At 34.8% G+C, this 144,179-nt stretch overlaps 2 protein-coding genes across 17 annotated transcripts; both read left to right on the top strand.

Annotated features, from left to right (window-relative positions):
- Nucleotides 1-45,498: 45,498 nt before the first annotated feature.
- LOC135155203 (uncharacterized) lies at nt 45,499-103,636 on the top strand. 16 transcript variants are annotated; one of them, XM_064104083.1, is made up of 27 exons: nt 45,499-45,606; nt 46,088-46,474; nt 51,913-51,964; nt 53,607-53,801; nt 54,314-54,678; nt 60,423-60,485; nt 60,826-60,885; nt 68,175-68,240; nt 68,427-68,498; nt 69,007-69,066; nt 69,253-69,324; nt 70,641-70,706; nt 72,821-72,886; nt 74,237-74,302; nt 75,634-75,699; nt 77,072-77,119; nt 78,724-78,789; nt 80,186-80,251; nt 81,152-81,208; nt 81,835-81,940; nt 82,665-83,765; nt 84,580-84,927; nt 88,515-88,762; nt 91,657-91,788; nt 94,391-94,583; nt 95,939-95,999; nt 96,952-103,636. In XM_064104083.1, the coding sequence occupies exons 6-27, from the start codon at nt 60,444-60,446 to the stop codon at nt 97,244-97,246; spliced, it is 3,357 nt and encodes a 1,118-aa protein (XP_063960153.1). In that variant the 5' UTR covers nt 45,499-45,606; nt 46,088-46,474; nt 51,913-51,964; nt 53,607-53,801; nt 54,314-54,678; nt 60,423-60,443; the 3' UTR covers nt 97,247-103,636. The 16 variants fall into 16 exon arrangements, with proteins under 16 accessions (XP_063960153.1, XP_063960159.1, XP_063960154.1 ...); XM_064104089.1 differs by lacking the exon at nt 51,913-51,964 and having other exon boundaries at nt 77,075-77,119; nt 84,607-84,927; XM_064104084.1 differs by lacking the exon at nt 51,913-51,964 and having other exon boundaries at nt 77,075-77,119.
- A 12,113-nt stretch (nt 103,637-115,749) lies between these two features.
- On the top strand, nt 115,750-128,044 carry LOC135154950 (uncharacterized). Its single transcript, XM_064103195.1, has 7 exons — nt 115,750-115,994; nt 118,168-118,230; nt 118,530-118,586; nt 119,235-119,291; nt 122,499-122,555; nt 123,659-123,785; nt 126,702-128,044. The coding sequence occupies exons 2-7, from the start codon at nt 118,189-118,191 to the stop codon at nt 126,926-126,928; spliced, it is 567 nt and encodes a 188-aa protein (XP_063959265.1). The 5' UTR covers nt 115,750-115,994; nt 118,168-118,188; the 3' UTR covers nt 126,929-128,044.
- Nucleotides 128,045-144,179: the final 16,135 nt, after the last annotated feature.

Genomic DNA, 144,179 nt, shown 5'->3' with positions numbered 1-144,179 from the left:
GAACAAGTTTAAGAATAACAAGCAGGGCCATTATGGAGAGAACATCATTGTTTAAAGACAAGTCCACCCCAACCAAAAGTTGATTTAAATAAAAAGAGAAAACTCCAACAAGCATAACACTAAAAAATTCAGCGAAATCGAATGTAAAGTAAGAAAGTTATGATATTTTAAAGTTTCGCTTAATTTCACATAACAGTTGTATGCACATCCTGGTCGGTATACACATGAGGAGGCTGGTGACGTCATCCACTCACTATTAATTTTTATTCTAATTTTCTCCTCATTGTCAAGTGAAGCAACGATTTATTCCTCCCTGAATATGTGGAATTCGCATTATTTAATACTATATGGTTCAGTCAACTTGGGCCTTATTGTCAAATCTGTAAAAATAAAATATATTATAATTCAAACAATAAAAAAACAAAAGGAATAGTGAGTGATGGACGTCATCGACTGACTCATTTACAAGACACAGAATTGTGCATATCACTGCCTTGTGAAAAATAAGCAAAACTTTAAAATGCCATAACTTTCTTATTTTACATCCGATTTTGATGAAATTGTCAGCGTTATGCTAGTTTAATTTTCCTTTATTCATTGAAATCAATTTTTGGTTGGGTTGGACTTGTCCTTTAAATACAAATGATGCGAGCGCGAAGCGCGAGTTAAATTGAATAGGATTCTGAAACAAATAATGAATCTCAAATCGGAAGCAGAATAATTTGTTGCGTATTGACTTTGAAAACATGATATTTTAAGGTCCATCTTATGGTCTTTAGTAGATTATTATTTCTTTCCATGCAATGTGGTCGCGGAAAGCGAACAATTTTTATTTGTTTGTGTGTGTCGTGACCTACTTTATTGAATTATTCTTTTTACAGTGATTTATTGCCTCTGGTTTCGTTTTCTTTTCTTCCTTTTCTGATATTTTTGTTTTCCTTCCTTACATCCTCTCGTGCTCTTTTTCTTCCCTCCTTCTTTGCTCTTGGCAAACGACGGGGTTACGCGGAACCACCGGAGCCTATCCCCTGGCTATCGGCTTGAATTTGAATACCAGAAAATGATAAAAATAAGAATAATACAGGTGTACATATCTTTTTTTTTGGGGGGATGGGTTGTTTATTTACAGTACAAAACGATTAGAAGAAAAAAAAAATGTGTCATCTTTAAAATCTTTAAAAGGGTGCCTTTATGTAAAGGTTACCGAACAAATTCTGGGTCTCATATATGAAGAAAGACGATTCAATTTCATTAAGATTGATCCATTGTGGGTATGTTTTATCACTCAGGTGGGAACATTGTCTTAATATTAAATGTAACACATATTAAAAAATAATATAAGCCTTAGAACGGACAATTCCAATAACATCATTCCCAAAATAGAATATTATATATTTGTTTAACTTATTATTTTATAACAGTATATGGCACTGTGTGGACTCTGAACTTTACTTTTCTTGAGCAGTTAAACCGGTGTAGGTCCGGGGGGGGGGGATCAGTATATAATGCATAGTGTGTATGTGCTGCGGAGGGGACCCCCATTTGGAGTCAAATGTCCGTTCCAAGGCATAGCATTTTTGTCTTATTGAGAAAAGAAAAAAGAAAGCCGCTCCAAAGCACATCATTTTCTTCTCATCGTGAAAAAAGAAGAAAAAAAATCCGCTCCAAAGCTTCGCATATTTTCTGTTACGCCGTTCCGGTCGCATTGATCTGCTACAATAAGCCGCAATTTTGGCCGGAGAGCGCTGTCCGACTATCGCCTCTGGGCTAGCGCATCCCGCGCCCGTGGATCCGGGCTAGCTGCATACACGTATGCCCGTTTCATAGGGATGCATACGCACTCAGACGCAGGCGACCCGTTCCAAGGACCCCCGTTTTCACAAATATTTATAGTTCCGAAGCCCGTTCCGAGGACCCTCCTTTTTACAATAAGCCCGCTCCAAGGCCCCCGTGTTTTGTCTCGCCCGCGGCAAATCTCTACTATTTCTTTGGTTGAGTACCCCCCCCCCCCGGTGTAGACGCTGGACTTTGTCCTTTAAATGTGGCATGTAGTCCAACAGATACGTGTAAAAACGAGATTTTTTTTCTAGGATTCATTGATTGAACTGTTTACGGAGGCAAAAAATGAAATTGACACACACACACACAGACACCAATGGTAGAAGGCAGGCACTCATTCTTTGTAAACGCATGAAGCAACCACGAGTAGGGTGTATAATCATGATAATTACACGCCTAGGAATTTAGCTGAGGAAAGACCATTACTCCCTTAACTGTGGAATTGAATTCTTTTGACGTATCAAGGAAGATTGTTGCTGAGCCCCAAAGTGTTCCTGCACAGTTTGCCTGAATTTACTGCTTTCCAGTAAGGTTCGTTTTCACTAATTCCTCTCAGTTACTTGCAATCTAAACCCCTAAGTAAAAAATATTCCTAAAATAATGATATTGGATATTTTTATTTTTTGCGACTATAAGCCATGTAGTCTGAGCGTCTTGGGCACCTAACAAGGTCTCACATATACAAATACCCTGCATTGGTTTTATTATTATTGTAACAATTATGATTATGACATGTCATATTTCTCATCGATGATCATAAATATGTTATGAAATCTTGTTACAGAAAATAGTCAGTTTCTGTTAAATTTTTTACAAGCCTGTACTCATTGATAAAGGGACAAAATCATCTTGCTTGTAATTATTTTGGTTTCTTTTAAAATCTTTATTGTTTCGATAAAATGAAAATATATATACAATATTCACCGTGTACATCAATATACATCAACATTCTACTTAAAGAAAAAAAAATCATTTGTAATTCAGATGAACAACAACTAAAAAGTGATTCTTGATACTGTTCAAGGTAAAAAGGTCTACATTTTTTGTAATGAAACATATTCTTACACTTTTAAAAGAAGTAAATTTTTCAACATTTATTAACTCACTTATGAATACAATTGAAATCGGCATAGCCTCATGCTCCGACAAATTTGTGCATTTAATTATACAATACTTGATACAGATAACTTCTGCACAATTTAAGATAACCAATAACTTTGCTCTCGGATATCGAATATGCATGAGTCCATTAATAAAGTAAAATGTTTATTTTTAATAGCCTACTCAAGACAACCAGGACAGTTGTAAACAAATAAATCAGCTGAAACCCTTAAGGAAATAATGATTCCATAAAGACTGTACATAACGTGCAAATTTGGTCCTAACATCTGTCATTAATAGTGTAAATATATGCATGGAATATCGCCAACTGCTTCGAGAAATTATTTAGTAAACACGATATGTACATGTACATATATAATATCATTATTTTAGATAATTTATTTGGTCCTTGCATGAGACTACACTATCAACAGCCCTGCAGTTTGTAATCTGAATTAGCGCCAATTCTCTGCTCCTATGTTCAGCGATTAGGCACCTGTTTCGATTCAAAATCCACATTAATCTGCTTCTTTGCCCAAGTTTTGAGACTCAAACTGTTGTTTTCTTTATTCAAGGAATATACATTTATACGGGGATTTAAAAATAAATGATGGAGTTTTTGTCTCAACGGGCGTTTAAATAAGGTAAGGTATTTTTTTTATTGAAGGCTATATATGTACTACTGACATAACGCACTCCTTATTTTCGTCTCGCCTGCATAGCAGAGCTATACTATAGGCGCCGCTTTCCTACGGCGGCGGCGACGTCAACATTGAAATCTTAACCAAGGATAAGTTTTTGAAATGTCATCAGAACTTTGAAAGTATATGGACCTAGTTCATGGAACTTGAACATAACTTTAATCAAGTATTATTGAACATCCTGCCTGAGTTTCAGGTCACATGATCAAGGTCAAAGGTCACTTAGGGTCAACGAACTTTGACCATTTTGGGGGTATTTGTCGAATTGTCATCATAACTTTAAAAAATTATGGATCTAGTTCATAAAACTTAGAGATGAGATTAATTAAGCATCCATCAACATCCTGTGCAATTTTCAGGTCACACGATTAAGGTCAAAGGTCATTTAGGGTCAACGAACTTTGATAATGTTGGGGGTATTTGTGGAATTGTCATCATAACTTTAAAAGTTTATGGATCTAGTTTATGAAACTTTGACAGAGTAACCATATGTATCCTGAATATCCTGTGAGCCTTTCATTTCACATGACCAAGATCAAAGGTATTTAAGGTCATTGAACTTTGGCCGTGTTGGGGGTATTTGTTGAATTGGCATCTTACATGTAACTTAGAAAGTTTATGGATCTACACATGTAGTTCATGAAACAGACATAAGGGTAATCAAGTATGTTTTGCACATGTCTTAGGTCACATGATCATGGTCAAGGTCATGTTGGGTCAATGGGCATAGTATTTAATCATTATATGAGAGTTTTCTTTTGTGAATAATTATTCTATAGCTGTTTTCAAAGTCAGAACTGCTGCTATATTGAATCGCGTAATGCAGGCGAGACTGCCAGAGGAGTTCCACTTGTTTTAACATACCGCCTTATCGGTCCCCACTAATAATGGCCCAAGCTTCGGTTTCGGCACCGGAGATAATTTATAGGACAAGTCCACCCTAATAAAAAATTGATTTGAATAAAAAGACAAAGATCCAACAAGCATAACACTAAAAATTTCATCAAAATCGGTTGTAAAATAAGAAAGTTATGACATTTTAAAGTTTCGCTTAATTTCACAAAACAGTTATATGCACATCCTGGTTGGTATGCACATGAGTCAGTCGATGATGTCCATCACTCACTATTTCTTTAGTTTTTTATTGTTTGTTACAGATTTGACAATAAGGACCAAGTTGACTAAATCATGAAGTATTAAACAATGCTAATTCCACATGTTCAGGGAGGAATTAATCGTTGTTTCACTTGACAATGAGGAGAAAATTAGAATATTTCATATTTCATGTAATAAAATACAAAAGAAATAGTGAGTGAATAACGTCATCAGTCTCCTCATTTGCATACCGACAAGTTCGAGGAGAGGATAGAGAGGCAGGAAGGTGAAATCCATGATCTACAAATAGCATTGAATAAAAAAGAGGCTGAAATCCACTCAATCACCACTTCCATGAAGAAGCTGGAAAGCAGAGTAGAGGCTTACGAGGGTAAGAGCAACGAGTTAGAGCAGTATAGTAGGAGGAACTCTGTTCGGGTGTTTGGTGAGCCAGAGTCATCAACAGAGTCTACGGACAACCTGGTGATGAAGGTAGCGACAGATCGCCTTGGCTGCCCAATGAGCAAGGCTGACATCGACAGGTCGCATCGATCGATCGGGAAAGCCCCGCTCCGACAGAAAGCCTCGACCAATCCTTGTAAAGCTCTGCTCCTGTCGAGTGAAGGCTGCATCGATGAAGGATCGTCGTATATTGAAGGGGTCAGGTATCTCAATCCAGGAGGGCCTAACTAAATTAAATCACCAAATACTCATGAAATTGTCCTCCCATCCAAAATTTGAAGCGGCATGGTCAACTGATGGGAGAGTCATTTCTGCCCTCGAGGCTAACCAAGAGGGAATTCAAGTTAAGAGGTCATTTTCCTCATTGCAACAAGTTGCTTCTTTTTAACTTCCAGCTTTTGTGTTTAACTTTATTTCCACTGTTACCTCTATCGGGGGTTTACCTTTTTAACTGTTACTTGAAAATTACTTCACCCTTTTTTTGATTTCCACTTATTTTCTTAGTTTCTTTTATCATTCTTTTCTTTGCGCTTTTTTTCTAACTTGTGTCTCGTTGTATATTTATAATGTCATTATGTGCCCTTGCACTTGTTTTTCTTCTATATACTATGTACATACCTTTATATATTCATCATATAGTTGTTAGTGTGTGTGTGTGTGTGTGTGTGTGAGTGTCTGTGAATATGTTTAATGGTTGTCCTCAGATTTCCTTGTTTCATCTATCCTTGTTGATATTTTATATTTGTTTGGTCTGTGACGGAATTGGTTTAAAAAATGTTGTTTTTGTATATTGTTTGCTGGTTGAAATCTCTCCTCATGGATGACGGATTTAATATTCCAGAACCAGTTATTAATGAGTGTAAATAAATAAACTGTGAAGATTTCCAATGTAATGGTAAAAACTTTTCTGTTATGCATATTAATTCGAGAAGTCTCTTTAAAAAATTTGAAGATTTAGCAGTCCTGTTATCTTGTATAAATCATAATTTTTCTGTGATTGGTGTTTCAGAAACCTGGTTTACTCCATCCACAGAAGTAGCTATGTTTGATATTCCTGGATATTCACTTGTTCAAGTATGTCGATCAAATAAAAAAGGTGGTGGTGTAGCATGTTATGTCAGAGAGGAGCTTGATTACAAATTACGCAATGATTTATCAACGGCAAGTACTTATTATGAGTCTTATTTAACTGAATAATGCAAACAAAAAGTCAACTGTTGGTTGTGTGTATAGAGCCCCCGGTAATGATATTCGATCATTTACTGATGACTTTGACCAAGAAATGCAAATTTTGAGTAAAGAAAATAAAGACATTAATATTATGGGTGATTTTAACATTAACTTGTTAAATGTTGATACAGATGAAAATGTTAGAGATTTTAATAATTTCATGTATTCATTTGGCCTGTTTTCCCTAATCACTAAACCTACACGCATAACATCATCTTCCGCAACTTAAATTGATAATATATTTACCAATTGTGTTCAATATCAATTCTGTTCTGGAATATTTTGTTCTGATTTTTCTGATCATATGCGGACTTGTAGCATTAACAAAGGTAATGCCATTACTTCTAGTAGAGCAAATAGAAAAGTGTTTAGACGTCTAATTACTGAAGTAAGAATGAATAACTTTAGACAAGATTTACTTAACACTGATTGGTCTATTTTGTATGATTTGTTTGACGCTAATGTGTCGTTTAACTATTTTAGTGACCTTTTTTTCTAAGTTATAATAATGAACATTTCTCTTTAATTGAATGTAGTGATAAGAATAAATGCAGGAAACCATGGATCACTCCAGTTCTTCTAAAATACATTCATATAAAGCATAGCTTTATTATGCATATACAAAAAATAAAAATTAAATTAATCGGAAAAAGTATATTGATTAAAAAAAATATATTGACGAATCTTGTTCGTCAAAGTAAGAAGAATTATTATAATAATGTTTTTCGAACAAATCAAAATGATATGAGAAAGACTTGGTCCCATATTAATGAATTGCTGCGGAGGGGGAAAAATGCCACTCCCAAATGACATGTATCATAACGAATTATTGTTAAATTCGGATTTACATGAAGCAAAATATTTCAATAAATATTTCATTGATCTACCTTCTAAAATAAGCAAGGAAATTCCTCCTGTCCAATTATCATACAGAGATTTTATGTCGGTCCAAAATCACTCCTCATCCTTGTATTTTCGACCAACATCTGTTCATGAAATTTCTAATTTGGTTTCGACTTTAAAACCATCGAAGGCATGCGGGTCAGATGATATTTCTCCCAAGGTCATAAAAAATTGTATTCAATGCATTGTTGATCCCTTATGCGATATTTTAGATAAGTCCTTGTTTCAGGGTATTGTCCCTGACAAACTGAAAATAGCTAAAGTAGTCCCTGTATTGAAAAAGAATGATCGTAAATGCATTGAAAATTACAGACCTATTGCGTTGTTACCCATATTCTCAAAAATTCTTGAAAAAAATAGTGTACAAAAGAATGGATAATTTCCTTCAACTTCATAACATCATGATACCACAACAATTTGGCTTTCGAAAGAATTACTCCACAAGTATGGGCGTCTTAAATTTAGTAAATACCATTATAAGTGCAATTGATGGTGGAAAATTTTGTATTAGTGTGCTTCTAGATTTATTGATACTATCGATCATGATATATTATTGTACAAGCTTGAGCATTATGGTGTTCGTGGGGGTAGCCTTATTTGTTAGTTTAAAAATTACTTAACGAATAGATGTCAGTATGTAAAGATTAATGGAGTTAAATCACAATCTAAGGAGGTTAAATGTGGTGTACCCCAAGGCTCGGTTCTGGGTCCCTTATTGTTCTTGATTTATGTTAATGACATTATAAATTTATCAAAATTGTTTACTTATTTACTATACGCAGATGACACTTGCTTACTTTCCCATCACAAATATATGCATACTCTCATATTTTCACCTAACAATGAAATTAAAAATATATTTAAATGGTTTTGCTGTAACAAACTTTTATTGAATGCTAGTAAAACTCAATATGTTGTCTTTAGAACAAGGGGTAAAAGAGTCCCTGAAGATACTAATCCATTATCAATAGGAGGCAATAAGATCAATCGTATTCAAGATGTAAGGGTTCTGGGAGTTGTAGTTGATAATCACTTATGGAGAAATCACCTCAGTTATGTTTGTACTAAGGTATCAAGGAGTGTTGGTGTCATTTATAAGTTACGTTTCTCTCTACATTCAGAGGATGAGCGCATGAGCATGTACACATGCTTTTGCGGCTCTCCAGTTAGGAGCTCTTAATTACTTTATTCTGTTGCATATGATCTTTTATATTGTTACTAAGTGAATAAAAGTTGCATGGCATCAGCTGGGTAATTTGTAAGTTTATTATTTGATGATTTCATGTGTATTTTCGAAGTTACTTTTTTGGTGGTTGTCTATGCTTACATAGTATGTAAACATCCATGTTGTATGTATGCACCTCTATGCATCACTATACCTTACTGTGTAGCTATTGTGCACTGTTTACTTCAATGAACTTGAATGCCTAGACTGAAATAATCCACAATGCAGGCTGTTCATCTGGGACTATTCATCCTTCTGTGCTACTCTGCTAGTGCTATTGACTTTGTGGACTGCAGTGGACATACCATTGTACATCCTTTGGGTTGTGAACTTTTCACTAGAAAACATTTTCTTAAAAGGAGGATCCCATATAGTGCAAACAGCAATGCCTCCTTTCAGTTGGAACTGCTTCATGCCGGCGATGTCCAGCCTAACCCCGGCCCAGACAAGCTACACGATGACACTCTACATGCTACAAGACGTCTTCATGATCATCCCGATGCTGTCTTCAAGTACACTCCAACTGAACTCTGTCTATGGAGAGACTTTGTCGCACCTCTTCCACATCATGTATGCCAAGCAATTACATCATATGGAATTCAGAAGACGATGCACAGGAAAATCAGGCGGGGAACTCGAGGAGGAAGAAAAAGGAATAGTCTTTAACATGCAAAGCAAACATCAAGCAGAACTTCATCACAATTAGACTGTCTTCAACTTTGCTCCATCAATGTACGCTCTGTTCGTAACAAAACAATCGCGATCAATGACTTTGTCAACGAAAGTAAAGCTGATTTAGTTACGCTCACGGAGACTTGGTTGACTGAGAACGACTCTGCAGTACTGCAAGAGTTTGTTCCCGCTGGATATCGGTTTCTCCATCAACCAAGGACTGGTCGCCGTGGCGGGGGTACAGGTCTTCTCTTCAAAAATCCTATCGATGCTCGTCAGGTTGCCGCTGGTCAGAAGGAATCATTTGAGTTTGCCGAGTATGATATTGTATGCAAATTGTTTCATCTTAAATTGATTAATGTGTACAGGCCCCCATATTCAGAGTCTCATCCGGTGTCTGTTGCATCGTTTCTTTCTCAATTTAACGAATACATCCAAGACCACCTACTGTCCAATGTTCCACTCTTAATAACTGGTGATTTTAACATCCAAGTCGATGTAAACTCAACAGAATCAAAGTCATTTAAAAATCTTCTTGAATCACTCTGTTGTACTCAGTTTGTAAATTTTAGTACTCATTCTCAAGGTCACACGCTTGACCTCCTTATTTGTCGCCAATCTGACGATGTAATCGTTGGTCAGCCATGGCCATGTAAATATCTTATTTCAGATCATATTCCAGTCATGTGCCATCTCAACACATGTAAACCAATTTTGACTGACAAGATTGTGTCGTATCGTAAATACTCCCGTATTAACACTACAGTGTTTAACAAAGAGCTTGCAGATAGTATGCTATGTAGAAATTTACATGTATCACAAGATATTTCTGAATTGGCAAACTTGTATGATATCACACTCAGAAACCTCTTAGATAAGCATGCTCCCTTGGTTTTGAAGCGAGTAGTTGCTCGCCCTCATGTACCATGGTATACAGACGAGGTCCGAGAAGCAAAAAGGCAGAGACGTAAAGCAGAGAAGAAATGGCACAGAACAAGAACCGATCAATGTCTGAACGAGTATAAGAAAACTCGTAACACAGCATTATATGTTTTAAATGCTGCTCACAAAACCTATCACAAAGACTTGATAGCACGTAACAAGGATGACGTCAAAGGCTTGTTCACCGTTGTTAAATCTCTGCTGAATGTCTCAAACAAACATCCAGTGGTGCCATGTAACATTGATAGGATGACATTTGTGAATGACATAGGAAAATTCTTTCATGATAAGGTTCTTAGTATTCATAGTGATATTCAATCCAATATAAATTTGATTGATGGTATTGATACTGATTCATCTGGTCTATCTCCAGCACCCGAAAATATTAGGTTTGATAAATTTAAACTTTTATCAGAACGAGAAGTAAGGCAACTTGTAATGAAGCTCACTAAGAAGTCTTGCTCTGCTGATCCACTTCCAACAAATATTATTATGCAACATATTGATGTTATACTTCCTGTTTTTACGTCTGTGATCAATATCTCCCTGTCTACAGGTCATTTTCCTAATGAATGGAAAATAGCCCTAGTTTCACCTCTTTTGAAAAAGCCAGGTCTAGATCCTGAATTCTGTAATCTAAGACCTGTAAGCAACTTACAATATATTTCAAAATTGGTAGAAGGTGCAGCCACTCAACAAATCTTACAGTTCCTCAATAGCAATTCACTTCTTCCATCTAACCAATCCGCATATAGACAATATCATAGTACAGAAACTGCGCTACTTAGGATTAAGAGTGATATTCTGATGGCAATGGACAATCAGAAAGTCACTCTTCTAGTATTACTAGACTTAAGTAGCGCATTTGATACTATAGACCACACCAGACTTTTGGAAATTTTGCATAACTGTTTCGGTATCAATGGTGTTGCTCTCAACTGGATCAAGTCATACTTGTCTGATCGGCATCAAAAAGTTGTTATTGATGGTACTGTCTCAGATTCTTTCCCAGTACCTTTTGGCGTGCCCCAGGGCTCACGACTCGGTCCATTGCTTTTTGCATTATACACAAGTAGCCTTATTAATAGCACTCAGAATAATTTTCCTGAAGTTTCTTGTCATTGTTATGCTGATGACACACAATTGTATATATCTTTTAGGCCATCTTCTACCTCTGCAGACACAAGTGTTTCAAGGCTGGAACAATGTATCTGTTTCATTCGTAGCTGGATGCTCAACAATAATCTGAAATTAAATGATAGCAAAAGTGAATTTTTGCTCATCGGCACCTCACAACAGATCTCTAAAATTAATATCAACTGTATAAAAATTGGAGTATCCAATATCAAACCATCTGATACTGCAAGGAATTTAGGAGTTTATTTTGATACAAACCTCAATATGGAAACCCAGGTCACGAATGTATGCAAATCAACATATTATCTCCTCTATAACCTTCGGCGCATTCGCAAATACTTTGATCAAGAAAGCATCATACTGGTGGCACATGCTCTGATTACAAGTAAGCTTGATTACTGCAATGGTTTGTTGTTTGGAATGCCTGATAGTCTCATTTCTAAGTTACAAAGAGTCCAAAATTCATGTGCAAGACTTATCTATCGTGTTCCAAAGTTCAGTTCCACTACACCTCTTCTGAGAGAACTCCACTGGTTGCCTGTACGTCAAAGAATTTCATTCTAAATTCTGTTAATTGTATATAAGTCATTAATCGGTCAAGCCCCACATTACATTACAGAATTACTCAAACTTAAAACCCAATCATACAGTCGAAGCCTGCGAAGTTCCACAGATAAATTATTGTTTCAGATCCCATTTCACAAAACAAAAGTCACACTTGGTGATCGTGCATTTGCACTTGCTGCCCCCAAACTATGGAATAACCTGCCAATTGATATAAGAAGCTCTCCATCCTTGACTATTTTCAAATCAAAATTAAAATCATATCTCTTTAGTTAAGAAAATATGCTGTGTAGACATAAGTAAAAAGAGCTCTGAACAAGCGCAGCTGAATATATCCATATAAAAGCTGCGCTATATAAATTAATGCTTATTATTATTATTATTACCTCAGCAGACCTTAGTAACTCTTTACAATGCTATTATTATGCCACACTTAAATAATTGTAATGTTGCATGGGGAAATACATAGAGGAACCGTTGAAACAAACTGCTAATTCTTCAGAAGAAAGTTATGAGGCTCATAACATATTCGAATAACACATGTCCAAGTATTCCTTTATTTCTGCAATTGAAGATGTTGCCTCTTGATGATTTAGTCTCCTTCAATTGTTTGATATTTATGTACAAATCACAATCCTCTCAAAACTGTTCATTTTTAAAAGATGCATTTGTTGTTAACTCAAATGTCCATTTGTACAATACACGGCAGAAAAATCTTATCCACCAACCACTCACAAAAACAAATACTGCTTTGAATTCTTGTTGTGATATATTGAACAAAACAATGGAATAGGTTACCACAAAGCTTTAGATCCAGTCCAACACTGCCCATATTTAGAAATTCATGTCAAAAATATTTATTTGAAAGATTACAAAATATCTTAAATTGATTCTTGATAAACCATATGTGTGTGTGTGTTTGTGTTTGTATGTATTTTTCTTATTTACTGTCTAGATTATCATTGTAAATATTTTTTCATCTCATTATTGTTGTAATGTACTTTATAAGGGGCCCCTCTCACAAGCTCCGCTTCTATGGGGACCCAAACCTATCATGTATTCTCATTTTTTGTTAAACTGTGTAATACTGTATGTCTCTTGTTTTGATTGGTTTAAATAAACTTGAACTTGAACTTGAGTAAAGATGCGATGTCGAACTTCACGATATAGAAATAGCACCTTGCCCTATTTGATTCGGCACCTTAACCCTAAAATAATTGGTTACAAGGAGTAGTTTTTTGTATATATCTTCCCCTATTGTTGTATTAATGATAACATAAAAGTAAGGATGGCTGAGAATTCAAGAACTCATCATTCATTGGACTCTTTAAATGTAAAATCATTACAGGATTTTTTTTGTGTAAAACGCAGATTACATAATAATTCTGATGTTGAGTTCTTTTTATGTTGGCGAACTAAAATTTCATTCGATTTTACTTTTTAATCAAAATGTATTATTTCATATTAACAATTATTCACTGATATCTAGCCAACAATTGCCAAAATATGTATTATTGCAGTCAGGGTGACCAGATTTCACAAAATGAAACACGGGACAATCGATAAAAAAGATCATCAAAGAAGGCTACACAGTGTTATACTTGTGAAAACAAAATATAAAGAATTTGAAGGGAGGGTGAACGAAAGAATGAAGGAGAGAAAGGAAAGACGAAAGAAAAGAAATGAAATAAGAAAGAAGAAAGAAAAAAATGAAGGGGAAAAAAAATAAAGAATGTTAGAATAATCAAAAGGATGATGAAAGAAAGAATAAAAGAGAATAAAAAGGTTTCCGTCATTCTTTGAATTCATCGAATATAGAAAGAAAGAAAAAGAAAGAAATGGAAGATGTGTGAAAGACAAAATAAAGGTGAGAAAGAAAAAGTAAGAAAAAGGAGGAGGAAACAAAGAATGAAGGAAAGAAAAATGTTTTCATTCTTTGAAATAAAGAAACAAAGAAAGGAAGGGAGGGAGGGAAAGAAAGAATAAGGGGAAAGAATTAGAAGGAAAAATAAAATAAAGAATGAAAGAGAAGGAGAAAAGATTGGAGGGAGGAGGGAATGACAAAAAATAAAGGAAGGAGAGAAAAATGAAAAGAAAAATGTGAGAAAGGGAGAAGGAAGTAAATAAAAGTATAATAAAAGAAAGAATGAAGGAAATAAAAAGGGTAGATAAGAGAAATAAGGAAAGAAAGAAAATTAACACACAAAAAGGATCAGGAAAGAAAGTTAGGAAATATTAAAAGATAGATGGAACAAAAAAAGCAAGCAGAAAGGATAGAAGGATGAAGGATAAAAATGAAAGAGGAAAAAGTTCAAACTTCAATCATCTAACAGAAATGATATTTGGTGTTTATTAGATATATCTTTAAAATTTTGAAAAACTAAGTAGTTTAGAAATGAATAAAATTTCAAAGTGAAACATTGTCAACTTACAAATTAGAGGAAACAGCACCGGCATCCTACACAACAAGACTCAAAACGAAAGCTAAAACAACTACATGTAGATCCAGTTATGAAAACTAAAAAAAACTTGTTCCTCCTATTAAATCAGTAATCTGAGAATCTATAATATGATCATGAAAAATTTCCCGCCGAGTTTGTGATTATTTTTGTGGAAAACTGTTTATCATGTTAGATTGTTTACACCATTGCCCGGGGGGGGGGGGGGGGCACTTACATTGACGAGTGGATACCATGCGCGACCAAAAAAAAAAAACACGTAAAAAGGATGTCTTTTTTCAAGATAGGGCACGTTACGTACGTAACGTGATAAGGGTGTCAAAACATAAAAATAATGCAAAAAGGGTATCTATCGCTAGGAAAGCTACGTGTTTAGGGTCAAATTTAAAACTTTTATAAAGGATGTCCTTTTTGCCCCAATACTTCGTGTTTAGAGTCCGATTAGCGCGAGGTGTGGAAGCTGGGAGCGTACTAAACCAAATGGTGTGTAAACTAAAGGTAAAACCGACGACCGACGGAACAAACAATAAAATAACGCAGTACTTGTTTAGGGGTTCGTTTCAGGGAATACTTGCCAAGAGTATTGTTTTGTTTCCAATACTTGTTAAGGGTAGGGTTTCAGACGCCAATACTTGTTAAGGGGTGCATTTTCAGAATATGGAAAATTCGTGTTTAGGGTGCTTTTCGAGACCACATGGTCGCGCATGGTATCCACTTTTCAATGGAAGTGGCCCCCCGGGCACCATTGAGAATGTGCTCCGATCCTACATATAGAGCCTGCCACACACAGGCAGGAAGCCAGCTCGTTTGCAATGTATTGGGTTAGGATAAAAATCACCCGCAGAACTTGCAAAAGTTTAGTTATCGATTTATTGTTGTCTCTGCTTCGTCATCTGTTTGGTTATTTGATGAAAATTCGTCACTTTTAAATGTATCAACTACATTTTGTTCAATATTCTAAAAATACGGGACAGATAGGTGTCCCGGGAAGGGTTTGTCGGGATGCCGGGACAAAGGAGCAAAATACGGGACGATCCCGCGAAATACAGGATGTCTGGTCACCCTGATTGCAGTATGTATGAAAATGTTTGACCCAATTGCTTCTTTGCCTTTTTTTCTCTGTTTCCCTTCCACCATCACTTTCTTTTCTCCTCTCTCTCTCTCTCTCTGCCTCTCTTCCACTATTTCTATTCCTATCTGCTTTCCAATTCATTTCCTGTATCCTCTCATCTCAGTTCGGATAAGTTTATTCTTATCTAATAAATGTGAACATGATATGCATGCAATTTTTATAATTCTAATCATGTCTTGCATTTGTCACACAAATCATTAGGACATTGTTTAGTATATCCGGGTGTGATCCCGTCTCTCCCTCTCTCTCCTTCTCCCTATTCTCTTTCGTCTTTTTTCTTCTATCTCCCTTTCCATGCCTTTTCTTGATTTTCTCTTTTTCTTCTACATCTCACATTCCATCTCTCAGCTCTATATGTCTCTCTTTACAAACACACTCACTTAAACCAATATTCTTGTAATATTTTTTACAATCTATATCAGGTATAAATTGGCATATTTCTTACAAATGAGAAAATCTAAATTGATCATGGAGACACATTATGTATATTTACATGTACTTTGCATATTTTCCCATTTGAATTTTATTTATTTATTTATTTGGTATTATTTATACAGGGTAACCCCACCAGTAGTCAAATACTGTTGTACTTGGGGGCCCTGTATAACATGAAACAAAACAAAATACAAGCACATATACAATACAAATGAAAAATAAAAATCCTGAACATAAACAGATGGAATTTTAAGTAAATATCTAATGCCAAAAATTGTGTGTGAAATTGAGAACAATAATTTAACCCAGAGCTACAAGTAGAAAGTAATAGGGGAAAGAAAGACAGAAGGTAAGGATGAGTTGAGGTAAAAAAAAAAACACAGCAGAGAGCGGAAGCGGGAGAAGAAGGCACATCACCATTTACAATATAATGCATAAAATAATTCTTACTTATATTAAATTGGGTGTATCTATGCCTCCAGTATGACGATGTAAAGGAATATTTCGACGTGGAGTTTTTAACTTCATTAGGAAGTTGGTTCCACAGGCACGCACCGTGATGGGAGAAGGCTCTTACCAGCTTTGGTGCGTGCCGGTGGAACCAAGATTCCACGGTTCAATGCATTTCTTGTATGATGGGAATGGACAGAACTAAATCTCGGGAACAAATCTGAGAGGTAACCTGGGACTTCGCCCTGCATAGAATTAAACATAGTTTTGCACATTTGAAATCGCCATCGTTCTTCAAGTGGTACCCAATTTAATCTTCCAAACACTACTGCAGTATGTGTATTAAAGTCTACCTGCAAGACCAGTCGAGCCATTCGTTTGTGCTGTTTTATCAAAGTGTCCTTTTAGTTTTGGTTACAGTTGGTCCAGGCGTTGCAACAGTATTCGAGATGCGGTAAAACTAATGAATTTGCCAATAGTTTAGCACTTGAAACTGTCATGTACTTCCGTAATCTAGCAAAAAGTGCAAGTCTAGACGCAACTTTTTTACTGGTTTCGTTTATATGAGTTCGCCACGTGAGTTGTTCATCAAAATGTACTCCGAGATATTTAAAATTCGACACTCTTTCAACTCTATATTGTTCAATGACGAGGTTTAGATCACAATTCTTGAGTCTTTGTTGGGTTCCAAAAAGCATGTACTGGGTTTTTGTTAAATTGAGTACCAAATGATTATGCATCAACCAACGATTCACATTGTGTAGATCTTCATTCATGACAGATTCAAATTCTTGAGTATGTGTACCACTATATATAAGAGCTGCATCATCTGCGTACAACACGATTTCACACTTATCTACAACCTTGGTAATATCGTTTACCATGATTGAGAATAAGAGTGGCCGCAAGATAGACCCTTGGGGAACCCCACTACTCACTTCTACAATTTCAGATAATACCCCTTTTACACATGTTCGTTGGGTTCTGCCTTTCGGGTATGAACTGAACCACTCAAGTTCATTTTCTTTAATACCATAAACAGAAAGTTTCTCGAGTAATATATCGTGGTCGACGGAATCAAATGCTTTCCTGAGATCCAGGAAAACTACACCAGTCAGTCGACCACGATCCATCTCTTTGCACAGGCGATCCGTAACATAGGTAAGCACAGTGTGGGTCCAATGATGCTTCCGAAAGCCAGACAGCTCCTTTACTAGTATGTTATTTTCAGTACAGAAATCGTGTAGCTGTTTATGGATTACCCTGTCGAACACTTTCATGACTATAGGTAAGACTGATATTGGCCTAAAATTGTTAGGGTCGTGCCTGTCTCCACCTTTGTGTAAGGCAGTAACTTTGGCTTCTTTCCATTCATTTGGTATACAACCAGATTCGATTGAGCCGTTATATAATCTTGTCAAATGAACGTAAATGACTGGCGCAGCCGATTTCAGGAGTTTGACATTCAACCCATCACTTCCAGTCGCCTTTTTTGTATCAAGCTTTGTTCAGAATGTTTAGCATAACATCAGGTTTTATCGTTGAATAATGAAAATCGATCTAAATTTATTTATGATATACTTTGTTTCAAACAGTGTGTCTATATTGAAATTTGTTCCTAGTACTAAGTTATTTTTACCTTGTTATTGATGATTTTGTTTGAAATGTAAACTTTTGCACTTCGGCTTTTGGCGCCAAGAAAGTATTTTTAATAAACCATTTTGAATTGAATTGTACACCCATGTACTCTTTGCGTGCACCCAACCAGTTAGTCAGCTCACTATGTAATTTAGCCGGATTTTTTTTGGAGAAATTGAAAACTATACATTTTTGGAAACGTTCTTGTATAAAGAATCAGAATAAAAATGTTTTCATTTGCACCGACCCCTATTTGGCCGCCATCTTTGATTTTTCAAAATGGCCGCCGTGAAAGGGGTTTTCAGCAATATCTTGGCTTCTAAATTACCTAGAATTTTGCACTTAAACCACCAGTAGAGAAGTCAAGGAATTTAGTGGTATCGAAATAATTAGCTTTTGTTGAGAAAAATATGATTTTAATTAAATTTTCAGGCTAAAATTACCAGACTTAAAATAACGTTAAAATTTAAGGTATGTGTTGGAAATGATTGACCAGAATTTACTTTTTAGTCAGAGAAATGTTACATCAGGGTGTCGTAAATGTTTCATTAATCCTTAACATGTGTTTCTGTTCACATGACCATGGTCAAATGGTCAGTTAGGGTCAATGAACTTTGACCATGGTGTGGTATCAATTTAAAATCTTAACCAAAGTAACATTTTGAAAGGCATATCTTTAATGGTATTGATCTTCAGATTCATTTCATGAAACTTTTATATAAGAATAATTATGTATCACTTATCATTTTGCATGGGTTTCAGGTATTATGATCAAGGTCAAATGTCAGCTAGGCTAGATAAACTTTGTCCATGCTGTGTTGCTGTGGTAATTGCATTGAAATCTTAATTACTTGAAGGTTGAGGTTTTTAACGTAAAGTAGCTCTTTAAATGTATAAGGACTCAATCCATGAAAGATGATCATCTTGCATGGAATTCAAGTAACATGATCAAGATCAAAGGTCATTTAGGTCAATGAACTTTGACCATGCTTTGGTAATTACATGGAAATCTTAAAAGGTTGGGTATGTTAAATGTACCATTGCTTTAAAAGTATACAAACCTCTATCATAAAACCTGGACATTAGGAAATTCAGGGATCATTGATCATCCCCGTATGGTTGCCAGCTATAGCAAGGTCGAGGTCAAAGGTCAATAGGGTCGATGAACTTCGACCACCTTGTGGTATCAACAATGAAAAGTCTTTACCAAGGTAAAGTTTTTTTGACATATTATCATAACTTTACAAGTATTAGGACCTATTTGAAATCCGAATCATATGAGGGTAACCAAGAATCAATGATCAGAAGTCACAAGCTTAAGGTCAAAGGTCTTTGTGGTCATTGGAGTCTAAACATACTGCGGTATCAAAATTAAACTCTTAACCCAAAATTAAACTCTTAACCAAGATTAAGATACTTAAACATAAAAACTTAAAATAAAAGAACATATTTCATGGCAGACATCATAGGTTATAAAGTATCACTGGTCATTTGGCATGAGTTTCAGTTAAAATGTTCAAGGTCAAAGGTCAATTAGGGTCCATGAACTTTGATCATGTTGTGGTATCAACATTGAAATATCCTATCCCAGGTTAGGTTTTTGAAATATCAGCATAACTTTGCAATTTTGATTACCAACCTAGTGTATAAAACCTGGGAATATTAGTAATCAGGTATCATTGATCAGTAATTTGTTTTGTGTTTCAGGTAACATGATCAATATTAAAGGTTATTTATTGTTAATTAACTTTGACCAATGCTGTGGTATTAACACTTAAAACTTAACCAAGGATAGGTTTTTTTTGTAAAAACTTTTATTATTGAACATATTTTATTATTAAGCTTGGAAAGATTACAATCAATCATCACTTATCATCTGTTCTGAGTTTCAGGTCAGATGATCAATGTCAAAAGTCATTTAAGGTCAGTGGACTAGGCTTATCATATTCACTCGCGTTTTTTATTTTTGGCGATTTTTCTTTATTTCGGAGCGATTTTTTTTTTCTAACGATGTCTTCAATGGGACAAACATGCTTGGAAAATAAAATGAAATTGAAATTCGAGTTTCGTTTTGAGCCGGCAATTAAAGAGAAATTCCAGTAGTTGCAGTAAACACTGATTTCATGAGAAAGTCTGTAAAACCAGGCTTATTTGTCAGTATATCATCGAGGAACTAGATCTGGCACAGTTACATAAACTAAACTTTGTGAAATCTTGAAATCTACGCTGAAAAATGTTCAGACTGAACTTCCCCAACACAGATAAGCGCACGTGGGACAGTGTATAATTATTGCTTTTAGCGTCGGGCCCGACGCTCTACCCGAATCCTGTGCTTATTTGGTGATTTTTAAGCAATTACACAATTTCTTCCAGAATCCTTTGGCACATGCGTTTTATTTATACAAACAGACACTTTGGTGGTCATTTCATTGGATTCTGTACGAACTCATTTTGATATCGTTACCAAAACTAGCATTTACCTTTAAGTGCCTCGAATAAAATGTACTCGACTACTTTATATATATATATAAAGTAACAATTTTGTTGGTCTCTAGGGGGAGGGGGTTCATCAATATTGTCGCGGGACAACTGTCAGCGCTGACTAAAAATTGCATTTCACGAAACTCTCGGAGCCCCTCTGACTATTGTCAGAGATTTTTTATTTTACAAATCGTCTTGAACGGTTTTCGCTGACTAATTAGGCCACGCCCACTCCCAAAGTCGTGAAAAGGATGATTTAGTTTGTTGATGTTTTCGCCGCGACGATTCGAAATTAAATGAATGAATTACCCGGGGGGGCCACTTCCATTCACGAGTGGATACCATGCGCGACCATGGGGTCTCGAAAAGCACCCTAAACACGTAATTTCCATATTCTGAAAATGCGCCCCTTAACAAGTATTGGCGTGTGAAACCCTACCCTTAACAAGTATTGGTAACAAAACAATACTCTTGTCTAATGTTCCCTGAAATTAACCCCTAAACAAGTGCAGGAATGTTTTATTGTTACGGGTCCTTCGGTCGTCGGCTTTACCTTATTTGGTTTAGTACGACCCCACCTTCTACACCTCGCGCAAATCGGACTCTAAACACGAAGTGTTGGGGCAATAAGGACATCCTTTATAAAACATTTAATTTTGTATTATCATCCCCGCGAATTCGACCCTAAACACGTATTTTTCCTAGCGAAATAGATACCCTTTTTTCATTATTTTGGTGTTTTTGACACCCTTATCACGTTACGTACGTAACGTGCCCTATCGTGAAAAAGACATCCTTTTTACGTGTTTTTTTGGTCGCGCATGGTATCCACTCGTCAATGTAAGTGGCCCCCCCGGGATGAATTAGTAGAAGCGAAGGTCCCCGGTGTCGTGAATAAGGATTTTACCGTAAGTAAAACCTTCAAATGTCGTTCATATTGTATGTAAGGTGATTGAATTATTTGTGGTGCGTAATAATCAAATGAATTACAAGAAAAGAGAATCTTCTGGCAGGACCCCTGTCAATACGATCGATAAACTTGACAATACATAATCCAGTCTAGTCCCATACCCTTGTTTCTGTGTCTGTAGAACTATCTCAGGTCCAGACCACTCATTCAATGAACAAGGTTATGATATAACCTTGTTCTCAGTTACATCTCCATGTGTTGCAAAATAAGGGTAGCAATGTTTGGCTTATTTTCTTGTTTTCTTTGGGACAAATGCTTGATTTTTTACACTGTCTGTTTCCATTACAGCTATTCATCATATAACTTGGCTCTTAAGTAAATTTGATTCTTTAAATTATTTGTTTTCTTGATTAAAAATAGAGATTGAAAAATTAATTTTTTTTTACCATATTACTTTCCACCAATAGATGGCGTTCACAAAAATATGCCCAAATTTAATTTTTTGAGCGCTCTGGTGAATACAAAAATTATTCCCTGGTTACTAATGAAAAATAAATCGCAACTGTATGAAAATTAGTAATTTTGATCACAAAAGTGACATTTTGATGCTTTTTTAAAGTGTGTGCTGTGTACAGCATTGGCATACCAAAGTCCTACCTGTAGATTCCCCACAGGCAGGATGGTTGCAGTGAACAAGTGGTCCAGACTAACATTAGTCTGTCCATACACATTTTTATGATCCGCACATGGCTGCAATTTTATAAATTTTGCAAAGAGAATTCTTTATATTGTTTTACCTTTATGTCTTTCTATGTTACAAATCATGATTTTTCATTTCCTTTGGTTTTGCATGAATTTTGTCGCTTGGTGTGGTCGGAGATATCCTCGATCACTAGGCAAACCAGCGTGTGCAATTGTTAATGTACACATATCCAATGGGGCCATCCCAATTTCGTGATACAGATATTGTAATTAAACAGGAGCTAAATCACATGGTAGTAGTGTGGGTGGTAAATTGGTAAATTGGATGTTCTTATCTTATTTAGCAGGTCATAAATCAAATGAAGTGAAGGCTCTCGACAGCAGGCGACGATTCTGGGAGGGGGGGGGGGTGATGTGCCGTTCACACCCAATAAAAATCTATATATATAATTATACATGTAGATCCAAGTTTTAAATGGTGCATCCGTGGCCGTACTAGTATGGGACATAGATCGCGGCCTAACTTTATTACTGTACTAGAATAGGCCTAGAACTATCTTTAATTATCTTTGACTTTGTGCACTCACGTGAAATGAGCCATTGCATAGCTCCCTTAAAAAAAAGATTGTCCAATTTGGGGGGGAAACGAAATAATGCTCTTCATTTTTTGTGCGATAATGAAGTTTGTTTTGCTTTTTTTTCTTAGTCAATTTTTTAGACAAATTACTAATTAGCACCCTATAAATTTTGACTCTCAATCTGCAATATCAGTTTGTTTGGGTAAATAAATGAAATCATTATTGATAGTGTCTCTTAATCTATTTTTAAAAAATATTATCGTACCACATAAAGTTAGAGTCTAGTCATACCTAGGGGCGGATTCAGGATTTTCCAAAGGGGGGGGGGGGTAAATTTTTCGTAGGAAAATTTTGACAAATCAAGGAAATTTCTTACCCGAAAAAATTTGACAACCCCATTTTTTTATATATAAAAAGGTCTGCACTTTTTAATTTTACTTTTCAAAGAGAGAGAGGGGGGGGGGGCACGTCCCCCTAGATCCATGCCTGGTCATACCTAACCTTAAATAACATGTAAAAGTTAAAGGTCTCATCAAGCCCAAGTATTTTTTTTTGTGCCTTGAATCTCATATTAAAGTTCCATTAAACAAAGGTCAAAGTCCATAAATAGTTGAAAGTTTGATGGGGATGCAATTATTTGCTGCAGTTATGAATTAGGAGCCTATTCATTTTTTTATTAATTTGATCGTGGCTTTTAACCAGCAAGGTATCCAAGCTATATTGGTTTAGAAAAAAACTATTATTTTGTTTGAATAATAAAATATAATATTGAAAAATATGTTTTATTACTTGTATGGTTAATGTGTTAACGACTGTCTTGTTTATAATTAAGTAAAAATTATATGAATTAACAAGGATAAATTGTTGACTGATTGTTGGTAAATTCTAGAAATTTCAGGATAATAAAAAAAGAAAAATGATTGGTATATTTGATAATTCCCCTTTATGAAATGTCAACAATATTCATTGAAAGTGCAATATTTTTCCATGATCACTGTGTAAATGTACATATTTTCTTTGATACATGTATATCAATGTGATATTATTAATATTCTAATTTCAGACTACGGTCATTTGAACAATATGCAGAAGAAGACGAGTCTTGAACTAGAAAGCTAGGCTCTGACTGGTCAACTACAGCAAGGAATGTACCAGCGGCCAATCTGATGAACATGTGGCAGAAGATTTGGCAATGGGTGAAGAAATACGGAGATTTAAATGCAACCACATGTAACATGTAGACTAGTAAAATGTGATAATGATTACAACATAATAAAGGATATCGTTAAGGTTGCAGAACCCACATCAATGACAATGATATCAGACTGACCAGATTTTCTATTTAAAGTCAGCTTGTAATGCAAACATTACATAAACATGTAAAAGATTCAATATGTTTTGCACGTTAGCTGCAGGGTCAGCGGAACGGTTTTGAAAGTGAGGGGGCTGAGCCAAAAGTGTGTGGGGGGAGGGGGACTGACCATGCAAAAATCATAAGCAGATGGTCAATTTTATACTTTTGTACATGGTTTTGGAAAACAGTGCGGGGGCTGAAAAATGTAAAATGACCATCTGGTTATGTTTTTTGCACGATCAGCTCGCTCACTTTAAAAACCGTTCCGCTGATCCTGCAGCTAACATGCACCCCCTCCCCGTTTCCGCAGTCCCTGCTCTCACCCCCCTTAATCCATTTATCACTTCTTGCTCATGTGTATGTACATACAAGTTACATTGTGAGGAATAATTTCTCTATTTAAGTTTCTCAGCCAGAGCATATGTCATTTACTATTATTTGTATTTTTGATTAACATAATAAAAACTTGAACCCTTTATTTAATCCCTTCTACATGAAACCTGATAATCAAAAGATTTTTATTTCCTGTTTTTGACATGTACATAATACAAGTGAGAAGAAATACAAGATTAATTATGGCACATATTTTAATTAGTTATTTCAATACTTTTTTTTCCTTCAGGTGGAGGCTTCACCCAAACTTTTCAGACAGACATGAGATACAAAGTTACCCAAGTATAAATGGTTGAAGGTTTAGGAGAGCCAGACAAGAAGGCAGGAAATGTGATGTCACTTGTAAGTTAAAACACTCCTAATCATGACTGCCTCACTTTGGCGAACGAAGAAAGTAAAGTCACATTAAAAACAAATTAAATTACTGGTACTTTTTTATTTATTTGGTCTTCTTCCAGTCAATATTTGAAAACAATGACATCTATAAGTGCTTAGATGCTTAATTGATTAATGGTTATATTTCTTGGACTGTTGTAAAACAAACAATATCAATCAATGCTAGATGGTGTGACTTGCTTTCTATTGCCAAAGTAGTAAATGAATGTTCCAATGTTCTGCATTCCTATTAGACCCCCCCCCCCACACACACACACACCATCACCATCTGCTTTGTCAGGGAGGAACACCAGAAAAGAACAAAAAAAATTATATCTCTTGTAGGCCTGTATAAATCAGATAAATGTAATGACTACAAAATCAGTCATTAAACCTTACATATCAAATGATCTTAATGGGGGGGGGGGGGGGGGGCTCAGGATCTTGCCTGTTGATTGTGCGCTCACTTCAGAAATCAGCAGGTATGCTGCTGCTCCTGATGTTTTTTTTTATTTATATGACAATATGACTTGTGCATAAAATCAGCATTTTGCTCTAAATCAAGAAATAAAGTCCAAATGTGATAATTTTGGATTTTGACTCCCTTTCTTAGATAAACCAATGAGAAAAACCCAAGTCATTAAAATCAATTGTGTATACATGTACATTTTAAGCATCTTCTTATGCATTTCTTTGTTATTAACTTTTTTGTTTTTGTTGTTTAATAAGGCTTTGGTGACAATATTTTAACCATTTAGAACTTATAATTAAATAAAGAATAAATGACTTTGATATCAATAATGATGGAAATTAATATCTTTATTAATAAAATATCACATGCTCTATAAATTACTTCCATTTCAGCTACTTCGATAAACATGTACAGCAGTAGAAGGAACAACAGCATCAGCAGCCGAAGGCCACAACTGCAGTAAGAGATGCAACAACCACACCGACAACATCAAGAGCAACAGCAAAAATAACAATTGCAGCAGAAATGCAACAACCACATTGGCAACATTAACAGCAACGGGAGCTCCCAACAACCATGCAGGGAACATCGGGCGCAACATAAATAACTTCATCAAGAGATGCAACAACCACACTGGTAAAAATCAACAGCAGTAGCAACAATGACAGTAGAAACATAGCCAACAGCAAGGATTCTAACAAGCAATCATACATGCAACAACACAAGCGGCAACATCAATAAATGCATCAGGAGATGCAACAGCCATACTCGTAAACAGCAGCAGTAGCAGCGATGACAACAGCAACCACACAGGCAACACCTTGAGCAACAACAACTGACTGCACCAGGAGATGTAACAATCACACCCACAACACCAATAGCAGCGCCAAAAACAACAGGAATTCCGGCAACCACGATGACAACAGCAGCAGCAACACCAACAACGTTAATGAATATTGAAAAAACTTGTACAAAAGTCAATGAGGCCACAGTTTTCAGACATTATCGGACATTATTGATTTAAAAATGCACAATGATTTATTCGGGTTGAAGAAAATTATGTTTGAAAAAATGTGTACTTTTGAAGACGTTTTCTAAGTATCGATAAAATATTCATGAAAATATAGATGTAAAGATTAAAATACGATTCTTGAAATGTCTACTTTTGATTTGTCATTGACTAAAAATAAATACATTTTCTTTGAATTTTCTTAATGAAACGAAATAGGCAATTTATTTAAATGTTATATTCAAAATCAACTGAAACTGATCGATTTTTGCTGCGAAGGCCCTAAAAAGGCTGATTAGTCGGTGAAATTTAGTTTTGTCGGAAGGTGAAGCCCACCGACAAAATTAGTCGGTGGTTTGCAATAATTTGTCGGAGAAAATCACCGAAAATTTTTCATGAAATGGAATTTAGTCGGTGATGTCAAAGTTGTCGGTGAAAATCACAATTGGTCAGAGAAAACCACCGACTAATTGTTTGATGAAACGCCCCCTGGACTTTATATTTATAACCAGAGTGCACTTTACTCCCCCTCCTACTTCTCTTTCTTCTCAGTCTTCTTTTTTTAATTCCTATTATTGTGTCGTCTTAATCTTCATTTTCTTCTTCTCCTTCTCCCTGTTTTTCTTCGACTTTTAAATGTTTACCTTTTCTTCTACTTCTCCATTTCTCACCTTTCTCCTCATTTTTCATCTCCCTCCTCCCCCTTCTCACCCCCTTCCTTTTCTCTTTCTTTTCAGTCTTCCCCCTTATTTTATACTTCTCTTTCTCTTATTCTTCTACATTCTCCCCTCAATTTTCTCTTCTCAGTTCAATTTTACTCCCCTTATATCCTCCTCCATCTTCTTTTTTTTCTTCTTCTACATCTCCTCCTTCCTTGCTCTTCTTCTTCAGCACTTTTTTCCTCCCCCATTTTTACGTTAGTGTAGAATAATTAACAAAGAAAGGGAGAAGCAATATAAATAATGATATGAAATTGTAGCACCTCACTATGCTTTATAAAGAATACCGCGGACTTCAGGAGAAATCCTCCAAAGCAAAATCGAGAGTAGCGTTTGCTCCTTTTCTTCTTTCTTCATTCCTTTTCTCCTTTCTTTCTTTCTTTCTTTCTTTCTTTCTTTCTTTCTTTCTTTCTGTCTTTCTTTCTCCTTTCTTTCTTTCTTTCTTTTTTCTTTATTTCTTTCCCTTTTCTCCCTCTCTCTCTCTTCCTTTCTTTTTTCCCTCTCTCTTTTTTAGGGGGAGTCCCCCCCCCCCCCGCTTTCGCCGCCTATGGCTCTCAATTTTAATTTGGCGTGCAATGGCCTAATTTACGTGTAGGAATCATTTCACCTCATGAAATAGTGAATGTTTCCAGATCGTTTCGTGTTCCAGCACGAATCATGAATAATCATGAATATTTAATATGTCATTGAAGCCCTCGCTGGCGCGATCATGCATTTGATGATTTTCACCGACCCCCCCCCCAAAAAAAAAAAAACAAACAAACAAACAAAACAACAACACAGACATAAGAGATTCAGTGAAATTCAAGTTAGGTGTCAAGAGGCTGAGAGTGTCTTGGGAGAAAAGCACGGCAAAAAAAAGTAAAAACACGACTTGCACAAGAATCTTTTCAAGGATACCGTAGGCCTTAGAAGTTCGTGTGTTTGCGACCAATAACTTATATTGATCGGTGTGTGGAGAGAGAAGTACATGTTGGAGTAAATGGGAGATAACGATGTGGGAAGTACACAAAATCAACAAAAATCAGGTCAAATATGTGGAATGTGATTATGTTATTAAAAACAGTAGTAAAAAATCTGCTTGTTTGCTATCTTAAAACAGTTGTCGAGTACATTTTATTCAAGGCACTTGTCGGCTTAAAACGAAACTCGAATTTCAATTTCATTTTATTTTCCCAGCATGTTTGTCCCATTGAAGACACCGTTATAAAAAAAATCGCACCGAAATAAAAAAAAATCGCCAAATCTAAAAAACCCTAGTGATTTCCAACGCGACCCAAGTGATTACGAACGCAAGTGTTTATAATAAGCCGTGGACTATGGCCGGTTTGTGACATTAACATCGAGTTATTTCTAAGTTTCAAGATAAAACTGAACAAGTCCCATTACGATACTTGCTATTTAGTACCAGCAAACTGATGACTAACATTTCTGGTCTCTATGCGAAGGTCATTTGTGAGTCAATAAACTGATCTCCACTGACAAGAGCTTAACCAAAATGTCAACATTATAAGATTGAATTAAGCTAAACTTGGTTGTAATTATTAACAAATATCGGAAATTAGATGAGTATTGGGGTGGGGTAATGCATGGGCCAAGGTCAAAGGTCATTTTAGATTAATCAGCTTGGTTAAGAATTGATATTTTGTTCATTTTAAAAAATAATAAAAAATAATTGAAAATTTATATTGGTATTTGATATAGCAAAGAATATGGAGTGAAGAAAAAAATTTCAATCAAGGTCAAAGGTCTTGTTTCCTTGAAAGCTCGAGCGTCCGATCAGGGTAGCCGTGCAAAAGCCTTTGAAACATTGTAATGTTGTAAATATTATCATATAGTATGATATCAATACACCTGCTGAGACAATACAAGGTCTATCTATTTCTCCAAAATTGTCGATTTGATTTTAAAGAACAATAATCATGAATGCGTATAATTATATCCTATAAAGAGTGTCTTCATTGTGATATACGTCTTCGCTTGAGTAAGCGGAAGTTATTATTTACTGTTAATTAATGTGTGCCAAATAAGGGCAAACTCATAGTCATTGAAGAGTTTAATTTAAAGTCATTGCATTTTTGTTTTCTTAATGAACATATGGAATGTTTTTGAAACACATTTTTAGTATATAAATTATCATGTAAATTCAAATTAAAGTGTTGGTCAATGATACGTGAATATCCTTATTTCAAGGTTTCATGATATATATGTTTCCTTCTATTACTTCTAAACTTATAATGACATTTGACAAACTTAACCCTCAATATAAGATTTGGATATTGATGCCCCCAACATGGTACAATTTCACTGATCCTAAATGACCTTTGACCTTGGTCATGAAACCTACGTTTCATACAAGCTGATATCCAATGCTTGATATTTCATGTCCAAGTTTCATGAAATAGAACAATATAATTTGATTTTGATTTGATTTATTTATTTTTCCGTTTCACAATTGTACATAATATGATAAACATAACATAAAAAGGTCGAAAATACTACAAGGCAAAATATAATATATATAACATAATCATAGATTTAAGGAACACAATTCGGTAAATAAAGATATCTGAAATGACATTTGTATTTAAAAGTAAAACGGAGGGACTTGTCGAAAAAAGCAAAGCTTGTACAAGAGACAAGCCCCTATCTTAGTTACCTTACAAAATTACAACAAATAAATATTGGGTCTTAATAATAATTTTGTTTAAAAATAAATACAAACAATTTTTGTGCACTTGACAAAAACGTAACTGATGGATCGTGTGAGAAAAAAATTACGTTTAACAATAGTATAAGAGAGGGGGAGGTGAGGGGGGAAGACAGGAGGGACAGATGAGTGCAGTACACTAAGTAAAAAGAAAGAAGAAGGCGGGCAGCAGGAGCAGGTACTTTGGCTAATTGCAATTTTAAGAAGAAAATAATTAAACGGATAATATACATGACTATGTATATAATATGAGCGCATATACGCATATACACAAAAGTCGAGTATGATTAAATTAGTTATTCAGCTTGACCTGTTTGCGACGAGTATTGCAGAATTAACATTTTTTTCAGTTTGCGTTTAAAAATATTTACATTGGGGGATTCTTTGAAATCTTGAGGCAGAGAGTTCCAGTAGGCAGGCCCAGAGAAGACAAATGAATTCTTTGCAAATAAAGTTCTTTTTAAAGGGAGATGGTAATATTGTCGTTGCCTTGTTGGGTAGCAGTGTACGGATGTATTTTTACGGAACATATTAGAGAAAATGGCGGGAAGGTCGTCCTTGCTTAATTTGAACATAAATTGACTAAGTTCGAAAAGATACATGTCACTAACTTTAAGAATGTTGTTTTCAAAAAATAAGATATCAGTATGTGATCTAAAGTGTGTTTGAAAAATTATTCTTAGAGCTTTTTTCTGAAGAAGTAATATTCTATTTAGTTGTGTTTGTATTGCACATCCCCAGGCAATAATTCCATAATTAATATATGGTAGAATAAGTGTGTAATATAATGTTAACAAAGTGCGGGAAGGGAGAAAATGTTTGAGTTTATTAATAATTCCAATGTTTCTAGAAATTGTTTTACATATACTATCGATATGAGGCTTCCAGGATAATTTGTCGTCAATAAGGACACCCAAGAATCTGGTAGTGGAAACATTATTAAGAACGAAATTATCAAAGAAAATACTGTCAGGTAGAGTATTGATTTTGTTGCTGAAAAGCATGTAGTTTGTCTTCTGGTGATTAAGCGAAAGTTTGTTGGCCTTGATCCAATCTGTAACATTTGTTAGTTCAAAATTTACGATTCTAACGAGTTGGTTAATATCGTCATGGGAAAAGAAAATATTGGAGTCGTCAGCAAAAAGTATAAATGAAAGTAAATTTGATGTATTTTTAATATCATTGATGTAAGTAATAAAAAGAAATGGGCCTAATAGGCTACCCTGTGGGACACCGCAAGTAATTGGAAGAGTAGTCGAATTGCTATTATTTAATGATACAAATTGGTTCCTATCAGTGAGGTAACTCCTGAACCACTCCAAGGCCTTCCCTCTAACTCCATAATGACACAGTTTATGAAGGAGAATTTCATGATTTATAGTGTCGAAGGCCTTGGAGAAGCCCAGGAAAATACCGACAGTATGACAACTATTATCGATGGAAGTGGTGACTTTATTAATAAATGACAGAATAGCATGGGAAGTACTATGGTTTTTACGGAATCCAAATTGGAAGTTTGAAAAAATGTTGTGTAATTTGAAAAAATCACTTGTTCTTATATGGACAAGTTTTTCTAGAATTTTAGATAGTGAAGTTAGTAAGGATATTGGACGATAGTTGGAAACGAGTTGGCTATCACCTTTTTTAAACAGTGGGATGACTTTAGAGATTTTCATTTTATTAGGGACCCGTCCAGTGCTAAGAGAGATATTAAAGATATGTACCAATGGATCAACGATGGCTGTAATGATTTTTTTTAGAAGAAAGTTGGGTATACCGTCATACCCCGGGCTTTTCTTATTCTGTAAATTGCTAACAATATTAATGATTTCCATCGAAGTAGTAGGATTTAAAAACATGGAATTGGGGTTAGGGTCGTCAAGGAAATCGCAAAAGGATTTGTTAGTTTGAGGTATATTTTTAGCCAAGTTGTTGCCAACATTTGAAAAATATGAATTGAACTCTCCTGTGATTATATCAGTGTCGTCTGTGATAGTATTGTTTGATTTTATTTTTGTGATTGTAGAGCTTTTTTTCTTTTTGTTCAGTACATTGTTAATAATCTTCCAAGTATTTTTCATATCATTTTTGTAAATGTTTAATTGGGAAGTGTAGTAATCCTTTTTGGCTATACGTAATAATGTGGTAAGGGTGTTTTTATAACAAGTGTACTTAGAACGAGAGTTTTCGCTTGGTTTAGAAATATATCTATAATAAAGATTATTTTTACGGTTAATAGATCGTAAGATAGATTTAGTAATCCACGGATGTATTGGGATTTTTTTATAATTTGACTTTCGGTTGGTGATAAGAGGGACGTGGGTGTCTAGAGAAGATGTTAATTTGGTAATAAAAGAGTCGTAAGCTACATCAACCTCTGTGGAGTAAAAAATGGTTGACCAGTCTGTATTGTCTAAATCATTAATTAAATGGGAAATGTTATCATCGGTTATTTTACGATAGGAAGTATTATGTGATTCATTCTTAGAAAGTTTATTTTTAGACAACTTCGCAAAAATTGAAAAGTGATCAGAAATATCGCTAAGGACTATACCAGCTTGGGGGGTAGGATATGTTACATTACTAAAAATATTATCTATAATAGTTGCAGAAGTGTTAGTTACTCTCGTTGGTTTAGTAATTAGTGGTAAGAAAGAATTAGTCAGAAACGTTTCGAGAAACTCTTGCGAGATATTGTTAGTGTTGCAATTCATTAAATTGATGTTGAAATCCCCCATAAAGAAACAATCTTTGTTTTTCAGAAAAGGATTGAGTAAAAAGTCATTGAGGGTTTCCAGAAAATGTTGAGTATTTGAATTAGGAGGTCGGTATAAAACTCCCAGTATTAGATTTTTTCCTTTTGGATTGATGATTTCAACAAAGAGTGATTCTAAAGTGTCATTGGATAAAGTCATATTATTTATAAGATTATATTCGTATTGCTGGGGTATATAAAGCGCAACACCACCACCGGGTCTTAGAGTTCTGTTGTTAACAACTAGATTAAAATCGGAGAGTGCAAAAAGAGAACAAGGATTTTCCGAGAACCACGTTTCAGTTAATCCAATGATTGAATGTTTCGGAAACTGATTATTATCAAGAAATAATTTTAACTTATCGAAATTTTTCTTGGCACTACGAATATTTAGATGGAGAAGAAAAATATCTTCTTCAAGACTGCTAGAATTAATTAAAGATTTAAAATGTTGTTCTGTAAAATACTGTGAAGTAATAAGCTGTCCACATGGGTCATTTGGGTCAAAGTTTGAGTTAAGATCAGCAGTATTATCATTCAGGTAGTTTTTTATATAAGTATCAAAATGGGGGTTTTCTGACGAAGCGCTGTGTTGTGATGAAAGGGACAACAGGTCATCGTTGCATAACGAGCTGAATGGAAAGTCAGACATATCAGCCGTCGGAGCTGGGAAGAATTACACTAGATACGCTAAAAGAGTAGACACGCCGCCATGCTCCTGCTCCTGTTGCTGTGCAAGAAGAGGGAAACGTAAGAAATGAAAGTATGCTGTGCAAGAGAAAAAGACAATACAAGTTTAAAGGAAGAAAAGTAAAATGGGAAGAGAAGAGATAAGAAACCCGAACCAGACCAGACACGAGAACGATCATTACTAATGTAATATGTGAATGAAATAAAAAATGAAAAGAAAGAAAAAAGAAAGAAAGAAAAAACAAAATAAATATAAATAAAAGAATTAATAAAAACGGATGTAACTGAGAATGCTACAGACCAACCCGCGTGATAAGGGGGAAATAAGAATACTTTGCCTTTCTCCCTTAGGAATTATAAAATCGTTGATTATACCTTATGAAAGCGATAACAAATCAATTAGCAGATGTTCGATGAACAGTTTAAAAACCAGTTGCTTAAACAGTTGAAACGTTCTCCATTATTTTTGCAAAACACTTGAAGAAGTCTTGAAGAACAAAGTTTACTTTCTTATATTTATCAACAGGAAACAACCAATGAAAAGATCATATAGTAAATATACGCAGTATTTAACATCAATCAAAACAGCGCTTTTACTGAGTAGTTATATGATTTTGTTAAAAATTATTCTCTTTCAACTGTTGAAGTTAAGATGGCTAAAATCATAATTTGACATTTCATGTAAGTTTTTAGTCTGGTATTTGGTTTAAAAAGGCAGAAAATACAATTGAATTTTTTTTCAACAAGGTTAATTGTTTTTATACCACTAAATTCCTTGTCCTCATAAATAGTGGTTTAGGTGCAAAAATTATGATTCTAGGTTATTTAGAAGCCGAGATATTGAAAAAAAAATCCCTTTCAAGGCGGCCATTTTTAAAAATCCAAGATGGCGGCCATATAGGGGTCGGTGCAAATGAAAACATTGTTTTTCTGATAGCTCATACAATTACCTATCCAAAAATATATAGTTTTCAATTTCTTCAAAATAATCCGGCGAAAGCTAAAATATGAACGTAATAAACCTGACTACAAAGGCGAACGAATAGACGGGTCAATATACAGTGCCGGTGTAGCGGCGGATTCGGTTCCACCGGCGGATACCGTATCCGCCGGCAGATATCGTTCTAAATGGCCGATTATCGTTTTTAATCTGAACCATATCCGCCGGGTTTGACGTGGCTTGAAGTTTGCAGATTTGGTTCCTCAGCGGATTTGGTTCTATTGACTATACGTGTAATTCAGACAACCTCGGCAGCACGCGCATGCGCGGCTCTGGCAATGTCAATCGCAATGGGGGGGGGGGGGGATTTTCGTCCGCCTTTAGTGAATTTTTATTCAGGGGCGGATCCATACAGCGTTCGACATAGGGCTCGATCGGGGTGAGGATTAATAGGAGAAATGATATCTCGATATTTCATGTATTACATAGACCTGGCACATACGCCAAAACTTTGCTATTTATTATTATCAGGTTTTGATAAAATTTTCATAATTTTGTTTTTGTAAATTTTTATACTATTTTCAGTCCGCGCAGTATGCATCGATCTCTTTAACTGTGCTTTTTCACACCAATGTTAGTGTCAGTTTGCCAGACGAAAATGCGAAAATGTGCACCCCCATACAGTGCCTATAAAAAAGGGACAGTTTTGAAAAGTCTATAAAAAATTGTTTCAAATTATGATATCTATATTTTGATGTTCATAGATGCTCTGAAATCTTATCTTTGAAATGCCATTTAAAAAACATTGTTCATGCTTGAGCGAACGCGGGACGTTTTTGTCGGGGGTTCAAAAAGAAGCTTGCGCCAAAATGGCAGAAATTAGAAACTTGATGATCAGACTTCTTGCTAATCATCAGGCTTCCTTTTAACCTTTTCATTATCTTCGCCATGATTTTCGAATTATGCTGTCAAATTTTATTTACAAATGTATTTATTTACTTGAATTATTTTGTTTTTTTATTAAAACTTCTTTAACCTTTGAATTTCCTTCATAAGTAAGAAAAGAAGACCTTTGTCAACCCAAGCAATTGGGAGAACTTGTAGTTATTCAAATCGTATTTTATTTAGTGAAAAAAAATTACGTTATGGTACCTTAGAAAAACATGAATCCTATTTCCAAGGGGTCATTGATTCCTTGACCAAGTTTAATTAAGTGCTTGATAGAGCAAACAGGAAAGGATTCATGTCTTTCAATGGCAATGTATTGAGTGAATTTTAATTGTGTATTTAAATAGTTGTGAGCGAGCGAAGCGAGCAAGCAAAAATGTCCACTTTTTAATATCCAATTCTGTGATAGATTTTGACAAAATAATTAGAAAATAAATCATATTTCACTTTCTATCTTTCCTTGTATCCCCTTTCCACTTTTTTATTGGGGGGTAACACCCCGAGCCCCCATCCATCTGTATGCCACTGTTCAAAAGCACCATAACCTTTGGAGCACACAATGGAAGGATAAAAAAAAATACACGTTTTCCCATACTTCGGTTTAAAAATATCGTTTTTGCTTAAAGAATGAATATTGAAAGCTAAAAGAGAACATTATTAAAAAGAAACAACAGAACAATTCAGGCAAATAAACAGATTTGAAAATGAGTTTTAACAGCATAATTCGAAAATTATGTCAAAGATAATTAAAAGGAAGTCTGCTGAATAGCAAGAAGTCCGATCATCATATTTATCATGTTATGCCATTTTGGCGCAAGATTCCTTTTTAACCGTAAACAAAAACATTCCGTGTTCGCTCAAGCATGAACAAAGCTAATTTTTCTAAAATGGCATTTGAAAGATAAGACCTCAGAGCACCTATTAACACCAAAATATAGATGTCATAATTTCAAACAAAATTTTTAGACTTTTCAAATCTGTCCCGTTTTTTTCGATACGCACTGTATAGGCATATAGGTTTTTGAAACTACAAATGTTTAGAAAAATTTCAACAAATTAAAACTTCATATTTCCAAATAAATGATGCAAATAAGTGTATGAAAATATGTTTTGCTGTTAACTGATATTATTGCTTGTAGAATGCTAATTTTGGGTGAAAACATAAATTTGACATTTCTAACAAAAATTTAAAAAAGAATGTGAAAACATGAATTATTACTTATGTATTTTATTGTAGGCCTATTTATAATTTATCATGTATTTTTTTATTATTATTCTTTTTTTCTTCAATATTTTTGTTAAGGAATCTGAACTTGGGGACCGGAAGTTCAACCTGACGAAAGTTAGATACGCCACGTATCGTTTGGTGCTCCCTAATTTACCTCTCAGTCATCTAATTTTAAGATCAATATGGGATCTTTAGTGAAATATAATTTTTCCTTTATATCTTTTGTTTGTCTTACTATACCCCCTTCTGGTTTTTCATCTCTTTATTTTTTGTCTTTCTTTCTGTCCCTGCTCATTTCGCCCCTTTTGCCTCTTCTCCAGTTTCCTAACATTTCTGGCACATTATGAATATATCTGGGGCGTATACGCGTGGGTGATATAGCACCAAAAAGGGAGAAATAGAAAGAGGAGGGAAGGGAGAAAAAAAATATACGAGAAAATGTGGAGGAAATAATAATAATACATAGGAATTTCGCAAATCAAGAATTTCATTTGCAGTGATCGTTATACTTCCCTTTAAAAATCTTATTACAAAATCCTGCCATTGTTTGCTTTTATTTAATACTCTGTATCAATCATAATTGATGCATATTGTATCCAATTTATCCCTAAAATTGTGATAAGAAAGATTTAATAGGTATAAAAAAAAATTTAAAATGCATGTTATTTGATTACAAGACGATTTTTTTAACAGTGCATACCTATATAGTTACCACTAATGCATAGAGCATTTCCATTTATTTGAAAGCAAGATAAAAAGACCGTTGCAGATTAAATGCCTCCAGGCTCACGGGCATAGGTGCCGCGGATCGAACCCCGGACTTTCTATGTATTTTCAGGCCGCCTAGACCACTCGGCCACGGCACTCCACGTACGTGAGTTTTTTGTTTTAAATCACATTTTATTTCTTCCTCATATCACATGTAAAAAATGAATATAACATGACATCATTAACATAATTGTTTCAAGTTTACGCATAAACTTTTTAACATAGTAAGAAAAGGAATATATATGAATTTCAAATTTAAACTTATAATAACGAAAGGGATTAATACAGAACAGAATCCGGGTAAATCATACATGTAGCTGAATAACGGAAATACACTTATTATCTGTATATAAAACTCAAGTTATGCAACATTCTTTTTTTCTCCCTCGTTATACTCTTCAATCAAACTGAATAATGAGGAAGTTATATTAAAAAAAAAACAAAAAACAAACGTACACACAACTTAAAAAAAAACCTTAGCTACGCTTAACACCCCCCAACCCCCATAAACGACGAATAGATAATAAGAAAAATAAAGGTAATAAAAAACCCCTACTAAGTGGTTGAAGACTGTGAGGCTGATTCGTCAAAGTGCTCCCATTTTCTTAAATGAAATGCCAAAGTTCCCCTTTCGGTTGCAAGCCGTTTCTCTTCTTTTCTATCTTCAATTAATCTATCTCTAATTTCCTTTACATTTGGAGCTAACCCCTTTTCTCTACCATGGAAGATCATGAATTTTATCAAAATTATAATGTGCTTTGATAATTGTTCTGTTTTTACATTATAGTTCCATTTATTCCAATATAAATTTGTTTCCAAGTTATTCTCCTAAGAAACGGTAAGTTTAATTTATCAGCACATTTCTCCCACAGTCTTTTAATTATATTAAAAAAATACATGTTGATATGTTTCTTCTAAAATATTACAATATGAACACAACCCATTTATCCGAAGTTTGAATCTGTGTAGATGATGGTGAGTGGAGGATATCGCGATAGCGCAAGAACGATATCTTCCGAAGAGAGTGGCCTTTTTTGTACTGAATCCGCCGGAGTAGAACACGATCCGCCGGCGGATTTGGTGCCTAGAACAGTATCTGCCAGGCGCAGGATCCGCCGGTACACCGGCCGCAGGAAACGTCACGCCCGAGCACGCAAAAACCCTAGGGGGCTTTCGCGTCTAACCGAGGGTATTCAAGGGGAGCAGACGAGGGTGTTTTCCCGGGCCCGCAGTTTCCTGCGTGCTATATAATATTGGACGTGCCCGCACTTATCCTCGGGTGCCCTAGGGTACGTACATTGCATTATGTTTGCATGTGCATGTACTTCGGTTATCTTGTGATAGACCATTATGTTTTTAAACTAGCGTGATCGGAATCTATTGTAGATTAAATTTTTGATTTAGATGTTATTTGCTTCCTTTTCTTTCATCCTTTCTTTCATTCTTTAATTTCAGTTTTCTATTTTAATTCTATTTCCTTAGTATTTCTTTCCCTTTCTTCCTTCCTTCCTTGTTTCCTTCCCGTTTTTCTTCTGTCTTTGTTTCTTTCAAATGATGAAGGAATTATTTTTCTTTCGTTCTTTCCTTCTTTCTTTCTCTTTTCCTCAATTTTTCGTACTTTTCTCTCCTTATGTTGTTCTCTTTCACACATTCATCTTCCTCCCTTCCTTTCTTTATTCATTTCAAGCAATGACAGAAACCGTTATCTGTCTTTTATTCTTTCTTTCAACCTTTTAATCAAACTTTTTTTCCTTTTAATTTTTCCTTATTTTTGTTCTTTCTTTCCTCTCAATTCATTTCTTGCTTCCTCATTTCTTTCTTCCGCTAACCCTCCCTTCCCTTTCTTCATATATTTTGTTAAAAGTCTAACATTGTGTGGCCTTTTTTGTTGATTTTTTGGCCTGGCTCTTTCGATCCTATGGTACATACATAGTGCTTTGCCGATTGTCCCGTTTTTAATTTTTTGAAATATGGTCACCCTGGCTGGAACGTCGAACCTATTATTTTTCGTTTACCGCAATGAATCTAAACATTTCGACATAAAGATACATGTACTCTCGGACGAAGGCCTTCCCCGAGTCATTGACATTTTTTCCAGTGCTCATTTATCATTTCCCTTCGCTGGAAATAGGCACAATGATCATTGATTACGATACGACGCCGATACGTGTTCATGACATCGATCATGCACGAGGTCGACTCATGATAATTCACCGCCTCCTTTTTGTGCCACGATCTTTCTTTGATTTCTTTAAAGGTGGTTTTTCGATTACGATCCGACGTTGGTGTGTTCTTTCGACATCGGATCATGCAGGGAAGGCAAGAGCCCCACTTATTGTCATTTTATCTCAGTTCGGTATTGATATTCCTTTATCATAATAAGCGGGGTAGGGGGGGGGCAAGAGCAAAGAAAAATCCCCCTCATATCCCGGAACAGGAAATGGCATCATAAGGTGAAAAAATGGGGGGGGGGGCGGTATGGTGTATCGGGCCAAAAAATGCATATAAATGCGAGCGAGCGAGCAAAAAATTTGACAGAGTTATTGCAAAAATCAAATTTTGTGATAGATTTTGACATAATTAAAAATATCGTAATTTACCCTACTCTCTCTTTTGGACAGAGCCGCAGCATCTTTGGAGATTTAGCAAGTTTATGATAGACTTTCATACGACATTATCTTGTCCCTTTCTTTATTTTCTAATTAAGAGTTTGGCTCATACCATTCTACCTTCATTTCCAGCTTTTCTTTGCCTTTAATCATCTTAATTTATTTCTCTAATCATGCTTAATGCATTTGTATATCGGGGAAAATTGTTCTTTCTCACATCATAGACGTGCAAAAAACGAACACCAGCAACACTGGTTGTGCTCATCGATTTTTTTTTATTTGGTTCTTTTGTTATTGTCGACAGTCTGGGAGAGTCTTGCTCCCGTCCACACCGACCCATCTCGTTTGATCACATCCGCTTCCCAATTTATGACAGGATGTTCTTAGAAATGGGAGGGGGGTTAATTTGTTGATGCGTCAACAACAATGAATAAGGATATTCTTTTCATTTCGGTTCAAATCGGGTCTCCAAAACCCTCACCATATAAAAAGTATAAATTTACTTCAATATAACATCACTTTCAGATTCGTCTTTTCGCTAAAACATCTGATTACCTGCTCTCGATCGCGGTTTTTAAGTTATTATATTGGTAGATATTCGTATGATATCGTGAGATATGGGTCGAATGTCAGATACGGTTAGACAGCGTGTAGTTTATCTGGCTACTGTGAAGAGGCTAAAGCCAATAGTCATTTCAAGAACAATGAAGGAAGAAGATATTACTGTAACACGTGAGTCAATTTCGCGATTTCTATCTGTGTACAAGAGAACCGGTCGTGTGAATGCGAAGCAGCCAACACCGAAGCTCCCAAAGCTTGGGCGTCTATATGACCTCATTGATCAGCTTTATGAACATGATGATGAACTCACATCTGTTGACGTCCAAAAGATCATAATGGACCTCTGTAATGTCGAAGCTTCGCTCTCTACCATCAAACGCACCCGACGACTCTTAGGATGGAGAAAGTGTAGAGCCCGATACTGTCAAATGGTGAGAATTGCTAACAGGGAAAAGCGACTAAAGTTTTATATGGGATTGCAAGCATGTCATGAATCTTTTCAGGATGTTATCTTCACTGATGAATCATCTATTCAGCTTAACAGCAACGGTAGTATATGTTTCGCAAAAGAAGGTCATGATCGTCCGATGAAGCCAAAACCCAAGCACCCGGGAAAGTTACACGTGTGGTCTGGCATATCCCGGCGGGGCCCTACGACCATAGTCATATTTGATGGAATAATGGACTCTGGATTCTACGTGAAAGACATTTTGACAGACACCTTACTTCCTTTCATCAGAGAAGTTTTCCCTGATCACCATCGGCTCCAACAGGATAATGATCCGAAGCACTGTTCGAACCTCGCTAAGAACTGGTTTGCGGAAAACAATGTGAACTGTTGGAAAACTCCCGCGGAGAGCCCTGATCTCAATCCGATTGAGATGGTGTGGAGCCAGCTCAAGAGCTACCTTCGACGACGTGTGAGACAACTACGTTGGATGAACTCTCAGCTGGGATACAAGAGTTCTGGACCAGCGAGATGACGGTATCACTGTGCAACATATACATCGACCACCTCTACAAGGTCATTCCTGCTGTGATAGAGCGAGAGGGAAAGGCATCTGGACATTAGAGACTGTTTTTTCATTAAACTATTTCGCGATCATTCTATTACTATTAGACCTGGCCTCTGTTTCCGGGTTTGAAAGATTTCTTCAACATCAACTTGTTAATGGTATAAAGAGTTAAATTTATTTACGAAATGTTTGCTTCGATGTTATTTCGGTCGCAATTTGTTGATAATTCCCCTATCTGAGTCCAGACATTTCTTGTTCATATTTAAATGTGTCACATTGACTACAAACCTGTTTCTTTCAAATTTCATTATCTATATTTATATCTTTTAACGTCCATTTAGAGAGCGAAGTTGGCTCAGTCGGTAACGCGTCTGCCCGTCGAACCAAAGATCGTGGGTTCGAGTCCACCCCGGGCGGATGACTGAAGCCAGTGCGTTGTGTGTAAACGTCTCTCCCATGTTTCATAGATGCAGGCTATGTTACAGTGGAAAACACTCCGTCCCTCGGATAGGACGTTAAATGGAGGCCCCGTGTAGAGGAGAATCACCACCTTTGTACGTTAAGAACCCACTGCACTATTCGAATAAGAGTAGGGGGAAACCCCGGTGTAGTGGTCCACCTGCATTCCCCAAAGTTATCGGGAGGAGAGACCTGCGGGTCACAGTTCTGTGTGCGCGCCCCTGTAGGCGACCCAGATTGGCTGGCTCCTCCAATGCGCATTTGAATGTCTTTGACAGATACATGGCGCTATAAAAATGTTGTGCATCATCATCATCATCAATTATGTATGTTTGTCATTACTAGGTCACGGTGCAGCTAGATGATAAAAGGCATCTTATATTATGATTCGATCATTTTGCACTGGATGTATTTATTTGCTGTAAGATTCATGCATCTTCAGATGTTCTTTTCCATTTAGTAGATGATTTTTCAATTTTGATGAAAGCATATTCTCTGATTTTTAGGTTTTATTTTTTTGCAATTTCAATACGTCTTTATTTGCTTGAAAATATGGCACGACCCTTTACTAAGAATTAATTTTTTGTATGAATATAATTTTTTAAGTCTGAACCTAACTTGAAAGTCACCACTTCCGTAAACACTGGTAAATGCATATGTTATATTCATAAATGGCATAATGTTTTCTTGGAATTGTATTTGTTTAAATTATATACAATATTAGACGTTGAGCATTTTCTTGATTTCCGAGTGTTTGTTTTTCACCTCCTTGTATGAGTCATGTAAAGTATAAGTGGAGAGGCAGAGGGATGTAGTGAATAAAAAATTAGACTGATATAGGATGGGAGCTGGAGTTAGAAGTTGGTAGTAGGGTAACTATAACTCAGGGTGAAAGAAATATATCATGACGGAACAGAGGAGTGAATCATTATGGAATGAGGAAAAGTGAAGGAGAGAGAGAGAGAGGGCGGGGGGGGGGGGGGGGAGGGGGAGTCTCATCAATCGACATTAATTGATTAATAACAATAATTGATGAAAAATCGATAAGATAATAACAGCAGGGCCCACTGGGAGAACAGTTTACGGAACTGAAGTGGCTACCCTGCGTAATTATGCCGTTATTATTATTATTATTATTATTATGAGCTAGGGAGAGAGAGAACCAATTTTTATTTATTTTATTTGTTGGTATTTGTTGGTATACTCGTACAGGGTTGATATAACCCAATAAGACGAGCAACAGTGAGCAATGGTTTGATATGGCGTGCGCTTAGAAACGAAGACGAGGGAATAAATTAAGGGAGTAACAGCAGTCATTTAAGATCCCCATTTTTAAAGCCATCTTTGATTCTTGGACATACCTGACACCTGATATGAATATTTTTTCAATGAAAATGTTAACAGCAAAATTCTACACTAACACTCATGTGTATTTCTTTGATGTAATTTGTTGAAATTTGAAATCATTTATTAACTGCATGCGTACTTTAACGTATTGTATTTTCTACAGAAAAGTAAAACAATTGTTGTACAGACATATTTATTTGATGCAGGATACAAATGAATATTGTTATAATGAATATTATTATATTCGATATTTTTATTGAACAATATATATTTGAATTTAACACAATATTGTTTAAAATAGCAACATATAGTACAAGTAATATATGAAAATATGATACATGTTTGATGATTATTTATTAATAAATTCCAATCCAAGAATTAAAGCAATTGCCTCCCTTTATTTCTTTACTTTTTGGATGTCTCCGTTTTGCATATGTTCCAGGTAACTAACAATTGCTGTAAATACCTAGTTTATGTTGTGGATATAAATGATATTTATGACTGAATTTTTTAATACCTGTATTTGTGAATATTTAAAATAACTGCCAGTAGTAATTAATGAAAACATGATGTGTAACATGAAATTCATTAATTAATGTTAGCAATGAAATTATATGCTGTAAATTAGAATAGATAACTTGCTTGCTTTACTGTTTGCAGATGGTATAGGGGATTTGCAATGAGCTGCCTTTATTTTCCATCTTTCATAAAAATGTTCACATTTTCTACAGTCTATATGTTAATCTTTTTATAAGTTTTGAAATAAGAAAAAAAATCATTGAGTTTTTTAAAGAAAAATAAATAACTAGTAACATGTAGCTTTACGTATCTAACAAACCCTAGAAATATAAATAACAAGTTTCCAAGGTATAGAGAATGCAGCTTTTTGATCCACCAATGTTGGTGGGCCACATATATTATCTCTAATGCTAAAATCCAAATATAAAACTATCTTTTTCATAAAGGGCTATTGAGAATATTTTTCCCCACTGCCTGTTCACTTATTTCTCTAGTTATCTTGCTTCTACCTTCTCTAATTATAACTGACCAGTATTTCTCAATTCATATTAGAAATTAATGCTCAATTCGAGAAATAGCATCGTTAACCAGTAAAATGTTTTTTGTTTAATTATCCAACATATCGAAATTGATCTAACATTGAGCCGGGATAGGTTTATAATCAATCATCATCAACATCAATCATGATCATCACTTTCGCCATCATCATCGACATCATAGGCGTCGATCCAGAGGGAGGTTGGAGATATGTCCCCCCAAATAATTTAGGGGATATGGCCTGTATTGTCACCCCTCCCCTCCCAATAATTTAATAGAGGGTATAAAAGGAAAACAATCAGACAAGAGTCTTTAAAATTTAAATGATAGATCAATAAAAAGAGGTAAAAAGTACTGCTGGAAAACAAATCCAGTATTTGATTAAGACTTTATTCTTAATGACTACCCACCTCCCCATTGACCTAAATATAAGGTCTTGGGGCCATGGACCCCAGAAGTTTCATGATCAAAAGAAGGGTAGAAAAAAAGAGAAGGAAGAAGGGTGAAATTTTTTTTTTATTGTGTCAAAATGCATCAAAAAATTGATTTATATCTAAATGTCAAAATTTTTGCTAGTTCACTTTGCTGGTTTAATTTTTTTACCCCATAGGCCTACATAAGTCGGGCCACTCAATTTTGGCTAACTGTGCCACCCCACCCCGTCTAAATAAAAAAGAAGGGGAAATGAAAATTGTGAGAACCCCCAAAAGGGGGTCTTCGTTTTTCATATTCATAGAATAAAATTGATTTCTGTCAACCTAGAAAAAATTGACAAGCCAAGGAAAAGGGGTCTTTAATTATTACCAACTGAAGGCGATTTTTAATCTTTCCAAAATTAGCATACCCAACAAATAATGCTTGAAAGCTAGGGTTGTGGATTATACCATTGTTCATGAGAAATAAATGCTGTATTTCAATTTGTATTGTCTTATGAGAAACCAATTATACAAATGATTTGTAGAGAAATATGCATTTGTTTGAGATATGTCGTCATTAAAACACAAGATAAAAAAGGCATGCAGGTACAAAATTAGGTGTATCCACCTCCCAGGATTTGTCACTGCAGCAGTGTGCAGTGAGTTCTATGCAATTTTAATGCTGTATATATTTTGATATTATGTTGTTTAAATTCATATTCCACTAGGTTTCTCTTTTCGCACTCTAGCATTTTCTTAATCTCTTTCTACATGAAATCCCATAGGGCAGGTTATATGTTAAAGTATAGGTACAGAAAGCTAATACAATAGAGCGAACCTTAGGGCCACCCTGTATTGTTATAATTTGTATAGGAATGGTCAAGTTCATTGTTTTGTTCTGTGTAGAGTGCTGGGCAGTACCAGCTTCCTTGTAACTTTTAATTAGACTGTCTAATGAGCAGTCTGCATGGCTTGACCAGAATTTCAGAACCTATAAATAAAGATGCAAAAAGCCAAGTAACTTCAGTTCATAGCAAATACATAGAAGAGAGAACTCCAGTTGACCGTCAAGATATTTCTCGCATTGATTGCAACCAAGTGTAGTTGTCTTATAGCCTCCAATTGGTAAGATTGCTTTTAAGTTTTACTCTATATCTTTCTGATAGTTTAGACCAAGATATAAGAATATATAGATTTATAATATGATTATACTTTAGCTTCTTTCTTTAATCATATACTTATTTTGGTATATACACTTTGTCTTATCTTTCTATGCTATGGTATATATTCGGATAGATTTGGATATCATATTTACTTTTAAGGATCTTATTGGAGTTATACCTACGTATGGTTAGTCATACAATTAGTACAATGATTGAGCTATATGTTCCTTGGTAGTATAGTGAAATTTGGTTTTATAGGAGTAACATATCCTACTACATGATAATTATTAGAGTTCTGATAGTATGTTCTCTGTATTTATAGTCATTATTTACATAATTATATAGTTCTATCTTTGAATTGTTTCACTAGTAGAGTACAACCATTTGTGGATTGTTTGAATGTGTAAGTTAAAAATGTATATATGTATCTGTTTTGTTTTCAGTATTTTATCTCGGATTTTGGACCGTGGGATGACGGAATAAAGTTCCACATAAGCCACACTAAAGTCTGTGAATATATTTCTTTTGGAGTGAGAGTATTTAGCCGAAACTCCGTCCGTTTATCTGGGATAAAGGGCGGCAGCCACAGGATTTGTTTAAAAATAATTTTTATCATTATTTCTGAAGTATTCCACTGCGGACCGAAACAACATTGAAATATTCTTCGAAATGCCGCCAGCTTTCGACCGACCGTCGACCATGTGTAAACAACCCTGGACAAAATGTACACAGACTTTATCAGTTGTGGTCACGATAGTCTTCAGTTTCCTGAGTGTAATAGTACTTCGGCTTAATTGAAGAATAACCTTCCAAAATGTTCATAAACTGATGTAAGTAATATAGATCTCTAGGCATATCAACTGTTTTTATCTAACGTGAAATATTTGGACACAAACAGCTGCAGTCTTGCAGACATGGACGTACAGTAATACAAGTGAGCGAGTAACCCAGAGAGCTCCAGCCCGCGTAGCGGGCTGGAGCCCAGACGCTCAGTGTGCAAACGGGCATTCAGGTGAGAGTACCGTGAAGTTTGGTCAAAATAATTTTGATAATACATAATTAAAACAGAAATTAAGCACTTACCACGATTGTATGGATGATAGTCTAACGAGTGGCAGTTTCCTGACATCGAGGCACAGACTGGAACCTCAAAAAACGATCAGTTCTGTCGCGGTAGCTCTCCTCTTTCAGAATTCAACACAAAATGGCCGATCGAGACCGAGGCTAGTATAGCACTAGCGCATATAGACTTTGTCAAATTCGCGCATGCGCCCTACACCCTCTCGAACGGCCATTTTGCTATGAATTTTGAAAGAAGGAGAGCCACCGCGACAGAACTGATCGTTTTTTGAGGTTCCAGTCTGTGCCTCGATGTCAGGAAACTGCCACTCGTTAGACTATCATCCATACAATCGTGGTAAGTGCTTAATTTCTGTTTTAATTATGTATTATCAAAATTATTTTGACCAAACTTCACGGTACTCTCACCTGAATGCCCGTTTGCACACTGAGCGTCTGGGCTCCAGCCCGCTACGCGGGCTGGAGCTCTCTGGGTTAGTGAGCGAGTTGTTTTGTGTTTGCAGACGACATACAATCGCCAACAATATTTGGTATGTATGGGACTGAGGTGAAGGCTGTGCGGTGCAACGAGTAGTGAGTGAGTGCGATCATGCGATCGATCGATGGTCCATCGCACTCTTCTTTCCCCCATATCGACTTGAAAGAAAAAGAAATAATAGGTTGATTTGATTTAAAATGAATGAAATACATTATATTAATCTTGCTCTCAGGATCACGACTTTTCAATATTTTAGGAACCCGCTATAATAATAACTTAGACCTAACAGGCCTAACGTTAAACTTTTTTTTATTCATGTCATGATGATGGCCAAAGTTAGACTGTCTCGACGACGCCGTAACGTTAGGCCTTACCGTACTACTAAGTTAGAAGTAGGTCCTAGGCCTAGATCTAAATTTATAGAAAAGGACAATCAAGAGCTTACCTCATCTCTTTTTGAGCACAAAGCAAGTGTCACCCTTCTTATTACTAGTCTCGATGCTGTTGCCCTACTGCAACCGTGGATAGTGGCTGAACTATCCAGCACAGATCCTGTGGCAAAGAACCGTAGAGCTACAAAAATTTGCAGTGATGGCGTCAGTGCATTGCTTCTTTTCGTACTGTGTTTTAATTCATTTCCAATTAAATCAATGATGAAGCTTACACCATCTCGGGTAAACCGGTACTTCCTGAACATATCTGTGTCATCGTACAGTTCGAAAGGATTTGATCTGTCCCGAAAAACACGCTCCCTATGCAGAGCGGCTCCAACCACAGCATTCACCAACGCCATCTTGGTTGTCATGGACTTGTCGGATGAAATTTTGACTTGTAGGATGAAATTGGCATTTGTCGGTAGGTAAAGGGTGACCGACCAAATTCAAGATAATTGTCGGATCAAATTAGAGCACTTGTCGGATTTTTCATCCAACAAAGTTTCATGAAATGGAAAGTTGTCGGACGAATAAAAGTTGTCGGATAAAATGGGACTTGTCGGATAAAACGTCCGACAAGTCCTTTCATGAAACGCCCTGTCCTTTCAACTTAACCCAATGTATTGCTTGACCCTGTAAACTCTAGTATAGACAGCAAAATCATACCTCCAAAGTGTATTTATAATACACTATGCATACTTTTAAACAGCAACAGTAAATTTACACCCCATTTTTGTCTCACCTGCATAGCAGAGTGAGACTATAGGCGCCGCTTTTCCGACGGCGGCGGCGGCGGCGTCAACACCAAATCTTAACCTGAGGTTAAGTTTTTGAAATGACAGCATAACTTAGAAAGTATATGGACCTAGTTCATGAAACTTGGCCATAAGGTTAATCAAGTATTACTGAACATCCTGCCTGAGTTTCATGTCACATGACCAAGGTCAAAGGTCATTTAGGGTCAATGAACTTAGACCATGTTGGGGGAATCAACATCAAAATCTTAACCTAAGGTTAAGTTTTTGAAATGTCATCATAACTTAGAAAATATATGGACCTAGTTCATGAAACTTATACATAAGGTTAATCAAGTATCACTGAACATCCTGCATGAGTTTCACATCACATGACCAAGGTCAAAGGTCATTTAGGGTCAATGAACTTTGGCCGAATTGGGGGTATCTGTTGAATTACCATCATAACTTTGAAAGTTTATGGATCTGATTCATGAAACTTGGACATAATAGTAATCAAGTATTACTGAACATCCTGTGCAAGTTTCAGGTCACATGATCAAGGTCAAAGGTCATTTAGGGTCAATGAACTTTGGCCAAATTGGGGTATTTGTTGAATTACAGCCATAAATTTGAAAGTGTGTTGGTCTAGTTCATAAAACTTGGACATAATAGTAATCAAGTATCACTGAACATCCTGTGCGAGTTTCAGGTCACATGATCAAGGTCAACGGTCATGTAAGGTCAAAGAACTTTGGCCACGTTGGGGGTATTTGTTGAATTGCCATCATATCTCTATAAGTGTATTGGTCTAGTTCATAAAACGTGGAAATAAGAGTAACCAAGTATCACTGAACATCTTGTGCGAGTTATAGTAGTTTTCAAAATCAGCACTGCTGCTATATTGAATCGCGTGATGCAGGTGAGACGGCCAGAGGCATTCCACTTGTTTGAAGTAATCTTTGATTTTTTAACATACAGACAACTGACTGGTCTTGTAACTTACCCTAGTGTATTACTTGACCTTTTTAAACCATGCTTTTAACACCAAACTCATATTCCCCAGGAGGGTGTTTCATAAAGCTGTTCATAAATTTAAGGGCGACTTTAAGGACGACTGGTGAACCTTTCTTACGCGCTAAGCTATCACCTATGAACAATGAATGTTGTATAGTTACCACAAGAAAGGATCACCAGTCGTTCTTAAAGTCGCTTTTAACTTACGAACAGCTTTATGAAACACCCAGCAGACAGATATTAAACAAACTATGTCCTTATATAAGTAACATCAGACATTTTTTACCACATTTTTGGAAGCCTTTATGTAATTTTGGACATACTAAGCCACTGACTGCCATTGACTTGTCCTAATATATAATTTAATCCTTGAAACCATAGTTTAGACACCGAAATCATATCTCACAGGCGGATTTAAAACGAGCTATGCCACTTTTAAGTATCAACAGCCATTATAGAATCAAGTTTTAGAAGCCATATTGGATTTTTGGTCATACCAGACCACTGTCTGGCCTTAAAACCTACCATTATATTATATTTTGGCCCTAAAACCAGTGGTTTAGACACCAAAATCGCATCTCCCATGTCGATATGAAATAATAGTTTAGGAGATAGGGGGCTTTAATCAGAATTTTTGGTGGGGAAGGTTTGACAAGCTTATCCGGGGTAAGATTTTTCGCTGATTCCAAAAATGTCACTCTTACTGACCGTACTCGCGCAATTTTGGCAATTTTGGCCAATTTTGGACCTAAAATGACCATTTCGACCACTCTTTGGAAAGTGGTCCCTTAACAGACTGCTTTTCATTTAATTTTTTCATTTCATTTATTTCCATATTCAATTAAAAACAGACATAATCATCAAATCACAAACAAGAATATATACATTTATATTACATACAGAAAAAAACACCTATATAAAAAAAATAAAGTGAGAGAAGGCTAATTTACATACATATAAAAAATACATAACAAATTGAAATATGGTGGAAACACCAAAAGCCACGGGGGTTTATCGAGGGTATTCCCATACAATTAAAATACAAATTAAACATATTTTCATGAAGAGATGTCAAAGCCAAGATAGAAAGAGAAAGAGTTAGGAGAAGAGACTGTAAAGGAAATGAAAATGAGATTGCATAGTAAGCAGGAGAGACTGACACACTGTAGCATGTTTCTATAAAAATCTATTAATTTTCATTTTGCAGTATATAGTATTTATATTTTCTTTTAAATGATGACAAAGTAGGACATACTTGTAGCTCAAGTGGGATACTATTCCAGCATTTAGTACCCATGAATATAATAGTTGTTCTTGAGAACTTCAATTTCAATAAAGGTAAACGTATATCCCCCTTGGCCCTAGTACTGTATGAATGAATTGCACTATTTTGGGTAAACAAATAGTTGAAAATTGACGGTAATAAACCTTTAATATAGGAATACATGAATATTGCCAATTGCAATTTATTAAGTTGAAAAATTGTTAAAACATTTAAATTGTTAAAAAGAGGAGAGCTATGGCTGAGTGGTGGAACATTACACATTACCCTTATTGCACGCTTTTGGAGCATATACAGTCTATTTAAGATAGTTATTCCACAATTTCCCCACACAATATTGCAGTATGATAAATGGGGTGATATCATTGTATTATATAACAATACTAGTACTTTTCTAGGAACAATACATTTTATACAGTTGATCATACCAATAGCCTTTGCTATTTTTGAGGAGATGTCATTTACATGACTTTTCCAGGAAAGTTTTTCTTCAATTGGTACTCCCAGGAATTTAGTTTGTTCTACCTTTCTAATAAAACAATTTCCAATTTAAATTTTTGGTACCGGATTATTTGTTATAGAATTTTTGGACTTAAAAACCATAAAAGTTGTTTTCTCCAAATTAATTGATAAACGATTCGCTAAAAACCATCCATGAATTTTTTTGTAGTTCAGAATTTGCAGTGTTAATTGTGTCATTTAGATTTTTACCTGAAATTAATAAATTTGTATCATCTGGAAACATAATAGAATGGAAATGGCTACTCACATGATTAAAATCATTAACAAATAATAAAAACAACAACGGGCCGAGGATCGATCCTTGCGGAACCCCTGTATTCAAAATCATTTCATGATACATTTCCTGTATATACATATCGTTTCCTATTAAAAAGATAGCTTCCAAACCATGTGTGAATATTTCCTCTTATGCCATAATATTCCATTTTTTCAATAAGATTGCATGATCAATACAGTCGAATGCCTTCGACAGATCTAAAAAAAATCCAATTAAATGCTTTCTCTGCTCAAAAACACTGGCAAGATAAGTAGTAAATTCTAAAAGTGCAGAACTTGTTGAATGGCCCTGTCTAAAGCCAAACTGTCGTTTATACAAAATATTATTTTTTCAATGTAATTTATTAATTAGTTATAAAAAACTTTTTTAAATGTTTTAGCAAAAAAAGATAAAAGAAATATTCGCCTATTATTTGATATTATTGCTTTTTCACCTTTTTTATAGACCGGAACTATTTTTGCTACCTTCAAGTGATCAGGAAATATTCCTGAGTCTAGTAAGTAATTAAAAATAATGCACAGTGGATGTATGATAAAATAAATAGATTTCTTGAAAACTTCAATACTAATTTCATCAGATCCATGACTCTTGTTGATTTTAAAAGATTTAACGACATCAATAACGTCAGAAATACTCACTGGAGACATGAATAATGAATTACTTACTCTATTTTCCATGTAAAATGAAAAATCTATGTCACTTGAAGGCATGTCATTATTAAGTTTTGATCCTATTGTACTAAAATAGCTATTAAACCGGTTTGCAATTTCTTGTGTGTCTTCTATAGTTACATTATCATCTTTAATCATTGTACATTACACCTTGGTGTTACGCTTATTCATAACTTCGTTAATTGTCTGCCATGTTTTTTTTCATGTCACCATTTAAATGATTGAATTTATTTATATAATATTTCCTTTTGCACTTTCTCACTTCAGTGTTGAAAGCTTTTCGGCACTCCTTATACTTATTTTTCTTACATAATGATGGGTTTTTAATATACTTTCGGTACAGATTATGTTTCTTCACACACATTTTGCGTAGTTTGCTATTAAACCATGGTTTATTCTGTTTAACTTTACATTTATGTTCTTTGAAAGGGAAGCATTCACTATACAATTCCTTGTATCTATTAAAGAATTGGTTAAATCTGTCATTAACATCAATTAACTCATAAATATATCCCCAATCTTGCTTGCCCAATTCTGTACAGAAGTGTGAAAGTGAGTCAGAATTTATATCACGTTTTAGGTAAGGAGAATTGTGTATGTTGCACTCTTGAAAAAAAATAAAATCACAAGTAAGGACTCCCGAGAGACAGACATTGCTATTTACATTGGTAAAAACGTTATCAATTAGTGTCGCACTCTCATGAGTAACTCGGGTGGGCATCCATACAGATGTATTCTAAAGCATCATCTATAATTTCAAGATCAGTACGTCTTATAAATCTTATGTCATTACGAATATGAATACCAACACCACCTCCACGTTTATGAGAACGGTTTTTGGCAAGAAAGGCATAATTATAAATATTTAAAAAAGAACAGTCACCGTCTTTCAGCCAGGAGTTAAACCTATAACTGAAAATTTATCATCAAAACAGTCAAGATACATACTTAGGGAATTAAAATTTTTCTTAAGGCTCCTACAATTTATATGAATCATGGAGAGGTTTTCCTTATTTGAATGTTTACTAGTATTTAATTCATTGGGGGTTATATAGGGGGACTCAAAAGGAAATCTATCTGACATCATCATAGTAAGAGATGGTAAGATAATTATGGATATACTGCTGCAAGTGTTTTCTAAAATTACAATACATTTTGAAGTTCAAGCCACACAGTGTGATATATAGGATTAAAAAAAAAAAATCACAAAGAAAAGCAAAAAAAAAAAAAAAGCCACAACCAACAAAACAATGTAAATATTAAAAAACAACAACAATGTCAAGATAAATAGAACAGTTAATGATCAGTTCGCAAAGAAATATAAATACAATTATATGGTGAATAAGTATCCTTCCAGGAACAACAAAATGTTGAAGTTTATTCAGTCAGACTTAAAGCTCACTTTGCTTCCAGTTCTTATTTGTTGAGAGATTTTACTTGTTCGACGCTTTGAATTACTCGTTTCAGATGCTTACCATCACCATCAGTCTATGTCAGTACCGCGATGATGCGACCATCTGCACTCCAGGCGTCCATGACGACAGGACTAGCTCTTTTGACGCGATTAAGAAGTTCTTGATTTCTCTGCGTCAAGTCCTCTACCAGAGATTTCTTCATTCCTTTGAGTTTTCTCCGATGAGCTAGTACCTCTTGTCTTTTCCGGTATGACTTAAATTTGATGATGATCCCTCTTGGTGCAACTTTTCCTCCTGTCTCCTCCTTCCGCTTCCCTACTCTGTGGCTTCTCTCTATATCATCAAGAGTGAGATCAACCTTCAATACGCCTGTTACTAAGTCCATTACTATTTTGTCAGTGTTTTCACCTTTCCTTTCAGTGCATCCGAATAGCCTCAAACAATTTCTTCTGGAGTATTGCTCCTGTTTGTTTGTCAAGTTATCAAGTCTTTGTATTTGTGTTTGTTGGATTTCTACCTTTTCTCTCAGCTTTGAGATTTCCTTAGACTTACTCTCATTGGAATTCTGTAAATCAAATATTTCAGCCTTTTGCTTTTCTATTGCGACTTCCATTTCATTCATCCTTTTGTTAACCGATTCTTCAACAAGACTTGTAAAGCGATCATTTTGTATAATGTCTTTCACAATTTCTTGTATCAATGTTGAGTTAACAATTTGTTCTTTTGCTCGTGCTCTGGTGATTGGTGCTTCATTGTCAGCCATGGTTGCTTAGAAGTGTAACAATGGACTGTTGGATAATTGGTCTCCTGAAGATAGCACTAATGAATAGAATTCATCTCCTGAAGATAGCACTGGTGAATCGAGTACATTGTTTGAAGATAACACCGATGAATAGATGAGTAGACAATGTAGATGTGACACAAACAAAGAAGCACAGAGTTCACCTGAGTACATACATCTGGACATCTACTAAAGCTGGACAAAATCAGGTAGAAACCACATCAAACTGAGCAAGTGGGACTGAAGCACAAAATATGGACTCCAAAATGGTTGAAAGCCAATTTGTATTTCACTGATAATAGTCAACAGAAGTGGCTTCGAAACAGTAAAACATCCCTGGAAGGTAAAGTCATTCACATACTTCTACATACTAAAGTATGATCCACGAAACATATGATAGAAAAGTGAAATTTAGTCCCTTCTTCTGAGAATGTCAGCACAAATCATCATGCTTACACTTTAATTGGAATTTTGTAGCCACATGCAATTAAAAGGATCTATCTTACGTAAAAATGCACCCAGATTCAAGATAAAGTGGTTTCATTTGCCAAATCACAATAGAAGTGGTCATTTTGGCCATATGTTGGCCAAAAATGACAATTTTCATTATTTTTTTGGTCCGAAATGTGTTACAAACATTGATCAGAGCTATGATTGGATGTCTTTAGAAATCCACATTTATTTTCAAAATGTGCGCTAGATCATAACAATCAACCTCATGTAATTTATTCTGTCAGTTTTGACCTGTGAATGTCATTTTGGGTACTTTAGACATAAGTGACCATTCGCGCAGTTTTCCATTATTACCTGTTCAAATAGGCAGGAAATTGAGCTCTTCAGCATGGTTTATCTTCTTCCCTTATCAAATGAGAATGCATTCAAATGTCCATCTTGTGTAGAATTTTATGCTGATTCCAAGTATACCAGTCTTAATGACCCTATTCAATAGCTTATGGTCATTTTGACCACTTATGGCCCTCAAAATGACCAATGACATCAGTTCATTTTACCCCAAAATACTCCGAACGTTACCAGAATCGTTACAAGAGTGTGCTGCGACACATAACATTGGTGTGTTAATCCTTTCAATTGAACATCTCAAGTTGACCTTATGTAATCTATTCCATCAGTTTTGACCTATGAGGGTCATTTGGGGTACTTAAGACATTCCAAGATTTCTCCTCACCATGTTCGATATAGCCTGAATTACTATACACAACGAGCAGGGCTGGCCAGGGGGCCAAGGTGGCCAAAATGACCAAGGTAGTCAACTTTGGGGATGTTCAATTTTAAGGATTCATTCACCAGTGTTGGGTGTCACAGCACACCCTTGTTACGATTCTGGTAACATTCGAAGAATTTTTGGATAAATTGAAGTATTGAACAGATGGTGTTGGTCATTTTGGGGGGGGGGGCCAAAAGTGGCCAAAATGACCATAATCTGTCAATTGAGGTCATTAAGTCTGACATATTGAGATTCAGCATGAAATTCTACACAAGAACGACCTATGCATCATTCCCATTTTATAAAGGAGAAAGATAAAGCACGCTGAAGATCAAATTCCAGCCGTTTTGCACAGCTATTATGCAAAATTGCACAAAATAGATTGGTCAGTGGCCAAATTGACCATAAGGCGTTAAATAGGGTCATTAAGACTGATATATTTAGAATCAGCATAATATTCTATACAAGATGGACCTTTGAATGCATTTCCATTTTATATGGGAAGAAGATAAAACACGCTGAAGATCTCAAATTCCTCAGTGCCTATGAGCAGTTTATTATGCAAAACTGCGTGATTGGTCAGTTATGTCTAAAGTGACCCTCATAGGTCCAAACTGATGGAATAAATTGCATGAGGTCAAAATACGTTTTAGATGTTCAATTTAAAGGATTAATACACCAATGTTAGGCGTCGCAGTATCCCCTTGTAACGATTCTGGTAACATTCAAAGTATATTTGGATGAATTGAACTGATGTCATTGGTCATTTTTAGGACCATAAGTGGCCAAAATGACCTTAAGCTGTTATATTCGGCCATTAAGACTGATATATTTGGAATCAGCATCACATTTTACACAAGATGGACTTTTGAATGGATTTGCCTTTCATATGGGAAGAAGATAGAACACGATGAAGACCTCAAATTCCTGCATATTTGAACAGGTAATAATGGAAAACTGCGCGAATGGTCAGTTATGTCTAAAGTACCCAAAATTACCTTCACAAGTCAAAACTGACAGAATAAATTACATGAGGTTGATTGTTATGATCTAGCACACATTTTGAAAATAAATGTGGATTTCTAAAGACATCCAATCGTAGCTCTGATCAATATTTGTAACACATTTCGGACCAAAAAATCATGAAAATTGTCATTTTTGGCCAAAATATGGCCAAAATGACCACTTCTATTGTGATTTGGCAAATGAAACCACTTTATCTTGAATCTGGGTGCATTTTTACGTAAGATAGATCCTTTTAATTGCATGTGGCTACAAAAGCAGTCTGTAAAGGGACCATTTTCCAAAGAGTGGTCAAAATGGTCATTTTTGGTCAAAAAATGGCCAAAATAGCAAAATGGCGTGAGTACGGTCAATAAGAGTGACATTTTTGGGATCAGCGCACAATTTTAACCCGGATAAACTTGTCAAACCTTCCCCACCAAAAATTCTGAATAAAGCCTTCTATCTCCTAGACTATAAGCTATGTCCGTTTTAAGTAGCAGCAATCAATTTAGAATCAATTTTTGGAAACCAACTTTTTGACCGATCAGGCCACTGACTGTCCTTGTAACTTGTCCCAATGTATTATTTGACCCATTTAACCATGGTATAGAAAAAAATCATATTTCCAAACATTGAGCAAACTATTTTCGACTCCATTTTTGGAAGCCATCTTGGATTTTTTAACATACTGGACCACTGACTGTCCTTGTAACTTGTCCCAATGTCTTATTTGACCATTGAAATCATGGTCTAGACGCCAAAATCATTATGTTCCAGGCGGATATGAAATGAACTATGTCCATTTTATTTATCAACAACCATTTTAAACTCCATTTTTGGAAGCATTCTTGGATTTTTGGACACACCAGACCACTGGCTGTCCTTGTAACTTGTTTCAAAGTACTATTTCACCCTTAAAACCATTGAATAAAAAAAAGATTAAATGTATTGTGGATTTTCAGCCCACGGCAGCCATTTTAGGCGCCATCTTGGATTTGCCAGGTACACTGGAGGGCTTATAATTCTTTCTAGCCTAAATAAATTTTTGTACCCCCAGACCATGGAATATAGACCGAAATAGGATTCTAGGGTGGATAGTGTGTCAGTTGTATCCATTTTCAGTAAATGGCGGCCATCTTGGACGCCACCTTGAAAATATCCACTTTCCCGGATGCGGATTTTGGTAGATTTTTAGTATGTTATTCCATCGGTCAAATAGTACAAAATACCGTTGAAAAATCTTTTGTTGCAGTTTGTTCCGGGTAAGGCTATTTTTTGTCATATATTGACCCGTCTAGAAGGGTTGATATAACCCAATAAGACGAGCAACAGTGAGCAATGGTTTGATATAGCGTGCGCTTAGAAACGAAGACGAGGGAATAAATTGGGCGTTCTTGTATGTTTTTGTCATCGTGCTGCTTCGTTTGGGTTCTTTCGAGATCGGTCCACTTTGTCAAAAGCGCTATGAGGGACTATGCGGGACAATGACACACGAACGATAAAGGAACGATTACTGCAGACTAAATAAGAGTTGCGAATTCAAACAGATGACCAACGATTTTTCAATTCGTCGGAAAATTTTAAACATGTTCAAAATTTCCTTGCGAATTTCAATAATCGCAGCTGTACGAAAGGTGTACGAACCCAAACACGAAGGGTAAATATGATTTACTATTAGTTACGATTGAAAACGATAAAAAATGCCTTTCGCCAGCCATCGCAAGGCATATTTTAGGCAATTATGTTAGGTGTGAGGGGGCTTTTATGTATGGATATAAAACATTTTCAGTTCGATTAGCGGACTGGTGAAATATGTTTGCTTTTCGTGGGTGCGTCGTGGTCTAGTGGTTCTGACTCGCTCCTGTCAAACAGAGGGTCGTGGGTTCGAATCCTAGCCATGGCGTGTTTTCCTTCAGCAAGAAATTTATCCACACTGTGCTGCACTCGACCCAGGTGAGGTAAATGGGTATCGGCAGGAAGTAATTCCTCAAAAAGCTGTGCGCACCAGAATCGGTAGACTTGCTTAGCCGAGATAATATAGGAGCGCCTTGAGCACCTACCAAGGTGGATACGTGCGCTATACAAATCGTATATTATTGTTTAATAATATTATTCATGAATTTCTAAACACAGTCCTTAAAATGCCCTTTTTCTGTTCGCACTCGCATCATTTGGTTATAGTGAAATTCGTGTTGCGGAGGGCGCAGAACGGTTTTCAAAGTGGGGTGGGGGGGGAGCTGAGCAAAAAGAGGGGGATGACCATGCAAAAAATCACAATCATATGGTAATTTTTACGTTTTTGTACACGGTTTTTGGAAAAAGTGGGGGGCTGAAGCCCCATCCCCCGCTTCCTCGGCCCCTGCATCGTCTTAATGAATTCCTAAAAACAAGCCTTAGAATGCCCAATTTAGGTCAAAATGTTACAATTTACAACTTACGCTTTGCGCTAGCAATATTTGATTAGTGAGATACGTATCACGTTCATTATTATAATACTACAAAAACAAAAGAGTTTCGTGTGTTTAGATGTAATTCTAAACACAAAGAAAGGAAAACATGTGCTTGGTGATCCCATTAGACGGCTAAGCTGAAATATGTTTCATGAATCCCTGGAAAAAATGGTCAATAAAATGTCCCTGTTTGGATCAATATACAGTGCGTCCCAGAAAAAAACCGAGATTAAGCGAAGATTTATCATAACTTAATCACAAATACAATAGACAAATGACCAACCATGTAAAGCTTAGAATCTTCTCTTTTATCTTATATTACTTAGATAATTCCTCATTCACGCATGAATGAGCAAAAACAATTTGAAGAAAGGATGCCAAAAACTCATTTGGCGGGGGCTATCTGAATTTCAAAAAGAAAATCACATGCCTAATAAGTTCAATATCTGCTCTTTTATTTCATACCTTAATCACAAAAAATGGTCAAGAAGTAAAAAAGTTATGTTCCCTCGAAACAATGCTTGTATTTCCATAATTTCATTAAATAAACGTGTTTTCACCGGTTTCCCACAGAAGCTATCGCATGGTTAACAAAAGACTTAATGCATGGCTGATCGTCAACAAAACGGAGTGTCAAGTGAGTTTGAACGCTAGCATGGGGAACCTCTTAATTTTATGAAATTATTGAAAATCAAGCCTTATCTCAAATAATCACAACTTTGTTATTTCTTGACCATTTTCTGTAATTGAGGTATCAAATTAAAGGGCAGATATTGAACTTTTTAAAAATGTGGTTTTCTTTTTGAGACCCAGATATAGCCCGCCAAATGACTTTTTGATATCCCCTCTTCAAATTGTTTTTGCTCACTCATGCGTGAATTAGGAATAATCTAAGTACTTTCAGATGAAAGAGGGAATTCTAAGCTTTACAATGGTAGGTCATTTGGCTATTGTATTTGTGATTAAGTTATGATAAATCATCGATAAATCTCGGTTTCTTTTTTGTGGGACGCACTGTATACTCAAATCTCAGCTGTAGCCATTAGTAGTATACTTTCTTATAAGTATACATTTACATACTTATTTTTACATACAGTTTTTGAAAAAAAAAATTATTAAGTGATAAAGTTATTGATATATTGTTGTTGTATATATGACATAATGTTATGATTATTCAATGTTATCATTGTCATATAATAAAAATTTTCATGTCAAGTGAAGGATTTTATTAATAAATTCAAATTCATAGTATTTTGTACATGAAATAGAAGACCGTCTTCAAATCAACCTTTTTTATCTGCAACATTTCTGAGCTTTTTCAACAAATATCTAAAGGATGTCTAGGATATAAAATCAAGGCGATTAAAAAAATCATACACTGGAATTCTATTTTCATATTTCATGCAGAATATAAGTTGCACAGCAGAGATGGCCGATGATACAACAGAGGATCCTACATTGAAAAGAAAGGTTTGTAAAAGAACACAATGAGGTGTATCAACTCTCGTGCTTGTTTCAAAAAAAGAAAAGTGGAGTTAAGGATACACTCTATCAAATGTTATTAATTATTAAATATATGGGGTAATAGAATTTGCGAAATTATATTTGGCTTAAGTCAGGACTTTGATATTTTTGTTGTCCCGCAATGATTGTGGAGGTAATTCTTTTTTAAACTATGTAAAAAGATATTTACCTCTTTCAGAAGTCAGTACAGGTTTTCTTTTGCCCCTCCTTACTGTAATGTTGGCGTGTTACGTGGAAAATATATAGAAATCTTGATTTCTTACATTACGTTGTGATTTATTTTCAGTTGGATCAAGGGCTAAAGATATCTGACGAGCCATGGATGGAAATGGCTGGTTCATCAAAGGTATGTGTGATTATGATTTCAACTATATATCATTTTATTTTAAGGGGGAAATAGATGTGGGTAGGACGAATCCTCATGTTTGAATGGTGCCTGTTAAAAATGGCAGAGGTAATAATGGCAGAAGTAAAAATGGCAGAGGTAATAATGGCAGAGGTAATAATGGCAGAGATAAAAATGGCAGAGGTAAAAATGGCAGAGGTAATAATGGCAGAGGTAAAAATGGCCGAGGTGAAAATGGCATAATCATTGATAGATAGAAATTATGTATGTTTTCATACAACCTCTTATCGACCATGCGTCATTCATATTTTACGCCTAAGGTCTCATATGAAAGAAGAAAAAGTTATGAACTTTGTTTTCTGAATATAATATAGCAATAGAAGCCAGAAAAAAAAATAACTCAAAAACGTAATATGCTATTGCAAATGAAAATTTGATAGCATTACTTTCCATTGTTCTGAGTCATGCGTCCATTAGATAGACGGAAACAAGGGGGCGAGGGGCCTGGGCCCCCAATTGGCGGAGCAAAGAAAAAAGGAAGAAAACAGGGGAAAGAAAGAAAAGAAAGAAAAAGATGGGAAAAGAGAGGAATAAGATGAAGAGGAGACTTGGAAAATAAAAAATCTGTCATGTCACTACATAAAATTTTCAATCGCGCTCGCATCGCCTGTTACACTGGAAAAACGAAGTGCTAATTTAGCACTTACAGTGCTTGTATGGTGACTGCACTACGAGTGCTGATTTTATAGTTTAAATTTGAACGAGAAAATCAGCACTCGTAGTGCAGTTACTATGCAAGCACTGTAAATGTTACATTGGCACTTAATTTTTTACAGTGCAGGTAATATACATATCTTGCCCAATATGGAGCTTAAAATATCAAGTTTTGAAGTCAATATACTAATAAATGTTTCAGTCCATTAATGGAACTTTCACTATAGTGTTTGATTTATAAATTGATTTTTAAAAAGTGCTCTGTGAAAATGTCAGTTTTTGGGGTCTTAACCCTAAAAGGAATCAAGCTTCATGCGATATTTCCGAAACGCACAAAAGATGGTGCCGCAACATTTTTTGACTTTTCTTAATATCTTTGAAAACCAAACTTGCGACATACGGGATTAGCATCATAACTTTCTGCAAGACAATGTCAAGTCGAAAATGGCTCATTTGTATACTTTGTGTACAAGGTCTATGGCAGATTAAATTTAGTATTTTCCATTGAAAAAAATAAAAATAAAAAACAAAAGATGAAATAACAAAAAGATACATAAGAAATTTTAAAAACAAAGAAATACATAAGAAAAACAATTTGCTTTCGAAATTTTTCTACCTACAAACTTTTAAATTAAAGGGATGGTCCAGGCTAAAATATTTATATCTTAATACATAGAGTAGAATTCACTGAGCAAAATGCCGAAAATTTCATCAAAATCGGATAACAAATAATAAACTAATTGAAGTTTAAAGTTTAGCAATATTTCGTGAAAGCAGTCGTCATGAATATTCATTAGATGGGTTGATGATGTCACTTCTCCACTTTCCGTTTTCTTATGTTATTACATAAAATCATTATTTTTCCATTATTTCATACTCGTGTGAATAATATGTCTCTCTTATAATGAAATAAATTGCAGCAATAAATATCTAAAGCACTATTCAGTTGTCAATCCAATTTTTCTAGTTCTTGGAGGAAAAAAATTGAATAAAGCTAATTTCATATAATAAAATACAAAAGAAAAAGTGGAGATGTGACATCATCAGTCCACCTAATGAATATTCATGACGACTGTTTTCACAAAATATTGCTTAATTCTAAAATTCAATAACTTTGTTATTTGTTATCCGATTTTGATGAAATTGTCGGCGTTTTGCTTAGTGAATTCTACTCTATTTATTAAGCTATATATACTTTCAGCCCGGACCATCCCTTTAAATTACACATACGACATTTTGATTAAAAGAGAAATTTTGAAGTAAGATTGATGTTGAATATGCAAATAATGTTGTTCACGAATAAATTTGCATATTTTATCTATAAAGAATACATGAAAAAATAATAATTTTCATATTTCTTATACTGGCTTGTAGTTTATGTGGTAGGGAATGTGCTTACCGAATTTCGGCGCTTTTTTGCGAACTGCGGCCGAGATCAGAAGGGGAGCCATCATGGCCCCCAGTCCTTAATACATCTAAAATAGCCTAGTCCTTTAAGGGTTAATATCAACATTTGTTAGGTACCTATTATTTTTGTGTATTCAATAAAAAATAGGTCAAATTTAAACCAAAGTAAAAGTGGCTTGTGCTATCTATTCCTGGAGGAAAAAGTATCCTTAATAACAAAAAAATGTCCCTAAACAAATGGTCGGAAGTGATTTCAAAGTGCAGACACCGAACGTGACCAAACGGGAAATAACCGAAGCGTCAAATTGATCCGCCACATCACACAGTCAATAACCTCAGTCTCCCTAAAGATCGCTTCAAGTTCGGGCGTGAAACCATCGGTAGCAGACGTTCAACAGGTATATATACACAACCAAAAAGTACGTCCCCCCTAAATCCAATTGCTGTAACTTTTGAAGGGAATTATTTTGAGATATGATATTTCGTAGGTAATTTTTTTCACTCGTTAAGCAACTCCTGGGGGAAAAATGAAATTGATCGGTTGAGTCCTGCATGAGTAATTAAAGAATGAATTAAAAATGACAATTTTTTAAAGTCACAAGAGTCGTTTTCCAGATTGTGCAAATACAAAGTTGGGAAAAAGTTGCATAGTCAGCCCACCCCCTTTTGGCTGAACCCCCCCCCCCCCCCACTTTGAAAACCGTTCCTCGGCCCTTGTATTGTGACGTATCATCTTAGGGATTTATGGTAGTATCCTTTACAACTTGTTAGATCATGTTAAATTTGAAAATGTTGGTGGCTCCCCCCGATTATAGGCCCCTCCCCAAATTTAAAATTCTGGATCCACTATTGATTTGTCCATAAATTAAACTGATCATGAAAAATTGTTAAGAAAAGAATACATTCATGCAGTATAAGTTTTCGAATGTGCTCACTCAACCATGAAAATGTTAAAGGTTCGGAAAGTGTGTGGTGATAGAATTGATGGATGATTTTTGCACAGAATTCTGCCCATAGGTTGATAAACATTACTGCCAAATGACATTGCTGAAGACAGCCTTGAAAAAAAGTTCCACCATATTGAATAAGGGGTAACTTATTCTTAAACATATGCACCCATAATGTACACAAGTCTATGAGAGAGGAAGTCAAAATTTTAACAAATATGAAATGAGGGTTTGTTTCAGCTATTTCATTAAACTTCGCACATGGCTTTAGAGTAACACTATCCAAAAGGCGTGCACATCAAAATAACAATTCGATACGGCACAGAGTGGGGCCAAGGCCTTGAACTTTCTTCTCATTTGCATAATTTTTGAATATTGTGTGCTCACTGATGCATTAAACATCGGGATTTTCATAAAAATCAAATCAAATGAACCATGTAAGGAGGTTTGTGACAGATATCCATAGTTACAAGTTGCATTTTTTCCAATAACATAAAAAAGAGCTAATCACATTCAACATGTTCATTCAAGCGTGAATGTTTAATTAAACGCCTTTGAATCATTGAATCATGTTAATTGGTCATGAACATAACGAAAAAGTTGATAAAAAGTCAGTTTCAATTACCAAAATGAAACAATACTTGCCTATGATATTTGAAAATCGTATTTTTTGTTTTCAATAAATTTTCATTGAACCGTGAAACGATGAACAGTGTTGAAGATGCTCTTCCCTAAAATAACTGTCATCATATTCTGTCATTTATAGTGATGAAAATGTGTAAAAAATCCACTTGTAGAAAATTTTGACTTGTGTTTATTCAACCGTGAAATTTAGCCCAAGAAATGTATCGTCTTTTAGAAAGTACCTTTTACAAGCCTTCTGACTAATTTTCATGATGAGAATGTGGAATCAGTTCCAATAAAATGGAATCAAAGTCATGATTTTTGGCTTGTGACTTTTGAAAAGTGACATTTTTGCCTTCTGACGGTTCTCACTGAAGCATGACGTAAAATACATCCACAACATTTACTCAGAGGGTAGCTTATAAAATTACCTACACGCTCATGTAAAAATATATCAAAAACTCCCATTGGTTCGGAAATTATTGATGTTTGTTCAAGGGGGGACTTACTTTTTTTGTTGTGTATATATATATATACAGTGCGTCCCAGAATAAACGAAACCGAGATTTAGCGATGATTTATCATAACTTAATCACAAATAAAATAGACAAATGACCTATCAATGTAAAGCTTAGAATCTCCTTTTTCATCTGATATTACTTAGATTATTCCTCATTCACACATGAGTGAGCAAAAACAATTAGAAGAGGGGATACCAAAAAGTCATTTGGCGGGTTGTATCTGGCTTTCAAAAGGAAAACCACATTTTTAAAAAGTTCAATATCTGCTCTTTAATTTGATACCTCAATTAGAGAAAATGATCAAGAAATAACAAAGTTCTGGTTATTTGAAATAAGGCTTGAATTTCAATAATTTCATAAAATGAAGAGGTTTTACAGGCTAGCGTTCAAACTCACTCGACACTCCGTTTTGTTGACGATCAGCCATGCATTAAGTCTTTTGTTAACCATGTGAGAGCTTCTGTGGGAAACCGGTAAAAACAGTTTATTTAATGAAATTATAGAAATTCAAGCCTTATTTCAAATAACCAGAACTTTGTTATTTCTTGACCATTTTCTGTAATTGAGGTATCAAATTAAAGAGCAGATATTGAACTTTTAGGACATGTGATTTTCTTTTTGAAATTCAGATACCCCCCGCCAAATGAGTTTTTGGTATCCTTCCATCAAATTGTTTTTGTTCACTCATGCGTGAATGAGGAATAATCTAAGTAATATCAGATGAAAGAGGAGATTCTAAGCTTTACATTGGTAGGTCATTTGTCTATTTTATTTGTGATTAAGTTATGATAAATCATCGCTAAATCTCGGTTTCGTTTATTCTGGGACGCACTGTATATATATATATATATATATACACTTGGCAAAACAGTTATTGGACACTTATAAAAGTTAAAATATTCCACACAGATATTTGATTAAAGGCACATTATTGTTTGTCAACATGCTGTGTAATTTTTTCATTTTGTAAAAAATACACATCTGCGATGTACGTATAGAACTCCACAACAATTGTGTAAAGTTTTACCTGACCCCTATTTTGTAAAATATACCAAACTATTATGTAAGAATTAGATTTCAGTTAGGTAAAAAAATTACATACTTGCTGACTAATTTTTTTTAATGCATCATTTTGTTGTAATTTTTCTTCAGTATTCTGTACCCTTTACTCTGTTATTGTGTTCACCCAATAGGTTCTCCATGTACTAGCAGAGTAAAGGGTACAGAATACAGAAGTAAAATTTACACCAAAATGATTCATTTAAAAAAATACACAGCAGTTATGTAAAGTTTTTACCTTGCTGAAATGTAAATTCTTAAATAATAGTTTGGTATATTTTACAAAATAAAACAATTATACAGAAAATCATGTAAAAAAAGAACATATATTGTAATATTATAATGACACAGACAAGAACACATCGATCATTATATACATGTAACAACTTTTTTTATATTTATATGTTTATTTAGAAACAAAATTACATGAATTATTTATATAAATAATTATAAGGGATTAGAAAAAATAACTATTAATTACAATATTTACAAATAATTAGGATGATTCTATAAAAACAACAACAAGGAATATAAAATGGTTGAAAAATTATATATGTACTTTAAGTCATGTTTTGAAAAACTAGTAGGTCTCCCATGTAAATTGCTGAAAGATGCGGTTGCAATATTTTGAGTAGGAAAAAAAAAAAAAATTAAGAGAAAAGAAGAAAAAGAGGAAGAAAAAGAAAGGGTGAAGGGTAGATAATTGTAAAAATAGCGTTTTTAATCATGTATAAGCCATTTTACCCTGATTTTACCCCTGTTGTTCAATTTTCAAAAAATATTATGATGTCACCCCCCCCCCCTGGAAAGTTCGCCCCCCCCTACCAAAACACCCTGGCGCCTCCCCTAGCTATATGGCATGTTATTGCTTCTACATCCGAACTATTGGAAAAATGCAGGCACCCTACACTTTGGAATTCTCTTTTTGGTGACAAGCTAATGAGTCAAGTATAAAACACCTATTGAAAATATCAGGTCATTTAATTATTAACGATAATTAGGGGCAAACAAACAATCATTATAGATGATGGAAATGAGAGAAGTGTTTTGAAATATACACAGAATAATTATATCACATACAGGTGCATTTCTACTCTAGTTTACATACAATTTAACTGCCTTTATAAGTTCACCACCCAGATCAGGTCTTAACCAACTGGGGGGGGGGGGGGGTGGGGGTCTATTTGATGACCCCCTCCCCCTCAACGATTCACACAATATCTCCATAATGCATAGTGGTCTTGGCACAAGCTTTCAGGATTTTTTTTTAACAAGTATCGCACAATTTTCAACAGTGTCAACACCAAATTTATCGTGACTGCACATACAGATTTTAGGCCACGATCCTTTGAAAACTTTTCATCAAATAAAAAAATGACTAAAAAACATGATTTTGGGTACAAATTCAATGCAATATTTCTATGTTTCAATAAATCAATATAAAAATTCACTTTTAAGATTCAAATGGCTGAAATGACTTAATTTTAGCATAATCATACTTCAATTCAATTATGCTTGCAGAGATCACTGCGCATTGTGGAGTTATCACGTGAATATATAGACTGAAACGGGTTGGGTCATCACCTGCATGTGGTTGTATCACCTGAACCATTCAATATAAACCTTGTTAATTACGATTTGAATTTCACTGAATAAATATATATCTTAATTAACTATATACTGCAGGGAAGCTTTGCTTCCTGTTGGTTCCTCTGGTTTATTTCTGTGCGTTGCATATATTTTGTTTTCCATTACATTGTAAATTTTTGGTGAATTTTGAAATAAAAATGTACATGTATGCAAGGCAGTCAATCAATCATTCAGGAGCTGTACTCCTGGCTATACATGGTATTATCAATAGAATATACGATCACAATATAAGCACAGGATTTGATTAATATTAGAATAATAATGCTTTATGGATTATTTGTCTACCACTCTAATTATTTATGTTTAATTTTTTGGTTGAATTTGAAATGAAAAAAGGATAAAGGCAGTCAATCAATTTAATTTTCAGGTAAAAAACCAGAGAAGACGAACGTCATCGTTGCATCGATATAAAGAACTATCTGATTCATTCAAGGTTTGTCTAATTTGTGATTGTATTTCATTCAAAGATATATGTGTGTATTCTTCGAAATCAATAAAGGCCTATGATTACATACACAATGTCTTTCGATTTATTCTACTAATCCAATTATTTATATTGTAATTTTGGTTGAATTTGAGATTAAAAAGAATAAAGGCAGTCAATCGATTTCATTTTCAGGTTAGTGAGCCGACAGGACTTATGTTACTGGACTCTTCATCATCAGAAGAAGAACTACCTGCTTCTTCCCAGGTTTGTTTCAGTTAAATTTGTGATTTAATTTCAACCATAGATATATGTGTGTATTCTTTGAAGTCAATAAAGGCCTATGATTACATACACTTAAACGGGTTGGGTTACAACTTGTATGTGTTTGTATCACTAGAACCATTCAATATAAACCTTGTTAATTATGATTTAAATTTCACTGAAGAAATATATATCTTAATGAACTATATACTGCAGGGAAGCTTTGCTTCCTGTTGGTTCCTCTGGTTTATTTCTGTGCGTTGCATTATTTTGTTTTCCATTACATTGTAAATTTTTGGTGAATTTTGAAATAAAAATGTACATGTATGCAACGCAGTCAATCAATCATTCAGGAGCTGTAATCCTGGCTATACATGGTATTTTCAATTGGGAAAATGAATAATAATGCTTTATGGATTATTTGTCTACCACTCCAATTATTTATGTTTAATTTTTTGGTTGAATTTGAAATGAAAAAAGGATAAAGGCAGTCAATCAATTTAATTTTCAGGTCAGAAACCAGAGAAGACGAACGTCATCGTTGCATCGATATCTATCTGATTCATTCAAGGTTTGTCTAATTTGTGATTGTATTTCATTCAAAGATATATGTGTGTATTCTTCGAAATCAATAAAGGCCTATGATTACATACACAATGTCTTTCGATTTATTCTACTAATCCAATTATTTATATTGTAATTTTGGTTGAATTTGATATTAAAAAGAATAAAGGCAGTCAATCGATTTCATTTTCAGGTTAGTGAGCCGACAGGACTTATGTTACTGGACTCTTCATCATCAGAAGAAGAACTACCTGCTTCTTCCCAGGTTTGTTTCAGTTAAATTTGTGATTTAATTTCAACCATAGATATATGTGTGTATTCTTTGAAGTCAATAAGGCCTATGATTACATACACTTAAACGGGTTGGGTTACAACTTGTATGTGTTTGTATCACTAGAACCATTCAATATAAACCTTGTTAATTATGATTTGAATTTCACTGAAGAAATATATATCTTAATGAACTATATACTGCAGGGAAGCTTTGCTTCCTGTTGGTTCCTCTGGTTTATTTCTGCGCGTTGCATTATTTTGTTTTCCATTACATTGTAAATTTTTGGTGAATTTTGAAATAAAAATGTACATGTATGCAAGGCAGTCAATCAATCATTCAGGAGCTGTACTCCTGGCTATACATGGTATTTTCAATTGGGAAAATGTATGATAATAAAAGCAAAAAATTTGATTCATATTGGAAGAATGAATAGAAATTAATCATACATATTGTACCAAAAACACAATGAAATGTCATTATAAAGCAGTATACAGCGCACCATGTCGGATATAATACACCGTACATACAGAATCCTTTGGCAATAGATAGCACATTGTAATAATAAGTAGGAATTCATTTAAAAGAAAGATTAGCACATAATCATAATGAACATTACGATCTGGTATACGGTTTATATCATGCTTTTATAAATAGACTTTATACCTTATTGTCCAGTGAAATTTTGTAACGGATTTTCTATGCACAAACATGGATACTGATAAAAAAAAATAGCAATACTTTCACACAGAAACGATTGTCTTTCATTTTTAGCGTACTTTAGTTCTTTTAAACTTCATTATTGGAGTGTGCGTTGTATACACAAAGTGAAGTTAAATTGAATAAATATGAATGAATCGACGAATAGCAGAGTCTTCGTCTATTGTAATTGATATATTCTATGGTTACACAATTTCTGCATAATTATCTTCTTTTCTTGTTTCTAATATAGTTTAAAGTATATCTTACTTTCTAGTTTAGATTATATTGCGTTAATATTAATAGTTTCATAACTTTACCCCAGAGCAGTCTTGACTAGGATTAGTTTGTTCATATCAGGAATTGCCAATATTTTTTTCTCAAATAACACAGTATACAATACTTTCTTTGAGATCCATTACCTTGTCAATTTGGAATATCCTGGCAAGCGATTATACAATATAAAAAGCATGAATTTATTTAAGAGAATTTTTTGCTGTATAATCAACGTGTTTTAAAAATTATTTCTACCACTTCAATTATTTATATTGTAGTTTTGGTTGATTTTGAAATGAAAAAGAATAAAATCAGTTAATCTATTTCATTTTCAGGGTAGTGAGCCGAGAGGACGAATGTCTAGGGACCGTTTAGCAGCAGACCTATATGGTTCATCCCAGGTTTGTCTTAGTTCAATTTGTGATTTAATTTCAACCATAGATATATGTTTGTACTCTTCGAAGTCAATAAAGGCCTATGATTACATAAACTTAAACGGGTAAGGTCATCACTTGCATGCGCTTGTATCACCAGAATCATTCAATATAAACCTTGTTAATTACGATTTGAATTTCACTGAAGAAATATATATCTTAATGAGCTATATACTGCAGGGAAGCTTTGCTTCCTGTTGGTCCCTCTTGTTTATTTCTGCGTGTTGCATTAGTTTGTTTTGCCTTACATTGTAAATATTTGGTGAATTTTGAAATAAAAAGGTACATGTATGCAAGGCAGTCAAACAATCATTCAGGAGCTGTATTCCTGGCTATTTTCAAAGGGGAAAAGTGTATGATAACAATAAAAGCAAAAATTTTATTCATATTGGAAGAATGAAGAGAAATTAATAATACATGTTGTACCAAAAACAGAATGAAATGTCATTATAAAGCAGTATACAGCGCACCATGTCGGATATAATACACCGTACATACAGAATCCTTTGGCAATAGATAGCACATTGTAATAATAAGTAGGAATTCATTTAAAATAAAGATTAACACATAATCATAATGAACATTACGATCTGGAATAGTGTTTAAGATCATAAAATAATAATATTTGTTCGGTTTATATCATGCTTTTATAAATAGACTTTATACCTTATTGTCCAGTGACATTTTGTAACGGATTTTCCATGCACAAACATGGATACTGATCAAACAAATTAGCAATACTTTCACACAGAAACGATTGTCTTTCATTTTTGGCGTACTTTAGTTCTTTTAAACTTCATTATTGGAGTGTGCGTTGTATACACAAAGTGATGTTGAATTTAATAAATATGAATGAATCGACGAATAGCAGAGTCTTCGTCTATTGTATACAAATATTCAATGTGTATGAGTGCGATCGTTCCGAATATTGCATGAGTGTGCAAGTTGAAACAGTCTACTCAACGACGAGAAGCGGAGTTCAATAGACTGTTTCTTTCAACTTGCAACGAATGTAATATTCGGAACGTTGCAAGAATACAACATTGAATATTTGTTTTATACAACACCGATAGCTTACAGTTTAGACTAGATCTAGATAAGCTAGATCTATAGGTCTAGTCTATGACTAACGCGCGTTAGGTCTTATTTTGCTTACAATGTTGTCTTTTGATCGTCGAGTAGATTTACTCCAGTAATCCCAGGAGATTCAAGTACTTTCAACATAGATCCATAAAGTCATAGATCAATGAATTCCAATTTGTGAACGAATTCCATAAAATCCTGAAGGAAATCCAAAAATAAGCAGCGTACCCTGGGAATAATTAGCTTAGCAACGTACATACGTGCACTGTGTTCAGCTTAGTAACGTGTATGCACAGTAACGTACATCGGTCAGAGATACGACAACGTGATTATGCGCGTATACCGCTAATTAACTTCACGTGTACGGGGCATGTCCATGGGTTCAGTGTGCCCAGGGATCTTGCAGTGCTGGCTCATTTACTTCAGCGTGCTATAGTCGACTATAGCACGAGCGTGCAATAGTCGACTATAGCACGGCTAGCATATCTTAGTGTGCTATAGCTGATTCCTCTAAATGTCATGTGACACGCTTTCATCCAATCAGCTGTCAAGGATCTATCCATGTGTTGTATAATAATTGATATATTCTATGGTTACACAATTTCTGCATAATTATCTTCTTTTCTTGTTTCTAATATAGTTTAAAGTATATCTTACTTTCTAGTTTAGATTATATTGCGTTAATATTAATAGTTTCATAACTTTACCCCAGAGCAGTCTTGACTAGGATTAGTTTGTTCATATCAGGAATTGCCAATATTTTTTTCTCAAATAACACAGTATACAATACTTTCTTTGAGATCCAATACCTTGTCAATTTGGAATATCCTGGCAACCGATTATACAATATAAAAAGCATGAATTTATTTAAGAGAAGTTTTTGCTGTATAATCAACGTGTTTTTTTAATTATTTCTACCACTCCAATTATTTATATTGTAGTTTTGGTTGATTTTGAAATGAAAAAGAATAAAATCAGTTAATCTATTTCATTTTCAGGGTAGTGAGCCGAGAGGACGAATGTCTAGGGACCGTTTAGCAGCAGACCTATATGGTTCATCCCAGGTTTGTCTTAGTTCAATTTGTGATTTAATTTCAACCATAGATATATGTTTGTACTCTTCGAAGTCAATAAAGGCCTATGATTATATAGACTTAAACGGGTTAGGTCATCACTTGCATGCGGTTGTATCACCAGAATCATTCAATATAAACCTTGCTAATTACGATTTGAATTTCACTGAAGAAATATATATCTTAATGAACTATATACTGCAGGGAAGCTTTGCTTCCTGTTGGTCCCTCTTGTTTATTTCTGCGTGTTGCATTAGTTTGTTTTCCATTACATTGTAAATTTTTGGTGAATTTTGAAATAAAAATGTACATGTATGCAAGGCAGTCAATCAATCATTCAGGAGCTGTACTCCTGGCTATACATGGTATTTTCAATGGGGAGAATGTATGATAACAATAAAAGCAAAAAATTTGATTCATATTGGAAGAATAAATAGAAATTAATCATACATGTTGTCCCAAAAACACAATGAAATGTCATTATAAAGCAGTATACAGCGCACAATGTCGGATATAATACACCGTCCATACAGAATCCTTTGGCAATATATAGCACATTGTAATAATAAGTAGAAAATCATTTAAAAGAAAGATTAGTACATAATCATAATGAACAATACGATCCGGTAAATTGTTTACGATTATAAAACAATCATATTTTTCAGTGTATTCCATGCTTTTATAAATAGACTTTATACTTATTGGCCAGTAACATTTTGTAACGAATTTTCTATACGCAAACATGGATGCTGATCAAACAAATTAGAAATACTTTCAAAAAGAAACGATTGTCTTTCATTTTTGGCGTACTTTAGTTCTTTTAAACTTCATTATTGGAGTGTGCGTTGTATACACAAAGTGAAGTTGAATTGAATAAATATGAATGAATTGACGAATAGCAGAGTCTTCGTCTTTTGTAATTGATATATTCTATGGTTACACAATTTCGGCATAATTATCTTCTTTTCTTGTTTCTAATATAGTTTAAAGTATATCTTACTTTCTAGTTTAGATTATATTGCGTTAATATTAATAGTTTCATAACTTTACCCCAGAGCAGTCTTGACTAGGATTAGTTTGTTCATATCAGGTATTGCCAATATTTTTTTCTCAAATAACACAGTATACAATACTTTCTTTGAGATCCATTACCTTGTCAATTTGGAATATCCTGGCAACCGATTATACAATATAAAAAACATGAATTTATTTAAGAGAAGTTTGTGCTGAATAATCAACGTGTTTTTTAAATTATTTCTACCACTCCAATTATTTATATTGTAGTTTTGGTTGATTTTGAAATGAAAAAGAATAAAATCAGTTAATCTATTTCATTTTCAGGGTAGTGAGCCGAGAGGACGAATGTCTTGGGACCGTTTAGCAGCAGACCTATATGGTTCATCCCAGGTTTGTCTTAGTTCAATTTGTGATTTAATTTCAACCATAGATATATGTTTGTACTCTTCGAAGTCAATAAAGGCTATGATTACATAAACTTAAACGGGTTAGGTCATCACTTGCATGCGGTTGTATCACCAGAATCATTAAATATAAACCTTGCTAAGTACGATTTGAATTTCACTGAAGAAATATATATCTTAATGAACTATATACTGCAGGGAAGCTTTGCTTCCTGTTGGTCCCTCTTGTTTATTTCTGCGTGTTGCATTAATTTGTTTTGCATTACATTGTAAATTTTTGGTGAATTTTGAAATAAAAATGTACATCAATCATTCAGGAGCTGTACTCCTGGCTATACATGGTATTTCCAATGGGGAAAATGTATGATAACAATAAAAGCAAAAAAATTGATTCATATTGGAAGAATGAATAGAAATTAATCATACATGTTGTACCAAAAACAGAATGAAATGTCATTATAAAGCAGTATACAGCGCACCATGTCGGATATAATACACCGTCCATACAGAATCCTTTGGCAATATATAGCACATTGTAATAATAAGTAGAAAATCATTTAAAAGAAAGATTAGCACATAATCATAATGAACAATAAGATCCGGTAAATTGTTTACGATTTTAAAACAATCATATTTTTCAGTGTATTCCATGCTTTTATAAATAGACTTTATACTTATTGGCCAGTAACATTTTGTAACGAATTTTCTATACGCAAACATGGATGCTGATCAAACAAATTAGAAATACTTTCAAAAAGAAACGATTGTCTTTCATTTTTGGCGTACTTTAGTTCTTTTAAACTTCATTATTGTAGTGTGCGTTTTATACACAAAGTGAAGTTGAATTGAATAAATATGAATGAATCGACAAATAGCAGAGTCTTCGTCTTTTGTAATTGATATATTCTATGGTTACACAATTTCGGCATAATTATCTTCTTTTCTTGTTTCTAATATAGTTTAAAGTATATCTTACTTTCTAGTTTAGATTATATTGCGTTAATATTAATAGTTTCATAACTTTACCCCAGAGCAGTCTTGACTAGGATTAGTTTGTTCATATCAGGAATTGCCAATATTTTTTTTTCAATTAACACAGTATACAATACTTTCTTTGAGATCCATTACCTTGTCAATTTGGAATATCCTGGCAACCGATTATACAATATAAAAAACATGAATTTATTTAAAAGAAGTTTTTGCTGAATAATCAACGTGTTTTTTAAATTATCTCTACCACTTCAATTATTTATATTGTAGTTTTGGTTGATTTTGAAATGAAAAAGAATAAAATCAGTTAATCTATTTCATTTTCAGGGTAGTGAGCCGAGAGGACGAATGTCTTGGGACCGTTTAGCAGCAGACCTATATGGTTCATCCCAGGTTTGTCTTAGTTCAATTTGTGATTTAATTTCAACCATAGATATATGTTTGTACTCTTCGAAGTCAATAAAGGCCTATGATTACATAAACTTAAACGGGTTAGGTCATCACTTGCATGCGGTTGTATCACCAGAATCATTCAATATAGACCTTGCTAAGTACGATTTGAATTTCACTGAAGAAATATATATCTTAATGAACTATATACTGCAGGGAAGCTTTGCTTCCTGTTGGTCCCTCTTGTTTATTTCTGCGTGTTGCATTAGTTTGTTTTGCATTACATTGTAAATTTTTGGTGAATTTTTAAATAAAAATGTACATGTATGCAAGGCAGTCAATCAATCATTCAGGAGCTGTACTCCTGGCTATACATGGTATTTCCAATGGGGAAAATGTATGATAACAATAAAAGCAAAAAATTTGATTCATATTGGAAGAATGAATAGAAATTAATCATACATGTTGTACCAAAAACAGAATGAAATGCCATTATAAAGCAGTATACAGCGCACCATGTCGGATATAATACACCGTACATACAGAATCCTTTGGCAATAGATAGCACATTGTAATGATAAGTAGGAATTCATTTAAAAGAAAGATTAGCACATAATCATAATGAACAATACGTTCTTGTAAATTGTCTACGATCATAACATAATCCTATTTTCCCATTTATTTCATGCTAATATAAATAAACATTGTACCTCATTGTCCAGTGTCATTGTGTAACGTCTTTTCTCTGTGCAAACATCGATGCTGACCAGACAAATTAGACACTGAAACTATTGTCATTCAATATTGGCGTACTTTTGTATTTTGAACTTCATGTTCATATCAGGAATCGCAAATATTTTTTTCTTCAAATAACACAGTTTACAATACTCTCTAATGCAATACTTTGTTAATTTGGAATGTCATGGCTCCAGATAGTACAATATAAAAAGCATTATTTATTTAGAAGAAAATTTAGCTCTATTATCATTATTTTAGCATTTAGCATTATTTTGTTTTGCTTTACATTGTAAATTTTTATTCGATTTTGAAATGAAAAAAGAATGTATGCAAGGCAGTCAATCAAACATTCGGGAGCTTTACTCTCGCTATACATGGTAGAATCTAAAAGAAGAATATATGATCACAATATTAGCACAATATTTGATTAATATTATAATAATACATGTAAATTAGCCATACATGTTGTACCAGAAACAGAATGTATACAGTACTCTCTTTCGGATACAATAGACCGTCCATATAGAATCCCCTTGCAATAGATAACACATAGTAATAATAAGTACGAATTCATTTAAAAGAAAGATTAATACATAATTATAATCAACAATACGTTTTGGTCTTTTGTCTACGATAGCAGAGCCCGCTGGGAGAACAGTTTTTAGAAATGAAGTGGCCACCCTCGGTAAATATGCCGATATTATTATTACGATTATAATGAAATCATATTTTTTGGTTTATTTCAAGCTATAATAAACAGGATACTTTATTGGCCAATTTCATTTTGTAACAACTTTTCTATATGCAAACATGAATGCTGACAAGACAAATTGTCAATGCTTTCACACAGAAACGATGGTCATTTAAGTTTGGCGTACTTTCGTATTTTGAACTTTATTATTGGAATAAGCGTTGTACTTTCATTAACACATATTTGATATACAATAACGCGAAGTAAAGTTGAATTGAATTGAATAAATATGAATAAATCGACGAACAGCAGAGTCTTTATCTATTGTAGTTTATATATTCTTTTGTAACACAATTTCGGCATAATTGTTTTCTTTTCTGGACATCTCTTATAGTTTAAAATATAGGTTACTCTCTTGTTTAGTTTATTTTACGTATATATTAATTGTTCCATAACTTTATTCCAGTGCAGTCTTCAATAGAATTATTTTGTTCATATCGGGAATTGCCATTTTTTGGCAAATAACACAGTATACAATACTCTCTTTCAGATATAGATCCGATCAGGGGCGTCTATCCATTTTCCAGATGGGGGGGGCAAAGTCATGAATAAACGCTCCAAAGGCGCTCAATCACACAAAACAAACAAGCTGACGCACACACACACTCACCCTCACACCCTCACACACACGCACCCATACACACACAGACACATACATATATAAACATATGGCTCATTAGAAGGAGATACATATCTCACCAACAAATTAATGGGAGCGCGAATTGGGAGCTGAATGTTGTTTAGTATACTGACCTGGAAAACATGAAAAGGTACCTTTTTAGGACTGTAGTGACTCATGAGGAGGATACATACCACACTAGACAAATAATGCGAGTGCAGATAGCGAGCTGAAATTTCTTTATATTCTGACCTGAAAGTTTGTTATCCTAAACGTTTTTGGTACCCATGATTGAGATGGGTATCTAAAAGAACAATTGATGCAAGCGCGAAGCGCGCGAGCTGAATTTTTCGATATTTAGATCTGACAAAAAATTCAAAGCTGAAGTTCATTTGAGGTTTATAACTAAAACGGGACATTCTTTTCACCTATTTAATCAGTAAAATAGTGGGATTTTGCTTTAAAAAAAATTGCGAACGCGAAGCGCGAGCTGGAAATTCTTATATATCAATCTGAAAGTGGACGTTTTGAGCACGATTTTAAACAAAGAACGAGTTGTGTATCTCAATCTCTCTTGCCGAAATCTGTGTAACACTAAAATTTATTTTTATTTCTGCATATCCGGATATATTGGGGGCGGGCATAGCGTTATGATTCCCCCAATATTTTCATTGGTGGGGCGATTGCCCCCCCCCCCTCCACAGATTGAAGCCTCTGGGTCAAATACTTCGTCAATTTGGAATATCCTGGCATCAGATAATACAATATAAAAATGATTAATTAATTTATAAGAAATTTCAGGAGTATAATCAACAATGTCCTTTGATTATTTGTCTACCACTCACATTATTTACATTGTAATTTTTGGTTGAATTTGAAATAAAAAAGGACAAGGGCTGTCAATCAATTTTATTTTCAGGTAAGTGAGCCAGGAGGACTAACGTCATGGGACCATCTACCAAAAGAACTATCTGGTTCATCCCAGGTTCGTCTTAGTAAAATTTGTGATTTTATTTCAACCATTGATATATGTTTTTAGTCTTTAAAGTCAATAAAGGCATATGGTTACATAAACTTAAACGGGTTGGGTTACAACGTGCATGTTGTTGGATCACAAGCACCATTCAATATAAACTTTTGTTAATGGAGATTTGAATTTCACTGAAGAAATATATATTTGAATCAACTATTTATTGCAGGGAACCCACAACAAGAACCGTTGCTTTTCAGTTGGTTCCCTTTATTTTATTTCTGCGCATTTCATTATTTTGTTTTGCCTTACATTGTAAAGTTTTGTTCAAATTTGAAATGAAAAAAAAAATGTATGCAAGGCAAGTAATCAATCAATTAGGAGCTTTACTCCTGGGTATAAATGACATTATCAATGAGGAGAATATATGATCACAATATAAGCAAAACATTTGATTAATATTAGAATAATAAATGTAAATCAACCGTACATGTTGTACTAGAAATAGAATGAAATCTCATCCCCAAACAGTATACAGTACTCCCTTTCGGATACAATAGACCGTCCATATAGAATCCCCTTGCAATCGATAACACATAGTAATAATAAGTACGAATTCATTTAAAAGAAAGATTAATACATAATTATAATCAACAATACGTTCTGGTTTTTGGTCTATGATTATAATGTAATCATGTTTTTCGATATATATCATGCTATAAATAAACAGGATACTTTTTTGTCCAGTGTCATTTTGTAATGGCTTTTCTATATACAAACTTGGTTGCTGACCAGACAAAATGTCAATTCATTTTACACAAAAACGATTGTCTTTCAGTTTTGGCGTACTTCCGTATTTTGAACTTTATAAATGGAATAAGCGTTGTATTTTCGTTATTATTAAATGTGATATACAATAACGCGAAGTGAAGTTGAATTGAATTGAATAAATATGAATAAATCGATGAACCACAGAGACTTCATAGTAGTTTATAATGGTTACATATTTTTGGCATAATTATCTTCTTTCTTGTCTTCTCTTATAGTTTAAAGTATGTGTTTACCTCTTGTTTAGTTTATTTTACTTAAATATCAATTGTTATATGAATTTGCCCAAGTGCAGTCTTGACTTGAATTATTTTGTCCATATCAGGAATTGCCAATATATTTTTTTTTTCAAATAACACAGTATTCAATACTTTCTTTCAGATTTATTACTTTGTCAATTTAGAATATCCTGGCAATTAATTATACAATTTGAAAAGAAATAATTAATATAAAATAAATTTTAACCTGCATAATCAACAATATATTTTGATTATTTTTCTACCACTCCAATGATTTACGTTATATTTTATGTTGAATTTAGAATAAACAAGAATAAATGAAGTCATTCAATATAATTTTTCAGGTTAAAGAGCCGCGAGTAATAAGAGCATCAGTTCATCCAATTGGAAGGGCGGCTGGTCCATCCAAGGTTTGTGTCAAATTTGAGATTTTATTTCGACCATAGATATATGTATATATTTTTGATATTATATCAATATAAGCCGATAATGACAAAATCTAAAACGGGTTGAATTATAGCTTGCATGTGGTTGGATCACCAGACTGTTCTAACAATACAGTTGTTGTACACTAGGCTTTACCTTATATCATAAGTAAGGAGAATATATGATCACAATATAAGCTCAACATGTACGGTATTAACCATATATTTTGTACCAGAAATATAAATGGAATCTCATCACGAAGCAGTATACAGAACTCCCATTCGGATATAATACACCGTCCATATAGAATCCCCTGGTAGTACAACACAAAGTTATAATAAGTATGATAGTTGAAAGCAGCAATACGTACTGTTTACGATTATACTATAAAAATTATTATAGTTTTGTGTGTGTTTTATAGCCATAATATAAACACATTTTCTGAATGCATTCATGGTTGCTCACCAGACAAATTAGGTTACCAATGCTTTCACACAGCAACGATTTCCATTTCAGTTTTGCGTACTTTTGTCATTATTGGAGTAAATGTTGTATTTTGATAATCATACGGATTCACGTTGATTTTACTACTATAAAAATAATGAAATGTATTTGAACTTGGATTTGAATAAAGTGAACAGAATGATTTGCGATTATGAGAGAACTCACGGTACTTCGTGTGCTCTTAATCAGTATAGTCTATAGGGGAAAAACGTAAGTATATCTCCGTCTTTTCTTCAGCATAATATTAATTCCATGCTTAGTTTATTGTTACGTCATCAATAATTTTTCATAACAGCTTATGTTATGATTATTATTGCTTTGTATCAGATTAAGAATTCTCAATTTTTTCACACATCACATATTTATAATTTAATTTTCAGGTTAAGAAGTTGACAAAAGTAAAGTTACGAGGCGAGTCACCGATAGAATTCAAGCTTGTACGTTTGTTATTAGTGATACTTCATTAAATTTCATTTTATTCAAACCATACAAAATTAAAACTAGAAGTGTTTTTGTGTGTAGTTAGTGTATGACATAAACCGTGCAGCATTGCATCAGGGCACATTGCCAGAGAGACCCCCCCCCCCCCCGCCTCACCAACGATGCAATGATATGAGGCAGTGGGTTCAATCCTCAACCGAAAAGATACCAAAGAAAACGAGCCCTTGACCTTCCAGCTTAGTGCTCAGAATTTAAAGTGCAGGAGGATGATAGCATTATGTCAGGCAAAGTTCGATGATGGAACCGGTTTGGAAAAAAAATGGCACCGATGTCTAATCTTAAGTCCGATCTATACTCAATATAGCAGATTTTAGAAACATGAATAGTGTATCTTTCTTCTTTTAAGGATTTTTGTAGGGCCTATACTTTATCAACTTTGGGGCAGGTACTATTAACAGAGAAAGAATTTATTTTCTTAATAATATTAATAGTAATAATAATGATAGTAATAATAATGATAACAACAATTATGATAATAATAATTATATCAATAATGTATTTCTTTTAAATAGTGCCTTTTCATTTAACAAATAAACGAAATTCATATTATCAATTTCTGCAGTCAAGAAATTTAAATGACGTCCTTCTCAACACACGGACACTGCATGTTTTTGCTAGTGAGAGCTCGTATCGATATCGTACACTACAGGAGCTTCAAGAATATACCAGTAAGTGGATTCAAACTATAAAAAAGTAGGAGTTGATAGAAAGTAATATTTACAGTACAACTATGAATGTTTTTCTTGCAATGCGATTTATTCATTGTACAAATCAAGCATTCTTCATGGAGAATTATTGATTTAAAAGTTGTCCTCTTATGACATTCGTTATATCATACGTACGATCAGCACAGAAAGTCCATGTGGTTATGAATATACATATACGCCTCATTATAACAATGCTCCCACAAATTAATTGTAATTGTAATAGTAGTTTCCTGAAACTTGAATCCTATGGAAAATGCAAATAAATAGTCCATTCCACTGTTTTAGTGGATCATTCAAATACCAAAAATATGATGGAAAATAAAGATTAAGAGACACCTTGGGAAAAAAATGGCCTTTGCTCAATGATTTATCCCTTTGTATATACTTTAGCTGATCTTGTACTTTAGGACATGTTCAAGTCGTGCGTGAAGATTCTTCATAAATGACGACCGGCTAATGAAACATACAGATTGAAAGGAAGTTAAATCTAGTTGTTGAGCAGCTGTTATATTCCATTTAAATATGTTTTGGTACATAGGTATAGTACCTTGTTTACCCATTTGTATGATGATATCAATACTTGAAACTAACTCATTAGTAGATTTCTAAATTGATCACTCAATTCTCTAAAGCCTAGCTGAAAAAAAATATATTCTTTAGAATTTATATTCATTTTTTCTTTTAGCCGAGACCGCCGTTTTTGGATATCGCGGGCAGGAATTACGTAAAACTGTATACTGGAAAAGTGATGGCTCTTTGACTTATATCATATGGAGACATCCAGGACAACACAACCTCCAAGACACGATATCTGCACTGGCTCCATTGTGTCAAGCAGTGGGAGATATTACTGTTGACCATGCATTTTTACATGAACATACAAGAAAGCCTTTCATTTCAATGATATCAGTTTTCAGAGTTTGCCTGTACTTGATAAACACGGATTCATCTCTTCAAGATACATTACTTGCCGTCAGTGATTGTTTTCCTAATGTAAAGAATCTGGTTCTGTATTGTGATCGTGCAGAATTTTCATTGATTAGCAGATACCATTCCGACACCCCGATGTCTTCTTTGAGAAGATTGGAAGTACGTAACCTATATAACTTCGATAGTCTGTGCAATCTCTTTCTCTCCATATCTTTTTCCTGTCAAAACATTGAATCACTCACCGTCACAAGCTATAAAGCTATGAAATGGGATAAGTCAAACACAGCTATTGAAGAATGCAAATTACCTAATCTGAATGATTTTCATCTTCAGAGTCGGCCTCAACACCACTATGCACTTCAAATGATTACAAACTTACTACTTGAATGTCGTATGATTAGTCCTAGTTTGGAATTTGTCAAAGTAGAAAGTGTACAGCTAGGAGGTGTAGTAATGAAGTGTGTTGAATGGTCCCGAACATCTTCAGATTTTGGGTTGCAAATTAAAGGTGCATCAGGGGCTGTACCCGTAACTGACTTAATTGATCTTACAACTAGTGACCTTAAAGAGGTTGTTGTCCTTACATTTGACAGCTGCAAGATTGACTTTAGTCAGTCTGAAAGTCAGTCCCGGCAAAGCCCAAAGAACGTTGGAACGCTGCGGGAAATCAGGTTTTTGGGTTCAGAAAACCCACTTTCCGAATCTGACAGGAACAAACTTTCAAAGATGTATCCTCATGTCAAAGTGACAGATAAACAAGAGAGTCGGGAATTATATGAAGAATCTCAAAAAGATGCAGGGATACTTTCCAAGTTGGACAAGGCGTTAATCCAACCATTCCGAACCTCTTCAATGGGTGAGTTGGTATTGGTTGTTCTTCCTGATAGTTACCACATAAACAATGATTTATTCAAATTATGTTAATTGAAAACAATAAGATTTACACGGCTTTTGATTATGCAGATATAAAACATCAAATCATACAGTAGGCATGCATTTACAGAAAAAGGTGCGCAATTAGTGGAGGTATTAGGAATTTACTTCTGCAGACATCGAATTTTGTGGAATCATTTTCTCACGTAAATTATGCATATTTATAGAGATAAGAACTTTCTGATACAGTATAATTTCATCATATGTACTGTGATTCCGATGATTCGTTAATATCGTCTCCTCTGTAAATAGACAATTCTGTGTTGAAATTCATGTGATATAATGATTTATCTTAACTAATATAAGAAATAAACCAAATTCATAATCAAGATAAAACTAGTTTAAGGAAAGTATAATGTAACAATATTTGATATATTGTGATATGCGTTATATAAATAATGTTTATTGCTATTATTATTGTTATATTATTATTATAATTATTATTAAAATGTTATTATGCCCCCATGAAATATGTAGGTTCTGCATAATTTGATTTTGAAGGACTACAATAAGCAGAAAACCGTTTAACTTGTCAGTGGTACACAACAAATTTGTTTTTGTATTGAAACATGTTTGTCGGTCATTATGGATTTCCTGCTGTACGTAACCGGTTTAATGTTTACATCACGAAAGATAAAGAAGGTAGATAATAGATAATTGTTGATTTTTCTTTGTAATTTGAGCATACCACTCAACTAGTGGGTTTTTTGGCAATAGTAATGGTTAATAATTTTAAGTACCCCATGAAGGGAATGTCGAAACAGCCAAAAGGGAGTGCTGCAAGAGAGTTGGAGTTCATGGAGGCACACTGCAGCTAGAGTCCTTTGGGATTGAACTTGAAATACCTCCTGGCGCAATCGACAGCAAAGAGCCACAGGAAATCTCTCTTCGTGTCCTGACCGATACTCCTAATCTTGGTGACACCAACGAAGAGATGTCAGTCTGCTTTGGCGTACAGTGCTTAGCTCCTGGTGACTTAGTCGTGAGGTCACCGGTGACTTACACAATACCTCATTGCGCTGCTACAACACGGTACTCGAGTTTAAAGGCAGTCTTGTACACAGGAGAGGGGGAATACTCACCACGTAAGAACTTTAACGTGCACGGCTTAACTTATTATTTTATATAGGGACCCATGTATTGTGGAGGGTTAAAAGTGTCACCCAGATGTTCAGTTAATTACCTACATCCTTTGGAAAAATTGTCAGATGACGACATCTCGTCTGATCCGCATCCTGTAAAAGGGACAAAACGTGATCTTAGATCTCGTCATGTCGACATCCTTTTTGAGTGATGATAAAATGCTATTATCTTATGTCTTGTCATTTGTCCAGCCTTGAGAACGGATGATAATGTGAAAAGATTTCGGATCTTGAGATGCCTCATGGTACAAGTAACATCTCCTTAGATATCGTCTTAAAAATTTTGAGGAGATAATAGCATGCCAAGTTAATGGATCGAAGATTTTCTCATCTGATCATCTTTTCTCTCTCAGTATGTAGACATGACAAGTTTCAAGATCATGGCATATGACCATATCTTCTACAGGATATACACACGAATGGATACGAGATCATGTCATACAATTATCTCTCCCGCTGGATGTTGACATGACGAGATCCAAGATCGTGTCATGGGATGGTGTAGACATGATGAGATGATTATCCTGTAGTGACTTGACTATATCTTTTCACATATCTACATCTATATATTATTTCCTTGTATATATTTTCATTTATATTTCAACATACTGTACATGTATATAAATTCTTTCTTTTATTTCAAATTTCATGTCTACATTCGAACTTGTTTCTGCCATGAGCAATGTACTACTATACTGTACTTGCACAGAACAAGGCAGCTCATTTCCTGCCCAAATCTACTCGGCAAACACATTTTTATATTGAGAAACAACTTTTCTTTTGTTCCTAGACTTGGGACAAACATCCCTTCATTGTTCCTTGTTTATTGCAATGAACTTGCAGGTATACAACGTCACTACAGAGATGCTTGCATGTTTGCTTTTCTCACAGTCTGCTTCTCTCTTCTTTGTTCTTTCCAACTGTGTTTTGCCCCCTTTTTGGCGTTTATTTCTTTGTCTCATCTTTTCTGATGTTGGTAAAAACAACTTGTTTTCTCTACCACATCATCACTCTACTCTCTGCCTTCGTCCTGTCCACTCATTTTGACCATCTCATCCAGCTGCTAGTGAAGATCGATTCAAATCTTGTGGAGGATCAACTTATACTTATTTCTCTACATTTTCCAATTCTTACTCACCATCACTTCCACTCCTTCGAAGTTTATATTCTCTGCATATTTAATGAGCTCATTACTTCGCGAGACATTTGGTGACATCTATCCTTTTTTCTTTTCTATTTGAAATTATGAAGTGTATATATTTCTATTCATGGGATTTGTGCAATTTATCTGAGCGGCTGGACCCCATTCTATCCTCTGGCGAGCAAGAATTAAGGTAGGACCTAACTTTTATATAAATATTAGGAGATCGGCCTTGCCAATTTTCTAAAATCCGAATATCTGGGTGGCACTTTCAACCTTCCGTATACAATTGAATATACAGTTACAATACTTCATGCGAAAAAGACAAAAATATCAGTATCGACTGTGACCATATTCAGTGACGCGTAAATTTAATTTCTTAAAGGGCTACTCCGGGCGAAAATATCTATATCCAAATAAAAAGAGTACAATTCACAGGGCAAAATGCTGAAAATTTCATCAAAATCAGATCACAAATAACAAAGTTATTGAGTTATAAAGTTTAGCATTATTTGGTGAAAATAGTTATATGCACGTCATCATGAATATTCATTAGGAGGGCTGATGATGTCACTTCCCCATTTTCCTTTTTCTTAATATATTATAACATGAAATTATAATTGTTTCATTTTTTCATTCATGTGTGAATAATGCGTCTCCTCTTTAATGAAAAAATGTTGCAGCAATGAATATCTAATGCACTAAATCAGTTGTCAATCCAAGTTTTTCAGTTCTTGGTAGACCAAATTTGAATAAACCTAATTTCATATGATACATGTAAAATACAAAAGAAAACGTGGGGATAAGACATTATCAATTTGCTCATGAAATATTCATGAAAACATGTCTAGAACCGTATCACCAGAATAATGCAAATCTTTAAAATGCAGTAACTTTTATCTCCGCTTTTGATCAAATTTTCAGTGTTTTGTTTGTATGATTTTTCTTTATTTGTTAAAAACATATCATTTTCGGCCCGGAGCATCCCTTTAAGTTAAACAGAAAGTCCACTGTGACAAGTTAGTCTTAATAAAATCGAAAAGAGAGATTAATATTTATAAAGGTTTAATAAAAATCCATCAAAGAATAAGAGATTTATTGATGTTTATAACGTAAACTTTATGACGTCATATGCAATCAGTTCCCCCATTTATCATGTACTAGTGATATAAATCCCATAGCTCATGAATTCAATGAGAATGAGTAGGCCTACACATATTTGAAGTGAAATGTGATGAATACATATATTTTTCATTGAGAAGGAGTTATGAAATGATGTTTCTGATGAAGTAGTCACCGGAAAAAAAAATTGTTAGAAAATGGCGCTTTGGGGAATCTGTATCACACGACATATATGGAGAAGCTGTTCGTCTGTGACATCACTAAAGGATAGGTTATATGTTATTCTTTGACGGATTTTCATCAAACCCACACCAATTTTTCAATCAATATTTTTAAAATAATTTTTTTCTGCTTTTATCAAAACCAACTTACTATCAGGATGAACTTACCCTTTAAGCGATTTCTTGTCCTTAATTCGCTTTCGTAAATATTATTTCCTTTTATCATATGAAGAGTTTTGTTCCAAAAGGAGCTCGATCCACATTTGGTGTTTTTCTGTAAATCAAGGCTTTTTTTATTCACCACTTTCCCCTAGCCACTGCTGTTCTTTATATATATATATATATATATATATATATATATGATAGTACTATCATCTTAGATTAATCTAATCATGATTTAAAAAAATCTACCAGTCATCAATTTTTAAAGAATTTTTTAAATTTTATTTTTCATGGATTTAGCTCCTTTTGGAACAAAACCTTAGTAAAATGTCAATTTTTCCAATTTAAACATGTTTGATATTGAAAACTAAACATGAAGCACATATATATGGGTAAGCAGAGTATATTTAACATATTTTCTGATGTTTATCCACTGAAAATTACAAAAATAAAACAAAAATAAATTTTGTTCATCTTTTCTAAGGACGGTGACTTTTCGATATCTAATTTGAAAATGAGCTAAATTAAAAAAATATTCATGAAAATTATAATATTCTGTTATCTTCATCAAAATTTGCAATGATGGTGTGAACTTTAATCCACAACATGTACCTAAAATACTGAATTCATAATTTAATGTAAAATAGGAAAAATAACAAATTTTAAATAACCGTATAGTGGACATAGCTCCTTTTGGAACAAAACTCAAACTTGCAATCAATTTTTACCAACCTTTCCATTTTTTTTCAAATGTGATATGTGGCATGTTGCATAAGATACATATATTTCTATCAGAAAATCAATTTTGGTCAAAAGTGGATTTAGCAAATTTTGGAATCAAGCTCTTCATATTCCTCTAACCATTTCATTCTTTTCCAATGCAGACGCAGTTGTTAAAGAACGGAAAGTACTGTCAAGGTCTGGAATACCCAGCTGCAACATCATGAAGGACGTACTTGAACTCAAGATGGATCATTTTTCGTGGGCGAAGATTAAGATATGGATCAAGAGCTTCTTCTTCCGCGGAAAGAGGATGTGCTGTTGGCCGTTTAAACAGATGAACCTGCCCCTAGCTAAGACACCCGTCATCTTACATGCACACCTTTATGACGATTTGAAAGGGAACAAAAAGGTTCATCATTTTCACCTTCTTCTTAGACGGTTTAGATGATCGCTGTCTTCGATTCTCTATAAGAAATCAGTTTCGGTCTGGTGAAGACCTTCGTGTACTTCTTTCTTTTTATGCATTTTTTTTTTATAAAGATTGCAAAAGAAAGGCAAATTCTGTCATACGTGCCTTCTAATTTCTAGTTTTAGACAATATATTCTAATTCAAACTATATTGCGTTGATTTAGTGGAACATTCATTTTTATCATTCGATAATTATATCAGGGTGATCACTTGTTCACAACTTATTGATTGAATTTAGTGCAATAACGTTAAAATATCTCGGATAGGGGAGCACGCATTCTATTTTTTTTCTAATGACACTTGGTACTGCACAATATACGTATATATATGTTCATCATTCCATTAGAATTCCTGCTAATTTGTGTAGTGCTCAGGCATTTGAAACGGAATCCAGATAACATTCACTAAATACAAGTTAGAGGATTTGCTTGCTATATTTTTGTGCCACTATTTCATAAATATATGGATAATGGGTCCCCTTAAATTAGTTTATTAGTAACCATATGGCAAATTTACAGCAAATGATAATAATGCATGGTGCCTATTATCGGATTATAGGTTGGTCTTATAGGTAATTTCTTACTATTTGTTTAATCTAGATTTTTAGAAGCAAAAATGGAATCGTAACTCTTGATTAATTTCCTGATATAAAATGCCATAACACCAGGATGGTTCCAGGGGGACGGGGGGGGGGGGGGGGGGGTTGAGCAGGGATCATTTTGGGGTGGGCTTCTCTCTTTCGCGGAGACATTTAACTTTTTCTAAAGTTTGTGTACACCACTGCCCACTTCGGGAACAATCCTTGACCTGCCTTTGCACAAAACCGTTTTAAGTTTGATTTATTTAATAAAATTAATCATCGGGATTAGTTATTTTCATGGGTCGTTTTCGTGGTAGATCTGGCAAAAATAGGTTTCTGTGTAAGCGTCAGTTCTTTCTGGGCGGTTTGATAACAAAAGTGTAAAACTTAATAGGAAGTAATTATTCGTGAGATAAGTTAGTTCGAAGGGTACTTGAAGACAAAGAAAAAATTACGCGTGGCGTGCGTAATATACGTCTCTTGCATCACAAATTTTCACTCTGCCACATATTGTCACCCCGCGACAATTTGTGCAAAACCTGGCATCACAAATTGTCACCCCTGCACACGTTGTCGCCTCGCGACAATTTCTGCTGCACGTCTTTAACCACCAGTTTGATGTGTAGTGTATGTGCGTTCAAGTTTTATTTTCCATTTCCATTATCAACATTGTAAGCAAATACAAATCAAGCATACATTATAAATATTAAAAATAATACAAATGAAATATGATAACAATGATTACAAATCAATTACAAGTTCCAATACGTTTGTAAAATAGGTTTAACAGCATCTGATATGGAAATGAGGGGATCCACTAAAAAGCATTGCTTGTAGAGCGTGGATCCCTAAGATAGTATATTAAATATTTGAAAAATGGGACTCATTCGCAAGTGTAAATACAATAAGTTAAAATAGAATATTGGAAATAATAAGATGGTGAGTAATAGCGAGAAATGATAAAAAGATGACAGAGATACGTGTCGCTGTTTGTGGTAAGGTTGTGTACGTTGTGTTAGCGGTGAGTGTTTTGTTGTCATATGTATGTGCGGATAGGCATGTGTGTGTATGTGCGTATATTATTATCATTATTTATTGATTTATTTATTCTATTAATTAATTCATTAATTATTATTATTTTTTTTTTTTTTTTTTGGGGGGGGGGTTACATGTATATCCACGAATAGCCAAATAGTCTAATCGCCTTTTCGTCTAAATCCCAAATAAATATTTCCAATCTGTCACTGACAGGAATTGACCAAGTGGTGTTAGACCAATTACATATTAGACCAAATGTAAAGGACCCCATGGAAGAACAGTGGTATTTTATTAACACCGCTGAAATGGGACATCCTTCATATGATATTTACGTTATGTTAAATTGAGCATGTATATATTTAATTTTTCATATGGAAATAAATACAAACAAACAGACCAATTGGAAATTACACGGAATGGTAAATAGGCAAAATGTCAAAAATAGACCAAAAGGTAAACTGGTTGTCGACGAAAAGGAATTTGACCATGACTTTGTGTAGGATGAGGCTTAACGGCCATTAGTCAAATAGGGTTTATACCAACTGGCAATTTACCTTTGGGGGTGCTAATATGGAGAACAAAACTGATTTCCGAGACTTGTGAAACGTCGTGGGGCCTTAGAAGACGTCTCTGCAACAAGTTTCAAAATTGTCTCAAAACCGTTTAAAAGTAATCCAAAATCCGTCTCAAACGCGAGATACCACCATCACTTTCACTCAGTGTTGTTAACACACATACACACACCAAGAGAAACATACTCAGTTTCCTCCTCAAATTGTCGCCTAAATTAGCCGAAAATTTGTGAAGGGGTGACAGTTTGTGGTGTCAGTTTTTGCACAAATTTTCCCGGGGTGATTATTAAACATTTCGCCTTTGTCAGCTACATGTTCATAGGTTATTGAAATATAAGCTTTATTATAATATTTGGATTTCCTTTTTATAGGGATAATTTATGCCTTAATTGAAGTATTTGATATCCTAACCGTATGTTTCTTTGACTTTTTTAAAATACAGAACACGTAAGAATGAACCTATTCACTCCTAAATTTTCAAATTACTTTTAATGTGTTACAAATCATTGCCATGGGCTTGTATGCACAAAACCTGATCAAGTGAAATAAGGTATCTTTATTCACGTCATATCAGTGATACATATATTTTATCTAATACTGTTTTTTAATCGGGTATTATCCTGTTTTGTTTTCTTTGGTAACAGGTGGTGAGAGAGGATGAAGAGGAATTGGGATTTACCCCTGCTCATATCGAACAAAATGTCTTTATCAAGAAGGCAGAAGTTGATCTTGAAATGGGATGTTATGTCAAGAAGAAGAAGATTGGAGAAATTGCTGTAAGTTCAGTTATGGGATATTAGACAGAGAGTGACAGAGTGTTGAATCGAGAAAAAAGTTGAATAATATTCATTGAGGTGGACCAATTCTAATAAAGATTGAGTAGTGATTTTTTTCTGGATCATTTTATTTTTTTAACATAAAAGTTGCTTTAATATGTAAAAAACGCCTTTTGCCCTCATAACCATTATATGTTATATACACGTTTCTATCGCAACGCTCATTACATGCATTTATGCGTGCCAGTCACACCAGCTAAGGCGAGGCAAGACCGATTGAGTCTATTGTACTCTTTTGAAAGGCAAGCCAGCGAGCGCATTTTAGTAGGTATCACTAGTGTGACTAGTAACGGAGGTTGTTTTTGGTGTCATTTTATCGCAATATCGGGGAATACATTTGGAGGTATTTTCCCTATATCTAAGCAAGTTATGACATTAATACTGTCATGAAGCATATTATCCGTTCTCGTCAATATATCCTCTTTCGTGTAGAATGCTGATATTTCTACAATTATTGTTGATACTAATGACAAAACAAAAAGATATTAATGCTCATGCAAATTTTTGCCTAAAAACATGGACATTTTGGCATAAATTCTTATGATAAAAAAAATAATTAACCGGACTGTTCAGAAAACGATTGCAATCAATTTATACTATCTAAATCATTGTGAAATGCGTATTTATTTAATATTTTTTCCATTGTTTGTACAAAAATATGAAAATAATTGATTTTCATGAAAAATCCATGATGGCCGACAAAATGGGGTCCTCTGGGCGTTCCGTACAGGATATGACCCGGTAGCAACACATTTTCTTGACCACTGTTATTTTGCCAACAATTTGGGAGCATCAAACCTTATGTACCCGATCAGCTGAATAACCTCCCTGAGCCCCCGGTCTAAAGAGCCCCAGTGGGAGTGTCTCTCCCTCTCACGTCCCTGCTTAAAGGAAGCAAAAATACAGGGAGGAATGGGGTCCTGTCGGAGGGAGTTTAGTGGGAGGGGTGGTCTGGGGCTTGTTTTGTAAAAGTCGGTTGTGGGATGAACGAGCTGTGGAGGTTTGGAGGGTCTCGTTGTGCTCCCTGTGGGGGTCCTTGGATTGGCGAACGTGCTCCGGAATAGCTGAATTTGTGGGCGGCTCTCCATTTGTTTTTGTTCACAGATTTTCTGAATTGTTTTTTCCCCCCAATTTGAGGGATAGTGGGGAGGATTCGAGTGTTTGTGTGCGGAGAGAGTGGGAGTTGTCGGCGGGGTCTGTGGTTCTGGAGCGCGTTGGCCGGTTTGGGAGGTCCCCATGGGGAGTGCAGCGGAACTCTTTGGGCTCCTATGGCTTGCTTATCTCGTCGCCGAATCTGATGAGGCTTGCTCTGGATTGTTCCTCTCATTTTTTTCTTTTTCCGACGGGACCGTTTTTATATACTCGTTTCTTCTCTCTGTCTCTCTCACTTTTTATCCATGATGCAATGTCTTGCCAGTTTACATTGAACTTTATAATTATACCCAAACTACAAATTAAAATAAATTTAAAGGTTTTCTATTATGTACCATTGTACACGACTCATTATATAATAATTATATAATTATATAATTATATTAATTATATATTTATATATTAATTATATAATATATTAATTATATTATATATTAATTATATAATTATATTAATTGTGATTCGTTTTCTCTGTAATTTACACATCTTGCCCTGTATGTAATTCATTAGTTTGTGACCTGGGCTAATTTCCTTTTTATTATGTATTAACTAACCCAGGGAGCCCAGGAGCTCACCGTGTATTCACCCATATTCACGGGACTAGGGTAGATTATGGTCAAAATATCTAGCAAAATTGTGAAAACAGAAATTAAACACTTACCACGATTATATGGATGAAGGTCTATCGTGTGGCACTATCCCGACATCGAGGCACATACTGGAACCTCAAAAAACGAAAAGTTCTCTCCTTCTACCCCAGTCTCGATCTGCCATTTTGTTATGAATTTTGAAAGAATTAGGAGAGGTATCGCGACAGAACTTTTCGTATTTTTGAGGTTCCAGTCTGTGCCTCGATGTCAGGATACTGCCACACGATAGACCTTCATCCATATAATCGTGGTAATTGCATAATTTCTGTTTTCACAATTTATTTTGCTAGATATTTTTACCATAATGTACCCTATTACCGTGGGTATGGGTGAATACACGGTGAGTTCCTAGGCTCCCGCCCCCTTCGCGGGCGGGAGCTCCCTGGGTTATGTATTAACCTATGTTCCTTTGTTTAATTTTGAATATTGATTAAAGTGATGAAGAAAAAAAATGTCTTGAAATAATAGTCGACCATCACTACATTCGAGAAAAAAAATCGAAAAGGGCGCACCCAATTTGACCTCGCTTTCCTGCTCAACGATACAGATCGCGATTTCGCCTCTGAAATAGAAAGCATAAACAACACTCGTTTGCGATCGGCGTTCTGAAACGACGTTTGAAAACGCTGATTCTGTCTCTGCAATAGAAGCAGATAGCTGAACCACATTGTGTATTGTGAAATTTCTAGACATAAAATCAATCGTAATAATACCAGCAATGCCAATACTATACTCTCCAGGTCGTATCATTCGATAGACTGACAAGTGGAACCAGGATTTGTGAACCGTTTGAGCTGGATTTCAGTAATCATCCAGACAGTGTTGCAGTATCACTTAGAGCAGGTCAAACCAAGGAACTGGAAGTCAAGTGTTTATTCCCATTAGACTTTCCTATTCTTCAGAAAGCAGTAAAGGCTACGCAACCTGATACAGGTAACCGCTACAAATATGAGCGAACATTTTCAATTTTTAAGCGCATCGGATGCTTATGCCCCAAGATAAATATACAACCACTTGCCCTCGTCCCCATGACCTAGGTTTCAATCGCTTCGACAGGAAGCTGCACTTGTTTAATTTTCATCCATATTCTAAACTTAAAAAGTGGAATGCCTCTGGCAGTCTCGCCTGCATTAAGCAATTTAATATAGCAGTGGTGCTGAATTTGAAAACGACTAAGGAATATTCATTCACATAAAAGCCATTCATATGATGAAAAAATATACTATTTTCACTGACCCTAAATGACATTTGCCCTTCATCATGTGACCAAAGACTTGTGCAAGATGATTTGTGATACTTCATTACCCTTATGTCAACATGAACTAGATCCATAAACTTTTAAAGTTGTGATGGCAATTCAACAAATACCCCCAACCTGGCTTAAGTTCATTGACCTGAAATTACCTTTTACCTCGGTCATACAGCTCTGTAACTGTCAATATTTGTGTGACAATTAAAAATTAAGTTGTGCATACCCGATGTTCTACGTCGATGTCACTGCAGGTAGGATCTGAAGTGCCGGGCCTGGAGACAGTGCGAGAGTTTGCGATCGAATGGCGATACCAATAAAATTTGCTTTCGATCTCCAGGGCGCATGCGCACGATGTGAACTTTGACAAATATTTGAAGATAAGGAAACCCGTTTTAAATTTGTCAAAAACATTCTTTCTAAAATTCGTATTGTATGTCTAAATTCGTCCCTCAATTTGTCAAGTATGACAAGATTCGTCGTGTGCAATCGGACTGACAATATCCATTTGTCAATTCGTGCTGTTGGATTCGTCAGTTAAAGTAGTTTGTCAAAGCAGGATTTACATTCGTAACGTAGAGACGTGAATTAGTGTTTCCAGATTTTTAATTTGTCAAACTATAAAATGATTTGTCAATTGACATAAAGTGATCGTCATAATGGCGTGACGTATTTTTACTGCCAATTTGACAAATCTTTGCCCCCGCTTGACTAATAAAAACTAAGAGTGCATAATTCATGTTGACTTTGAATGGTAAATTTTATTCCCAATTAATCCGTTCATTAAAAGACACAAGTAACTTATCTTAGTAGTAAGTGAAGAAATATGATTCAAACGATGGGGACCCTATTGTTTAAAAATGACCCTGATGGAAAACAAATTTTCACAATAAGTGAAATTTTCCTCTTGATTTGAATGGTTATATATTTAAATCTTTCGTTTTCTTTCTCTTCAATCCTTCTTCGAATTTGAAAAAAATATAATCATGTACATGATAGAATCAGAGTTATCGAAATTACTTTTCCTGATTTTTTTTAGTAGGAGTAGAACATGGTGCAACAAGTTTACAGGCGCAGCAGACATCAGAGGGAACCTTACAGTACGTTTCAATCATTTAATATACTTCTAATAATTGTTATAATTGCCAATTGATTTACGCGTAAAAGAGTACCTTTGGTATTACTTTTCAGAAAGATGAATGGGAACTTTTATTATCTCAATGAATTCGTTGGAAATGGGAAAAAACAATACAAATTAAGGAATTCATACCTTCTGAAAGATATTTGTTGGCTCTTATTTATCCCCTGTTAAATGAACAACAATATTGCAATAAAAACACGAACAACATCCGAAAAAATAGAAATAAAAAACGAATTATTCGTTTCGAGGGTAAAAAATAAACCTGCGTGACGCACTTAAAGGACAAGTTCAGCCTAGGAAACAGTTTGAATAAGAATCGTAAAATTACGACATTTCAATTGCACTTGATTTCACAAAACAGTTATATGCACGTTCTTGTCGGTATCGAAGTGTCTGGACTGATGGCGTCACCCGCTTTTTGTACTTTTGTACTTTTTGTATCTTATTATATGAAATATTCAATTTTCTCCTTATCATCATGTGAAACAAAACGTTGTTCCTCCCTGAACATGTTGTTTCAACATTTTGTGCTTCAGTCAAGTCGGTCCTTTAAATCAATAAAAATTGAAATATTGTTAATAAAAAAAAGATAGTGATTGAGGGACATCTTCGGCTCTGAAATGTGCATATCACTGAGTTTTGCGTGTAACTTTTTGGTGAAAAATAATCGAAATTTTTAAATTGCCCAAACCTTATTTCACAGCCGATTTGGTTAGAATTTTAGCGTTAGGCTTGATTTATTTATCTCTATTGATTCAAATCGATATTTTTCAGGAGTGGACTAAATTGTTAAGAAGGGAAACAAACGCAGAATAATCTGATTAGAGATAATTTGGGAGATGAATGGCAGTAGTAGTGAAAATCAGCAGCGTTCACACACTCTGTAATCATTTATTAAATCAATAATCTAGGATCAATCCAGCTCGAGAGAGGGACTTTGATGACATTATGAAAACCGTTGCAAAAATGGTTGTCTCACGGTCGGAGATACATGATCTTGGAAGTGCTCTTGGCTTCGGACCAGAGGATATCGACCCTTACGTTGAGGAGAACAAGAAAGAGGCAGGAGTGTCGTATATGGGAACTCTTTCAATGCTTCGTAGGTGGAGAAAGAATCAAACAAAGAAGACAGAGCTGGAAGCATTGCAGACTGCTCTAGAAAAGGCTGGTCAAATCCATCTCGCTGATGACCTATTTGGTGAATGATTTAATGGAACTCATGATTTTTGTGAACTATGAACTATGTTGTTCAAGGAATTGGATAGAGGCAGTCAGTAGGCAAGTCCTCAAAAAGTAGCTTTTTTATCCTAGTAATATTTATGATTAGAGGATGTTTGCATTATTTTCATGCAATTAAAGTTGTTGTTTTATACTTAATTTCTTTTTGAGCCTAAATGATCCTAAAATTATGATAAGGCTGAAGATCTAAGCTTTTATATGATATAGGTTTTATAAGAAGAGGTATTTTGGATGGGTCAGCAGCCAGCTTTTCATAGGCCAAGTACATTCAGCCGCTTATAAAACAAGAATACTTCACCCTGAGACCACATACCCTCGCAAATCCCAACGTTTCCACACTGGGCATCTGCAAGGTCACACTCACAATGTGGTTACCTCTTCGAATTACACGCGCCTGTTGTTTTGAAAACATTATTCAGCCAATCAAAACTCTGGATTTTATGCTACTCAGAAATTCCAGAAATTTCCTCTCGTATCTTGATGGAAAAGGTTGGTGCTGACCCATCTAAAAGGTGCCACATATACAGAGGAAGAAAATTCCCTTTGAGGCATCTATTCAGGCCTGAAATTCACTTATCAAATTATTTTATAAAATAGAAACGACCAATATAAAAGAGTAACATTTACCCTTTCCTATGGTACAAGAATAATCAATATTATTTGAATAGAAATTGGTTAAATTCTTTGAGATTTGAAGTCTCACAATTCACGAGATTGTGCAGGAATATCTTGCTCATTTGCTTGCTGTTATAGGGAAAGAAATAGATAGAATGAGAGAAAGATAAACAAGATGAGTTTAATATGACGTTTGTAGCTGAGAAGGGGTGTGCGAACATGCACGGATGAGGATGTGTCTGTGTGCGTAAGATCAAATGTTATTGATTCGTCGTGTTTATGGGAGTTTGTGTGTGTGTGCGTGTGTGTGTAAAGGCGTGCATATTTTGATTGACGCAGCTGATTGCAAGGTTTTTATTTGCATTGTATGTATTGTATCACAGGGTCAATGCAGTTCATTGAAATAATCTGTTCTGAAGTTTATTAACATGTATTTTATTATGTTAACGTAAGTATTGAAAAAACTCATTTATTCATGATTTATGTACTGTATTTGAAAATGATGAAATACACATTTTTAATTATTTTCTTATTTGGATATGTACTAAAATTTGATACGCAGAGAGGCATTGCAAGTTGTCGTAATATATATTTTGTACTGTATTTATTGATTTTCTGTACATTTTGAAATATATCACAAAGGATGCCAACCATGAAAATTGATAACAAAATAGAAAAGAGAACAAATTTGAACTTTATCAAAAGGTCGAACTGCCTTTGCGAACGTACACGGATGAGCGTGTGTCTGTGTGTGTAAGATCAAATGATATTGATTCGTTGTGTTTATGGGAGTAGGGGTATGTGAAGGTGTGTGAGTGTATGTGTCAGGGCAGGCATGTTTTAGTTGACGCAGCTGATTGAAAGGTTTTTATTTGCATTTAATGTATTGTATTATAGGGTCATTGCAGTTCATTGAAATAATCTGAGCTTAATCTGAAATTATGTTAATGAAATTCTTGGAAAGTCATTAATTCATGATTTATGTACTGTATTTCAATTAATGAAATACAAATTTGTTATCATTATCTGATTTTAATGAAAGTAATAATATTGCGTCATTTTGTTTGATTTAATATAAACGACGTGTTTTCAAGGTACTGCGCAGAGAGGCATTGAAAGTTGTCATAATAAATATTTAGTACTGTGTTTAATGATTTTTCTGTACATAGTGAAATATATCACAAAGCATGTCAATCATGAAAATTGATAACAAAATAGAAAAGAGAACAAAATTTGAACTTTGCTCAAGAGATCGATAGATCACCAGTGGTGATTTTTTGGGGCATTGCATTTTTACATCCAAATTGTTTGCATTAATTGAAAGCAAATATCGTTCATTTCCTATTCAGGACATAAACAATTATTTTTTTATTTCATTCTCAACAAAATATAAATAAAAAAAAATACAATCATAACAAGTCAACATCATAAAAAAATATACCAAGTTCATGAAATCAACTCGAAAAAGACATGTTATAAGAAAGTTGTATACAAAATAATCATTTGTAAAGGATTTGTGATTTATGATTTGTGAAAATGGAGGATCCCGCTAAAAAGCAAAGCTTGTATATTGTAGGCTCCTCAAAATATGACAGACGAGAAATAAATTTTATAGATCTTATCATGCATGCAGTATTTTCTTTTTTATTCAAATCGATTGATCCACCTGTTTTTTAATTGATATTTTTCATTAAAAACACATAAAAATACATACTAAATGATACATGTGAAATTGACAAATAAAAATAGGAGGATAGCCGGGCTCAGCAGTATCAATCATGGTGTTGCAGGTCTACCGAGGGGTCCTCAGTTTCAATTTGCCTCCATTGCAATGCCCTATCCAGAGTCGCATGTATGCACGTTGAGATTGTTCATCATTGTTGGCCACCCCCACCATCATTTCAAGACCTAAATGTTCTATCCAACAAATGACAAAGGGGTTCTATTTTTTTATAACTTACAGCGGTTGAAATGAAATAACACTAGTCTTTTACAAAAATTAAGATGTCTGTTTTGTTTTAGATGTTTCGTATCCTTTCTATTATGCGTGAATTGGATGCTGTGTCAGAAATATATAAATATGTAATATACATGCTTTCATACGTTACACAAGTGAGTGAAACTTATTACATGAAGAAGAAACGTGTTCAATTATGGATTATCCACTAAGAATATTTCAGATTACATTCTAAGATTGACCTGTACATAAAGCTCAGCATTTCCTTCACCTAATATGCTTTTATTTTCATACAGCAAAATGTCATTTTCAGCTTTGTATTCTTTATTATTTGTCATATTTTTCATGTTTATTTCTCTTTGTTATTTACAAATTATCTCACATTCTTGTTTTAGAATAATGATTCTACTAATAAATGCATATATAATCTTGTTTTAGAATAATGATATGAAACACCTAAGAGGGATTAGTTGGCAATATATTTACATGTATATAGGTTATACATTCTACAATATTTTTGCTCCAGTCTTTCATAGCAGTTTTTAATACAACAAAATAAAATAATGTTATTCGAAGAATACACGGAGAATTTGTAAAATTATCTTAGGCATTTGGATATATACATACAAATGCACGTCAAATATGTATTAACCAAGACTTGAAGAGAGAAGATTGGCATGGGGTAAAAAAAATGCAGAAAAATCAAATCATCCTCTGTGTAAGACAAGGTTACCTCGAAAAAAAATATACCAACATATCTCTTCGTTTTAAAAACATCAACAATGTCAAACAAGAACACAAGATTTGAAAATAGTCAATTGCCCTTTTTGGTTGGTTTTTACTAGAAAAGGCAATAGACTATGGCCGCCCCTCCCCTCATACAGTAGTTTTTGACGTCATTAACATTTTGCCCAAAATGCCAGTCTCCTCTCCTTCAAGTCGTCTCTTTGTTTAAATGTACGATTCAAATCATGTTATAATTCATTTTTTTTTCTTTTACGATTTTCACCTAGATTTGTTACAACTTTTTAAATGTGCGGTTTTAAAATGTTTTTTACAGTGTCATTTTATTGTGCCTATAGAAATTTGTAAGCATAAATTTTCCAGCTTCAGCTCTGTAATTTAATTTAATGAATTGTTAGAAGATATATGAAAAATTAATAACGCAAGAATTGTATTTTAACGATGTCTCAGGTATAGACCTATTCATGGCCATACGCAGCAAGGGGGGCATGGGGCAGTTGCCTCCAGAAACGTATACCTTATACTGAAAATCTCACAATTCAACAAGAATGTGAACGAAATTCATTTTCACTATAGGAAATGCAAAAGTGCCCCCACCCGACAAGCTCGGTTGCATTGCTCCCTCGCTCCCGAGTTTTTTTAAAATGTTTACGCATCTTGCCCCCCCCCCCCCGGAAAACATATCTGGTTGCGCCCATTGACCTTTGCCTCGTAAAGTGAGTTTTTTTAATTGCAAGCTGCTCCGTCAAATAAAGAACACATAAACACGTTGCATTCGGTTATGTTGATATTTAATGTAGAAATCTCTTTTGTTTGGATTTCACAGAGATTGTACCTAAAATGTTAGGGAGGTACTTTGAAAATGACTAGGGGATGTGACATTATGTTTAAAATAATATTTATTTGTTTTAACAGGTTATCAGCAGAATTGGTAACCATGGTGAATATAATCAAAGTACAAGAAGAGCCAGGTAGAAATAGAGTGTATTCGTCTTTGAAATATTATTCAAATGATAGCACTGGAAAATTGAAGAAATCAAGAAAAAGTTTAGGAATTCTCTAAAAAGTCATTTTTTTTCATAAATTCACACCATCATCATGTAATTCTATAATAGATAATTAATACAATTAAGACACTTAAAAAATGTGCATTTTGTAATATTGTGGGGTCAGGCTCGATTAGCACTAGTGCTATTTTCTGGTCCCATTTACCATAGTATATATTTTTTTATACATGTGTGACTGTTATGCAATTTGCTTCATAACCTGTAAACATGTAAATATTGTTGGTAAATAAAGAAATCAAATCAAAGAAATAAAATCAATCATATGTCAATATTTGAATACGATACCTCACCAGAAGAGCAAACCAAGTAGAATTAATCAGAAAACACATGACCTTATTGTGTCTATTGCGTATTGCGATATTTGTCCAAGGTCCAAATCATCAATAAATTACTTAGCTCTCATAAGGTTTGTATATCCTGACTTAACACAATTAAACACATGTTTTGTATTCTACTTTGAGTCAATTTTCTCATTTCTTTTCCTTAATTATTATTGCAATCTTAGTGAGTATTTTCAACAATGGTGTTGGAAACTGTCCAAAGTCTACTTCAGAGCTCATCTCAGCCTGATTCAACTCCAACATCTAACAAAACAGTACTGGGGACTACTCGAAATCACTTATCTTGATTTATACTTAACAATAAGCGCTCCCAATAGTGTATTTTGCATTTTCATCTTCTATTTTACTTATTAACAATGCTGTAATTGTCTTCATTAATGTTTCTCTATCATTTCTTACGCAATGATGTTTTATATGTACATGAGTGATTGCATATTTCAATGCTGAGTAGATATAGGTGCGTATGAGGCGAAAATTGAATAAACAAATAAACATGAATTGTGGTTGTTTATAATGTGCATACATTTATCTCACTTGAAAACTTTTGTATAATATGTATAATATGGCACTGTACCAGTCTGAACATAATTCAACACAGCGTGTTTACATAGCGGATTGTGTGAATATGTGATTCACACCGAACAATGTTCAAATCTAATAGTGTGAAGATAGTCGTCCTACACTGTGGACGTCTCTATATTGTAAACATAATGTGAACGCAACGTGGGACGTGCACTTTCTTTTACAATGTTTATTTTTCCAAAATGTTATTGATATGAAATATATTGAGATATTAGTCTCGTTGATTTCACAAATTTGTTTATTGACTTAATCTGCTCGAAGGTCTGAAATTTACTTATCAAATGTTATGCCCTTTCTTGGTACTTTGAAAAAAAGTTAAGAGATATTCTGAAAATGTTCTCTCAATTAACTGATGAAGAAATTTCTTTTAAAAATCTCTACATTTAAAGGGGGGGGGGGGGAAACGCCGGGATAAACATACAATTATTTCACAAAGCTTAACATGCTTAACAGTTAATTATACCCACTGACATCATTTTTTCCCTAAGATAATGTGTTTATGATTTTAATTTTTCCATTTTTAAAATGACTATTATTTTTAGTTTGGGATTGAATACGTCGTGATCTACAAGGTTAACAACAAAAACAAACAAATTTAATAGGCAATATATAGGTGTATCTCGGGGGTACCTGACACGAATAAGATATGGTTTGTTACGAAAAGGAGCAATGCCATAAGCAATCGATTACTATATATTAAGTCTGCCTACTAATATTTCCATTCAATACACGAGCATGAAAGGCAACGCAAGTTTTCGTTAATAGCGTACTTACATGTACAGACGAGTAAGTAGTGTCTCACACTGAGTACACTGAAGATTTGCTGTCCCTTCTCTTTGTACCGATCTGTTGTTTTAAAGCAATTTCTAAGTTTTGGTAAATACCCCTAACGTTTTTCACTGTTCCAGGTCATAAACATATATGAACTTGCATGTCCTAAAATCGTTGCGGTGTTTATGATGTTACAGTGGATGCATTTTACGTTACATAGGAATGTTATTTCTATCCGTGCCATATATGTACCTAATAAAATAAATCAACGATTGTATAATGATTGTGTTTTTTTCTTTCTTTGTTGAAATATCCAAATACTTCTCTAAAGTATGAAAGTGGCTGATAAATTTAGGATATGATGTTTGAATCAAATCCGGTTGGTCTTCTGATACATATACATGTATAATGACTATTTTTGGAATATTAGGTCTCAGATGAAAGTAACCCCCCCCCCCCCATAGGGTTACTCAAAGAAAGGGCTAAAAGTGCAAAAGAAAAGATGGAAATTCAACTTTTTACAAAGAATCAACGACTTGGGGAAAAGGTTCTCTGGCGATTTACATTTTCTGTATAAAGATGTGAATAGATGAAACTCCATTTTAACGCACATTGTTGAACCCTTTACAATAGCTGTAAACGGGCTTTGGTAAAGGTTGCCTTAAAGCATATATGAAACATGAATTGAAAGTGGGTAATAGTCGAAGTACTTTCAATCAAATGTGTTCGGATAGACAAATCACATCTAAAAACAGAAAAAATACCCCTTTGATGAACAAATTTGACCTCCGATTATGGCAATGCTGCGCGGAAAAGATTTTAGATATTATACTCGGATGAATTATAATGACAGATGTTTCATACATCTCGATGATTAGTTTCCTATTTATATGTGCGAACTTTCGGCCATTCTGGTTCTCATCCGGCGTATACACGTGCTAATAAACTAATCAGGATAGAGTGGATATTATTTAGTGGCCCGTAGCAGGGATTTTCATGGGTGTAGCTGAATGATGAAGAGTAAACAATTCAATTCAATTTTATTTGGCAAAATAACAAAAGCAAGAAATTACAAAGTAAAGAAAAGAAAAAAAACAGGTCGTCTTAAAAGCAGCCTGTGCTTGTGTTTGTGGCTCATTATTAAATAAATACAATGAAATGCAAACAGAAATTAAATTGACTTTAGTTTAAAAAGCATTACCATTACAATAAAAGCACATACACCCATACACCCACAAGCACACATTGCAATAAAGTAATGCGTGGTGAGGAAAGTGTGAATGAGAGAGAGAGAAAGATAATAAGAGAAGAGAGGAATGTAATAATTATAGAGAGAGTGAGAGAGCATGCGAGAAAAAGAATAACTCGAAATAAATTTTACTTTCATAGCCTTGTGTCGTGTTGGGATCGGTAATTATAATTTAGAAGGGAAGCGTAATGAAGAAACTTTCGAGAAAGTTATACAGTTCAAAATCTCAGGGTATTTAATCATCAGTTAATAAAGTTTACAGTTCGAAGTGCATGAAGATTCGGATATAACACGAGACGATGAATACAAAAAAATTTAGAAGTATAAGATTGAGATTGTGAAGGTCAGATAATATTTGATGGACGTCTAAGTCTTGAAGTCAGTCAGTCCATCTCGATGAATCTGGGTCTAGTATTATCTGTATTGTATATCTTTCTAGGAATCAAGAAGTCTTATTTATGTCATTAGTTTTGGGGTGTAACAATTTAAGGTGGGAGTGATCTAAACGTGATCTGATTGGTCTACAGGTAAATGTCTATCAAACTTTCTCTGGTATGAGGTGTGTGGTGATGCTCTGTGCACGTGACTGGGGCTGGAAGTGTGAGTCATACTTCTATGAACTTATGTTCCTCGAAGTTAGCTGACGTCACTGAGGGTTGGTATTTTTATGGTTAAGGTTGAGGAGTTAAATGGTATTGGGGGTTTGAAAATTCTTAGATGACATTGGGGGAGTTTGTAAACAAGTGAAGGTGAATGACTGAAAGGATAACATGAAGTTAAATACATACTACATAGCACTTGAAATCAACTCATATTTTTACCCGATTTTTTGTCATTGTTTTAGTTTCCATTTTTTTCCAATAAGTATTTGAATTTTTAATTGTCTAATATTCATCACTTTCTAATAGGCCTATTGCATTTTTAAAATTCTGTTTTATTATATTAAATGATTTTTGTGTACCCTTGCTCTTTATAAATTATTATCTATGTACATCAAAAATCCTAACATGTAACTTTTTAAATTGTAATTGTTGCTTTTACCCATGTATGACTTGTAAACATTTTATTGTAAACATGTTAATTTTAGCCTTTTGGCTATGTAACACGTAACGTTTTGATATGAAATAACCCATGATTGAATTGAATTGAATAAGATTAGATGAAGAAAATGAAAGATCAAAATGGAAAGAGGACTTTTTGTAGTTTCGGATGAAACTTTCGGCAATAGGAAGACCGTAAAATATTTTAATTAGGACGGACATCTGAACAATTCTTGCATGCGGGCCAAGAGGTAAAAATTGTTGGAATTTTGTGCTAAAAGTTGAGTTTTTTTTGCACATTTTCAATAAAGAACAAAGTATACGAGCGCGAAACGCGAGGTGAAATTCTGGCAATTAAGATATAAAAATGGGGCATTCTAAGCACTTTTCATAATTTGTAACATGATGGGCATCTTATTTAACAATTTGCAAGCGCAAAGCTTAAAAACGTCCTTTATAAAAGAACAATTCATCAAATAAAAACGATTATTGTGAACGCGAAATGTTCTTTTATTTTTATTTTTTTCAGGTTTCTACCTAAACTGGGATAATGTAATCAATTTTTGTAAATCGGAAAAATGATGGATATCGTGCTAAATGTTGATATTCCAATAAGAAATCTAAACAATTCCAGCTCATTTTGAAATAAAGAACAAGCTGCGTATCTCAACGCAGATTAATGTTAGCACGAAGAACGGGTTTAACAGTAACACGCAGTGCAATTATGGAGAGGACATTGTTGTTAAATATGAATTATGCGAGCGCGAAGCGCCAGTTAGATTGAACAGGATTCTGAAACAAATAATGAATCTCGAATCGCAAGCAGAATGATGTGTGCATATTGACTCTAAAAACATGATATTTTAAGGTCTATCTTATGCTCTTCAGCAGATTATCATTTCTCTCAATGCAATGTGGTCGCGAAAAGCGAACGATTTTTATTCGTTTGGTGTGTCGTGACCTAGTTTATTGAATTATTCTTTTTACCTCTGGTTTCATTTTCTTTTCTTCCTTTTTTGATATTTTTGTTTTCCTTCCTTACATCCTCTCGTGCTCTTTTGTCTTCCCTCCTTTTTTGCTCTTGGCAAACGGTGGGGTTCTGCGGAACCACCAGAACCTCTCCCTTGGCTATTGGCTTGAATTGTAATACCAGAAAATGATGAAAAAATGAATAATACATGTGTACATATCTTTTCTTTTTTTTTTTGGGGGGGGGGAGGTGGGGGTGGGGTTGTTTATTTACATTACAAAACAATTAGAGAAAAAATATGTGTCATCTTTGAAAGGGTGCCTTTATTTAAAAGGTTACTGAACAAACTTTGGGTCTTATATTTGAAGAAATACGATTCAATTTCATTAAGACTGATCCATTGTGGGTGTGTTTAATCAATCAGGTTGGAATATTGTCTTAATACTTAATGTAATACGTATCTAAAAAATAAGATAAGCCTTAGCACGGACAATGGCAATAACATCATTCCCAAAATGAAATATTTTATATATGGTTAACTTATCATTTTATAAAATTTAATGTCTACGGCACTGTGTGGACTTTGAACTTTACTTTTCTTGAGCAGTTGAACCAGTGTAGGTCTAGACTCTGAACTTTGTCATTTAAATGTTGAATATAGTCAAACGGATATGTATAAGAACGAGAATGTATTTTTTTTCCTAGGATTTATTACTTGAACTGTTTACGGAGGCAAAATATGAAATTGACACACATACACCAATGGTAGAAGGCAGGCACTCATTCTTTGTAAACGCGTGAAGCAACCACGAGTAGGGTGTATAATCATGATAATTACACGCCTAGGAATTTAGCTGAGGTAAGACCACTACTCCGTTAACTGCGGAATTTGATTTTTTTGACGCATCAAGGAAGATTGTTGCCTGAATTTACTTCTTTCCAGTAAGGTTTGTTTTCACTAATTTCTCTCAGTTACTTACATTCTAAAACCCTTAAGTAAGAAATCTTCCCGAAATAATGATGTTGCATCTTTTAATTGTTTCCGACTATAAGCCATGTAGTCTGAGCGTCTTGGGCAACTAACAAGGTTGATATGTATGTCAGATATACAAATACCCTGTATTGGTATTATTATTGTAAAAATTAGTATTATGACATGTCATATTTCTCATCGATAATCATAAATATGTATAAAATCTTGTTACAGAGAATAGTCAGTTTTTTTTGTGAATTTTGCATGTTACTAGTTACTTGTTTACACTGTTTACAACAGTGGTGGTAAACAAATGACATAATCGATGATGTTATGAACTGTTTTAGTTTATATTATATTTCATTAAGACTATTTGCAGGTTTTTAAATAGAGATTACTACATGAACCCGCCTTAGTGTCATCTATACCTGGAAACTCCATCAAAAGAAAAATGCCCAAAAGGGATGAGAAACTGACCAAAGTCCGCATTAGAAAAAAACAGATATCATTTCGTTTTTCTTGATTATCTCAAAATGAACTATATTACGGAGGTGACACGATATTTGCTCTTACGACAATTTCTCCAGTTTGAATTTCGTCTAGGATGTATGGTTAGGGTAAGGGTTGCAAATAGGTTTTATGTTAGGTTTAACATGTTCAGGGTAGGGTATAGTGTTAAGCCCAGAGTTGAATTTGGTAAGTCGATTGGTGTGTGGAATCTATAGCGGAGCAATCGTCGCCAGAGATAATGTAATTGAAACATCACAGAACTGCATGGGCTGTTATATTGCACAATGGATATTCTGTTGTCGCCATTCAAATTAATATGCTGTTTTGCACTTGAAACTTCCCAGGTGTATATTCCCCCTTATTATCCACCTCTGAATATCGAACTTTTTAAACTATAATTTCGGACATATGCTCCGCAGAAACTGTCGTGTTGACCGGTGTAGATAGATGAACATACCAGTCATTTGACTCCAGTATTAAAATTACGGTGTTAGTAAACATACACCCACGGGCGTTTAATTCAACACATAAAGGGTGTTATTGCAGCACCTTTCGTAGTTACTTTGACACTATTTTGTTTTAATTTATGTATTTATGTATTTATGTATCTTAAAGTATAAGGCAGAACTTTGACACCTGTGGTCCTCTATTGGTACACCAAACTGGTGTAAGTTTTAAGGTTTATTTCTAATTCGTCTGATGCCAATTCGTCCAATTGCCAACTCGTCTACTATCATTTCGTCTACCATCAGTTTGTACCCTTTCCACATGGTCTAATTACCAATTCGTCCACTCACCATTTCATCTAATAACCAGTTGTTCCAATAGCATATTAAAAAAAACAGATTTGTGTGTTCTTTGGGCCTGGTGTTGCCATCATAAAATGATGACAAGCCGCATATGACTGCCACGTAATAAACCATAATTAAATTAAAAGTACAATGTTATACATGAAGCTTATTATATATATATATACATATAAATCTGTCCATTTTGGGAGCTAAAGGGATGTGTTGGCGGAAGGTGAATTCCACAGCTGAGCCGTCCTTGGTATATATCAAGATTGATGAAGAGAAGTGTTTGATTTTAGGACAGTGACTTTGTAGGGGTGGGCCGCTGCAGTAGAGCGCAACGGACATTTGGGGCCAAGGGGAAGACTTCTAGACAACTCAAGAGATGGTTTCAGGAAGAAGTGGCGGTAGAAAGTACAGAGAGATGCAGCATTTCTCCGGTGCTCGAGTGGATAAAGCCCAACCTTGGAAGGGTCTTCAATTTTCAGGAGATGGAGTGCTTTCCGCTCTAACCAATCAATACGTGTGATTACACTGGTACCTGCGCCAGCCAAAATTGGACATGCATATTCCATTAAGGATCTAATATAAGTTTTGTAGACTGTGACTCCTGCCTTGAATGGAAGGAAATCTCTTGAGAGGCTCAAGGTTAACAACCTCTTTGCAACCTTTTTGGCAAAGTATTGGCGATGGTGACACCGAGTAGGGTGATACTCTTTGTTGGTTTTAGGGCTGAGTTCATAAAGTAGAGAGGAGGTTGGTTCTGGTTTCGTTTCCTACCGATGATCATCTCTTCTGTCTTCCTTGCATTGAAGGTGATGCACCAATCTGTTGCCCATTTCTCAATTATCAGCAAGCCACGTTGAAGACTCTCAGCCACAGATGATTCTGTCGTGAGAATTTTTTATGACAATATGTAGGGTTAAGTCATCACCAAAGAGGTGAAGACCGTGTTCTACTTGGGAAGTCAGATCGTCGATGTACTTAAGAAAGAGTAGGGGCCCTACACCATCTCCCTATTGCACACCAGCAGTGATGGTCTTGGATGTTGAAGTCAAGCCATCTAGAACCACATCTTACTGCCTACTGGCTAAGAAAGAAGAAATCCATCCATATATGTTGCTACAAATGCCAGAGAATGACAATTTGGACACAAGACAAAGATGCCAAACACGATCAAAGGCTTTCTTGATGTCCAAGGCGTCGTTCCACCACTGAGTGATATATGAAAGTATGTCAACGTTGGATATCTTTTCCCCGGAACCCATATTGTCTATCGCTCAAAAGTTGGTGACTTTCAAGATATTTTCGAATTTGGTCGCCAATTATGCTCTCCATTACTTTCGAGATAATCGAAAGCAATGATATGGGGTTCTAGTTCGATGCATCATATGGGTTCGCTTTCTTGGGCACAGCTACAAAATGGGCAGTTTTCCACTCTGAAGGTATGGTTTTTTCTGTTCAAAGACAACCGGTATGGCTTTGAGAGAACTGGTGCAAGTTCCGGTGCACAGTTCTTAAGTACTGTGGCTGTTAAGTAATCTGTGCCAGTTGCCTTTATTGTGTCAAGATTGCGCAGGTTCCTGAGGACAACCTTAGCCAGAATCTGATGGTAGAGATGGATTCATCAGTTTCAACTTTAGCTTAAGAGAAAATTTACCCTTAACGTCGAGATGTGCATTTGCACCAAAGGTGCTGTTTAGGAGCTCTGCTTTGTCTTTAGCTTCATTGAAGATGTAGCCATTGCCATTTATAGTAGAGGGACAGCAGATGCCTTATTGCTATCAGTTACAGATTTGACCAGTTTCCACCACTGCTTACCGTTAGCATGCCTGAGTTCTTGCTCTACGTGCTGCGAGAACTTAGGACGAACTATGCGTATAGTACGCTGGCATTCAGATTTAGATTCCATGTATAGGATCCAAGGATCTCTTGTACGGTTCTTTTGCCACCGTGTGTAAGCCTTCTTTTATGGATTTAACAGCGTCATGACATCTGTCATTGAACCATGGCTTATCTGAGTACTAGTGTTTGATAGCCCTGGATGGTATGAAAAGGTCCATAGCCTCACCAATGTTTTCTTTCACACTGTTCCATGCAATATCGACACTATCAGCAGTGTGTGCCTTTGAAAGGGATGACCAGTCAGCTTCAGATAGGAAAGAGCGCATACCATCCCACTCAGTCTTGCCACACAGCCAGGTTTTGCGCTTGCCAGCTTTGTTTGTAGTTGGAAGTCTGTAGTTAGCTACATCCGCAATCATATAGTGGTCAGGAGATCCGAGGGTTCAACAACTGATACCACGTGGTTGCCAGAAGAAGTAGTCAAGAAGAGGTTCAGTTTGGAACAGCTTCCATATCGTCCAAATCTGGTTGGGTCATTTACAAGTTGACAAAGGTTGTTGAGTGTGGCAAATTTGTATTCAGATTCATCATGGGCATCTGTCTTTGTGCTTCCTAGCCACTCTGAATGGTGAGCATTAGGGTCACCAAAAATAATTATTTTAGATCTGGGGTGGAGCTCTTGGACAGTGTCAATGTATTCTAACATGGCATCATAGACGCGGCGTCAGCAGATGGTGGTCTATACACACAGAACATGAAGACCATATGACCAAGTAGATTAATCTTCAGGCAGATTAATTCATGATGTAGTCCTTCATATTGAGGCATTCTTGTAGCAGTGAAGGCATCACTGTAGTACACTATAGTCCCACCCCAACTAGAGTCATCTGGACGGTCGCGTCTGTAAAAGGGGTAACCAGGCACAGTAAACAAATCATCATCAATCTTGCTATTCAAAAAGGTTTCCGATAAGTAGAACATATGAGGTCTGGATCCAAGCAAGAAAATTTCAAAAGATCCCCAGTTTGTGAAACATACAGTAAATGAATTATGGTGTGGACCTCGGTTTGGATGCGTGTCTCCGCAAATGAGTAATATAATCAAAAGAGAAAACATAGCTAAAACAACAATCCAATAATCTTGGTAATTTGTTCCAAAATTTATCAACATGTAATCAGTCCGTTACGAGTCTTTATTATTTGGTAACGTGACAATATTAATGAGCTGTACTGGGCAGTCGACCCAGACCAAATATAACCAGGGACCAAAGCCACTTGCTCCTGGTACTGATAAAGAGTTTCTCCCTTCACGCCCAAACGGGTGCAAGACAGGGTTGTCATCCCCGAAGTGAGCCTGGTAAGCGAGGAGCCAAGCTAGACTAGCTAGTAACCTTGACTTCTAACCTCCCCTTTTCAGTCCATGTACCATTTGATCTAATTGGACTAAGTGTTATCAGTGCAAAATGAATGAAAACAAGTGGAATGCCTCTGGCGGTCTCACCTGCATCACGCGATTCAATACAACAGCAGTGTTTTGAAAACTTTGAAAACTACTATAACTAGCACAAGATGTTCAGTGATACTTGATTACTCTTATGTCCAAGTTTCACGAGTCAGATCCATAAACTTTCAAAGTTATGATGGTAATTCAACAGATACCCCCATTATGGCCAAAGTTCATTGACCTTTGACCTTGGTCATGTGACCTAAAATGCGCACTTGATGTTCAGTGACACCTGATTACTCGTATGTCCAAGTTTTATGAACTAGACCAACATACTTTCAAAGTTATGATGGTAATTCAACAAATACCCCCAATTTGGCCAAAGTTCATTGACCCTAAATGACCTTTGACCTTAGTCATGTGACGTGAAACTCATGCAGGGTGTTCAGTGATACTTGATTAACCTTATGGCCAAGTTTCATGAACTAGGTTCATATATTTTTTAAGTTATGATGACATTTCAAGAACTTAACCTTAGGTTAAAGTAGAAATATATTGAACATCGTAAAAATGGAGAATCATATATCAAATTAAAGGAGAAAATAAGGAGAACACGATGGTGTACATCATTTATCATGGAGACCGATGGAACTCACTTAATTGATAGTTTAAAATTCTCTCTCTGAATCCTTCAAACACGCAGAATTTCGTCCGCGAAATTGGGGATTTTTTTATGACGTCACTTTCTGTACGAGAGGCGTGATTGGCTCTCCCACGTGAAGCTCCACTTGCATGCAAAACCTGTTGCGAGGGTACGTTTTCTCCACACTGTCACTGAATACTTTGATCACGAAATGAAAGAAAACCCTAGAATTTTATCTAGATTTGGATTTTCAAATTGATGATTTTGAAAATGAAGAGAATGATGATGAAATGAACAACAAAGTGACGTAGTTGGGGGGTAAATTGGGTGAATTACGCCGATGATGATGAGTCGGACAATTCAACTTGCAACACGATTACATGCCGATTCGCTACCAACTCATGCAGCTGCTAAGTGCTAGCTACACCGCGCGGGCCAAATTGAATTCATGAAAATGAATTATCACACTGTCCAGACAGAGTCTCTTACCTCTGTGACTATGAAGAAGGAAAATAATGATAAAACTGTACTTACAAACAAGTGAATGTAATCCGAACCTGAAGGCAAATCAACTCAACGAATAGCAGCAGACGATATGCACCGCCGATAAACTTCGTGTGGCTGGGATAGATTGTCACTCGTTCTGTTAGATGTAATTTTTATCTCATTAATTTGACAAAATTACCTCAACGTTTTCCTTCAAAAAAGGTTTTATCGTAATTGAAAAAATAATACGAGATGTTACTATATTTTTATATAAATAAATAATTCCCCGAGTTTCGTAATTTTGCCAAATTAATGAGATAAAAATTACATTTAACAAACAGAACGAGTGACAATCTATCCCAGCCACATGAAGTTTATCGTCGGTGCATATCGTCTGCTGATATTCGTTGGGTTGATTTGCCTTCAGGTTCGGATTACATTCACTTGTTTGTAAGTACAGTTTTATCATTATTTTCCTTCTTCATAGTCACAGGAGTAAGAGACTCTGTCTGGACAGTGTGGTAATTCATTTTCATGAATTCAATTTGGCCCGCGCAGTGTAGCTAGCACTTAGCAGCTGCATGAGTTGGTAGCGAATCGGCATGTAATCGTGTTGCAAGTTGAATTGTCCGACTCATCATCATCGGCGTAATTCACCCAATTTACCCCCAACTACGTCACTTTGTTGTCCATTTCATCATCATTCTCTTCATCTTCAAAATCATCAATTTGAAAATCCAAATCTAGATAAAATTCTAGGGTTTTCTTTCATTTCGTGATCGAAGTATTAAGTGACAGTGTGGAGAAAACGTACCCTCGCAACAGGTTTTGCATGCAAGTGGAGCTTCACGTGGGAGAGCCAATCACGCCTCTCGTACAGAAAGTGACGTCATCAAATTCAAGTAAATTCAGAGACCGATGCAAGGCATATTTCGGAGAGGCATTTTAGCGTTTTTTAATCGGCGATTTTCACGTTATGTATTATTTTCGTTATTTTTGAATGACCCACTGATAATCCCCACATCATTACCTTTCCATTGATATATAATAAGACCACATTCATAATCAATATATTTCTCCTTTGAACAGGAGCTCTTGTTCCTTATACATGAAACCTGTCTCAGTGTCATCTTTATCAGGAAATTCAATCGAAAAGTGCCTACCCATTTCCGCATTAGATAAAGATAGATATAATTTCGTTTTTCTCTAAATATATCTCTTAACTCCATGGTCGTTCTATATTCAATATCATGTTATCGAAATTCAAATTAATCCAAGGGGGGGGGGGGGGACTCCCTCAATTACCCACCTCTGAAATATCGAACATATTTTGATTTTCAATCTATTTGGACGAGTGCTACGCAAAAGCTGTAATGTTGACCGGTGTACATAGAGGGTTCAATGACATTTGCTACGGCGACAATTACTCCACTGTAAATTCCATACTAATGGAATGACCAATTTCAACCCTGGATTTAACGCTATGTACCATATTCTCAACCTAAACCTAAATCTAACATAACACCCAATTGCAACCACATAACCCTAACCCTATATCATCGAAGAAATAAGCCCGTAACAATTGTCGCTGGAGCAATTGTCGTGTCACCAAATAAAGTAAAACACCAGTCATTTTACTCCATTGTTAAACGGTGTTAGTCAAACACGTATTCATGGACGCTTAGTTGAACACATAGAGGGTGTCATTACAGTAACTTTGGTTGCTACTTTGACACTCATTGGTATTATTGTTACGTTCTAAGTATAAGGTATAACTTTCCGCCCTTTCACACGGTACCAAAATCGTAATTTGAATGATTATTCCAGAGATAAGTAATTTTAATGACGATTTTTAACAAGTGTGAAACCAAACTAGAATCACGACCGCTAATCACAATCACGAATTCAAATTCTACTCCGGAGGTAAATTCCAGTAGAGTTTCACTGAAATTACGGTACGATTTTTGTGTGTGAAAGGATTGACCTTCAAAACGTCTTTTAAGGGGCGGAGCTTACATGACCTTTCAAGAACTTTGTTTCTTTTTTGCTAAAGATGAATTACAATTATCATTACAATGACGGTTCAACATTCTCGTGTGAAAAGGCCCTTAGACACCTAGCTTAGGGTATAGGGCCCTCTTTATGGACACAAAACTGGTGTCAGTCTTAACACCCCCATCAGTTTTTACAGTGTGTATATTTTGACTAGTGTCCAACACAACGCACTACAGTACGGTCTCTGTTGTAAAATATTTCTCCCTCATTCACTTTAACAATATAGATTGAACTTGGAGCTGGGTTTCTTGGACAATACCTGGCCAGCGTCCCTTTGTCAGTATGATGTTTATTTTCATATGTCCTTTTCAATAAGTGCAGCAGTGCTTATAATTTCTTTTCATATTTCCTTCTCACTGAGTGCAATACTAATTTATCATAAACCTGTACATGGGGCGGTGGCTGCGGAGTGCACTAATCATGTTCTTGCTATTACCCAGTAATGCACCAAAACTTAGCGGTCGCTACTTTACCGAGCGCCATTTTGATCGCGAAGTAAAACATTAAATGGAATTGATGAGGTTTCTGTCTGGTAAGACCCCGTTACAGTGCCATTTATTGGCCTTGCCACTGTTCTGCCATGGTTACATTTCCGAGTGAAGACTGTAATAGTTTTGCTGCCAATAAACTTGGGTAAGATGACAACATTTACTATATTGCGCTGACTTTTAACAGATTTATATAACACGGAAATCAATAAAATGCAAATGTCCCAAAGTTGCCTATTCGTATTAAACTGTCAGTTTTCATATATTTCAGTTTTGCATAGTGGGGCAGGCCATTAAGCTGCAATTAAGACATTGCTTTCCTTTAGAAAGCAAAGAAGATCACGGTGATATAGGTGTCCATAATTGAGGGATGTTTGACTTAATTTAAAAGACTCAATGTTTTATGAAAACTGTGGTATGATTTAATGATTCAATCTTGAAGATATGTATAGCAGAGGCGTCGATCCTGGGGGGCAGGGGGGCGATCGCCCCACCAATGAAAATATTGGGGGGCAAACATATCGTTTTGCCCCCCCCCCCCCAATAATTCCACATGTGCAAAAATAAAATAAGATTGTAATGTTAAACCGAAATCAGCAAGCGAGATTGAAATACAAAACTCGTTCTTTATTTAAAATCATGCTCAAAATGTCCGCTTTTCAGATTGAAATATAAAAAATTTCAGCTCGCGCTTCGCGCTCGCATCATTTCTGTAGCGCAAACCCATACTTTTCATGATTAAATAGGTGAATAGAATGTCCCGTTTTCAGTTTTAAACCTCGAAAAAACTCCCGCCTTGGGTTGCAATAATCTTTTGTTGGATATATATCTTATTCTTTATTAAAAACGTCCATTAACCTGTCAGTTTTTTTCAGATCGAAATATCAAAATTTTCAGCTCGCGCTTCGCGCTCGCATCTATTTTTTAAATCATTGGTACCAAAAATGATTAGAATGACAAGCTTTCAGGTCAGAATATAAAGAAATTTCAGCTCGCTCTCGGCACTCGCATTATCTGTGTAGTGAGATATGTATCCACCTCATGAGTTACTTACTACAAACAATCCTAAACAGGTACCTTTTTCATGTTTTAAGTTTAGTATAGCAAAAAAATTTCAGCTCGTGCTTCGCGCTCGCATTAATTTGTTGGTGAGACATGTGTATATATATATATATATATGTATGTATGTATATATATATATATATATATTTAGGTCTATGTGTGTGTGTGGGGGGTGAGTTTTTTTGTTTGTGTGATCGAGCACCTTTGGAACGTTGAGTCATAATTTTGCCCCCCAATCTGAAAAATTGATCGATGCCCCTGATGTATAGTGCAAGGGTTGGCTAATGCTGCGGTCACATTTCCCCTACGGCGATTCGAAAACGGCTGTTTTATTTTTTAAAACAAACCACTCATGGTACAAAACATGTTGAAATTGTTTTTTTTCGCCTCGCCGTACGGCCGCCGTACAGCAAATTTGACTGAGGTATAAGCCTTAAATTGTTGTGCTCACTCTAAACGTAAGGACAGGGAAAACCCCAACACCACATAAATCCAAAATATTTAGATAGAAGTACAGTTCATAGATCACTTTTTAATTATGTTACAACTCTGCCTAGGGACACCGTAAAAACTATTTTCCTCTTTGAAGTTGAAGACGTTTTCTTGTAGATAAGCACATATTTTTGGTGAGAAATTAGAACCTCGTATCTCAATTTTTTAAAGGAAATCATTAAAGCTCACAAACTTCTGTTTAAGAGTTCTAAAGATATAGGCCTTAGTGGTATACTTCTTTTTATATACATTTTTATACTTATATTTTTTTCAATTAATTGAAAATCTATAAAAACTGTATCAAGTGATAATAGTTAATTAATATATTGCTGCTGTATAATGATATATTGTTATAGACTCTAAAAACACTGAGTAAAAATTTACCCAATATTGGGTAGAATGAGAAGAAGCATGATTGATGGGTATTTTTTTTTACAAAATATTTTTTTACCCAACCAACATGCATGTTTCCAATTTACCCAATACTGGGTAAACCCTTTTTAGAGTGAAATTATTTGATGTTATTGTATATATTATATATAAAAAAATTAATGTCAAGTGAATAAATATAATTACTAAATTCAAATTCACCTTCGTACAGTCATGTACATAAAATATGAGGCCGCCCTCAAACGAATATAATGTTTCATCGACAACAAATTCTGAGCCCTTTCAACAGACATCAAAAAGATGTCCAGGATGTAAAATTACGGGAATTAAAACCAAAATCATACACTACACTTCTATTTCCATTTTTTATGCAGAACACCAATTGCATAGCAGAGATGGCCGACGATCGAACAGAGGATCCTACGTTGCTAAATAAGGTATAAAGATATTAATATTACTGCAATATCGTGTATCAACCCCCTTGGTTCAAACAAATAACATTTTGAGTTTAGGATACAAAGCGTCAAAATAATATCATTAAAAAACATATCAGTAATCGAATTTAGGGGTTATGGATTTAGCTTGTGTTCAGACTGATATTTTTACTGTCCCCCCAGGTGGAGGATAACAGTATAGCGCTTCGATAAGTCATTACAGATTTTCTTTAGCTCTTCCTTGCTGCGTAAGATATATAACGCATATCTTAATTTCTTTTATTATTTAAATTCATTTTCAGTTGGAAGGGGTAACGATATTCGACAAGCCATCGAGTGAAGTGATTGGTCCATCAGAGGTATGTGTGTCAATGCAATTTCAACCATGTATTCTTTGCCATCAAGAAAAAAATAGATGTGGGTAGGACGAATCCCTAAGAGTAAAAATTCCAGTTTGTTGATGGAATCTCAATTATGCTAATGCAGGCGTATCTTGATAGGCAAATAGTACATGATTATGAACTAAAAATTTGATCTATTTACTCATTATGTTATATATACTATTCATTTGTATCTGTAGTTTATTATGGCAACAATCATTTATCATGTATCGTGCTTGAATGAAAAGATTACATGATAATATGGTTTTCGTAAATAGCAATTTGGTTTCATCATGGCCATAGCAACTAGAGATTTTGAAATATTTTATCAACACAAGATGTTCTGCATATACATTTGACAATTATAATAGAGATAGGAGACAACCATGCATAATTATGTTTAGAGTGATACATAGGTCACGTATAGACACCAAATCAATTACATAGGAACTATAGTAGGGTTCCATCCAACGGTAACTAACATGACAACTTACAGTATACATTATCCAATCAAAATCGAGCATCTCATTGAAGATATTGGATGGAAGTAATAAATTTTATGCAAGGGGTCAAGGTATTGTTAGTGCTTCATTCACATCAATAATATGCAAGACATTTTATTTTCAGGTTAAAGAGCCGATGGGACTTAAGGCACCACAGAAAGAAATGTCTGGTTCATCCCAGGTTTGTGTTTGTTAAATATTTCATATAATTTTAATCATATATATATTAAGTGAGTATTCTTTGACATCAATATAGACCTATGATGATATGACACACTTATACGGGTTGGGTTAGAACTTATACATGTGGTTGGATCACCAGCACCATTCATGCAGGAGCTGTAAACCAGACTATACATTTAAAGGAGAATATGATCACAGTGTAAGTACAATATTTGATTAATTGATATTGAAATACTAAATATAAAGAAACCATACACGTCATACCAGAAACAGAATGAAATCTTCGCAATGAGGTAAAGAGTAGGGGAAGGCGGGGTAAGTTGAGCCACCACCCCCAGGCCAATAATGAATGAGTCAGACATTGTGGTGGTGTCATGTATTGATGACCCATTACATAACCCTTTACCCCATCACATTGTTTTCGACTTTGAAACTAAAAGTACTTTTTTAGAGGGAAAAATACAAATTTCAGCCAAAAAAGTAAAAAAGGGTGTAAAATATATAGATAGTTCTTATTACCCACACACGTCTTTTAATATAATAAAGAAATAAGAACATATTGTTAGTCCGGGTATGGATCTTCATTCTTGTCATAGTCTTTTGCATGATGGATGCATAAGAAATGTGTGAATGTAAAAATATCGCATTAAGTTCGGACTGGGGTACTTTGAGCCAGCCAACATGGGGCAAGTTGAGCCATGGTAATTTGTAAGGTAATGTGCAGTGCGTATCAAAAAAAAAACGGGACATATTTGAAAAGTCTATAATTTTTTTGTATCAAATTATGATGTCTATATTTTATAGATATATATTTATTTACATCTTGACTAAATTTATATACATGTATTAGCATTGTGTTAACATGTACAATTCAGTCTGTGACTGCCAGTTACACACTAAGAAATTCGGGTTCAATTTTACACTCCTAGGGTGCACAGGCTTGTCCCTATACGAGTGCCCCTAGGGGTGCACACATACACCCCTAAAAGGGGTGCATATTTGGGGTGTCCAACTGCACCTTAGATGGCGTACACGTCTATCCCTTAGGGTGCATAATGTACCCTCACCTAAAATAACCAACAAGGTTGTCGAGACTTCTCGTCCTTTCGCTTTCTGTATCAATTTCTTTTTAGATACCTTAGTTGGGACTCGAACTCACCTCGTTTTATCTGCAGTCAAGTTTCTTCCTGCTATGCCTGCGAGAAGCGCCGAGACCATATGAGATCTCTAGCGATATGATTCGATACTTTATTGACTTGTGCTGATAGTTGTGATTCAAGTAGCTCTATTTACTGTTTTCCAAAATTATACGTAATCAAATGTGTTTTTTAAACAATTATCATCACATAAATATTAAATATTTTAACAATTATTTCACTTCTATAAAGTGTGGCGTTAGTGCATTGTTATTTCGGGTAATCTTCGATCACAAATCAACTTTATCTATACCAGTCATTCTCAATTACTTTTGTTGAAGCTCCACATTTCTTGTCGAGAATCTGTACTGCTCCACTAGCACTAACGAACGAAATTTTGCTGAGGGGCCCCTGGTGGGCTCGAGGGGACGGAGCCCCTTGAAGCTTTGGAATATGAGGCTTTTTAAATGGCCAAGAGGGGATCTAATTGATATCAATACAAGAAACACAAATGCAAACAAACTACACAATAATATCATTTTTCAAATGATAAGTGACTTTTCACAACATGCCAGTGATACCACTTGTTCACGAGGGCATGCACACATCACAGCAGGCAATACCTTGCAGCATGTCTCTTTCACATTCTTGGATTTTAAATAATCGCCTTCGGAAACAAAGTTTCCGATTTCTAAAACTCCTGTGAAAATTATTTGTTTAAAACTTACCCAACAAACTTTTTGTGATGCTACACTAATATGCAAATTAATAACTTTATTTTATATCTGTATATACATGATATATGTCACCACATATTCCGATATGATGTGCTTTGCCAGGAGTCCAAGTTATTGATTAAAAGCATGGCTTGTCAAGTATAGGAGTGTTTAATCATGGATTTATTGTCATTATTTCAAATGCTGCATCTGAGCAATTCCATCAATTCTCAATTTATATTCTGGAAATGCGAAATTACTAGCCGTAGAAATAGTACTTGATAGATATCCGACGAACGGGGCTATCAGATCAATTGTGATCATAGAGATAATTCCTCTACCGTGATGCACATACTATTGACAATCGCACATGAATCCATACACCATGCATATAAAAACCATAACGTTAGAGTAAATAAATATAAAATTAATAAAGACTTAAGTTTAAAATGTAACTGACTTGTTTTTCCCTTTATGTAAAATTATCATCAAACATCAATTCTACATACTTATTTTTCCATTCCGGCTCCCACACGCCACTCCTCAAGGCTCGGTGCGCCACAAGTGGATCGCGTGTTACGGTCTTAAACTGTAAACTCTTGCTATAGTGTAACTCGCTCCCTAGCTTATTGAAAATGTGTCCAGTGTGTGCGCGCACTGCCTCTGTGTTGTTTGGTACCATTTGTTTGTACACCAACGCACCGGATGCACGCATATGATCCACTGCATGCACACGTACACGATCGCCTATGATTTACTCTAAATGAAAAATATGCTGCAGTTTTTTACCAGGTTATTATATGTCTAAAATCTCTTTTATTTTGTGATGAGAAAGATGTATTTTTTCTAGAACGGACTACAACTCTCCATCCCAAAAGAACAACGTAAGTAGTTGGAAAAAAGAAACATACAGAGTGTTTGTGCGTGAATATTTCATTGAAGCGATATTCTCGCATAAACTCCCCATTCACTGTGCGCTCGTACATTATATTTGCAATAGAACACTTTTACGCGAACTTACCCGGCGAGTTACACTCTAAGCACGATTCGCTTTTAAGACCGTTAGAATCGCGCGCTGCTATTTGAGAATCCCTGATCTATACCATACGTCTATCATCGAGACTGATGGGGTGCGCGTAAATAGTACATGGGTGTACAACAGACACGGAATCTCGCATAAGACCTAACTTGTACCTCGATGGTATTAAAGGGTGTACCCACGTATCGTACACCCCATTTGAACCGATATTTCTTAGTGTGTACATATTGAATGTACTGATTACTATGATTTTGTACCAAATCAGGAATTCCCAATAATTTTCACATAAAGAATATTTGCAATTTGATTTTCAGGTCAAAGAGCTGACAGAAGTAAACCTACGAGGCCAGTCACCGATAGAATTAAAGTTTGTACGTTAGATATTACTGACACTTTAATTACATTTCTCTTAATTCAAACCATGAAAACGCATTTAACGCATTCGGGGTAAAAATACCTAAAGGATTTTGGGTGAGTTATCAAATGCTGTTTAGATTTTGTCATTGTTGACAGCATTTTTTTTTTTAAACATTTTTTACACACAAGACTATGGGGAAAGAGTAGTATGTGACGTGAACAGGGCACCATGGGCATCAGGACACATTGCTATACCCCCCCCCCCACCTTTCACCGACAAAGTCTATTTGCAAATATCCATATAAAATCACGATGCATATCTGCATGAATACATCACTTCTGGGATCTGTTCATTCCCCCAGGAGACCAGTAATTTGTGCCTGGTGGATTTTATGCGAACTTTATTAGTGGCCCAGGAAACCCAATGAGTACTGTAAATGCAATGTAACCAAGTTTTCCCGTAGTCTGAGTTTCATCCTTTGTAGCGCGAAAAAATCAGAAAAACATAATGTCACATTTTTTAAAGCATATTGGGTGAGGTACCAAATAATAACGGTTCGGATGGTTTCATTATTAACAGTTATTTTTGGCATTTTTTCCAAATCTCGTTTTAACACGCAAGTCAATGGGGAAATAGTTAGTAGTTTGTACGTGGCTTGAAGCGGACACCATCGGCATAAGGGCACAATACAATGCTAGAGCGCCTATTTCATCGATGAAGCAAGAACACGAGGCAGTGGGTATAATCTTTAACTGAATGATACCAAAGGGAATGATACCTTGACTTTTTAAGCTTGGCGCTCAGAATTTTAAGTTCAATGGTAGAACAGTTTTGTCAATTAGGTGGCTGCCAATATATTATCTAATGTCCTTATTAGGTTAAAACTAATTACCACCAGATAACTTGGTGGATGGGCTGCTTGTCTGTGAGCTTTGCCCATCGAGGGCGTTCTGTTTAATATTGCATTTTTGTTTTAGATAGAAACATGGAGGGAGGATTTTGTTCCTTGTTTAAGAATCCTGTAGGGCCTGTATTTCATAAAGTTTGGGTAGGATATTATTTTAAGAGTAAGATTTTGTGTGAGTGATTTAAACTTTATATTATCTATTTCAACAGCCAAGCGAGTTGAATGACGCCCTTTCCGAAACACGGAGACTACATGTTTTTGATGATCATGTATGGTTTGATGTTAAAACTCGACATGGGAACATCGATCGCTACCTAAAGCTTACACATTTTACTAGTAAGTGCATTAATATCGGACTGGATTCAAAATACACAAGAAAATAAGTTAATATAAAGTATCATATTTATAAAGCCCAACTATGTATGTTTTTTTTAATGAAAGTACTTCATTGTTCAAATAAATAATTATATACGGAAAATAATCATGGATTTAGACGTTCTCTAATGGCATTTATCTTATGTACGGATCAGCACACAATGTCGTATGGTTATAAGTAATCATTAGCTTCGTTATGAAAATCCTCCCAATGGGTTGCGATTTTCAGTCAAGCCCTGGAAATTGAATCTGGTGGAAAATGAAAATAATATTCAACTATTTAGTGGAACCTTCGAAAGTGTGTCTTTTGATCACGCGGATCGGGAAAATAGTAGAAACAACATCTGAACAGGCACTTTCCGTAGAAATGACATTTGGATTGTTTGTTGAATTATGTAACCCTTTGCAGCTGACTTAGCACATTAGAACATGTTCCAGTCATGCGTAAAAATACATAACTTACGAACCCCTTAATGAATCATTCTGCTTCCGGAAGGAAGTGAAAGTTGGTTGTTAAGCAGAGCTGTTATATTTCATTGAAAACCTTTTCGGTCTATTTTATAGTAACCTGTTTACCCGTCTGTGTGATGATATCAATACCAGAAATTAACGCATTAGTCTGATTACGAATCTGAATGATGACACTCGTGTAAGCTTGAGCATTATCCGCGAATTGGCAATTCCAATATGGCCTCCAAAATCAAGGCATATTACCCATGAAAATCATAAAATTGCCATCAAATTTGCTATAAAATGTCTGTAATTGTGTTGCAGGAATGAAATACTCTTTGAAAAAACTAATTTTTTATATCTTGATATTCAAAATGGCCGCCACAGACCTCTGAATACCGTATAATGTACAATTTAAATGGGGAAAATTGATTTTTAACAAAAATGATCACTAAACTGCAAGTAAATGTGATCTATGGACGAAGTAATATATGAAAATCATCAATGCTAACACGATATATCATTTATTATGGCATGTATGGGAAATTGTTATATTTAATATTCAAAATAGCTGTCACTGGTCCAAATAGTATTATTTTCTATTATATGACAAAGGGGCCAACAAAATCGCAAAAGTGGGCACTAAAATGCATATTATTTAGAGAAACTAGTGGAATACTGTCTAAAACACAATTGCTAACGAAATAGATTATTCAATATGTCATGTATGTGATAACTGATGTAATTTGATATTCAGAATGGCCGCCAGAGGCCCTAACAGTATTACGTACAATGAGAAAGAGGACCAAAGAAATCGCAAGAGTGAGCACTGAAATGCATTTATTTGTGATAGACATCAATAATTGTATTATGTACAATGCGAACTAAGAAATAAATTTTCACACGAGTTAGCACCATACATGTAAATGCACGTAATTGTGATCTATTAGTAAAATACTGTCTGAAACCATAATTTCTAGCAAGATAAATCAGTTCTTCTGCCAGGTAGGTGATAAATACTGTATTTTGAAAGTCAAAATGGCCGCTACAGGCCCCAACAGTAATACGTACAATGTGAATGTGGACAAATGATTTTAAAAGATTTTGGCTTTGCTTGACTAAATGGTGTTTTATGAGTGAAATATTGTCTGAAAACTAACGAAATATATCATATCATCTAAAATTAAGGTAATAAATTATGTATTTCAAAATTAAAAATGGCTGCCATGTGCCCTTTTGTGAAAATTATATGTTCTCATTCAAATTGTACATAATACAATGAGGGTCCATTTCAGAATGCAGCATATATCACCTTAAATGCACCAGATATGATATACCGCGTTAGAAACCATGGTTTTAGGCAATATTTCACTCTTACATCACAATTATATGCAATACTTGTAAAAGTAGATTCTCTATATGCATGTAACATAATTTAGTTAGGGCTTGTATCAGCTATTTTGAATGTCAAATACAGTATTTATCACTTACATGGCAGAATAAATGCTATATTTCATTAAAAAGTCATGTTTTCAAATAATGTTTTATCATACAAGAGGATTTTATAGTCAAGTCAATCCAATTTTTTACAAAATTACATGTCCCCATTTGCATTGTAGACAATACAGTCAAGTCCTATAGGGGTCATTTTGAATTTCACAATATAGATATATGGACTGCTTTGAGAGGCATGGTTGTTTCTAGAGGCTCAAGGGGACGGCAACGCGACTATGCACGAGGGCATGGTCTTGCCGATGCGGTACCCGCGAGCCGAATTGAAACAACAATCTCTCTAATAAGCAGTCCATATATATTTTATGAACCGAATTATTAAACATTAGATCTAACGTTAGGGCCTAGTATAGGTCTAGATCTAGTAAAAGCCTGCCCCTGGCCTAGGCCCCAAGCTAACGTTATGTCTATGCCCTAACTTAGCCCTGACCCTGAAGTTGGGTCTCAAAATCGAATATCAAAGTAGTTCATACCGATAGGCCCTACTGTAGGCCTAGATATTTTTAGGAACCAAATTAGGGTCTGATTTTGAATAGGGCGACTCTAGGCTCGATCGAAAGTTCAGTCTTAAATCTCCATTAGAGTGTAATCTAACGTTAGATCTAGTCGACTAAACCTACGTACGTCCTAACGTTAGATCCAGAGTCTACTCTTAACTTCTAAGCTAACTAACGTCAATTAACATTAGATCTACCCGTCCTAACGTTGTCGTTTGTCATACCTAGCTGTCCTAACGTTAAGTTGAACGAGTAACGTTTATTGTTAGAAAGTGCAGTGACATTCTAATCTTTTCACCCGACTCACCTTTTGCGACCATGTATTTGAGCGAACTGCGATGAGACTTGATGATTGATACATCCGTTATGTCCTTAATAATTAAGTTCTCTTTTCAATAAATGCCATATATTTTAACAGGAATTAACAAGCAAAAGTCAAAGATCGGCATCGTTCCATCGATATGTCATATACAGTGCCGGTGTACCGGCGGATCCTGCCCTGGCAGATACTGTTCTAGGCACCAAATCCGCCGGCGGATCCTGTTCTACTCCGGCGGATTCAGTACCAAAAAAGGCCACTCTCTTCGAAAGATATCGTTCTTGCGCTATCGCGATATCCTTCATTCACATACGTGCTTTTTATAACTTAATGGAAGTTTATAATATAACAGTTAAGGAAGTGGAAAAGATTTTTGTTCAGCCAAGGTTGTGCACATTAGTTAGCAAATTGAGAGAGTTTCAGTTTAAATTATTGTATAGAATAGTCTATACGAACCATCATCTACAGATTGAAACTTCGGATGAATGGGTTGTGTTCATATTGTAATATTTCAGAAGAAACATATATCAACATGTATTTTTTAGTGTAATATAATTAAAAGACTGTGGAAGAAATGTGCTGATAAATTAAACTTACCGTTTCTTAAGAGAATAACTTGGAAACAAATTTATATTGGAATAAATGGAACTAATGTAAAAACAGAACAATTATTAAACCACAATATAATTTTGATAAAATTCATGATCTTCCATGGTAGAGAAAAGGGGTTACCTCCAAATGTAAAGGAAATTAGAGATAGATTAATTGAAGATAGAAAAGAAGAGAAACTGCTTGCAACCGAAAGGGGAACTTTGGCATTTCATTTAAGAAAATGGGAGCACTTTGACGAATCAGCCTCGCAGTCTTCAACCACTTAGTAGGGTTTTTTTTTATTTTTTATTACCTTTATTTTTCTTATTCTTTATTCGTCGTTTATGGGGGTTGGGGGTGTTAAGCGAAACTAAGGTTTTTTTTAACGATTTACGCACCCTTTGAAGGAAGGAATGTGAAATTGAGTCAAACGCTTTTTCAAAATAGATTGCAACTAGGTATCCTGGTTTATTAATATTTGATGTATGAGAAATCATATCGTTTATTATTCTTACAGCATCGCCAATATTCCTATCATTTAAGTAGCCAACTTGGTCGCCTGACACAATATTATCCAAAACGGTCTTAATTCTTTTCGAAAGTATTTTGGTTAGGATTTTATAATCTACATTAAGCAAGGAGATTGGTCTCTAATTGCTAATAAACATCGGATCTTAAAAAAAATACGTGGAGGTGCCGTGACCGAGTAGTCAGGCGGCCTGAAAATACATAGAAAGTCCGGGGTTCGATCCGCGGCACCTATGCTCGTGAGCCTGGAGGCATTTAATCTGCAACACTCTTTTATCTTGCTTTCAAATAAATGGAAATGCTATATGCATTAGTGGTAACTATATAGGTATGCACTGTTTTTTTATTTAAAAAATGCGTCTTGTAATCAAATAACATGCATTTTAATTTATTTTATATCTATTAAATCTTTCTTATCACAATTTTAGGGATAAATTGGATACAATATGCATCAATTATGATTGATACAGAGTATTAGATAAAGGCAAACAATGGCAGGATTTTGTAATAAGTTTTCTGAAGGGAAGTATATTTAATGATCATGAAATTCTTGATTTGCGAAATTCCTATGTATTATTATTATTTCCTCCACATTTTCTCGTATATTTTTTTCTCGCTTCCCTCCTCTTTCTATTTCTCCCTTTTTGGTGCTATATCACCCACGTGTATATGCCCCAGATATATTCATCATGTGCCAGAAATGTTAGGAAACTGGAGAAGAGGCAAAAAGGGCGAAATGAGCAGGGACAGAAAGAAAGGCAAAAAATAGTGATATGTCTTTTGTATGGGTTGTGGCTCGTCAGGGGGGCTGACTGTGGCATACAGATGGGTGGGGGCTCGGGGTGTTACCCTCCCAATAAAAAAAGTGGAAAGGGAATACAAGGAAAGATAGAAAGTGAAATATGATTTATTTTCTAATTATTTTGTCAAAATCTATCACAAAATTGGATATTTAAAAAAGTGGACATTTTTGCTTGCCGCTTCGCTCGCTCACAACTATTTAAATACATTTTATCCGATCTGCCATATCTAGCTCCTTCAAAATTCACTCAATACATTGCCATTGAAAGACATGAATCCTTTCCTGTTTGCCCTGTCAAGCACTTAATTAAACTTGGTCAAGGAATCAATGACCCCTTGAAAATAGGATTCATGTTTTTCTAAGGCACCATAACGTAATTTTTTTCACCTAATAAAATACGATTTGAATAACTATAAGTTCTCCCAATTAACATGATTGATAATGCAAATCTTCTTCCATGGGTTGACAAAAGTCTTCTTTTCTTTATACTTATGAAGGAAAATTCAAAGGTTAAAGAAGTTTTAATGAAAAAACAAATAATTCAAGTAAATAAATACATTTGTAAATAAAATTTGGAACCCCCGACAAAAACGTCCCGTGTTCGCTCAAGCATGAACATTTTTTTTATAATCGCATTTCAAAGATAAGATTTCAGAGCATCTATTAACATCAAAATATAGGTATAATTTGAAACAATTTTTATAGAATTTTCAAAACTGTCCCGTTTTTTTATACGCACTGTATGGGGTGCATATTTTCGCCAAACAGTCTGGCAAACTGACACCAACATTGGTGTGAAAAAGCAAATTTTAAGAGATCGATTCATACTGCGGACTAAAAATAGTATAAAAATGATGAAAATTTCATCAAAATCTGATAATAATAAATAGCAAAGTTTTGGCGTATGTGCCAGGTCTATGTAATACATGAAATAGCGAGACATTATTTCTCATATTAATCCTCACCCCCATCGAGCCCTATGTCGAACGCTGTATGGATCCGCCCCTGAATAAAAATTCACTAAAGGCGGACGAAAATCACCCCCCCCCCATTGCGATCGACATTGCCAGAGCCGCGCATGCGCGTGCTGCCGAGGTTGTCTGAATTACACGTATAGTCAATATAACCAAATCCGCCGAGGAACCAAATCTGCAAACTTCAAGCCGCGTCAAACCCGGCGGATATGGTTCCGATTAAAAACGATATCGGCCATTTAGAACGATATCTGCCGGCGGATACGGTATCCGCCGGTGGAACGGAATCCGCCGCTACACCGGCCGTGGGAAACGTCACGCCCGAGCAGGCAAACACCCTAGTAGTCCAGGATAGGCCCCATAGAAACTTGACCAAACCTTGTTTTTTTATATATACAATATTTTTTATGGTTTCTTGTCAATTCGAGGGTGCTGATTACGAATCTGAATGATGCCACTCGTGTAACCTTGAGCATTTTCCGCAAATTGGCAAAATCCAATATGGCTGCCAAAATATGCAAATTACCCATGAAAATCCTAAAATTGTCCACACATTGGCTATGAAATGCATAAAATTGTGTGGCAGGAGTGCAATACTCTCTGAAAAAATATTTTTGACAAAATATTTATTTTCCTGATATTCAAAATGGCCGCCATAGGCCATTGTATACACTATCTTGTACAATATGAATGGGGAAAACCAATTTTCACAAAAACTAGCACTAAACCGCAAAAAATCGCGATGTATGAACGAAGTAATATATGCAAATCATCATTACTAACGAGATATATAATTTATTATGTCATATATGGGGACATTGCTGTATTTTGATATTTAAAATAGCCGCCACTGGCCCAAAGAGTATTATGTATAATGGCAATGGCCGGGGCCAAAAATGACAAAAGTGAGCACTAAAATGCATATTATAAAGATTAACGAGTGGAATACTGACTAAAATCATCATTGCCATTAATATGCCATTCATGTCATTGTGATAAATGCTGTATTTTGACATTCAAAATGGCCACCATAGGCTCTATATTTATCATGTACAATGGGAATGGAGAAAGTAATTTTCACGGGAGTGAGAATCATAAAATGCATATAACTGTGATATACGAGTAAAAATATAGTCTTAAACATGATTTCTTACTAAATACATCACATATTGGTCGTGGAGGTAATAAATGCGGTACTTTGAAATCCAAAATGGCTGCAATAGGTCCTAAAGTATTGTGTACATTGTAACGTGGGACATATAATTTTGTAAGAATTTGGCTTTGCCTGATTCTAAATATTGCATATGATTGTGAATTGTGAATTGTGTAAGGGTGAAATATTGTCTAAAACCATGGTTTCTTACGAGATATATCATATCATTTGTAATTAAGTTGATAAATGGTGCATTTTAAATTGAAAATGGCCACCATAGGCCCTTATCGTATAATATACAATTTGAGTGGAGACTAATTATGTTCACAAAAGGGGCATATGGCAGCCATTTTGAATGTTGAAATACAGTATTTATCACCTAGATTACATAAGATATGATATATTTTGTTATAAATCATGTTTTCAGACAATATTTCATTCATACATCACCATTTGGCCAAGCAAAGCCATTTTGAATTTCAAAATAAAACATTCATCACATACATGGCATATTAATAATATATTTCGTTAACAATTATGTTTTAAGTCAGTATTCCACTTGTTTAATCTTAATAATATGCATTTAGTGATCACTCTTGTGAATTTTTTGGCCCCCATTGCCATTATACGCAATACTGTTTGGGCCAGTGGCGGCTATTTTAGATATCAAAATACAGCAATATCCCCATATATGACATAATAAATGGTATATCTCGTTAGTAATGATGATTTGCATATATTACTTCGTTCATACATCTCGATTTTTTGCAGTTTAGTGCTCATTTTTTGAAAATTAGTTTTCCCTATTCATATTGTACATAATACAATATACAAGGGCCTTTGGCGGCCATTTTGAATATCATGAAAATAAATATTTTGTCAAAAATTATTTTTTCAGAGAGTATTTCACTCCTGTCACACAATTTCATGCATTTCATATCCAATGTGTGAACAATTTTAGGATTTTCATGGGTAATTTGCGTATTTTGGCGGCCATATTGGATTTTGCCGATTTGCGGAAAATGCTCAAGGTTACACGAGTGGCATCATTCAGATTCGTAATCAGCACCCTCGAATTGACAAGAAACCATAAAAAAATATTGTATATATAAAAAAAACAAGGTTTTGCCTCTTCTATCCTGGACTATAGGGGCTTTCGCGTCTAACCAAGGGTATTCAAGGGGAGCAGACTAGGGCGTTTAGCCGCTCCCGCAGTTTCCTGCGCGCTCTACGTGCCCGCACTTATCCAAGGGAACCCTAGGATACGTACCTTGCATTATGTTTACATGTGCATGTACTTTGGTTTTCTTGTGATAGACCATTATGTTTTTAAACTAGCGTGATCTGAATCTACACTGTATTGTAGATTATTATTTTTATTTATTTTAGATGTTATTTGTTTTGTTTTCTTTCATTATTTAAGTTACGTTTTCCCTTTTTAATTCTTTTCCCTTAGTCCTTCTTTCCCTTTCTTCCTTCTTTGCTTCCTTCCTGTTTTCTTCTGTCTTTGTTTCTTTCAAATAATGAAGGAATTATTTTTCTTTCTCTTTTACTCCATTTTTCTTACTTTTCTCTTTTCTCTCCTTATGTGTTTTTTCTTTCACACATTTATTCATCTTCCCTTCCTTTATTTTCATTCTTTCTTTCTTTATTCATTTCAAGTTATCTGTCTTTTATTCTTTCTTTCATTCTTTTATTCAAACTTTTTTCCTTTTAATTTTCCTTATTTTTTCTTTCCTCTCAATTCAATTCTTGTTTCCTCATTTTTTCTCCTTTCTTTCTTCCGCTCACCCTCCCTTCCCCTTTCTTAATATATTACGTTAACAAGTCTAACATTGTGTAGACTTTTTTTATTTTTTGGCCTGGTCTTGTCGATCCGATGGTACATAGTGCTTTGTCGATTGTCCCGTATTTAATTTTGTGAAATCTGGTCACCCTGGCTGGAACATCGAATTTATTATTTTTCATTTACCGCAATGAATCTAATCAATTAATCTAATTTGATGCATTAGGTAAACTTTTTTCCTTGCGCCTTACGTGGGAGACAAACATGTATCATAGAAACTTGTTTTTTTTTTAAAGGACACAATTGTGATTTAATGTCATGGAGATCAATTCTCTATCTTTTGGGATAAGTTCTGTTTTCCATACGTGCTCATTCCTCTCCCTTCAGCGTGAACTATACACATAATCCCATATCCTTATGAACAGTGTAAGAACTAGAAAACATTTGAAACATTATTCATTAAGTGTTAACGGGGTGCACGGGGTAGAATTAGGAAAGAAGAAAGAAAGGCATATCCAAAAAAAAATAGATAAAAGACATTAATAAGCAGACTTGATTTTTTTGGTAAATCAAAATTGACAAGTTATTAACAGAGTAAATGTTAACAAACATTAATGACAAACTTTACAGAATTATGAATATCAAGGGCATTTGCGAATTCTCATTATGTTAAAACAAACGTGCGGTCAATATTGGGATCGTCAATTCGTTCACATGGTTGATAAAACCCTAATAAAGGGAATGAAAGGTGCGTTGAAAACGAATACTAGTATGACCAAGATCATACAAAGGGTGAATTATCGGATGGTCTAATACCACATGGTCTACTTATCAGTTTGTCCAACTTCACATAGTCTAAACTCATTTCGTCTACAACCAGTTCGTCTAATATCCAATTCGTGTACTTCCCACTTGGTCTAATATCCAATTCGTCTAATTTCCATTTGGGCTAATAACCAGTTGGGCTAATTTCCACTTGGTCTAATATCCAATTCGTCTAATTCCCCCTTGGTCTAATATCCAATTCGTCTAATGAGCAGTTGGGCTAAAACCATTTGGTCTAATTTCCACTTGGTCTAACTTCCACTTCGGCTAATTTCCACTTGGTCTATTGTCACATGGTCTAATGACCGTTTGGTCTAATTTTCACTTTGTCTAATATCCAATTGGTCTAATGACCACTTGGTCTAATCGCCAATTGGTCTAATGACCACTTGGGCTAATCGTCACTCGGTCTAATTTTAATTTGGTCTAATGTCCATTTATTCTTATATAGCATCAGTCATTATTATTTATTTTATCTTGAATTAGCAAATATGGCACATGCATCAGTATGTTAATACATATCGCCAGGATCCGGAAGGGTAGAGCCGGGATAGGGCTGGTGGGCGCAAAACCTCACCGTGAAGGACTATCGATGATGAGATAGTCGCTCATCAAATGAATTATTCTAATCAAATAATTCTTAGAATGTATATCGATTATAAGATGATGAAAATTAAATCATACTCATAATCATTACATCACCGCATGCACATTTACAGAACAATAAGTTGGGGACCTTGTATCTTATAATGGTCGAATGGCGGGGTTTCATCAGAATAAAATTATAAGGAAGAAAGGAACGAAAATATAATGCAATTGATTGTGTGGATACGTATTTGGTAAATGCCTCTTTTAAATCATTGTGATGCACCATTACGGACGATACTTGAACTTGATGGCGGCTTAGTTATGTTCAGGGGATTCCAAAACTACAAAGCCATTAGATCATGTAATTTTGTAATGAATATTTTGATTACTTATCCATGGTTATTTCAATAGTTAGTTTGGAGGCAAATAACAGACCAGTTAGATATAGTTTGATAACACTTTACAGGTCTATTGGGTTAGCTGCAACAACATCACTGCGACCATCTTGGTAGCAGCCACAACATTCTGACGTGTAATAACACAGTAAAGTCTACGCTTGCAGACCTTTATCAGATATCACCACAGTAGTCATTCATCTTTATCTTCTCATTCTGTTTTGTGTTCTACTTCTTCGCCTCCTCCTTAAAATGGATTTCCCATCAAGGAAATCAGGGACTTTTTAACGTTTCTCCAGTCAGGGATTGCCTCAAATCCGGGGAAAATGCCTAAATTGAGGGCAAAATCAGGGAATTTTGATCGGCCCAAAAGTGGAAAGCACGATAGTCATTCAGACTCTGTTATATTTTGTTGTATATTAAAACAACATTCATTGAATGACATGTTATGGTGGGTTTTTTTCAGTGTAGCCCCTCAATACAACTACAAGTATAGGCCTACCGGTACTGGTACATATGTCTAAAAAATAATAATACATGTAATTCACTGCAAAACCTTGAGAAACTGGGAATGGGTTTAAATAATTCGGGAATTTTGTAACTTTATCAGAGGAAAAGTTCGGAACCATGATTAGGTTAAGCCAGCGTTAACTTTCTACAGTAGATCGTATACGTAAAGGTGAATGAATAAATATCATATTTTCCCCACCTCTATATCAGCGTTATTTTACAGAATAGCAAATTTGATTGTTTTTCACCAAAATCGTTAAAAATCCCTTGAAACAGAAAGAAAATCCCCAAAGTTTGTTTCATCCCCATATTTTTTTCGTCCCCACAGGCTTTCGAAAATCCCCATATTTTCAAAATTCAGTTGGAGACGAAATATACGTCACTAACTGTACTCCAATATCTTTTTGCTAAAACATCTGATCACATAACCTGCTCTCTATTGCGGTTTTTAAGTTGCATTGGTAGATATTCGAATTGGGAAGAGATGAAAGTGGTGGAAATAATAAAGGAGAAGCATGAAGAGGAGTTCTAGCTTCATGATGAGAACAACGCATATATTTCGCGTAATTTTATACAAAATTATAGATGGGATTAAAACGAATATTAATATCCCTGATACACCTACATGATTTTGATTTTTTTATTTGATTTGATAGCATTTATTCCATTCATCATAAAAAACAAATACAAGACACATACAAAGTTTACATAAATTACACGTGAAAATTTCAGATATTACAGTGATAAAATCTGGGAAACAGTTGAATAAAAGGAAAAGAGTGTACATGATTTATAAATGAATGAGGAGGCAACTAGAAAGGGATAGCCTTATTAGCGCTGCCACCTTAACAAAATCTGGAAACTGAATATATATATGATATTGTAAAATGCAAGATGTAATAAATACTGAATACCAGATATAAACATTGAACATAATAGGGGAAAACACAAATTATAACACAATGATAATTTATATCATATATCAACGATAATTACAAAAAAATGATCATACATCATTTTAATATTTACTGAGAAGTTGGGTTTTATATCTCCTTTTAAGAACATTTAATGATGGACTACATTTAACAGAAAATGGTAACTTGTTCCAGATAACGGGTCCTATGTAAAAAATACAATTTTTTGCTAAAGAGGTGCGTATTTTGGGTATATGGAAATCTGCAGATCCTCGCGTGTGATAAGAATGAACATCAGCATTGTAACAAAATATTTCTGAGATATTGTTTGGAATATAGCTTTTGTAATATAAATACATAAAAATTGCAATTTCATAAGCAGAGAAATCATAAACATTCATAAAATTTAACTGACTAAACAGCGGCTTGGTATGGGCAAGAAAATTGGCATGTGTAATGATTCTCACTGCTCTTTTTTGTAGCCGGTATAAACGTTGCATTGAGTATGAAGTACAAGAACTCCAGGCAATATTACAATATCAAAAATACGGTGAAAAAATGTAATTATAAATCATTTTCAGAATCTTTTTTGGAAAAATACTTTTCGAAATTTTGATGCAGATGAAATCAATGTGTTCATTAAATGATAACCTACTATCAATAGTCACACCCAGAAATTTTAAAGAAGTACATCTATTAATAATGTTATCATTCATAGAAACAACTATAATATTAAAATCAATTATCTTGTGAGAAAAAATCATGTAATGACTTTTATTAATGTTTAAAACCAATCTATTGGAGATCAGCCATGAATTTATTTTATTGATTTCGTTATTAAAATTGAGAATTAGATTTTCGATATTATAATCACTCAAGAACACACTGGTGTCGTCTGCAAATAGTATATATTGAAGAATGCGAGATGAATTACAAATGTCATTCATATAAATTAAAAACAAAAGCGGGCCAAGTATGGATCCCTGGGGTACTCCACATCCAATTACCTGTAAATCAGACTTGTGATTGTTAACTAATACGTATTGTATACGATTTGACAAATAACTTTTATAAATACCTAAAAGAACACCTCGTATACCATAATTATTTAATTCATATAAAAGAAGTGATCTAAAGTATCAAAAGCTTTGCTTAAATCAAGAAACAATCCAATAAGTATTTTCGTGTTATCTAGTGAATTACAAACTTTACAATCAACTAAAGCAGAAGATGTGGAGTACCCAGGACGAAAACCGTATTGACTATTAGATAAAATATTGTATTGAACAAGGAATTTAAATTTAAACAATCGATTATAAATACACTTTTCAAATATTTTGGAAAATACAGGTAACACAGAAATTGGTCGATAATTATTGGAACTTGCATGAGAACCGCCTTTATATCAGGGTATAACTTTGGCAATTTTTAAGTTATCAGGAAAAAAAATTCCTGACAACATCGAACAATTGAAAATATCGCTTAACGGAAAACAAATAATATGAATAACTCTTTTAACGATAGAAGTATCAATATCATCAAAACCAGTACGTGATCGATTTTTAAAATCACAAACAATATTGATTATTTCTTTTGGAGTAATGGGCATAAAAAAGGGAGATTGGTCATTTCTATCTAAATATAGCACAAAATTACATGTGAAATCAGAAGTAATATTTTGCGTTAAAGAAGGTCCAATATTGATAAAATATTTGTTGAATTCATTAGCGATTTCATTATTTTCTTCAAATGATCGATCACCTACAATCAGTTCATCAATGAAGGTGTTTTTTGAAAAATTACCGATGGATTTGTTAATTAATTTCCATGTTTTTTTTTCATATCAAATTGAACTTGTTAAAATTTGTTGTGATAATACTCATTTCGAATTCTTTTGATTTTATTATTACATTCATTTCTATATATTTTATAAGAATTATGATTTTTAGTAGTTGGAGATTTCATGTATTTTTTATATAAACGATATTTCTTTTTGCACATTTTACGTAAATTATCATTAAACCACGCTATAACTTTTCTTGGCCTTTTGGGTTTCTGAACCTTTGGAAAACAAACATCATATAGAGACTTGAATTTGTTTAGAAAATAATTATAAGTGGCATTAGGATCTCTATTATCAAATTGCCAGTATTCGGCTTTAAGTTTTTCTGTAAATGTTTTTATATTATTTTCACACATATCACGTTTTATGATTGGAATGTATTCTTCGTTATCGATTATAGTATTATTAATGCAAAACATTGGAAGGTGGTCGCTGATATCAGCAAATATAATACCACTATTAATAGTTTCTATGTTATTGTTATTAGTGAATATATTATCAATTAATGTAGCTGAATTCATAGTAATACGAGTAGGATAGTGTATAACTGGAAAGAAGGAATTAACCATAAGTACATCAAGAAAATCACTAACTTGAGGGCAAGAATTGGCATTGAGTAAGTTTATATTAAAGTCTCCAGCGAGGTAGACAAGTTTATTTTCTTTATTAATTATATTAAAAGCAGTATCAAGAGAGACAAAGAAATTCTGGAAAGATGTATTCGGTGGTCTATAAACACTGCCAATAATTATATATTTCTTTTTTGTTTTTATTTCAATGAATACAGATTCCAATTCAGCAGTATTTATATCAAGATCAAATCTATGAGAATAACTTAAATTATCTCGTATATAAATGCCTACCCCGCCTCCAGAACGGGTATTGCGACAGTTACCAATATATTCGTAGCCACTGATATTATACACTGGGTCATTAATTTTCATCCAAGTTTCTGTTGTTGCTATTGCACAAAGTTTATAATCGATCATAATTAAGAAGGTTTCAAGGTGCAGAATATTTTTTTAATGCTTCTGCAATTTACATGAATACACGAAAATGAGTTATCAAGATTTTGTCTAGCAGCAAATGTATTGAATTCATTGGGTGTGAAAAAGTTTTGGAGAGGACCATTTGTAAATTTATCATTAATTAAAGGAGATAATTGATCAGATATTGAAGTAGAATGCAAAGTATTGAGAAATTGGAGATACAATTCAAGATCAGGCATAATCAAAGTTTATTTACAAGTACAAAAAATATAATACTTAAACTAGATACTTAATCAGTCTAATTGGCAAAAGAATGAAATTTCCACCGGAAAAAGGAAAAACAATCAAGAAACTGCTAAAAAGCAATGGAATATCATGATCATTACACCAATGGTATATCAAAAAGAATGTCAGATAGGGTTAAGGTCAGGAAGACCAGAGATGAGTTTTTTTAATTTCATGTCCGCTTGTAGATTTGACCAAGGCAAAAACACGTCCGTCAACAGTCTAGGAAGCCTTCACACTTGTGTGTTTTGACGTCTGGAAGAGGAGATTTGAATTTTTCTTCGTCAGATCCTCAACAATCACTGTTCCTGAGCCTTTTAATTTTCTTCTATTTTTCATCATTCGTTTCGGCCTGTATGAAGTGAATTTTACAATGATCGGTGGAGGTGCTAACTTGGCGTTACGGGCCACCCCGGCGTATGATCCTTGGGGTTGAACATCATGGCTAGATGGACGGCGAAGACGATGGGATCGATCAATGTCGAATGGTGTAAGATCGATACCAATCTGCTTAGCTACGTTACGAACGATCTCATCTGTATCTTCATCAGGAGTAGACTTAACTCCCAGGATACGGATAAATATTATTGCGACGGGAGTACTGCTCGATGTGGTCAAGCCTATTTGACAAAGCATTGGTGTTAGACGTGTTATCAGAAACCGATTTTTAAAAATCACGAAGTTGCTTCAATTTACTATCGATAGATATTTCAAGATCATGTAGACATGATAGACTAGCGAACTTCTCATCAAGTATTTCACGCAATTTATTTTCGCGCTTATCCATGTCATCATTAAGTTTTTGTCTCTCGCGTTCCATTGCCACGGCCACCGTTCTTTGAACGACTGTATCAATACGATCTAGGTACGCTGGACTTTGTTTAGATCCAGTCAACGATGGAGCAGAGGGTGGGGTACATGGATCAGTTGAGTGCAAACGGCCTCTCGATCTGGTGGATATCTTCGACATGTCGTTAGAGATTAGGTAATAATACAATTGAAAAGTGGGATGGGCCGTGCAAATGCCAACTCACCGGTTTAAGCAATTAGAGACAGTCTTCCGAAGTGACACAGCACGAAAATGTCAATATGGGACTGGACTAGTCAACACTTAGATCCTGAAAAAACGTGGAGATTTCCCAGACACAAATGATTTCCATACATGAAAGATATGATGCACAATTTCCGGTGGGATCGAAAGACTGTCCACACGCTACATTATGTTGATACACAGACTATCATAAGAACTTTATCAAGCATAGGAAATGAATGAAATCTGGTATGAAATCTCTGGTATGAAATCTCTCAGGATAATAACACGAATAATTGACGTCGAAGTAAATATTTAACTATCATATTTACGAACTGCGGTTTTATATTGATAGATTAGTCGGACATCAATTAAAGTTATAAAAAAAAAAAATTCAGTAAAGCAAGATTTTCGTTCGAAATATATTTTGTTATATGAATTGGAAATAATAAAACCAAGTCACAACTTGGTATAATACAGAATTCAGTGATATATGGCAGCTAAAGAAAATAATACATGATATTTGTAAAGCGCACTTTCCATCTTGATTGGACGCTCAATGCGCTTCAGAGCAAAGCAACAAAAGCTATTTACATAATGTAACTATTTAATTTTTTAGCACATGTAGCTTCAATGTTTAAACACATACCCAAGTAAAAGTATGTTTTCGAAAGCTACTATGACGTAGTGTGTGGAATGGGTACTTAACGAGTTAATTATCACTTGCCGACGTAGCAAGAATGGAGCTATACAAACCATTCTTTTCTTTTGTTAAGAGTTTTGGTGGGTGCTCGTGCAAACGCTATCTATCAAACCTAACAATTCTTTTCGGCGAACAAAGGAGTTAATAAGACCAAGTTAAAGAATGAAAGCCCCATCCCGGTTCACCTCTATATAGTCGAAAATCCTTTTAATCATCACGCGTGAGCATTACTGAGTAAAACAAGTTTCATAACTGAGTACTGCAGAACTATAGGTGTTTCGTTTAATATGTATTTTTTCATATGTATTTCTTTTGATTTAGTTCGGAAGGTATAATTTGAAGATACCATGAAATTTACGTTGACCGCAAAATTGGCCCGTTAAAATTAGGCAGTTATCTACATGTGCAGCGAGCATGTTTGACTGCTGGCTAGCGACCGACGGGTTTCCATTCTCAGCCGTTCTCTGATTGGTCAGTTAAGACAGTGCGGTGTCTGTGTGTTCCGTGTGTGTATGTGTGATGCGAAGCGTGCTGTACATGTGTTCACTGGATTTGTGGGCATAGACTAGATACCCAGTCGTTTTCTTGATTTTAACCTTACAATAACAACGATCAGGGATGGGTTTATTTTGTTGCTGTGTGTGCATGTGAAGGATAGAAGTTTCTTACAGCTCTCAGTTAACTGACTCTCTTTCTGAGCTTAAAATTATAATGATAATTGCTAAATTCCAATTAATTGATTTGTTTGTTTTAGAAAATTCTCCCATTACATATCAATTAAAGAGTCTTCACTTGTGTTTCATTACTTTAGAATGTCCACTGCATGTATAATGAAAATGGAAACATGCCGGTCAATGGACAGTGTATTATAAAAGTGGAAACATGCCGGTCAGTTTACCATATGTTTCAGTGTATAATGAAAATGGAAACATGCCGGTCAATTAACCGGTATAATATGAAAATGGAAACATGCCGGTTAATTAACCGGTACTATGAAAATGGAAACATGCTGGTCAATTGACCATATATTTCAGTGTATTTAATGAAAATGGAAACATATGCCAGTCAATTGACCATATATGGTTCAGTGTATATGAAAATTGAAACATGCCGGTTAATTATATTTCAGTGTATATGAAAATGGAAACGTGCCGGTCAATTGACTTTTTTCAGTGTATATAATTAATGAAAATGGAAACATGCCGGTCAATTGACCATATATTTTAGTGTATAATAAAAATGGAAACATGCCAGTCAATTGACCATATGCTTCAGTGTATAATGAAAAAGGAAACATGCCAGTTAATTGACCATATATTTCAGTGTATACAATGAAAATGGAAACATGCCGGTCAATTGACTTTTTTCAGTGTATACAATGAAAATGGAAACATGCCGGTCAATTAATTAAATACATACATGCCGGTCAAGTGACCATATATTTCACTGTATAATGAAAATGGAAACATGCCGGTCAATTAATTGACCATATATTTCAGTGGATATTAAAAATGGAAACATGCCGGTCAATTGACCATATGCTTCAGTGTATAATGAAAATGGAAACATGCCGGTCAATTGACCATATATTTCAGTGTATAATGAAAATGGAAACCTGCCGGTCAATTGACAATATGCTTCAGTGTATAATGAAAATGGAAACATGCCGGTCAATTGACCATATGCTTCAGTGTATAATAAAAAAGGAAACATGCCGGTTAATTGACCAAATATTTCAGTGTATATGAAAATGGAAATATGCCGGTCAATGGACTTTTTTCAGTGTATACAATGAAAATGGAAACATGCCGGTCAATTAATTAAATGGAAACATGCCGGTCAATTGACAATATATTTAAGTGTATAATGAAAATGGAAACATGCCGGTCAATTGACCATATATTTCAGTGGATAATAAAAATGGAAACATGCCGGTCAATTGACCATATGCTTCAGTGTATAATGAAAATGGAAACATGCTGGTCAATTGACTGGTATATATGAAAATGGAAACATGCCGGTCAATTGACCATATATTTCAGTGTATAATGAAAATGGAAACATGCTGGTCAATTGACTGGTATATATGAAAATGGAAACATGCCGGTTAATTGACCATATATTTCAGTGTATAATGAAAATGGAAACATGCCGGTCAATTGACCATATATTTCAGTGTATAATGAAAATGGAAACGTGCTGGTCAATGGACATTGTAAATAATGGAAACATGCCAGTCAATTGACCAGTATGATATGAAAATGGAGACATATGCATGCCGGTCAGTTTACCATATATATTTCACTGTATAATGAAAATGGAAACATGCCTGTTAACAAGTTTCATTACAAAATGCGGACGTTTGGGTTGCCTGCATGTATAGCATAATAGTTGGAAGTTTTTTTTTATATTGACTGCATGTACTTGTTGGTTATAGGATATGTCTCACAAGTTTACTATTCATATGTCATTGATATGGGACTAATCAAAAGGAACTTTAACGCTGTAATCCCCTTTTAAATTCCCATGAGACTCTGACTATGACCTTAAAACCAATAAAGGTACAAGGGATTAACACACCATTATTGTGTTAGGGTATTATCGGGGGGGGGGGGGGGTATTATGTGCGGAGAAAGCATATTTTATTCAGGGACTTGTAGTATTTATTAGAAGAGTATATTTGCCTTCTTAGATGGATATCATCGAATGTATATTCCCTCTAAACACCTATAGCTGTTCCCTAGCTTTATTTAAAGAAATGTTTAATTCGGAATTTTTATGCCTATTACTTTTTTCATTTACTTATATTTTTGTGTATAGGAGGAGTCTCAACAGAGAAGCTTGCAGACCGGGACCTCCACATTACTTTAATATTGTTATTAAGTAAAAAAATCGCCAAGCAAAATGTTGAAAATTTAAAATCGGATAACATATAAGGAAGTTATTGAATTTTAAAGTTTATCAATATTTTGTGAAAACAGTTATACACATCGTCATGAATTGGGCTGATGATGTCAAATCCCCACTTTCCTTTCTTATTATTACATGAACTTAATTCATAAACGTTTCATTTTTTCATACATGTGTAAATGATGTGTCTCCATAAGATGAAAGTTGCGGCAATAACTAATGCACGCAATCAGTCAATCCCATTGTTTTAGTTCTTAATTTGGTAGAAATATTCCCAGCCTGGATCGACCATCCCTTTAAATCGGACATATATATGGATTACTAATTGCAATGCAATACTACTTCCAAAGTAAGCGAAGTGATATTTCTATCGAAGCTGTTCTGATTTTACAATACACGTTGTTGCAAATATGGAAAAAATATTTGTCATTTTATTGAAAGATATATCCAATAATTTGTCAAGGCAATCAAATGGGTATTAATTAATGAAAATAAATTTACACTTTCTTAACCCCAAACTGGGCTGGGGCGTGATGCCCCCCTCCCCTTAACACTCCCAATTCATCATAAAAACATCCTGAAATTTGTATGGATTTATACTGTATTTTTTTTAGTATACTTTTCCTCTTTGAGATATAGTTGATGCATATGTTTTTGAAATTTAATTCAAGATGATATACATGCTATAGGGCATATTATTATTATTTTTTTAATGAATGCTTATATAGAGAGCCAATGGTTTAGTTCGAAT

This window comes from Lytechinus pictus, chromosome 8 (assembly GCF_037042905.1).
Source record: "Lytechinus pictus isolate F3 Inbred chromosome 8, Lp3.0, whole genome shotgun sequence".
In the NCBI taxonomy this organism is placed as follows: domain Eukaryota; kingdom Metazoa; phylum Echinodermata; class Echinoidea; order Temnopleuroida; family Toxopneustidae; genus Lytechinus; species Lytechinus pictus.
Note: the sequence above shows the minus strand (reverse complement) of the source record. Positions and strands in the feature narration are given on the sequence as shown.

What these genes read in the sequence shown, in the direction of transcription:
- LOC135154950 (XM_064103195.1), top strand. Translation starts at nt 118,189, where the DNA reads ATGGCCGACGATCGAACAGAGGATCCTACGTTGCTAAATAAG. An exon ending in ATCCTACGTTGCTAAATAAG is followed by an intron (nt 118,231 to 118,529) that starts GTATAAAGATAT and finishes ATTCATTTTCAG; the next exon opens with TTGGAAGGGGTAACGATATT. An exon ending in AAAGCTTACACATTTTACTA is followed by an intron (nt 123,786 to 126,701) that starts GTAAGTGCATTA and finishes ATATTTTAACAG; the next exon opens with GAATTAACAAGCAAAAGTCA.
- LOC135155203 (XM_064104082.1), top strand. Translation starts at nt 60,444, where the DNA reads ATGGCCGATGATACAACAGAGGATCCTACATTGAAAAGAAAG. An exon ending in AACTACCTGCTTCTTCCCAG is followed by an intron (nt 69,325 to 70,640) that starts GTTTGTTTCAGT and finishes TTTCATTTTCAG; the next exon opens with GGTAGTGAGCCGAGAGGACG. An exon ending in AGAAGATTGGAGAAATTGCT is followed by an intron (nt 91,789 to 94,390) that starts GTAAGTTCAGTT and finishes TATACTCTCCAG; the next exon opens with GTCGTATCATTCGATAGACT.